This window comes from Aquarana catesbeiana, linkage group LG02, assembly GCF_042186555.1.
Source record: "Aquarana catesbeiana isolate 2022-GZ linkage group LG02, ASM4218655v1, whole genome shotgun sequence".
NCBI lineage: Eukaryota > Metazoa > Chordata > Amphibia > Anura > Ranidae > Aquarana > Aquarana catesbeiana.
Window position 1 is genome coordinate 113,160,989 of NC_133325.1, and position 144,179 is coordinate 113,305,167.

The 144,179-nt window shown below is 44.1% G+C and overlaps 1 protein-coding gene across 1 annotated transcript; it reads right to left on the reverse strand.

The window, feature by feature from the left end:
- Positions 1 to 14,830: 14,830 nt before the first annotated feature.
- USPL1 (ubiquitin specific peptidase like 1) lies at positions 14,831 to 85,782 on the reverse strand. The gene is made up of 9 exons (XM_073613363.1): positions 85,644 to 85,782; positions 68,492 to 68,663; positions 64,983 to 65,111; positions 50,106 to 52,971; positions 49,445 to 49,531; positions 34,401 to 34,530; positions 31,819 to 31,944; positions 26,082 to 26,236; positions 14,831 to 20,741 (listed from the first exon to the last, which is right to left on the reverse strand). The coding sequence occupies exons 2-9, from the start codon at positions 68,585 to 68,587 to the stop codon at positions 18,994 to 18,996; spliced, it is 5,337 nt and encodes a 1,778-aa protein (XP_073469464.1). The 5' UTR covers positions 68,588 to 68,663; positions 85,644 to 85,782; the 3' UTR covers positions 14,831 to 18,993.
- Positions 85,783 to 144,179: the final 58,397 nt, after the last annotated feature.

Genomic DNA, 144,179 nt, shown 5'->3' on the forward strand with positions numbered 1-144,179 from the left:
TGTCCAATCATAGCGGAAGCAGTGCTCCGGCGGTGCATGCACCCGCGCCCTACACTGTGTGCACAAAATCACGTACAAGTACGTGATTTTGCACAGTCGGGCCGCAGCCCTGCAGTAGGGATGAGCCGAACACCCCCCTGTTCGGTTCGCACCAGAACATGCGAACAGGAAAAAAGTTCGTTCGAACATGCGAACACCATTAAAGTCTATGGGACACGAACATGAATAATCAAAAGTGCTAATTTTAAAGGCTTATATGCAAGTTATTGTCATAAAAAGTGTTTGGGGACCTGGGTCCTGCCCCAGGGGACATGGATCAATGCAAAAAAAAGTTTTAAAAACGGCCGTTTTTTCAGGAGCAGTGATTTTAATAATGCTTAAAGTCAAACAATAAAAGTGTAATATCCCTTTAAATTTCGTACCTGGGGGGTGTCTATAGTATGCCTGTAAAGGGGCGCATGTTTCCTGTGTTTAGAACAGTCTGACAGCAAAATGACATTTTGAAGGAAAAAACTCATTTAAAACTACCCGCGGCTATTGCATTGCCGACAATACACATAGAAGTTCATTGATAAAAACGGCATGGGAATTCCCCAAAGGGGAACCCCGAACCAAAATTAAAAAAAAAAAATGACGTGGGAGTCCTCCTAAATTCCATACCAGGCCCTTCAGGTCTGGTATGGATATTAAGGGGAACCCCGGCCAAAATTAAAAAAAAAAAAAAATGACGTGGGGTTCCCCCTAAATTCCATACCAGACCCTTCAGGTCTGGTATGCATTTTAAGGGGAACCCCGCGCCAAAAAAAAAAAAAAAAAAACGGCGTGGGGTCCCCCCAAAAATCCATACCAGACCCTTATCCGAGCACGCAACCTGGCAGGCCGCAGGAAAAGAGGGGGGGACGAGAGTGCGGCCCCCCCTCCCTCCTGAACCGTACCAGGCCACATGCCCTCAACATTGGGAGGGTGCTTTAGGGTAGCCCCCCAAAACACCTTGTCCCCATGTTGATGAGGACAAGGGCCTCATCCCCACAACCCTGGCCGGTGGTTGTGGGGGTCTGCGGGCGGGGGGCTTATCGGAATCTGGAAGCCCCCTTTAACAAGGTGACCCCCAGATCCCGGCCCCCCCCCTGTGTGAAATGGTAAGGGGGTACATAAGTACCCCTACCATTTCACGAAAAAAGTGTCAAAAATGTTAAAAATGACAAGAGACAGTTTTTGACAATTCCTTTATTTAAATGCTTCTTCTTTCTTCTATCTTCCTTCATCTTCTGGTTCTTCTGGCTCTTCTGGTTCTTCCTCCGGCGTTCTCGTCCAGCATCTCCTCCGCGGCGTCTTCTGTCTTCTTCTCCTCGGGCCGCTCCGCACCCATGGCATGGGGGGGAGGCTCCCGCTCTTCTCTTCTTCTCTTCTTCTCTTCTTCATTTTCTTCTCCGGGCCGCTCCGCAATCCATGCTGGCATGGAGGGAGGCTCCCGCTGTGTGACGGCGCTCCTCGTCTGACAGTTCTTAAATAACGGGGGGGCGGGGCCACCCGGTGACCCCGCCCCCCTCTGACGCACGGTGACTTGACGGGACTTCCCTGTGGCATTCCCCGTGACGTCACAGGGAAGTCCCGTCAAGTCACCGTGCGTCAGAGGGGGGCGGGGTCACCGGGTGGCCCCGCCCCCCCGTTATTTAAGAACTGTCAGACGAGGAGCGCCGTCACACAGCGGGAGCCTCCCTCCATGCCAGCATGGATTGCGGAGCGGCCCGGAGAAGAAAATGAAGAAGAGAAGAAGAGAAGAAAAGAAGAAGAGAAGAGCGGGAGCCTCCCCCCCATGCCATGGGTGCGGAGCGGCCCGAGGAGAAGAAGATAGAAGAAGCCGCGGAGGAGATGCTGGACGAGAACGCCGGAAGAAGAACCAGAAGAGCCAGAAGAACCAGAAGAACCAGAAGATGAAGGAAGATAGAAGAAAGAAGAAGCATTTAAATAAAGGAATTGTCAAAAACTGTCTCTTGTCATTTTTAACATTTTTGACACTTTTTTCGTGAAATGGTAGGGGTACTTATGTACCCCCTTACCATTTCACACAGGGGGGGGGCCGGGATCTGGGGGTCACCTTGTTAAAGGGGGCTTCCAGATTCCGATAAGCCCCCCGCCCGCAGACCCCCACAACCACCGGCCAGGGTTGTGGGGATGAGGCCCTTGTCCTCATCAACATGGGGACAAGGTGTTTTGGGGGGCTACCCCAAAGCACCCTCCCAATGTTGAGGGCATGTGGCCTGGTACGGTTCAGGAGGGAGGGGGGGCCGCACTCTCGTCCCCCCCTCTTTTCCTGCGGCCTGCCAGGTTGCGTGCTCGGATAAGGGTCTGGTATGGATTTTTGGGGGGACCCCACGCCGTTTTTTTTTTTTTTTTTTGGCGCGGGGTTCCCCTTAAAATCCATACCAGACCTGAAGGGTCTGGTATGGAATTTAGGGGGAACCCCACATCATTTTTTTTTTTAATTTTGGCCGGGGTTCCCCTTAATATCCATACCAGACCTGAAGGGCCTGGTATGGAATTTAGGGGGACTCCCACGTCATTTTTTTTTTTTAAATTTTGGTTCGGGGTTCCCCTTTGGGGAATTCCCATGCCGTTTTTATCAATGAACTTCTATGTGTATTGTCGGCAATGCAATAGCCGCGGGTAGTTTTAAATTAGTTTTTTCCTTCAAAATGTCATTTTGCTGTCAGACTGTTCTAAACACAGGAAACATGCGCCCCTTTACAGGCACACTATAGACACCCCCCAGGTACGAAATTTAAAGGGATATTACACTTTTATTGATTGACTTTAAGCATTATTAAAATCACTGCTCCTGAAAAAACGGCCGTTTTTAAAACTTTTTTTTGCATTGATCCATGTCCCCTGGGGCAGGACCCAGGTCCCCAAACACTTTTTATGACAATAACTTGCATATTAGCCTTTAAAATTAGCACTTTTGATTTCTCCCATAGACTTTTAAAGGGTGTTCCGCGGCATTCGAATTTGCCGCGAACACCCCAAATTGTTCGCTGTTCGGTGAACTTGCGAACAGCCAATGTTCGAGTCGAACATGAGTTCGACTCGAACTCGAAGCTCATCCCTACCCTGCAGTATACAGTATCTCACAAAGTGAGTACACCCCTCACATTTTTGTACATATTTTATTATATCTCTACATGTGACAACACTGAAGAAATTACACTTTGCTACAATGTAAAGTAGTGAGTGTACAGCTTGTATAACAGTGTAAATTTGCTGTCCCCTCAAAATAACTCAACACACAGCCATTCATGTCTAAACCGTTGGCAACAAAAGGGAGTACACCCCTAAGTGAAAATGTCAAAATTGGGCTAAATTAGCCATTTTCCCTCCCTAGTGTCATGTGACTCGTTAGTGTTACAAGGTCTCAGGTGTGATTGGGGAGCAGGTGTGTTAAATTTGGTGTTATCGCTCTCACTCATACTGGTCACTGGAAGTTCAACATGGCACCTCATGGCAAAGAACTCTCTGAGGATTTGAAAAAAAAAAGAATTGTTGCCCTACATAAAGGTCCCAGGCTATAAGAAGATTGCCAAGACCCTGAAACTGAGCTGCAGCATGGTGGCCAAGACCATACAGCAGTTTAACAGGACAGGTTCCACTCAGAACAGGCCTCGCCATGGTCGATCAAAAATGTTGAGTACACGTGCTCAGCGTCATATCCAGAGGTTGTCTTTGGGAAATGGACGTATGAGTGCTGCCAGCATTGCTGCAGAGGTTGAAGGTCTAGGGGTCAGCCTGTCAGTGCTCAGACCATACGCCGCACACTGCATCAAATTGGTCTGCATGGCTGTTGCCCCCAGAAGGAAGCCTCTTCTAAAGATGATGCACAAGAAAGCCCACAAACAGTTTGCTGAAGACAAGCAGACTAAGGACGTGGATTACTAGAGACCAAGATAAACTTATTTGGTTCAGATGGTGTCAAGCACGTGTGGCTGCAACCAGGTGAGGAGTACAAAGACAAGTGTGTCTTGCCTACAGTCAAGCATGGTGATGGGAGTGTCATGGTCTGGGGCTGCATGAGTGCTGCCGGCAATGGGAAGCTACAGTTCATTGAGGGAACCATGAATGCAAACATGTACTGTGACATACTGAAGCAGAGCATGATCCCCTCCCTTCGGAGACTGGGCCGCAGGGCAGTATTCCAGCATGATAATGACCCTAAGCACACCTATAAAGACAACCACTGCCTTGCTAAAGAAGATGAGGGTAAAGGTGATGGGCTGACCAAGCATGTCTCCAGACCTAATCACTATTAAACATCTGTGAGGCATCCTCAAACGGAAGGTGGAGGAGCACAAGGTCTCTAACATCCACCAGCTCCATGATGTCATCATGGAGGAGTGAAAGAGGACTCCAGTGGCAACCTATGAAGCTCTGGTGAACTCCATGCTCAAAAGGGTTAAGCTGGAAAATAATGATGGCCACTCAAACTGTTGACACTTTGGGCCCAATTTTGACATTTTACTTAGGGGTGTACTCACTTTTGTTGCCAGCGGTTTAGACATTAATGGCTGTGTGTTGAGTTATTTTGAGGGGACAGCAAATTTACACTGTTATACAAGCTGTACACTCACTACTTTACATTGTAGCAAAGTGTCATTTCTTCAGTGTTGTCACATGAAAAGATGTTCACGAAAATGTTCACGAAAATGTGAGGGGTGTACTCACTTTTGTGAGATACTGTATATGCGGTGGGCGGTCCAGAAGCGGTTAAATACTACCAAGTATAAAAATTTCATATGGGTACAGTGTTGCATGACTGCGCTATTGTCATTCAAAGTGTGACATCACTGACAGCTAAAAATTGGCCTGGGCAGGAAGGGGGTAAAAATGGGCAGTATTGAAATGATTAACCCTCTCAGTACTGAACAACTTTAATTTGTTTTATGGCTCTTGCACACAACTGCCTGAGCCCATCTAGTGTAAGTGAAGCCATATTTCCTGCACTCAGGCAGTGCAGGTTTATTGTACAGCCTGTCGTAGACATAAATGGCTAGCCACCACTTGACTCCTGTATATGGCAGTGCTATCATAAACACAAGCATGGCCTATGAGCATTTGCAAATAGGGATGAGCTTCGAGTTCGAGTCGAACTCATGTTCGACTCGAACATTGGCTGTTCGCAAGTTCACCGAACAGCGAACAATTTGGGGTGTTCGCGGCAAATTCGAATGCCGCGGAACACCCTTTAAAAGTCTATGGGAGAAATCAAAAGTGCTAATTTTAAAGGCTAATATGCAAGTTATTGTCATAAAAAGTGTTTGGGGACCTGGGTCCTGCCCCAGGGGACATGGATCAATGCAAAAAAAAGTTTTAAAAACGGCCGTTTTTTCAGGAGCAGTGATTTTAATAATGCTTAAAGTCAATCAATAAAAGTGTAATATCCCTTTAAATTTCGTACCTGGGGGGTGTCTATAGTGTGCCTGTAAAGGGGCGCATGTTTCCTGTGTTTAGAACAGTCTGACAGCAAAATGACATTTTGAAGGAAAAAACTCATTTAAAACTACTCGCGGCTATTGCATTGCCGACAATACACATAGAAGTTCATTGATAAAAACGGCATGGGAATTCCCCAAAGGGGAACCCCGAACCAAAATTAAAAAAAAAAAATGACGTGGGAGTCCTCCTAAATTCCATACCAGGCCCTTCAGGTCTGGTATGGATATTAAGGGGAACCCCGACCAAAATTAAAAAAAAAAATGACGTGGGGTTCCCCCTAAATTCCATACCAGACCTGAAGGGTCTGGTATGGATTTTAAGGGGAACCCCGCGCCAAAAAAAAAAAAAAAACGGCGTGGGGTCCCCCCAAAAATCCATACCAGACCCTTATCTGAGCACGCAACCTGGCAGGCCGCAGGAAAAGAGGGGGGGACGAGAGTGCGGCCCCCCCTCCCTCCTGAACCGTACCAGGCCACATGCCCTCAACATTGGGAGGGTGCTTTGGGGTAGCCCCCCAAAACACCTTGTCCCCATGTTGATGAGGACAAGGGCCTCATCCCCACAACCCTGGCCGGTGGTTGTGGGGGTCTGCGGGCGGGGGGCTTATCGGAATCTGGAAGCCCCCTTTAACAAGGTGACCCCCAGATCCCGGCCCCCCCCCCTGTGTGAAATGGTAAGGGGGTACATAAGTACCCCTACCATTTCACGAAAAAAGTGTCAAAAATGTTAAAAATGACAAGAGACAGTTTTTGACAATTCCTTTATTTAAATGCTTCTTCTTTCTTCTATCTTCCTTCATCTTCTGGTTCTTCTGGCTCTTCTGGTTCTTCCTCCGGCGTTCTCGTCCAGCATCTCCTCCACGGCGTCTTCTATCTTCTTCTCCTCGGGCCGCTCCGCACCCATGGCATGGGGGGGAGGCTCCCGCTCTTCTCTTCTTCTCTTCTTCTCTTCTTCTCTTCTTCTCTTCTTCTCCGGGCCGCTCCGCAATCCATGCTGGCATGGAGGGAGGCTCCCGCTGTGTGACGGCGCTCCTCGTCTGACAGTTCTTAAATAACGGGGGGGCGGGGCCACCCGGTGACCCCGCCCCCCTCTGACGCACGGTGACTTGACGGGACTTCCCTGTGACGTCACGGGGAATGCCACAGGGAAGTCCCGTCAAGTCACCGTGCGTCAGAGGGGGGCGGGGTCACCGGGTGGCCCCGCCCCCCCGTTATTTAAGAACTGTCAGACGAGGAGCGCCGTCACACAGCGGGAGCCTCCCTCCATGCCAGCATGGATTGCGGAGCGGCCCGGAGAAGAAAATGAAGAAGAGAAGAAGAGAAGAAAAGAAGAAGAGAAGAGCGGGAGCCTTCCCCCCATGCCATGGGTGCGGAGCGGCCCGAGGAGAAGAAGACAGAAGACGCCGCGGAAGAGATGCTGGACGAGAACGCCGGAGGAAGAACCAGAAGAGCCAGAAGAACCAGAAGAACCAGAAGATGAAGGAAGATAGAAGAAAGAAGAAGCATTTAAATAAAGGAATTGTCAAAAACTGTCTCTTGTCATTTTTAACATTTTTGACACTTTCTTCGTGAAATGGTAGGGGTACTTATGTACCCCCTTACCATTTCACACAGGGGGGGGGCGGGATCTGGGGGTCACCTTGTTAAAGGGGGCTTCCAGATTCCGATAAGCCCCCCGCCCGCAGACCCCCACAACCACCGGCCAGGGTTGTGGGGATGAGGCCCTTGTCCTCATCAACATGGGGACAAGGTGTTTTGGGGGGCTACCCCAAAGCACCCTCCCAATGTTGAGGGCATGTGGCCTGGTACGGTTCAGGAGGGAGGGGGGGCCGCACTCTCGTCCCCCCCTCTTTTCCTGCGGCCTGCCAGGTTGCGTGCTCGGATAAGGGTCTGGTATGGATTTTTGGGGGGACCCCACGCCGTTTTTTTTTTTTTTTTTTTGGCGCGGGGTTCCCCTTAAAATCCATACCAGACCTGAAGGGTCTGGTATGGAATTTAGGGGGAACCCCACGTCATTTTTTTTTTTTAATTTTGGCCGGGGTTCCCCTTAATATCCATACCAGACCTGAAGGGCCTGGTATGGAATTTAGGGGGACTCCCACGTCATTTTTTTTTTTAAATTTTGGTTCGGGGTTCCCCTTTGGGGAATTCCCATGCCGTTTTTATCAATGAACTTCTATGTGTATTGTCGGCAATGCAATAGCCGCGAGTAGTTTTAAATGAGTTTTTTCCTTCAAAATGTCATTTTGCTGTCAGACTGTTCTAAACACAGGAAACATGCGCCCCTTTACAGGCATACTATAGACACCCCCCAGGTACGAAATTTAAAGGGATATTACACTTTTATTGTTTGACTTTAAGCATTATTAAAATCACTGCTCCTGAAAAAACGGCCGTTTTTAAAAATTTTTTTTGCATTGATCCATGTCCCCTGGGGCAGGACCCAGGTCCCCAAACACTTTTTATGACAATAACTTTCATATAAGCCTTTAAAATTAGCACTTTTGATTATTCATGTTCGTGTCCCATAGACTTTAACGGTGTTCGCATGTTCGAACGAACTTTTTTCCTGTTCGCATGTTCTGGTGCGAACCGAACAGGGGGGTGTTCGGCTCATCCCTATTTGCAAATAAAATTCCCTGATCTGCTTAAAAAAAAAAAAAAAGGCGGGGGGGTGGGGTGGGGTGGGGAGATAGATAGGGATCCGTTCCCCATCCATCCACTGGATCAGATCAGATGGCACTTGATGAGTTTAAATAGACAGGCGGTCTGTTTACATCCGCCCGCCCATAAAAGAGAGCAGGCCATGTCCCTGTTCATGTCTGCTCTGCATAAACGGAGTCAACAGGGACCAGCGGACAGATTCCCCATGTGGAAGACGCCTTAATGAGCTAAATTATGATAAGCACAAATGAGCAGGCCCTCGAATTCCTCTTGTATTGAATTGCATTGTAACTGTACTGTCTGCACTACCTAAAGTGCTGTGCAAACTGTTGGCACTATATAAATCCTGAATAATAATTTCACAGCCAGTAAAGATGTCAGAACAGGGATGCCATTCATGTCTAGATGCCTCTAGATATGGCATGGAAGACTGGTCCATATTTCTATATACTTCAGTATCAGATCTTTCTTTTATGATATCTGAATAGATTTTAACTGTATAAAAGATGAGATCATATTGTATGGGGTGTGTGCCTGGTCCTCAGAGGTATAGCTCAATATAGGAATAAATCACACTCTCAGCAATTTAAAGTGGAAGTAAAGTCTTTGTTTTAACAAATGCTGACAAGCTGCTTTTTAGCCATAGAAGCTTCTATCTATCAGCACTTTTTTCCCTGAAACTGTACATATCCATTCTGATCAGCTTGGGGATCTGGCTGGCCATACACATTTTTCTTTCTTTCAGTCTGCAGGCTGAATTAAAATAATCTAACATCTTCTTCTATTTCCACTTGACCTCCAGAAAATGTACCCCCCCCCTTCACGACCGTGCCATTATTTGTGATACGGCACTGTGTTACTTTGACAACTGCGCGGTCGCAAACAAAAATAAATAAATAAATAGCAATAAGCGTATATTGATTAGTTTCTGCAAATGTTACAGCGTCTACAAACTATGGAATATATCATTTTTTTTTATACTAATGGCAGCAATCAGTGACTTAGAATGCCCGCTGCCATATAGCAGTCCTGCTTTGACACTGACACTTTGTGGGAACCAGTGACACTAATGCAGTGATCAGTGCTTAAAAAAAAAAAATGCACTGCCACTGTCCTAATGACACTGGCTGGGAAGGGGTTACGCATCCAGGGTTAACTGTGTACCTAACATGTTTTTGTGTATTGTGTTGTGGTTTTAATAAGGGAAGTGCTAGACTATATTTTCTGCTTTGCAGGTGTTTTTCGTCAGACTAGGCGACCCATCAGAATGTGTGACGGAAGTTTAGTTCCGCCGCTGCCATCTTGCTACACTCCACACTCCTCCACAGTAAGGCTACAGTGAGAAGGCAGCAAGCGGACTTCTTGTTACACCCACCAGAGTCTTGCATTTCACACTTATTTTTAACACTAAACTGAGCTTATATGGTGAAATAGAGTATTTAGAAATCCGACAGACTGTTTAGATGTTGAATTTTAAAAGCAGAGGCAAGCCTGTTGATCTCACAGGTTTGCTAATGTAACAGAACACCGCTGCGTTTATAATTCAACATGTAAACAGGCCAACGTATTTTTGTTACTAAATCTGATGAAACACCGGGAATCAAAATACATAATTTCCCTGCTGACAGGCAGAGCTCTGTATTGTCTCTCTACTCGCCGATCAGCTGGTGCCAGCGGACATCCATTGGCTGGCACCCTTTAATTGACTTCTGCTGCGTCTACCCAGAAGTGCCAGATTACGTACTAGGTACATGATCTGGCACAGAAGAGCCGATCTGCTGCCATACATATGGTCAGCAAACAGCTATACAGCACAGATAAAAGAATCTCTCACTGAGGCCCCGCCAGCTGTCAACATACCCAATCAGCAGCTGTATTTGAGTGGCTACAGCTGCTGTTCAGCTGACAATTTTCCACTCTGCTGTCAATATATTAATTAACCACTTCGCGCCCGCGCTATAGCCAAAAGAGGGCTGCAGCGTGGACGCTAACTGCCGGGAGGCCGTCCCTGGACGTCCCCCTGTTTACTTCCGCAATGCGCGCGCCCACGGGCGTGCATCGGGGAAGTTCTGTGCTGGCCGTGTCCCTTGGACACAGCCAGTCACAGATCGCTGAAAACGGCCAATCATAGCGGCCGTTTTTAGCACGATCGGCGGGGCCAATGAGAGACGATCTCATATGTAAACATCATATGTAAAAAAAAAAAAAAAAAAACGAAAAAAAAGTGATGTCAGTGTGATCTGTCCCCAGGTTGAGGTTTTATTTGTGGTATACACATGCCATGTGAGAGAAATAACCTATTACAATGACAATTTTGTGGGAAAAAAAATTAAAAAAAAAAAAAAAAAAATCTTAATTTTGCAAAGAATTGTGGGAAAAAATGACAACATCAAAAACCTCACCATGCATCTTACTAAATACCTTGGATTGTCTACTTTCAAAAAAAGTGGTCATTTGGGGGGTATTTGTACTTTCTTGACTTGTTGGGGTCACAAGAAATGAGATAGGCGGCCAGTGTATCAAGTGTGATCAATTTTTTATGATTTACACCATAGTTTGTAGACTCTAACTTTCACAGAGACCAAATAATATCCACTAATTTGGGTTATTTCTACCAAAGATATGTAGCAGTATAAATTTATGAAGAAAAATTAATAATTTGTAAAATTTTATCACAGAAACTAAGAAAAATTCGTTTTTTTTCAAAATTTTCGTTCTTTTTTCATTTATAGCGCAAAAAATAAAAAACCCAGAGGTGATCAAATACCACCAAAAGAAAGGAAAAAAAAGGACAAACCATTCATTTGGGTACAGTATTACATGATTGAGTAACTGTCAAAGTGTGAGAGTGCTGAAAATTGGTCTGGACAGGAGGAGGGTTTAAGTGCCCAGTAGGCAAGTGGTTAAAGGATGTGGGCTGGAGGGTGGCAACAGGGCCACTCACTGAGGGAATTTCAGCTGGTTCAACAGGAACCTCACCTGAAAGGATCCCAAGGGCTCATTCTAAATTACAGCAGCCCTGGCCACCGCTCTGAAATGCTTTACCGGGTGGATCGCTTTCAAGAGGGTGTATTGACAGGGAGGAGGTGTTATGTCACCTCTTCAATACCTATTGTAACCCATAAAATGCAGAGCCACTGTATCCACATGCAGTTGCAGGGCGCTTTCAGCACAGCTCCTTTCACTTGAATAGGTTGCGTTCAGCAGCAATACTTGCTGCCAAACTGACAGGCGTCTAACTTTTGCATGTATACAGCCCTGAGTATATCGTCCTTTATGTGGGTGGTAAAAACACTATCCAAGTGCCTGTTTTTACTGCCCCCTGGCCACGCAACTGGACAAGCCCTAGCAGTACACACCAAGCTATGCTTGTGTAGCTTATTGTACAGTCTTAACATGATTTTATGCCAAAACGCAGTAACGCATGCATGGGAGGTATATCATCCAGGCCCAATCAAGAGTTTGGAGAACATGGACGCATCGGTGACTGAGGGCTGACACACAAACTGCATTAAATATATCATGCCCTGGAAAGTGCCCTTCACTCTGGCTCAGCTATAGGTGATAGTTGGTTGGCACTAGGCAAGCCCAAGGTAGGTTGGAGGCTTGGGAGTACAGTGTATGTCCCTTCTGTATCATAGCAATTGTAAAGTCTAAACCTAGACCACTAAATTATTTGAATGTACAAAATCAGTGTAAAAATAAGATTTGAAAAACATTGTTCCATATACATCAGTGGTTCTCAACTCCTGTCCTCGGGACCCACCAACAGGCCAAATTTTAAGTATTACCTTGGGGAGATGCAGACTAGAATACTGCAATCACTGAGCAGCAATGATATCACCTATGTATTTCAGGTATCTTGCAAACCTGGCCTGTTAGTGGGTCCTAAGGACAGGAGTTGAGAATAAGGATCCGCCAGGAAGTCGGCACGGCGCTGCGCTAATCACAGGTAGCGAGACATTTCCCGATCTAAGCAGCCGCACATCAGGAAAATGTCTCACCGCCTGTGATTAGCGCAGCACCGTGCCAACTTCCTGGAGGGCTCGGCCCGCAGAGTGTGCGAACACGCCGGAGCTCATCCTTAGTTGAGAACCACTGCTATACATGGTTTGACACCTGACCACTATTCCCTTGCTATTACTTCCTAAGAGAAGTGAACATTGGACGTTCACTGTATTTTATGTGACATATGTTAAATAATAATTTCCATCAAAGTCCATATTATAACAATGGTTGGCCTGTATTCTGGCAACCAGAAGAATTTTCAATGAAGGGAATATTAACACATATCCACGATACCCACCGATTTCCCATATGAAAGTATTCTACTGAACTGCCTTGCTGTCAAACTAAATCCAAATAGAGTCCATCCACATTGCAAGGCCTGTTAAATTACACAACTTATCAGATGGATTTGCCTACATGTGAAATTATTAACACGCTGGCCAGTATGATAAGCTTTTCTTAGTGCAAAACCCATGTAAGCATCCAGCATTTCTATTTACAAGAAACTACCATGCATGGATAAAAACAAAAAAACTGCAAGAATGACATGGTTTTATTTTTTTAAATAAATAACTTGCTATAATGGGGAGTATCCCAACAACCTTTTCTATTATAAAGTCAAAGGTCTGCCTGCTGCCATTTGCTACTTTCCTTCAGTTCAGGCCAAGGCACTGCGGGGGTGGGATAACATTTAATGCAGTTACGACACTTTCCTGGTGGCATGGTCCCTTTAAAATGTTGTGTGCTTAATGCAGAAAAGCCTTGTGACTGTTGTGTTGAGGGATCAGACAAGTTTGGCAGATTCGGGTAGTTGTGGTTTCCACCACTTTAAGAACCTGTCACAATGTCTTACTGCCAGTACACAGACATGCAAAATGGCAGCAATTGATACAAACTCCAAGCTGGCCTACAGAGAGACTCCAATGTTTGAGAGGCATTTTGTGCTGGGAAGCCGTCAGAATTGCAACCGATTCTTGTTCACAGAGCCCCAATTTCTAGGACACCAGCAGCCTCCAATGTCATAACAACCTATCACCAATTCCTCATTCAGCTGCAGAGACCTCCACATGCATCTCAGAGTGACCAAAGGATGTGTCTGGAGGTGAATGCAGTCAGAGACATGCAAATGAGACATAAGACATGCAAGTAGGCATCATTGATGTCTACAGAGGCCCAGAAGGAAGGAAGAAACAACAGACCTGGCATATTCCACGTGAAACATTTGTACCATACCTAGAGGAAGGTGTTGAGGACCTTAAGATCCAGAATTGGGTGGATGCCTTATTTTGCCCTGGACATGAACAGGTTTGGATAGAAATCCTGGAAACTCTAGCTTTCTGGACCACCGTTTAAGAACCTCTGTGAGAGGAGCTACTCCGGAGTAGGGTGGAGGTTCACTAAACTTTGCAGGGACGTATATTAAAGTGATTCTTTATTAAAAAAAAATAAACAATCATAACCTTTACAAACGCGTTATACTTACCTGCTCTGCGCAATGGTTTTGTACAGACCAGCCCTTCTTCTTTTTGGGTCCCCCACTGGCAGTCCTAGCTCCTTGGTCCTGCTGAGTGCTCCCAATAGCAAGCCACTTGCTATGGGGGCACTCGAGCAGGCATAGCCTTAAGACCTGGTTCACACTGGTGCGACATACACTCAGACTTTGGGAGCACAGGGACGTGTACAAATCAATGATTCCTTATGAGATCCGTCAACTAGTCCGACACAAGTCGGTCCCACTTGGACCAAATAGTGCAGGAACCTTTCAGTTTTTTAGCCCATTCAATATCATTGAAGTCGGATCCTCGTCCTAACCATCCGTTTTGCGACATCCAACATGGTGATTACAGCAGCAGGAAAAGGAATTCATGTCACGCTGGGATTGTTTTTATTGGTCGAAGGACAAGTCGGAGCAAAATTGGATCCTGTTTATTCAAGTCGGATGGAAGTAGGACCGATGGTGCAGGGAAAAGTAGAATAGACAGCCCTACAATAGTTGTGTCATACCAGTGTGAAGCTCCTGTGTCCCATAATATAAGTTAAAAATTCCAATGGCTAAGCCTCAGCCCTTTACAGTTTTCATATTTCAGTTACAGAATAGAAGACTCAAATTAAAAATAATATTTTATTCTTTGTAAGTTTAAATATCAATTCATAAACTCTAAATAAACAAATTCCTTCAGTTCTGTTCTGGAAAAAAAAAAGTAAACATTTCAAGTCAACTCAGGAAATGTACAGACCAGGCCTCAGACCAGGCAAAAATATTTACAAATGTACACAATACTGAGCTCTGCATCCACCTTTAACGGCACTTTGTATTGCTGGGTGAAGAAATCTCTGAATAGTACATTTATTTTTGTACAGACAAATGCAAATAAATAGGATTGCTGTACTCGCCTTAAGTTCCTTTTCTAGGGAGTCCTTCGAGGGACACAGGAGGTCTTTCACCTTTGGGTTATACTGCGACCCAATGATTGGAAACTGGTAAACTGTAGACTAGCTCAGCATGACCCCTCCCACTACGAGCCTTTTGTAGCAAACCTGTACCGAGCATAAATACAGAAGGGTGCAACCCGTGTCTCTCTCTGGATTAAAAAAAAAAAAAAAAAAAAGTATTTTGTGCTCCCCGTGTAATCCTTTTCTTGGAATCCTTTGAGGGACACAGGCGCCCCCCCCCCCCCCCCCCCCCAATCATCTGTGTGCATGATCATGTACTATGTAGAGCTTTCCTCCCAGTTTTTTTGTTTGCCAATGACCAGTCCTCCCGAAGGCTCAAATATAACCCAAAAGTAAAGGGCCTACGGTGCCCAACAATGGATAAGAAATATAAGCCATGGGTTCATTCATTCTTACAGGAAATCATACAGGGTCAGGCAATGTCCAAGCTTATCCATTACTCAACAAATCTCATCCTTAAAAACTAAGGGTGATTGATGTAAGCTGATCGATAAGCCATCTTGTGCTATGCACCTACCCTCTTAAGCCCAGTATAGAACAGTGGTTTTCTCTCTCCCAGCAACTACAAAAGTGTAAAAAATTATTTACTCCAAAAAAGAGTCATGCAGTAAGATGCAACTCATTTCTATTTACATTTTCTTATGCTGCTTCTAGGAAATTACGATTAGCCTCTTGAAACCAAAAGAGATGTAATTTTTGGTCTACTGTTGGAATAAAAAGCACATGGTTTGCGAGAAAGGGCAAAAACCTTATGCCCATGTTTTAAACACTGATTTTAATAACCAAGCCCTTGGGGTAGAGGTTGGATAGCAAGAAACAGTAAGACATACCCAACTGTACAAGTGCACTATGGCTCCATTAAATACAAATACTGCTATAACTATATTAAGTGTCTACTTGGAGAGGTCTTTCACCCTGGCTCTGTTCTGGGCCAATAAGGGGATGGAATTAGGGAAGCACAGGATAATTTGGTGGTACATGTCATATCCCATATGCCCTTTGTAGCTTATTCTGAAAGCTGGAGCAGGCACTGCACTACCTTTCCTCATATAATGCAATGCTATTGCATGGGGGCTTTTTAATAAACCTATCTATGCCATGTGGGATCCATACCTAAGCCTCCAACTAAAGCAAACAGTTATTTGCATAGGAAGCTTGGATGCTCACAAGCAGTGGATGAATATGCATGGACATTGTATGCTGGTTTAGCTTTATACAGATTTTTGTAATGATAGCTCAAAAAGGTCAGAGCAAATCAGAACTTTTCTGGTCCTCTAGGACTATAATGCTTAGAATTAAGATGTGGGGCTGATTGCATGCCATGCTGCAATACACAGAGAGGCCAGAATTTGTTTAAGATGTTGGCATCAATTGAAATCTTGTGCTGGAAAACCAGGGACTCCCTCAGATCTGGGTCTACATCCAGTGGAGCTCTATGTGCTGGAAAGAATCATCGACGAGGAAAAGCAATACAAAGAATGCTGGAAAAGAACATGACAGATATGTAGTTTTTTTTTTTCTTTTAAAGGGCTACCGTATAAAAGGATATAATAGATAACGTGTGTGAGCTGTAGTACTGCACACCTCAGTACCTTATATAGAATGGGAGTTCCCTCAAGGGTTTTTTTAGCAGCAAAAATGTAGTACTTTAGTGATGGAGTAAAAAATTATTTTATTATAATCAAAAAGTACTTAGTAAATACATGAAAGTTGTAAAGAGCAATCCCGGCTTAGACATAAAAGGTTTCTTTCACCATTGATGGGTTGTACTGTTCATATCTAAGCCAGGATTGCTCTTTACAACTTTCAAGTATTTACTAAGTACTTTTTGATATAATAAAATAATTTTTTACTCAGAATTGATCACTACTCAAGTACTTGCTGCTAAAAAAAAAAAACCCTTGAGGAACAGTGTAATAAGAGGGGGGAATTGTCACACAGCTAATTCCCTATTGCAAACCAAATTGTAATACATTTACACAACATAAATATCATGAAATTAAGTGCTTTAGGTTTGTTTGTACGAAAGATAACAAAAAAGGTGCTTAGAGTAATATGTGGCACTCCACTGGAGCTCATTTTTAAAAAGAGGAGTATGCAGAAATTATGGTCTATCCCACAACAAATTAGGTTTCACCTTTCCTCTAGTAATCTGCAATGAAAACTATTGCAGTTGGGAGTCCAATTTGTAGCCCTAGCTTTGTAACATAAAAATAAAGCTTGTGCACATATTCGTAGGCATGCCAAAGATAATACAAATGGTAGCTTTCATAAATTCCAAATGAATATTTGATGAACCTAGTTCAGGGTTATGTGACCCATAGCATCACTGCACTGTGGGTACAAATGTTAGAAGAGCCCTCCTTCACTTTGATGACCAGAGTGCTACAGCATCCCACCCTCACAGGCTAGAGTTTCTGTAAGGACAATGGCTAGGTTATATGGCCATTTCTGCAGTCTTTAGGTGGTTTAGTAATCATTAAGTATACATTATCTTAGATTAGATTATACAGATTCTAATGATTACTATAGTCAGTAAGTTTTATAAATCTTTTCCAGCATCTGACAACTATGCAGTGTGGTGTGGGCTGACCAGAACAGTCAACTGCAAACATATCCAAATCAGAACACATTGTTATATTACATGGTTGTATACTATAGCATATCAGATCTGAAAACAAAATCTAATTGGTTATAGCCAACTCACACATCAGACATTTTTTTCTAGTTTTCTATAGCATTGGCAAGACGTTAATATTGGTCAGGTTTTTATTTCCCATTGAGGACTTTCCTCACTTCTCATCTCTGTAAAGCATTTACAATAAATGGGGAGGTGCAGTCATCAGAGCATGAAGGTGACACTGTCAAATGTTAACCTTCCTCACTCTTAATCCCCCCCCCCCACACACACACACACACACACACACACACACACTGCACGCCCAGTGAAAATATTGTGAAAGGAAATCTCCCTAACAAAGCCAAGATGGCAATTAAAACCCAAACAGGGGTTCTAGTTCTTCCCCAGTTTGGCACACTTTAAACCTCATGTTAAAACAGTAGGGAGGAAACTGACACTAATGGCCACTTAGAGATACAACAAATTTAAAGAGGAGGTCCAGCCCCCCACCACAAAAAAAATAAATAAAAGTCTGCAGCTACAAATACTGTGGCTGCAGACTTTTAATATTAGGACACTTGCCTGTCCTGGAATCCAGCGCTGTCGGCTGTTTCCATCGGCTCCCAGGTGCTGCTGCTACCCTTGCCTGTAAGGGAAACCAGCACTGAAGCCTTGCAGCTTCACAGCTGGTTCCCTAATGGGCACGCATGAAGCGCTTTGCGAATGGCCCTGTGGTGGCGGTGGGGGGAGGGCAAACTTCCGTGGAGACCTGACTGCGGCGAGGTCCCGCAGAAGTGGGGACAGGTACCTGCCAAAATCAAAACCAGGTGCCCCCCCAAGAGGTACCATTGGGGGGGGGGGGGGACCAGATAACCTCCCTTTTTAATGTTGCCTGTTGCTGCTTCAGTTTTTAAAAGGTTATATATTTTGACTTTTCCCTCTCATAACCTGCCAGGTTTTAGTTTGTGCGCTTAGAAACCTGCCATTATGAGGGCGGAGCCACTGATGAGAGCTCTGGTAATCAAGTTGCTGGGATTTAGCAGTTATTGACATGCAACTTCCTACTTCCCAGAAATATTTATTTTGGCCACCAGTGGTATGCAAAAACAAATGTTAATGACCAATATGAAATAGTACTATAAAAAGAGTTCCATTTACAGTAAACTTATCAAGCAGAATTGTATATCTGGGTCATTAAACCTCAAAACAAAATATCAGGATTATTCATTAGTGTTCAAAGTAGCCACTCATCAACAAGGCTAGCACACATTGCAACAGGTTGCTTGTACTCCGTGTGTACTGCTGAATAAAGTGTAGGCCCAACTAAGACAATTTTTGCTCTTCAGTGTTTGGATAGAGTGAAGGATTAGAACACTTTTGTGGTTTTATAGCCATTTGATGTAGTTTGATTTCCACCTGCTTACTGTCTGGCTGACAAGGGTTTTAGCTAGGCACAAAGTGTAGGAGAACCTCCAACAGTAATATGGATGAATAGAGTAGAGAAAGAAATAATCTGTGAATTACTTTCTGTGTACCTGTTGCAGATGTTTCTTCACTTCCTAACTAATTAAACCATTGAGTACCAGACAGAGGTTCTAATCCTTACACACACTATCCAAAACAAAAGACGTTTTCGTCAGACACACACTTTAAGGTAACTGACCAGTGAATGGAGCCTAGCACAAATTGGGCACCAAAAACCCTTTTTACTTAGAAGAAAAACCAGTTTATCAGTGCTGCTAAAAAAATAAATTCCCAACATTAGAAAATATCAAAGGAGTCCAAGTATCCAGTGTCCTCAGTCAACACTGCCATAGTAGAAGATGACAAAAGGTTCAAAGACTGATCTCCAGAGCAGGACTGGTTAAAAGTGTTGGCTCCTGAAGTAGACTCTGAGATAGTGTTGTTCACGGGGTAATCAAATTCAGCAGCCTGTTGGGAGTGCTCAGCAGATATTCCATCAGCCAACATTTCCAAAAATCTGCTGTCATTCTCTGGATTGTTCACTGGTGATGGAGAGAAAAGTTCAGCAAAGAACTCCGCATCTCCAGGGCTGCTGCATATGGATGTGCAGGAACTCACTGTGCCAATGGATTCATTGTCTGCATTGTCTATCTGTTCCTGTAGCTCCTGCAAAAATCCACGCAAATGCTCCTGCCGATTTACAACACCTGGTCGAACTCCGTTACTTTCACCAGGACAGGAGCCATTCTGTTGTAATTTTGCCACCTTCTCTAGCAAGGCCAGTTCATTTTTCTTGGCCTTTAGCTTTTTTAACAACTTTAATCTCAGTTTTCTAACCTTATCTTCGCCACTTAGGCTATTATCATCTTTTACTGACATTTTCCCAGAATTTAATCCATTTTTTCCAGGTTTCATGGGACCCAAAGGAGCTGGTGCAAGAAATGTTTTAACAGCTGAGGCAGTCTTTTCTTTAGGGACATTAAAACTAGATGAATTTTTTAAAAGTTTGGAAATAAGTAAGCTGGATTCATCAGTTTTAACAATGTTATTAACAGTCTTACCTCGGAAACCCTCAAAGTTATCAGCCTTTTTAGTAGCCCCATTGAAATCAGACTCCTTTAAGAGAGTAGTCGGTTGCCATGGTTTACTTGCTGTGGTTTTCCTATTTGCACTAGAAAAATTAGAATTTATAAAGAAGTTATCATTTTTCACCAAAGTGCCCATCATGTTGTCAACGATGCTTTTCTTAGAGCTGAAAGTCTTTGAGGTGGGCGTACTTGTGGCTATAGCAGCTGCTGGAATGTTACTAGTTTGCACCTTTCGACGACATGGCTGAGCTCGCATCTGCTGACTGGTACAAACTGGAGAAGCATCAGACATTGGTGGCTCAGATGGCAAATGTTTACTTTGACCAGTATGTTGTGGCAGCTTTGCAAAACCATTCAGCATTTCAACAGCAGCAGGCTGGAGTGGGTCGTCTGGATTTGTTTCCACCAGGGGGACACCAGAATTCAGTGGCACAGAGCCAACTGGTTGGCCAGTGGAATCTAATGGAATTTCAACCAATGTCAGTGTAATGATGTCATCATCAGCATATCCCTCCATTCCAGCAAGGAGATTGGATGGGTTATCTGTCACAGGCCTAGACGCTGGGAGAGCCGAAGGCAGAACTGAAGGGTTGGTCTCAACTGCAGGAGGTGGTGTATGTTCTGTAGAAGAATCTGAAAGAACGCATACAGATGTAGGGGCTACTTGTGGTAAGTGCTCTGTACAAGTTGTTTTACTGACTTCTTCAGCTTCAGGAGCAACATGCGGGAATTCTCTGGAAGAATCAGAGAGACTGATTTCAGTTGGTATGGAAGTTTGATTTTCAGATTTTATCTCAGGAACATCTGTTGTACTGCCAAGCATTGAACTTTCTTCCCAAATAGTCTTTCCAGTGCTTTTCTCCCATATGACAATATGAATGTCCTCCGCACGCATTCTAAACTTCTGGTGCCGCTTACAAAATGAGCCTTTAAGGTCATCCGACTCCAGCCAAGTACCTGCAAAAAAGAAAAGAATTAAAGCTGGGGTATAATACACCTTCCCTACAACAAAACTATTCTCACTACATAAATCACCAGATAAATCTCTGAGCTAGATCTATGGCCACAGCTGTATCAAAAGGTGTCATTATAGAGAGACTGGTTTGCTAGAAAAAAAAAAGAAAAAAAAAAAAAAAAAAAAAGAGTGGTCAAACTTTACCTATATTAAAAACTTACAATATACTTCTATTCAGTCAAGGCATTAAAAGAAAGCACAGACAACAGCATTCCAGGCTTCCAGTGCCAACCAAGTAACCAAACTCTTGGTATCTAGGCTGGCAATCCACAGATTACATGGTGGAGAAAGAGCCAGTCAATGCAAAGGTTCCTGAGCAGTAATCAGTCTTGGCACGCCACCTAGGACAGCATATACGGTACATTAATTTGCATTTATCTTGTCAACCAAGAATTCAATGCAGACAAGGAATCAGGAAGGCACCTTTTGCACATATCTGTTGGAGTCAGTCTCTTCAATGCCCACTGCCAATAATGGAGAATTTTCTGCATTCCTGCAATCACTGCTGAAAAACAGCTATAAGCAGGCAGCCCCTGCATTAGTGTAGCTACAGGGTAGTAAATACATGTCTTCAGACCCCCAACTAATTGTCTGGAATCACATGAAATGGGTGAACAGACAGCTGAACTCATGCATGACCTGGCTTTTTGTAGGGGGTTGCACTTTAGTGACTATATGAGTGCAGAACAGTTCAGAAAAAGGGAGTGTAGATTTACCAGCAAACGTCATATTTTGGAATACAGTAAAAAAGGGCACAGGACAGAAAGTCAGGCCATGGGTAATCTGATACCTGTAGGTGATCAGACACTGACAAGAGCTTTGCTTGATGGAAAAAGGGAGGAACCTGTTGAAGACATAAGCCCTCCCTGAGCCATCTAGCAATGGCGGAAGAGAAAGCATGATGCCCCTCCTTGAAAACTTTAGGGAGGACATAAAGGAAACAAGTTTTTCTGAACCAAGATGTTGCAGCTAAGTAGACCCCAACTGCTCTAACCACATCCTGGTGACGAGAATACTAGCATATTACTGAGCAGGACATAGTAAATGGAGAACAATATCCTCATTGAGGTAACAGTATACTACCTTGGGGGAGGAAGAAGGGCTTGAGTCTTAGGACCATCACATATTTAGGGCAAGAAAAGGCAACTAACAAGAAAGAAGCCAACTCTGGGACATGCTGGACAGAGGTAATGGCCAGCAAAAAAAGGCTACCTTACTTGAGAAATGCCCCAATGGGATATCATGCAAGTACTAGACTTAGATCCCAGGGTTACAAAGGAGGTCAGAGTGGGAAACTAACATGAGCAACTCCTTGTATAAAAGGTCTTGAGTGCAGAGTGTGAAGACAGGTTTTTGAAATAGAAAGAATAAGGTGGAAAACCATCCCTTTTGAGTACCAAGAGCCAGATGCTGGTCAGGACCAGGATGGAGGAAGGCAAGAATGTGAGGGATGCTTCAGGGGGTTGAGGTACCAGTTTCTTCACCAACCAAAGGAGGCCCTCCAGGTGTGATAATAGATTCTACGAGAGGTCATTCTTGCCTTGCGCAAGGTGTGAATGATGGAGTCCGCAATGTCCCTACCTATTTAGACCATTGGTTTTTTAACAGGTATGCTGCTAAAACCAGAGACAGATAAGCAAGTCTGGTCTATTTGCAGGAGGACAAGGCTCTTCTATCAGGAGTCTGTATGTCTGCATACCAAGTTGTCCTGGATCAATCTGGAGCGCTGGGGATCACTGGAATGCATTTGTCTCATCTTGCAGGGCAGTTGAGGTAGGGCATGCATACACCGGTCTAAACAGAGACCAATTAATAATTAGGGCATCCCCTGTTAAGGCCAGGTGCCTGGTCACAATCCTGTCCATTTTCTTGTTCAATTTAGAGGCCATGATGCCCACATCGGGTGTTCCCCATTTCTGAGCATCAGGAAGATATTAGGGTGTAGGGTCCACTCCCCTAAAGATGTAGTATAGCTAAAAGCTATTTTGGCTGTACTTTTCCTATGAATCACACAAGTGCAATTCTTTCTGCACTCCTGTGACCCGTCTTCAGCTGACAGTGGGCTGACGTCACAGAGCCAGTCCATATAGATCCTGACCATATATTCGGGATCCACTCAGATGCCTGGACCCGCAGCTGGCTCAGCCTTTCAGTGCGCTGCTGAGAGCTTATGCCAGCAGCTCCTGCCCCTTCCACAGCCTGGTGCTCCAGTGAGCGCTGGAGACTGATAGTCACCAGCTCCCTGCATTCTGAAGACTGATAACACAGTGATCTTTAATCGCTCAGTTCTCGGTCTTAGAGGTGGCAGAGGACAGCTGCAGCTGGGATCGGTGCTGTAGCCATCTAGGTCAGTAAGACTGTTTGAATTACCGAAGTACTTAAATATAATGTTAAAAAAAAAAATTCCAAGTCAATTTGCCAATTTTTCACTCCATATTAGGTAAATAGCAAAGAGTTGAAATGTGGTTCTGCTAAGGAAAAAAAAAAAAAAAAAAAAAAAAAAATCAGATTTTCCGACGGCACCACGAATGGATGACAGTGCAGGAGAGTCAGTCTTGTAACTCTCCATTCAAAAATGCTGATGGTGACCATCAGTTCCTGTGGGTTCCTGGACAATCAGGGAAATGTGGAACCCCACCCCCAGTCCATCAGGGTTTTGCCACCTTCCAGGGAGAGTGAAGGAATTGTTTTCCAGGGTTTAGGCACATCTACCATGCCAGGGAGACAGCAGTAATGGGCGATCCACAGAAAGAATCTTGAGAATGTCGAGCTGTAGGTCTCGAGCACACTACTAGAAAATAGGTATGCAAAAACATGTTTAATGATTCCTATTAAATATACATTCAATACATGATTCATATTGTATAAGGGTATTAATATGTAGCCCATTATTCTGAATTGTAAGCATAGGTTATTATAGAAATAATATAATTAATAATAAAAATACATAATACTGAAGAATCTCAAACACATGATTGCAATGGTGTAGCATAAGACAGAAGTTTTATGTGTTTCATGGATATTCCCACTCATCGGGAGCAAATACCAAATAGGATGCATCAATAATAAAAAATGAATACATGCAAAATAATCTGTTGGTTGGCACAGATAAATTTGCAGAATGTATTTTTTATTATAGATACATCTATTTGGTATTTGCTCCTGATGAGTGGGAATATCCATGTAACGCGTAGAGCTCCTGTCTTATGCTACACCATTGCAATCATGTGTTTGAGATAGTTCAGTATTATGTATTTTTATTATTAGTATATCATCATTTCTATAATAACCTACTGTATATTAACAATCAGAATAATAGGCTACATATTAATAACCTTATTATAATACAACATGATTCATGTCGGAATATGTGTTTATACATGAATTATCAAGGTGCCATCTATTGTTTTTAATTCTATATATTTTTACCATGTATTTATTGTATATTTAAATAGGAATCATTAAACATGTCATTGCATACCTATTTTCTAGTAGTGTGCGTCATATAAAGACCCAATCAACCCCCCTCTTAATATATGTATTAGGGATGGAGGTATATGAACTTACCCATTCATTTCCCAATTCAAGTCCCAATTTCTTCTCCCCCCTTTTTGCAAACCCCGCCTGTTTGTTTACATAGCGTCAGGGGAAGCGGCGCTGTCATTCGGCAAGACGTATAGTCAGGATGAGAAAGCCACTGCCTGGCCGTCATTTTGCTATAGGCCGGGCGTGAAGTGGTCGATAAAGGACCAGTCAAAAACTGGGTTTGTTTTTTTATTTACTTTTGACATTTTTTCAGTGAATGTGTAGGTGTACTGCAGAACCCATACTTATTTACATATTTGGGGGGGGGTTGGGGGGCAGAATCTGGGGGGCCCCCCCTTCTTAAAGTAGAAGTAAACCCATCCATAAAACAGTTTCATTTCCGGCACGTGCCGGAAATGTAACACTCCCATTGGTTGTGCTCTCAACCAAACTGTCAAACCATCCAATGGCTGGTGTCATAACTGATCACATGTGCAGCATCATGGCAGTTGTAGATTAAAAACAGAGGCAAAGACAGCAGCTTCCTTGGCTGAAAACGATAGGGGGGTTTACTTACACTTTAAAAAGAGGGCTTCCAAATTCCAATAAGCTACCTCCCGCACCCCCACAACCACCAGGCCAGGGTTGTGGGGAAGCAGACCTCATCTTCATTAAAACGGAGTTCCACTCGGTTTTGTGTCTATTAAAAGTCAGCAGCTACAAAAAGTGTAGCTGCTGACTTTAAACACACTCACCTATCCCACGGTCCAGCAATGCGGCCGCCCGAGAGCTCAGTTCTCTCTGGCGCTGGCATCACAAGTGTGGGCACCCGGCTGTGACAGCTTGCAGCTTCAGAGCTGGGTGTGCACTGAGTCGCGCTGCGTTTCCTAAATGGCCAGGCAATCTTCTGGGACCTGTGACGTGAACTTCTCCAGTTGCCTAGAGGATGAGGAGTCCTTAAAGCGGAAGTTCCACTTTTGGGTGGAACTCCACTTCAACATGGAGACATGGTGCTTTGCGAGGGGGGCCCCACTTCCTTTGATGGCCTGCACGCTCAGATAAGAGCTTGGCAAGCATTTTTTTTGGCATGGTGTTCCCCTTAAAATTCATACTATACCTAAGGAACTAGCATGGATTGTGGGGGGACCCCTTGCATTTTTGTTGTTGTGGGGTATCCCAAATCCAAAATGTATTGGGGGAGTGGGGCCTCGCACTGTTTAATGCCTTTTTTTTTTTTACATTCTGATGGTCCATAGATTTCAATGGACATGCATCAAAATAATATCTGCATTCTTTTTTGATCCTTTGAAAGTGTGATTTGATTTGTGTTGATTGTTAGGAGCCAGCACATGCTGACTAACAACTGATGGCTCATCCCTGCTGTTGACAGTAGAGATGAGTCACTGGTTGATAGGACACTGGTATGTGCCAGCTCCTAGCAATCAGCACAAATTGCAGTTTAAAACAAATCAAAAAAAGAATGTAGATGTTATTTTGATGCATACAAAATTGCAATGCATCCCACCAAACTCGTTTAGGACCATTTTAAAAATCTGTCACACTGCATGTATGTGAAACTTATTTCACTTGTCATGCAATTTAATGCATGCCAACTTGCATCAGAAAATCGCATCACTGTGAACCAGCGCTAGACAAAAAAACAGAAATATATAAAGGATACAACCTTTTTTTTTGCACAGTGGCGATGACAAACTAAAAATCAGTGAACTCTAAATGAATAAACTGACAATACTCACCATCATCATTTGTCATCCATGTGGAAAAATGCTGATCACGATATCTAATAACCGTCCTAATATCATACCAGTGTTCTCCAAACTCAAACGCAAACCCCTTCAAATCACTGCTTGGCAACCCTTCCACAAAGTGAAGCATGAACAGAGGTTGTAGCCTGCAAGAAACAGTCCGATTACATACAAGTACCACAAATCAGAAAAAAAAAAAAAAAAGAAAAGCACTGTATAGCATTGTACTGGAGCTTGTGGAATCACCAAGATACATTACTTTAATCAAAAATGGGTAAAGTTCAAAGCAGAAATTCACTTCACACATTTTGGAAAGGAATTGGAAAAGATTAGAATATATGAGCTTTTATTTCTCTGTCCCCAAGCAGAAGGCGTTAGGGCCTCAGTTAGGGACACTGTAGTTAAAGAATATTGGGTAGATCTTATTCAAATTACATCCTGTCCTGGTAATTGTGCTCATGACAATAGGAACAAAGGGTTAGCTCCCCAAAAGGGACATCTAACCAAACATGATTGGAATTCCACTAAAAGAACGCCATAAAAAAAAAAAAATATTGCATCCTTATTACTGTATCTAGTTTAATTTATGTAATTATAGTATTTAGTCTATGAAATCCTTCATTTCACAGGTCTTTACTTTTAATAACCTCCACATTTCCATGTACCCAAGTTGCTCAGCAAAATGGACAATGACAGGAGTAGTGACCTTTGTGCAACCTGCCATGTTCCATCAAAAACTGTGTGCGAGTACCTAGAAGAGATGCTGTATTGAAGGCATCTTTTCACACCTGCCTAAAAAAGTGTATGTATGTATGTATGTATGTATGTATGTATATATATATACACACATACATACACACACACACACACACACACACACACACACACACACACACACACACACACAAACATATATACACTACAAACTATAGTATACATACTGCAATTTAATAGCTGTGTTTAGCAACTTATAGTGGGACTGTAGGTAGCGGGCATTCCGGCGTGAACAGACACCATCTGGGAGGGTCACTAACATCGCTAGTTACACTAGCGCAATGATCAGGGATAACGCTGACACTGTACTAATGACACTGGCTGGGAAGGGGTTAACATCTAGGGGCAATCAAGGGGTTAACTGTTTGCCTAACAATGTGTAATCCCACTCTAAATTATACAGCGCTTTAAGGGATTGGTATACAGCCGCTTGATCCGCATACAACATCCCAGCGCTGGTGATAATAGGATTTTTATAACAGCTTTCCTGTAAAATCCTTTTCTTGGTGTACATCGTGGGACACAGAACACCATAGTAATCACTATGTGGGTATATAGGCACCTTCAGGTGATGGACACTGGTATACCCAATACAGGAAGTTCACTCCCTATATAACCCCTCCTTCTTCCAGGAGTACCTCAGTTTTTGTAGCAAAGCAATATATCTAAACCCCAAAGAGGGGAGGGACCTCTGTGTCCCATGATGTACTCCAAGAAAAGGATTTTACAGGGAAGCCGTTATAAAAATCCTATTTTCTTTATCGTACATCATGGGACACAGAGCACCATAGAAATCACTATGTAGGACATCCCATAGCAATGCTATTTGAGGGGGGAGAGAGACAACACGTAGGGCACCCCCAGACTTGAGGACTTTTACTGCTGCCTGCAGCACACTGCGCCCAAAGGCAATATTCTCATGCCTTCTTACACCCACCTGATAAAACTTGGTGAATATATGTACTGAAGACCATGTTGCAGCCTTACAGATCTGAGCCATGGAGGCCTGGTGATGCACTGCCCAAGAAGCACTAACCGCCCTGGTAGAGTGCGCTTTAACTTGAAAAGATGGAATCTTACCCCTTAAATCATAAGTCCGAATTATAACCTGCCGAATGCACTTAGAGACAGTGGATTTCGATGCTGCCTGTCCTTTCTTAGGACCTTCAGGCAGAACAAATAAGACCTCAGTCTTCCGAATCTGAGCAGTCGTCTTTAAATAGACTTTGACCGCTCTCACCACATCAAGACAATGTAGTGACTTTTCTTTCCTGGAACATGGTTTTGGAAAAAACAATGGCAGGACAATATCTTGGTTCAGGTGAAAACATGAGTACACTTTTGGCAAAAAATCTGGACGAGGGAGCAACACCACTCTGTCCTCGTGAATAATCAAGTATGACTCTTTACAAGAAAGAGCAGCCAATCACGAAACCCTCCTTGCTGAGGATATAGCAACCAAGAACACCAACTTCCTTGTCAGAAGAATTAAGGGAATATGTTGTATTGGTTCAAATGGCTGTTTTTGTAACACTGACAAAACTAAGTTCAAGTCCCAAGGGTTCAAAGATGATCTAACTGGCGGATTAATCCGCATCACCCCTTGCAAAAAAAACCCCGGACTAAAGAATGTGTAGCAAGCGGTCTTTGAAATAAGACTGATAAAGCTGAGACTTAGCCCTTAATAGTACTCAAGGCCAACTTCATCTCTATCCCTAAGGCAAGAATTCTGCCTACGATATATCTCCGAGAGTGCCAAACCTTGGATTCACACCAGGAAACATAAGCCCTCCAGACTCTATAATATATAGTTCTGGAAGCTGGCTTCCTTGCACTAATCAAGGTAGAGATAACTGACCCGGAAAGCCCACGTTCCTTCAGAATGTGGGTTTCAATAGCCAAGCCGTTAAATTTAGTGTTCATAAGGTAGGATGGAATATCGGCCCCTGTGAGAGTAGGTCTGGCCATAGTGGAAGGGACCATGGATCCTCCACTGCCATCTTTATGATTTCTGCATATCATGACCTTCTGGGCCATGCTGGTGCTACCAGAATTACTGACTTTCTTTCCAGCTTGATCCTGCAAAGAAATCATGGCAGCAACTGAATAGGGGGAAATGGATAGATCACTGAGAACTGATCCCATGGGGTCACCAACACATCTGTTCCGCATGTGAGTGGATCCCTTGTCCTGGGCACAAAGTTGATCAACCTCATGTTGAATCTGGACGCTAGAAGATCTACGTCCGGAGTCCCCCATCTTTGGCAAACAGCCCAAAAAATGTCAGGGCGAAGAGACTATTCCCCCGGGAATAACTCCTGGCGACTCAGGTAGTCCGCCTGCCAATGCTATACTCCTGGAATGAAGAATGCCGATAGGCACGGAACAATCCTTTCTGCCCAAGTTAGAATATGGTTCACCTCTGTTCGCACTGCAAGACTCCTGGTGCCCCCTTGGTGATTGATATAGGCCACGGCTGTGGCACTGTCAGATTGGATCCTGACAGGACAATCCCGTAACCTGAAAGTCCAGCCCTTCAGAGCCAGACGCACTGCCCGAATCTCTAGGAATTTGATGGGCAAGGCTCTTTTGATTTTTGACCACTGTCCCTGGACAGTTGCCTCCTCTAGTACTGCTCCCCAGCCTGAAAGGCTGGCGTCTGTCGTTACCACTTTCCAGATAACTGGTCTGAAGGATTTTCCTTTCAGCAGATTTTGGGTTAGTAACTGAGGCTTTGAGACACCCTTGGGGACAGCCACATTGGCAAGTCCAAAGCTTGAATCGTTTTGTGCCAAGCAGACAGGATACTGTTTTGCAACAGTCTCGAATGGAACTGGGCATAGGGAACCGCTTCAAATGAAGCCACCATCTTTCCTAACAACTTCATGCAAAGGCGAATGGAGGGATCTCCTTTCGACCTGACCATCCGCACCAGCTCTCTTATGGAGTTGATTTTTGCCTGAGGCAAGAACACCTTTTTCTGGGTTGTATCTATGATCAGACCCAAATACTCCAGCTTTTTTTAGCAGTTTAAGGAAGAGTTCTCTAGGTTGAGAATCCAACCCAGACTTTCCAGCTAACTGGTTGTAATGCGTACACTTTGCTCCAAACGAGCCACCGATTGGTCTATTAGCAATAGATCATCTAGGTACGCTAAGACTGTTATGCTCTGTGCCCTTAACCTGGCTAGAGGTGGGGCCAGCACTTTTGTGAACACCCGGGTGCTGTAGCTAGCCCGAAAGGCAAGGCTACAAACTGAAAATGCTGTTCTACTTCGAACCGCAGAAACCTTTGGTGAGTGGGAAATATAGGGACATGCAGATATGCATCCCTGATGTCGATAGATGCCAGTAGTTCTCCTCCTTGTAGGATAGAAACTACTGACCTGATCGAGACTATGCAAAAGGAGCGGATCTTTAGGAACTGATTTAGATCTAGAATGGGTCTGACATCTCCATTCGGTTTTGGTACCGTAAAGAGGTTTGAATAAAACCCCAAACCTTGCTCTTCTGTGGGGGATCTGTATGATCACCCCCCGAGCCAGTAATCGGTCTAATGCCCGAAATAGATTGCCTTTTCCCTGGATGTTTGGGAACATTTGATCTCAGAAAACGAGACGGTGGAAACTCCCAAAATTCTAATTTGTATCCTAGAGACACCGTGGAGATGACCCATCTGTCCTGAATTTCCTCTTGCCAGACTTGTGAATATTGCAGAAGTCTTCCCCCCCACTCTGGCGAGGGGGCGCCTCTTCATAATGAGACTAGTATTCTGCTTTGCAGATTTCCAGTCCCAGGTCTTCTTCTGTGCCTGGGCCTGACCCTGAGGCACAGAAGAAGACGGTGGAGAGGTGGACGGTGGAGAGCGTCGCCACTGCCTAGAGGCGGATGCCCCGGGCGCAGGGGAAAGATTCGGTTTAAATGAAGGACGTTTATACTTTCTTTTGACTGGCAAAAGAGTACTCTTCCCACTAGAAATCATTTGGATGTATTTGTCCAAATCCTCCCCAAATAGTTGATCCCCATGAAAAGGGAAACTAGTCAGAAGCTTTTTGCAAGGTGCTTCGACTGACCAATTTTTTAACCACAGGGTCCTACACATGTGTACTAGCACAAGCGCAAGGCTGGACGCCTGGTGAATAGAGTCTTTCATGGCGTCTATGGCAAAACATAGCGCCCTTGGTAGTTCGGCCAAATCGCGGGCCTGTTGTGCAGGAACCTCTTTAAGGGCCTGTCTAAATTGGTCTTTTAGGGACTGACATATGCCTATTGCAGCAACTGCAGGCTGAGTAACCGCACCTGCCAAAGAAAAAGAGGATTTTAAACAGAAATTCCAACCTTTTATCTGTTGGATCTTTAGGCATTTGTGCATTGTCTACTGGGCAAGTTAGACTATTATTCACACTGGAAATCGCAGCGTCAACTGCTGGTACATTCCATCTTTTGGTGAATTTCTCCATGGGATAGAGTGCTGTGAATCTCTTTGGAGGGAGAAAATGCTTATCCGGGTGATCCCATTCAGTATAAATAAGCTTTTCTAGTAATGCATGTACAGGAAACGCATGAAAAGGCTGTGAACCGTCTCCATAAGAGATTGTACCAGCAAGTTCTCAGATTGCGAGGCTGATAAAGGTCATCTACCGAAGTTTTCTCCGCAGAGGAGTAATCGGTTTGCCTTTCTTCCTGATCGCCTGAGGGTAACACCTCATCCTCTACCCATTGTTCCCTTGGTAAGGGGTCTGAGGTGGGGGAGGGGGATCTAACACACTTCCTATCCTTTTGGATGGAGCATGTGATTAAAGTCGCTAATCTTCCTTCTAGGCCCTGCAGGGCGGAGAAAAAAGCATCTTTAGTCACATATACAGGACAGAAGAGGGCAACACTTAAATTTGCAGGGCTTGTATGTTTACCAAGTGCAAGGGCCACTTTAAAACATGCTGGTGTGTCATACATACGTTTCCAAATGCATCTCTCGCCTCTGGTCTTCAGCCTGACACTTGTTGCATGGAGATTTGTGAACTGCATTCAGAGGTCTCCAATCCGGGACAATTTTTGTAAAAGTTGTCATTGTTTTCTGACACCTGCATGTAAAAAAATAAATAAATAAACAAAACACAACACACACACACACATATTAAAGCGATTTCACCACCCCACAAACTTTACAAAGTTAACACTGTTCAAATCATTTCAGTTATGTGGATAACAAAAAAATATGAGCACCCTGGATATCCATCTCAAATCTCTGGGTGCCCCAAAAGGCAACTTCTGACACTATTCTGCTCTTTCTGGTTTAGTCCTGAGCTGGATCCACCTTCTCCTGTCTCCAGTACCTTCCAATTAGCTTCTTTGGCAAATATGAACATGCAGAAGGAGGAGGAGGGTCAACTAGAGGCTAATACATTGCAGTATAAACAGTACCGGGACAAGTTCATTTAGCGCCCGGGGCAAGGATTCAGAACTGCAGCTCCTCCACTGTTAATGCATGCTGTAGTATGGGTTTACTGTCCTGTGTCTATTCTCTGCTCACTTGTTCTGCTGTGCCCAGGGCAGCTTCCCCTCCTGCCCACCCCTTGTCCCGGCCCTGGGTATAAAAGCTTGCATTCCTCATCCAAATGCAGCAGGTTCAAAAGGAACTGGCTGAATTTCGATAAGTGTGTAGTTGTCTATTCGGCAGAAGTCAATCGTTTGCTTGACTTCTGTCGAAGGGACATAATGAAAAATCCTTCATTGGTGGCTGCAGCTAAATCAGCTGCAGCCGCTGATCAGTGCAATACAATGTCCTGGTGGGGAAATGCCGCCAAGCACTTTGTGTTCCGCCAACTATTTAAAACCAACAGTGTATTTCCAGCTTAAAAAAAAAAATAAAAAAAAAAAAAATAAAAGTATATATGTGCGTTTTATTCTTATAGCCATTCTAGAATATTTTTAAAGTTAGATATACTGTACCTTAAGAGTAATTCAACCCCACTGCCCTTCAAAACAGTTTTGGATAGGTTTGCCTTTAAAAAGGAGTTGTAAACCCTTGTGTTTTTTCACCTTAATGCATCCCAACTACAGTTAAGAAAAAGAGTGACATCCTTCCTCCACCCCCAGTCTGCTGACTGGACTTTGGACCCTGGCACTTTGCTTCTCACGTCTTCTCTGGGTCTGCCCCCTAGTACACACTTATATAATCCCACCCATACTGAGGGTCCAGTTTTGTTTGCAAGCAATAAGGAGGTCACAGAGAAGAGAGAAGGGGGACCTGTGTACTGCACTCCAAGATTTACAGGTACGTCAAAATTCCAAAACGTTATCATGCAGTATAGGACACAGGAATAGATTCATAGGCTGTGGGATGTCCTCAAGAAAAAAAAAATGAAGGGTAGGAATTAATAAAGTGGATAATGAGGTTAGAACCCCCTTCCCTCAGTTGCTGCCTGAGTGTATTTTTTGAGGAAACTGCCCAAGGGCAAGAGTTGTAATCTTGCAGATTTAGGATCATCTATGGCAGGAGAAAGTTCACCAAGATGTACATGAGGGTCACCGATTAAAAAAACCACATGAAGGCCATAAGTAGTCTAACCCTGTAAGAAGTGGCAGTAGAAAGAGGCAAAATATTTCTGGAGGAAAAAAATTTAAATAAAATTCTTCTCCAAGAGAAGAATTCCATCATCTAAGGACACTAGCGAAAACTAGAGCCTCAGAGTGGGCAGAGTTACATCAGTGTAATAAGGGGGCGGACCTAGCGCAGACGATTGCCATTACCTGAAGGCAGTGGTATATATAACCCACGGTCTATAAATCAATTCCTGTATTATACGACAAAAGCTTATACGACTGCTGCATATTAAACTGTCTGAGTAACTGTTTGGAGATCATATTCAGTCTACACCAAGTTTCAAAGTGAGAAATTACTGTATTTATTGGAGTATAACACGCATTTTTTCACCATAAAAATCGGGTGCAAATAGCGTGTGCGTGTTATACGCCGATACTTCAATTTTAGCTGCCTCGGAGGGAACAGGGAGGAGGGCGGAAGGGGCGACATCAGATTACATACAGTGAGAATCTCCTGTTTACTTAGCAGCCTCTGTAATAGGAAGTCCCGTCTCCTGGGCTGCCATTGGACCACTGTTCTGTCTTTCATAGGAGATTCTCACTGTATGTAATCTGTCGGCGCTTGTCCCACCCCCCTCCCTGTCCCCTCTAGGCTACAGATGGGCATTGATCAGGCTGCACTGATGGCAATGGTGAGGCTGCTGCATTGATGGCAATGGCGAGGCTGTTGCATTGATGTGGACTTATGAGGCTGCATTGGTGGCACTTGTAAGGCTGCAGATGGGCATTGATCAGGCTGCATTGATGGCAATGGTGAGGCTGCAGATGGGCACTGACCCTTATTTTGCTTCAAAGTTTCTTATTTTAAATGTAAGTTTTTTTCCTGAAACTTCCCTCTTAAAATGAATGTGCGTGTTATACGCCTGTGCGTGTTATACGCCCATAAATACGGTACTTGAAATGTCTATCTGCAATTAAAATACAAATCACTCACCTGTCCTGGTAAGTGTACCCACAGGATTCACATTTGAAGTTCCATGTAAAAGAATGAACAAAAAGCTTCTGAAAATCTGGGTCCAGTCTCAGGAGCAGAGGAAAAGCAAACACCGGACTCTCTTTGTGTCCTATTATGAATGGAAATAGAAAACCTGCCATTACACAATGATCATATAAAGTGTCCATATAAAATCTGCAAGGTGTTAACTCATTCAGCACCCAGGAGGCAACATCATGCAAGATGGGAGTAAAAAAGCTTTTCTGCAAGCTTTAATTCCATCAAAAAAGTGTGTACATAATATGACCTGTTTCTATTAAGGAGTGGATTAAGCATTTCATGTGCATAAGAATATAACCCCAAATAGACCAAGCTTTTGCATAAAGCTAAATATATGGCAGTTCATTAGAGGCAACTACTGACTGCCTGTACTCTGACTTATAGCTATCCACTGTCCAATCACTGAGCTCCATAACTGACTACGTTTCCCAGCAAGAGGTTTTTACTCTTCTCTATAGTATCGCACATAAAATGAGATAGATATTATATATATCTAATGTATAAAAGTGAAAAGTATAAGCATGTATATATATATATATATATATATATATATATATATATATATATATATATATATATATATATATATATATATATATATATATATATATATACACACACACACATACACACACACACACACACACACACACTCACACATACACACACAACCTGATAATAGCTTTAACCGAACTATTGATTTGCCAATACCAGATAAAGTGACAGGTTCACATTAAAAGATTGGGTTTTCAGTGGTTGGTTTGATTTTGCCCTGAACAGCTGGTGCATCTGAATGCTGTTCCAGTCTACTTCAGTTCACACATTTATGGGCTTTAAACATGGTAACCGCTTGTTACAATGCACATTGATTTAATACGAGAAATCCTCCCCCAACCAATTCCTTTGGGTAGAGGAAGCTGATCTGACCTGGTAAAAAAAAAAAAATTAGCAAAATTTGCCAAGCATATATTGCTGCAGATCACAACCACATTTATTTTTAAAGAAGCCCTGTTGCTAATACAAACCATTCATTTCATGTCAGACTTCATAGCTACATTTATGAAGCACTCAGCTACATGTACTTTGTCCAACGGGGGGAGGTCCAAAGTCCTCTTTTCTGATGAAAGCAAATTTTGCATCTCATTTGGAAACCAGGAACCCAGAGTATGGAGGAAGAATGGAGAGGCACACATTGCAAGATGCTTGAAGTCCAGTGTGAAGTTTCCACAGTATGTGTTGATTTTGGGGAGCCATGTCATCTGCTGGTGTTGGTCCACTGTTCTTCATTAAGTTCAGAGTCAACGCAGCCATCTACCAGGAGATTTTGGAGCACCTCATGCTTCCTTCCGCAGACGAGCTCTATAGGGATGCTGACTTCATTTTCAAGCAGGACTTGGCACCTGCCCACACTGCCAAAAGCACCAAAACATGGTTCAATGACGGTGGGAATACTGTGCTTGATTGGCCAGCAAACTCACCTGACCTGAACCCCATAGAGAATCTATGGGGCATTGCCAAGAGAAAGATGAGAGACATGAGACCGAACAATGCAGAAGAGCTGAAGGCCACTATTGAAGCATCCTGGTCTTCCATAACACCTCAGCAGTGCCAAAGGCTTATAGCTTCCATGCCATGCCGCATTGAGGCAGTAATTGCTGCAAAAGGGGCCCAAACTAAGTACTGAGTACATATGCATGCTTATACTTTTCAGGTCCGATATTGTTCTATGTACAATCCTTGTTTTATGGATTGCATGTAATATTCAAATTTTCTGAGATTGTGGATTTGGGGTTTTCATGAGCTGTAAGCCATAATCATCACAATTATGACAAATCACGGCTTGACTATCTTGCTTTGCATGTAATGAGTCTATCTCATATATTAGTTTCACCTTTTTAGCTGCATTAGTGAAATAAATGAACTTTTGCACGATTTCTAATTTTTTTCGAGTATCAACTGTATATGAATTTGCTGAAGTTAGATGAGTACCAAAGGGATTTTCCAAGTAGTTGCTATAGACACTCCACATTTTGCTACTTGCCCTGTTTTCTAAAAAAAACAAGTCTTAAAAAAAAAAAAAAAAAAAAAAGTATGGGTTTATTTTTTATTCATACTTACCTATGTGGATGGAGCATCGGACCGATGCTGCAGCTGTCCCCCCGCCGTCTCTGCACTGAGAACCAAGCCATCGAACATCGCCAATGGCTCAGTTCTCACAGATCCGAGAGGAGAGCTGCAGACTGTCAGTCAGCGTCTCTCCTCTCTGCTTCTCCACGCTCACTGGAGCAATGAGCTGTGGAGGGGTAGGGAGTGTCCATCTCAGCGGCTCGCTGACACTGCCATCAATCAAGGCAGCTGAAGGATCCAGACTTGGGAAGTCGAGATGACGCGCTGCCTTGACTGATGGCAGTGACGTCAGCAGAGAGCGGACTTCAGACTGCTCTCCGCTGCAAACGGGTCACAGGAGTGCAAAACAAATTGCACTACTGTGACCCTAAAACGCTCAGGCTGGACTTCTCCTTTAAATACAAAATTCTGATATGCATCAGTGTTTCTCTAAGCCTTTCATGAGCATTTTGTGCCTTTGTGAGCATTTTGCGCCATTATGATTAGGCCAACACTGGACAATAGGCAATAAAAGGAAATTTGACTTACCTGTAAACTCTATGTCCGAGTACAGTACAGGACAAAGGCTGTATATTCATAAACCCTGGGTTATAGGTGGCTACCTTTAAGAGATTGGACACAGCTTTGCTGAACATGTCCCCTGGGTGTACACCTATAACCCTACCCCCCACCTTTAGACCTAACAAACAGTGCAGAGTAACACAGGAACAAAACAGAGGGCAGACTGTCCTGTACTCCAGGACAGGGAAATGACAAGCCAAATTCCTTTTATCTGAATTGTACAGTGCAGGGTACAGGCTGGATTATTCATAGACCCCGAGACATCCCCAAGCAATGGATAAGCAACGAACCATGACTTCTTCTACCAAAGGAAAAAAAAAAATATCTGTTATGGTAAAAATGGTATCTGTTATCACCCTTCATGGGTGTGGTAGAAACTTCCCCATTGTCAAGGCTGGATTAGAAATCCACCAAGCTAGGGAGTTCCTTTCTTGGCTGGAGAGGAACATCTGGAGATTGAGAGAAAGAGCATGCTTGTTTCAGGCCAACAACATGTTGCATTGTTCTAAATGTTGGAATTTTCAGATTAAGAAATAAATGTTCCCTCCTCCTGCTTGTGATAACGGCCGAGCAGCTGCGTAGCCACATGGATTGTTATTATAAGAAAGCCGTCTGTCTGCTCTAAAGAATAGTACCAAGGTGATGCCTGCAGCTGCAGGCATCACCCCGCAGCAACCACTTAAAACAATATCGATAAGTTTGTTACGGATACTTAAAAAAAAATAAAGTGAATATCGGCCACACCTATAATCCGTCAACCCCTAAAATAGAGCTCTTTTGGTGGTGTCTGATCACCTCTGTGGTTCTCATTTTTTGCGTTATAAACAAAAAAAAAAAAAAAAAAAACACATTTTGGTCTGAGAGAAGAAAAACAATGGAGGGGGTAGAGTTCTGTACCCCTTTGAAATCACAAATTGAACCCACAGGTCTGGGACTTCTGTGACCCAGAGAAAGGCAAACTGTAACAGACATCCTCTATATGAAGAGGGTTTTGAGGTGGATTTGGAAGATTGTGTTCCTAATCTCACACAGACTAGGAGGATTGAGTTTTCGCTTTGAGAATAAAGCCTGAGAAGAGCAATGGGACACCATTTGGAGGAAGTATAAGCCGTGTTAAAACAGAATTGAGTGCAAATCTGGAGATTTTTGTCATGACTTGTGCAATGGCATCAACACAAAAAAAGAGTAATGCAAAGGGCAGTGTCTGTAAGTACTCCTTTAAGATTAATTATTGGAAGACAAGATCCTGCTGCAGTCCAATTAGCTGCGGTCTGGTAGACACAGAATGCAGCAATAACCAGGTACAGAGCTGGGCCTGCAAGGTTAAAGAGAGCCTTTAAAAGGGTCTCAAATTTTACATGTCAGAAACACCTTCTATAAGCACAGTAAGGTTTGCTTAAAACCGAGACAGCAAGGTCTACTACCAGAACAGACCACTTTAGGTGAACTTTTCCCACTGGAGAGAGAGTGACATCAAATTGTCAGGAGGTGTGAAAATCTTCTCAGGGTTAAACCAATCACCATGAATTGCCCTTTTTTTGTTCATGAATACGGGTAATGCAACAGAGGAGAATAAAGTGCGACTGTGCTTAGGCTTTTGCACACAGCAGAAGGGAGTGCATCTACATTCTACGTAGTCAAGTATATTTCTTGAAGCCATAACATCAGGTGTATAGGAGCCTGGGGGAGAGAAATGTTCCACTGCCTCCTGTAAAACAGCCTAGGAGTTCTCTTCATGCCCTAAATTCAATTTCTGTCTGAGGTTTTTTAACTTCCTGACTCCGGTAAAGGCAGTAGAAGGGGGGATAAGGAGATTGGCATTTTTTTGAGCTCTGGACAGTGATGGCTGTATTAAAGTCATCAGTTGTCTGAGAAAGTGGGACATGGTTGCACAAAAATGTGCCTTCAAATAGGTCATATAGGCTGCTTGTTGTGTGTCTGCAATAGAGCCAAAATTGGATGTAGAGACCCATGTTAAAATAGGTTTCAGCTCCAACGTAAGAGCCCATTCACACAGGGGCAACACGACTTCCAGCACGACTTTGGGAGGCAACTTGGACACGACTTGAGTATGAATCACAGCACGACTTGGGGCAACTTACAACACAACTTGAAGTCGCCTCCAGGACAGGGAACTTTACAAGTGGCCAATCAGAGCTTATCAGCTTTGTGTGAGAACGAGGGGGCTGGCTGTTTAGTGGAGGAAATTACTTTCTGTTTCTTTTCTGCTTCCTGTAAAGTTGCCTCAGTATGAACAGTGATCAGACTTGGAGGCAACTTCCATTGAAATCAATGGGTACAAGTTGCCTTCAAGTCGGATTGAAGTAGTACAGGAACCTTTTCTGAAGTCGGAGCGACTGCAGTAGTGTGCATTAAGACAGATCCATTCACTTACATTGATTTTTTCGTGTAGCGCGACTTGAGGCGACTTGAAGTCGGATCCAAAGTTGCCCCTGTGTGAATGGGCTCTAAGAGAAGAGTCCTCACGCTGACCAGTTTGAGTGTTTTGCAAGCCCTCTGTAAAGCGAATGTTTGCTTAAGCTTTTGCAATGGTTCCCACCATTGCCATCAGTAAGGATATTATTCCCTTGTGGGGTACTCACAGAGAAGACTGCAGAAATGTGGTAAACGGGTCTGTGAAGGAGTACACTGCAACCCAGCTGTCAATTGTTCTGGGGAAGTTCCCAAGTACTTTATAAAAGGGCTCTATGCTGAAGTCGTAGTAGTGTTAGCTGTGGTGTGAAGTAATGCCTTGTCATTCACCTAAGACTAAGCTCTGAATGGTGGAAAATTTACCACCAAGTTTGAAAAGTTTATTACGTCATAAGAGAGTATTTTTTTTAACACAACTCCTTGTTTTCGGATAGTTTTAAACATAGAAATGAATACTATTCAGGAAACATTTAAAAAAGAGAGGCTACAGTATCAGTCTAATACAGGAAGAACCTGTCTTACCTGTCCTTGTTGTGGGTCGCTATCTGGGTTAGACCCATCAAGATGTGTAGCCTCATGAGGAGTCTTCAAGGTTTTGGTTCCATATGGATGGACCACAGCCCTGTTCCTGTATAACACCCTGCAGCTAACTACACATGTTGCACTGTGCCAAGGTTAGTGCCCAGGCTGGATACAGTGCTGAAGCAACATTACAGGCCATCCCTGGGTGCGGATCCTGTTCATGGTATTGAGGTTGCACCAATCTGGACACACGACATCTTACTCACTGCTTGGAGATGTCCCAGGGTCTTTAAATATCCAGTTTGTAACCTGTACTGTACGATTAAAGGAATTCTGACTTGTAACTTCCATATCTTGGAGCACAGTATAGGACACCCTTCCCTCTATACCCGTGTACTCTACACATTGCTTGCTTAGCACAAAAAAAAAAAAAAAAAACACCACACTGGAAGGTCTCACGGATTGGGATAAGGTTATAGGGATATGCCCGGGGATGCGTCCAACAAAAATTTGCCAGTTACTAATCAGCTAAAAGCTGGCCTGAAATTGAACATTAGGAAAACTAATATCATGACAACCAGTCCCATTACTCCTTGGAAAATAGGAGAAGAAATGGAAACAGAGACGGATTTGATCTTCCTAGGCTCCAAGATCACGGCAGACGGTGACTGTAGCTATGAAATTAAGAGACACTTGCTTCTTGTGAGCAAAGCAATGGCAAACCTAGACAACATTATAAAAAGCAGAGACTTCACTCTACTGACAAAGTGCTGTATAGTCAAAGCTATGGTATTCCCAGTAGTAACCTATGGTTGTGAAAGTTGGACCATAAGGAAGGCTGAAGGCAAAAAATTAATGCTTTTGAACTATGGTGTTGGAGAAGACTCTTGAAAGTCCCTTGGAAGCCAGGAAGATGAAACCAGTCAATCTTGAAGGAAATCAACCCTGAATCACTGGAAGGACAGGCCCTGAAGCTGAAACTCAAATACTTTGGAACCTAATGCGAAGAGAAGACTCATTGGAAAAGACCCTGATGAATGAACATGAAGTTAAGCAAGCTCCGGGAGGCAGTGGAGGACAGAAAAGCCTGGCGCGCTATTGTCCATGAGGTTACAAAGAGTCGGACATGACTAAACGACTAAAGAACAACAATCAGCTAATGGTAGCAGCCTATAACCCAGTGTCTCTGAATGTCCAGCTTGTGTCCCATACTGTACACTTCAGTGATTGTTATTTCTCTTGCCTTTTTTCAAACAACTACCATGTGGTTGTAAACATTTTGGTCTGTCCTGTACTTGTAAGGGAGATGGATTCAAGTACTGTTTTTGCAACACTGACCTAGAACAAGAATCCTCTGCTTGAAGCGTTTTGCTCTCAACACTTTCCCTTTGACCGGCCATGCACACCTCAGAACATATTTTAATGAATGTGAGTATGTTAGCTTTGCACACCTTAAAATCTGGTATGACAGTGCACAGGAAATTAGAACACAGATCTACTTGATGAGAAATTTCAAAGTGCACCAATTCTCTGGTGCCCTCCTCATTTCCCAGCATATGCTGCTGTTTCGTCAAAAAGATACCTTTTTTTAGTCTAAAGGGTAACCAGAGGCACATAAATTTAGTTCTAGCCACTGAAATATGCAGTCCCTTAAAGTGGATGTAAACTCAAAATTTTTTTTCTTTTTGATGTCATAATGTAAAGTATAAGATTTCCTATCATTTGAGCCCAGTCTTGCCACAAAGAGTTAATCCAGCTCTGAGCAATCCTCTTTTTGTTCAGTGAGATAAAACTTGACAGAGAAAAACTTTGTCAAATCCTCCCCTTTGCTGTGAGTGACAGGTGATTTACATCTCGTGCACTAGCCTAAGACACGCATTATTTTTTAATTCCCACCCCCACTCCTTTCTTCAGCATCTCTGCAAGGATTGGCTGTTCCACACCTCAGCATGATTTGGCATGCTGAAGTCATATGGTGACTTTCCTGCCTCTTCACTGGATGTTAGAGATTATGGCAGAAGTTCAGTGTAAGAAATACACAGGAGAAAATGCATATTGACAAGGGGAGTGTAGAGGTGGGCGGGGAGTCTACTGACAACACAACTCCACCCACCGAGCTCCAGACAATAGACCCACCCACGGGTCTCATAACAGACAGAGGGGAGACATTTGACAGGTAAAGATACATGCAGGAGGCATATATATCCTTATAGATAACCCCTATGGCAGTAGTTTAGAAAGGATGACATTGGGTTTACATCCACTTTAACCCTTTCACTGCCAGGTCCGTACAACGTACAGACCCGACAACTGGGGGGGGGGGGGGGGGGGGGGGGCTTGGCTGCAGCCACTGGGATTGTGTGTAAAACTGACTGCTTCCACCTGACAGGCAGGAGTCTTTTGGGTGGCTGTGTTGCACCCCCAGTAACGGCGCCCTTGCCATGTATTCCAGGCTCTGCTTGCCTGGAACTGACATGGCGGGTGGAGGTGAGGGAGGAGAGCGGACGCACGTCCACTCTCCTCACATGCTTATTGGTGACCAGGAAAGTGTGTATGACGTCACTTCTGGGTCACCCTGTCACTTTCCCTGACCAGCATAGCCAGGAACGAATGTATTGCAATGCAATCTGCATATATATCTGCAATACATCCAGTGGAGCCCAGAGGAGACATGCAGGGTCCAGTCTTATTAAAGAGAACCTGACATAAAAGAATTCATCATATATGGTACTCTGTCCCCAGTGTGATAAAAAATAAATAAATAAAAAAAGAAGTTGTTTAATTGCAAAAAAATAAATTTACACCCAGGCACATAACACCCCCCTCCCCCTCCAATTTTTTTTTTTTTTTAAGCCCCCCCATTGAAAGCACAAATGTAAAACACACCTGTCAGGGGCACCTACACTCGAAAATGTAGATTTCGATACACGTTACGTATTGCCAGGCACACTGGTAGTGAGCAATAATTTTATAGGAGCTTTTGAAGTGTTGCCTATAGAAAATATAGGGTACTGAAGTTTGTCAACTTTGTGTGGGCCTGTGAAATGACAAGGTTTGACATATTTGGTATATATTTACTCGGAGCAACCTCATCTTTTATATTTTGCCAAAAATTAGGGTAATTTATTGCATTTGTTTGCCCTAAAATTCACTTTAGTGTGATTTTTACAGAGATTTTGCATCTCCTAGGCCTTTGCGGTAATATCGTGTTACATAAAAAATTGGAACTACTACTATTTTATTCTCTAGGGTGTCTGCTTTCAGAAAATATATAATATTTTGGGGTTTTGTGTAATCTTCAGGTCGTAACATTTTTAAAATGTGTGCAAAAAAAAAAAAAAAAAAGAAAAAAATGCAAAAACGCCCGGCAGCAAAAAAAGGTTGGGGGAAAAAAAAAAAAAAGTAAGATTCACAACGAAAGAAAATGAAGCTACCCAAGTAAATGCACTGCCACATAAGAGCAGACTCTCTCTTAAGCCTTATTTCCATCATGCTGCAGAAAGCATCTATAAAATAAGCCTGGAGCATGTGGGTGGCACACCAATGTACAATAAAACAAGGCTAATTTGCTGAGAATTAGATTCAGCAACATTTACTCTAGAAGCCAAAACCTACTCAATTTCATACCTGGCAGCTGTCATTCCATTTACACTAGACTGCAGTCCGAATAGTCCAAAAACGTATTAGTCACTTCGTAGACACCTGAAATGAAGGGGTGCCACCTAATTAAAAAATAAACTGCACATGAAAGTTTTAAAGCAATTGACAGAGGTGCCTCCAGTGACAAAGGGGGTAACTAGTTTTACAAACCAAGATTTAAAAAATAATGTACAGTAAAATGACTAGACGTTTAGTGAAAATTATTATGGGATTGGAGGTCTTTTCTGATTAAAGTGATTTGTGCCACAGGAAAAAGTATAGTTATTTTTCTGTTTAATGTATTTATATTGTATTTAGACAAATCTCAGGAGTCAGGATGTTAAAGAAAAAAAAAAGAAAATAGCTGTTGCCGAACCTTCAAGTGATGTGAATAGAACCATGTCCCTTGGCTCCTTAACACACCTGTACTATAAATTTCTTAAGAGCTGGTATCAAAAGATGCCAAGACATACTTTCTCATATTGGCTGATCCTTCCGCAGTGCCACCAGAGCTCGCCAAAGTGCCTGTGTAGGTACTAACTTCATGAAAGCCATGGGGTTGATTTACTAAAGGGAAAAAGACTGTGCACTTTGAAAAGTGCAGTTGCACTCTACAAGAGCAGTTGCTCCAGAGCTTAGTAAATGAGTAGAAGCTCTGCTGACTCCCGTCATCCAATCACATGCAAGCAAAAATGCTGTTTTTTTAATTTTCCTTGCACAAGATTGGGAACTCTTTGCAAAGTCAAGGCTTACCGCATTTACTAAGCTCTGGGGCAATTGCACTCAGAGGGCAACTGCACTCTGCAAAGTGCACAGTCTATTTGCCTTTAGTAAATCAACCCCCATGCGTCCTGTCCACATTCTGTGCAGTAAAAGCATTCATGTACTGCACTGTCCTTACAGAAACCCTTTAAACTGGTATGCTGTTTCCAAGATTGGACTGGCTACATAAGTTTGCATTAGTCTATAACCTATTCTACATCTATTCAGAAACCTACTTATTCTGTTTTGAAATTTCTCAGGTTCATCTAATTGAAGCCTTTCTTTGTGTAAAAATTTTCCACTACAAAAAAGGGAAATATCAGTTTATTACAGGAGATTGTGGCTGTAGAAAATCCCTCAGCCATGCAGAAGACAAATGACATGCACTGAACACTGCAGACCATCGTACCAGGTTTAACGTGGCATAGAATAGGGGGAATGTGATCTGGACCCTCACAGTACACATTTTGACTGTTTGTAACAGAGTATGAACGTCTCCTGTGGATCTCTGTTTACCAAAGATTTAAAAGCAAGTCCCAGTATGTCCCCATAGGGAATGTGAATACATTATGGCTTTGCACCAGTTAGATTTTCATAAAGAAAGGTGTAATGCACGGTTTTATTGTGCATCTCTTTTTCAGTCCTACAACACTGATGAACCTGTGTTCACAGCATATGTGGGATAGCAATAAGGATTAGCGTTGCACTCGAACAATTGTCTGACCTGCCCTTCTTTATAAAAGTTGCGCTAGAGGAAAGGCATAGATTTATAGGCAGTGTGCATGTACCATCATAGATAGGCAACAGTTCTATTGTAATAAGTAAATGCACATAACTAGCTACCTTCATTGAGCTATGGTTTCCAACACTATTATGTCTAAAAGAAATGATCTCACATCAACTATTAGGCTTCATTCACGTGGATTGAAGAGCCCCATACAGCACCAAGATCAATATGATTTTTTGTGTAGCATTGAGCTGTGTACAAGCAGCCTATAAGTGAATGGAGATCCAGTGGTTGTGCAATCTCACTTGCACAGCCAAGTTCAACAGGCAGACAAGCATGGGTGTATGGCCCCAAATGCAGACAGTGCGACACACCACACTGCGAATCACATGCGATGTCTGTGCGATACAAACTCAGCCATATAGATTGTATGGCGGAATTTGCATAGCATTCGGACCAAAGTCGTGCAGGACCCTTTTTTTGGTCCGCACCAGAATCGGATCGCATGGGTGTGAACACCCATGCAATCTGATTGCTGTCTGAATCGACAGTTCACACTGCTATATGCAAAACCAATCTGGGGGTGTCATCAACTGAATTGACACTCCCAGCCATTTGAATTAGGACTTATTATTTGTTTATAGGATTTGAATATTGGCTTCTCACATTAGTATACTATGTTGGTGATTTTTTTATGAAATGTAAAATTTGCATTTCACACCGATATTAAACCCAAGGTTTTCCTCCAGCACAGCTTTCAAAAACGAGCAACGTACTGTTCAGGGCTCTGTACTTATGTAAATAAAGCCTTATCTTAAAATTTCATCACCAATAGTATTATTTCATTACAGGTCTAAATGGTGTACATAGAGATATTTTCCCTCAGACACCCCAAAAAAAAAAAAAAAAAAAGAGAGAGAGCTTTACCCATATTTCTATTTTATTACTGTTCCCTTTTTAAGTTGCTTATAATGACAGATTTAAAGCAGACCTTAAAGCCCCTTTCACGCATGCGGACCATTCAGATCCGCCTGTCAGTTTTATCAGGCGGATCTGAACGGTCGCTCCATACAGCTCTATGGAGCGTCAGATGTGGATCGGACCAGATGAAAACGGACAGGCGTTCCGTAATCATCAGATCCCCCCATAGGGGAGAGCGGACTCTCTGACAGGTTCATCTGCCGGGTAAGCAAGCGGAGTAGTGAAAACAGACAGCCCCGTGTGAAAGGGGCCCAAGTCATTTTTTCATCTTTCCATCTATTAAATCTTCTGTCCTTGTCATTTTAACTTTGGATAGTAAAAACCTTATACAGCCCACTTCCTGTTTGTCTTGTGCCAGGAAGGGGGAGGGGATGAGTCATAAGAGGGCCAATGAGGGCTGCAGAGCTGGAGGTCTGCCTCTGTGTAAATCCAGGAAGTGAACAGGCAGCAGCTTCAGCTGCCCACAGTTAAAATGGCTGCAGCCAGACTTGGTGGAGGAAGATTTCTGCAGCATATTCGGCATAGTACAGAATCACAGTATATATAAAAAAAATATGTAAATGGTTGGAGGGAAGCTTCAGAAATTGTCAAGATGTTTTAATTACAAAAAATGTGAGCAGACTGCAGTTCCTCTAACTTCATACACACTTTGTAGTAGCTTGAGTGCTTGCTTGGGCGTTTTCTATCTCTGCCTGTCTGATTGCAGAGTATAAACATAGTAGAGAGGGGAAATGTAACTTGCATAATTTACCAGTAACTGTACGCATCATCAGGCAGAACCAGTGAACTTTGTGAGCACCCCAGCAGTATTCTAGTTTGTTCCAACCCCTGTAACTGCCACTTTTGTATTTTGTCCATGAGGCTTTATGCATTTGAGCACCAAATATTACATTTTTATTTCGTATACAGGAAAAACCTCACCATCGACGATTGCTGTTTTTTCTGCTTCTGTTGACAGACCGTTCATATATGGAGGGGCATGCTGTATTTTTATGATGTACTGCTGCGTGCATGGCATTACATGATTTCCACCTTTACTCACAGAATCTCAAATAATGTGCCACCTTAATTTCATGGTCACGGATTATTATAAAACACTTCTACCTAGAGCTCAGTGAACCTATTTTTGCCCATATTTCTCTTCTGGGTCACAGGAGTGCACTTACTTTTGCTCTCCAGTGATGTCACAAAGCTGCTCCAGGCTCAGGAAGGATTTCCAAAATATTGTTGGGATCCACCCAGCTGCCTGATGGCTGGCTCCAACCCTCAGCGCAGACCAATTTAACTGCATGTACCCCCTTTCCAGCCCAGCGCTCCTCTGTGCTCTGGAGGGGCAGAGCAGAGAATGGTAACTGACAGTCACTGCTCTCCACTCTGGGAAGACCGAGAACTGAGCGATTAATGGTCATTTGTTTGCTCAGTTCTCGGTCTTAAAGCTAGCAGGGGACAGCTGCAGCACCAAGGCGAGCATGGTTTTTATTTTTTTTATTAACACCAAAATTCTGCTTTAAAATTTTGTAACCAGAATAATAAGATAACATGCAATTAGAAAACTCATGAGTGCTGCATGAAAGTCAGCTATTGTAAAAGCTTAAAGGAATAGTTCACCTTTACCAAAAAACTGCCGATGCAGTTATAGGGAGTCTGTAGACCAAAACTGTGCAGCTTTGAGCACTGTTGGATAATGCCCTTGTTATAGATGAACCAGTTACGTATCTCCTGAGGCCTAAATAAATAACTCCCAGAGATGGCATCATCTGGTTCTACATTGTTTACCAAGTCTCTCCCAGCCATTACTTTGCACTTCCACCATCATAGGAGTAAGTTCTTTCTCCAATTCACAACCCCTCAACATGCCTCTCTCCTCTGACACAGTAGCTCTGAGCTCAGTATTTGAGAGCTCGCTGTTGTAACGGTTGTGCAGTAACAGCTGGGAGTCTCTTAGCAACATCCTAGCAACAAGGCAGGATGAGATGATGATGACAAAATACCTGGGAGTTTTTAACTGCTTCCGGTCCAGCCGCCGCAGTTGTACTGCAGCAGGTTGGCTCCCCTGCGTGAAACCATGTAGCTATACGTCGGGGGTCCGGATAGCAGGCGCGCATCGCTGGAGGCGCGCGCCCACTGCACAGCGGGGGTTCTGATGCTCGCCGGCCATGAGCGATCGTGACCAGGAGACACAGAACAGGGACAAGTGTGTGTAAACCTGTTCTGACAGGAGTGACAGATCGTGTGTTCCTATTAGCTAGGAACCATGATCCGTCACTTCCTCTAGTTAGTCCCCTCCCCCTTGTTAGAATCACCTCCCAGGGAACACAGTTAACCCCTTCACCGTCCCCATAGTGTTAACCCCTTCACTGCCAGTGACATTTTTACAGTAATCAATGTATTTTTAATCACACTGATCGCTGTATTAATTGCCAATGGTTCCAAAAACATGTCAAAATTGTCCGATGTGTCCGCCATTATGTCGCAGTCACGATAAAAAAAAAAAAAAAAAAAAAAAAATTGCAGATCACCACCATTACTAGTAAAAAAAATAAATAAATAAAAATTCTATAAATCTATTTCCTAATTTGTAGACGCTATAACATTTGCGCACACCGAAATACGCTTATTGCGATTTTTTTTTTACCAAAAATATATGTAGAAGAATACATATGGGCCTAAACTGAGGGAATTAAAAAAAAAAAAAAAAAAAAAAACGCAATGGGGATATTATAGCAAGAAGTACAAAATATTGTGTTTTTTTTCAAAATTGTCGCTCTTTTTTTGTTTATAGCACAAAAAAAAAAAAAAAAAAAAAAAAAAAAACGCAGAGGTGATCAAATACCACCAAAAGAAAGCTCCATTTGTGGGGGGAAAAAAAGACGTCAATTTTGTTTGGTTACAACGTCGCACGACCGCGCAATTGTCAGTTAAACGACGCAGTGCCAAATCGCAAAAAAAAGCTCTGGTTAGGAAAGGGGTAAATTCTTCCGGGGCTGAAGTGGTTAAGTTGGGCTTCTGAGGTATGTAAATCGCCTAAATCTATAGCAAGGGCATTATTCAACTTTAGTCAAAGCTGCACATTTTGTTTTCACTTACAGACGCCCCTTACTCTAGGCAATGTCAGCCATTTACAGCTGCTCTAAAATACAACAAAAATGTCTCTAAGGGAAAGTAACAATAAAACTGACCAGACAGAGCAGACATTGTGAATATACAACCAAACAACAAACAAAATTCTTACCCAATTCACACTTCAAAAGTGGCTTTAATGTGTCAAATATGTGCATTCGGACTTTATTGAGACAGGTTTCAGATTTTGTTGGCCTTCCTACAAGAAAAATAGATGCGGATTTAGCTTGGTGAAATTCCCAAAAGCGAGGAGAGTACACAACAGCAAAAAATACCTATGTATAATTTACCAGAGATAAACAAGGAGAAAGCCAACTCTAATATTGAAATAAATGTTTGTGGGAAAACAAATAATATCTCCGGGAGATCCTCTTAATTGATGCCTGTGTACACAAGGCTTATTTTAAATCATATTTTACCCACATAACGCCAATAAATTGACTAGTATCTGTGTGTTCCATTCAAATTCCAGAACAGGCTTTTATTTCTCCCTGTCACTACATTGGGGATATTTTACTTTTTATCCTGTTTTTTTCAAAAGCACTATAAATTAACAGAGTGGGAAAAATTAGAGCATCAGACTGGGTGTCCATCTACATTCATTCAGATTTCTTGCTGTTGTGTTACCCAGTATACCAGCACAGGATAACACTACATCTCAAGAACCGGGAGACAAGCAAAACTAAAAATCTGACATATCTATCCTTTATTACTAAAACAAGAGTTCCACTTTAACATGTGAGAATAAAAATGTATGGTGGAAGGAAGCTCACCTGTTTGTTTTTTTTTGGTAATCTGTTTGCACAATGCAGTGGCTTCATTGTATTTGGCAAAAAGGTTGAGAATGAGGGATTCTTTATCGTTTTCATGCTTTGCCACAAAGAAACCAAGAGTTCTGGACTGCACCAGAGCTGATAATATGCAATCTAACCAACATAAAGATTTTCGGTTCTTCCATTGCAGGAGTCTCTGGGAGTTCTCGAAAGTTCTGGCTTTAAGTGTCTCATTAAAAGGACTTTGCTCTACATTCATTACAGAAAGGTCTAAGGACCCACTTTCAATGCTTTCATTGCTCAGAGTGCCTGCTGAAGACAAAGTATCTGACAAATGGATACTATTCTGAAGATCATCATTACTGAGGTTTGGGTTTGTTACTTCCAACTTGTTTGTTTCGGTGTCCTGAACACATAGTTTGTCTAGCCTAGCTTGCAATATATCTCCTTCTTTTGGCTGTTTGCAATCTGCAGAAATGGTTTCCATTAGATCCGTATCACATGTAGGACTGGGGACTGCTGATAACTGATCTTCCATGCGGTGCTCAGGCTGTATGTCTAGCAACAGGTCAGGTAGGAGAGTATTTTCAAAGGAAATTTTCTTAGGGGTCCTTTTAGATTCTGCTGAATCTATTAGTGGGGCATCAGCTTGGTCTCCACTACCAATGTCTTCTATAGCAGTAAATGTATCATGCAAAGGAAGACAGGCCTCTGTCTCTACTAGATCTTCTGCTTGTGAACAAGGAGTTAGGGCACTTGCATTGTTCTCTAACTGGCTGTTCGTCAGGGGGGCAGGGATTTTAGCATTATCCCCATCATCCACATCCATAGCAGAATTTATGTTATATGAAGAACCAGCGACATCAAGATCAGAATTATCTTTCATGAGTGCAGCCTGAATGTTGCGAAGAGGTGTGCTCACTCCACATGGTTCCATAGAGTCTTGGTTCAATTTCTTAGTTCCTAATAAAGAATGGTCTGGTAAAGGTGTGATCTCTTTCTCTGCGCTACTGTCATCTTTTTCAGATACAGAGCATACTGTATTACAGACCCCTATCAGGGAGGAATCCTCATGCACAGACATAGTCACTGGAGGGGAGTCTAAGGGCGTAATTCCATTACAGACACTCTTCTGATAGCTGTAAATCCGATCCAGTCGCTCTGACGTCAAAGTATTGGGTATTATTATTTCTGCAGAGGTCACACGAGGACTGTTTTTCTCTATGGGTCTATATGGTGTAGCACAAGGGGTTAAAGGCACATCACTTAAGCACTTCTCCTGTGACTGGCACTCTGGAAGGGTTTCCTGCACTAAAGCAGATGTAGTGGCTGTTTCAGAGCTGTTTTGTTGGCAGTCTCCCATGATATCAGCCTGGTCTGATAAATGATTTTCCAGTAAAGAGGCTCCTTCTGGACTAACAACCCTGCTGGAAACCACAGCAGCATCTGCCATACAAGATGTGGCAGGCAAATTTAATGAGGAATCCACTTCTAAAGAGCGTTCAGGTTGGATATCTTCCACTAAGTGAGAAGAGGTTGTTTCAACATGCATTTTCTCAGTACCTTCCGCCAGCTGTAGAGACGCAGACAAGGGACAGACCTTCAAAGGTGCAGCTGTGAGCTCTTCAATAGCTTTCATAATAGAAGCCATAGAGCAGGGTGGCTCACACACATCCACAGAACCATTGTCTGATAAACACGGGGGCTGAATGTCATGCAATGAATAGGAGGCACTTGTCATTTGGCAAGAATTTTGTGGCAAGTGAAACACAGGTTCTAATGCTCCTACAGGGTTATTTTTGTTCTCTTCAGCAGCAGCTTCAACATGATGCTGAGAAACAGATTTTAATGAAGTTTTGTTCAAATTCTCTTCAGATTTATCCTGTTCTGGAACAGGAAACACTTTACTTTCAAATGATGTAGATTGACTGGCCTCAATGAATTCACATGGTATTGACAAACCTCTGTCTTGATTATCCTCTGCACAGCTGCCATCTACTGTAGCAACGGTGTTGTGCAGTAAATTCTCTGTGCACTGCAGTAAGTTGGAGACCCTGCTATCACTGAAATCTTGTGGAGTCTTCTGTATAACATCACATGGCTGTGCTGGCTCCACATCTCCCAAGGAACTCAGAGAAACTGGCATAGCACTCTCTCCATTGCAAAGGGTACTTGACACTTCCTTGTTCTTCATTTGTGAACAGAGCTGATTCTGCAGGAGCCCAGTAGGCAAATCCTTAGTTTTAGAAAATATCACAGATTCTGAAGATAATTCACCGTCTTCCAGAATGCCTGGGCTTCCATTCAAAGTGATCTTGTTTTCGTGATTTAAATTTTTTTTCATTTCAGGCAAAGGAGATGGCTCTGGCTTCTTCAGTTCCTTTTCCTCGATTTCCTCTAGGTCCTCAGTTTCAGACACCGTATTTGAGCTCTTACTAGCATCACTGGTGCTATATGACTTATCTATCATTCTAACATCTTCACTTTGCAGCAGTCCATCACAAAGCCTATTTAGAACAGGGGCAGAACTGAATAAATCTGCAGTTTCTGGCACATCTAGTTTTGTAACCTCTATATCCTCAGTTCGACCACACTGGGATATTCCTGAAGGTGTTGTATCATGTTCCCTTGGTGGCACACTTTGCGCAGATGTACTGCTTTCAGCTTGAGCAGAAGCAGCTGCATTTATGGGACTGTACTGACCAAGGAGAGGCAAATCAGTCTTTGACCGCTTCACATTTGGCTGGGGTGGGGGTGACAGCTCTGAGATACTCCTCTTTATTTGTTTGCTTGGGCAGGGATTCTTCAAGTCTGGAGTGTTCGTGATTATGTTATCCAAGGGGGTGTATCCCAGGGGATAAATACACTATTAAAAAAAAAATTAGAAATTAATAAAATGTTAAACCAATAAGGCCAACATAATAACTCACAGCACACAATTAAAAGACATTGATGAAATGCTTACATGTAAGCTATTGTACCTGCTAAAGTATATGGAATAAATTTGCAGCCAATGGTTAAATGGTTAAATGGTCGGTATTGCTCCGGCCGGACTTCTAGCTCGCCGCCACCAACTGCGGGTGCTATGGCCACAATGTTCGACTTCTCCCCGATATTCAAAATTCATAGTAGAAAGTCTCACACTTTTGCCAAATCTTTTTTTCCCCTTCCCATTAAACTTTATTCAGCTGTATATGATACAAACAAGCATAACATCTCCTGCCAGATCCTGCTCTTCACCCTCTGTGTTTTACCCCATTGGCAGCTTAGATACAGATGTGAAAAGCAGTTTTACACCAATTGTAATAGAGCCCTAAAGTGATCGTTACATTAATAGAAAATAAATACTTTGTAAACATGTCATACTTTCCTGCTCTGTGCAGTGGTTTTTACACAGGGCAGCCCGGATCCTCCTCTTCTCGGGTCCCTGGCTGAAGGTAGAGGTAACCTGTTATAAAAATACTATTTTTTTTATCGTACATCATGGGACACAGAGCCTTACGTAATTACTTAATGGGACGTCCCATAGCAATGCTACTTGAGGGGAGGGAGACACAACCTGTAGGGCACCCCCAGACCTGAGGAATTATACTGCTGCCTGCAGCACACTGCGCCCGAAGGCGATATCCTCATTCCTCATTACACCCACTTGATAAAATTTTGTGACTGTATGCACTGAAGACCAAGTTGCGGCCTTGCAGATCTGAGCCATGGAGGCCTGGTGACGCACTGCCCAAGAAGCGCTAACCGCTCTGGTAGAGTGCGCCTTAACTTGAAATGGGGGAATTTTACCCTTTCAATCATAAGTTTGAATTATCACTTGCCGAATCCACTTAGTGACAGTGGATTTCGACGCTGCCTGTCCTTTCTTAGGACCCTCTGGCAGAATAAATAAGACATCAGTCTTACGAATCTGAGGAGTTGCCTTTAAATAGATCTTCACTGCTCTTACCACATCAAGACAGTGTAGTGACTTTTCTTCCTTGGAACCTGGTTTTTGACAAAACCATTGCAGGACAATATCTTGGTTCAGGTGAAAACCTGAAACTCCTTTTGGTAAAAAGCTTGGAAGAGGGCGTAACACCACTCTGTTCTCACGAATAATCAAATATGGCTCTTTACAAGAAAGAGCAGCCAATTCTGAAACCTTCCTTGCTGAGGATATAGCAACCAAAAATACAAACTTTCTTGTCAAAAGGACTAATGCCGCGTACACACGAGCGGACTTTACGGCAGACTTTGCCCGGCAGACTTTGACGGACTTTACGAATGAACGGACTTGCCTACACACGATCAACCAAAGTCCAACGGATTCGTACGTGATGACGTACGACCGGACTAAAACAAGGAAGTTTGTAGCAAATAGCTGCCCTAGCGTCGGTTTTTGTCCGTCGGACTAGCATACAGACGAGCGGACTTTTCAACCGGACTCGAGTCCGTCGAAAAGATTTGAAACATGTTTCATTTCTAAGTCCGTCGAACTTTTGGGGAAAAAAAAGTCCGCTGGAGCCCACACACAATCGAATTGTCGACGAACTCCGGTACGCCGGAAAAGTTTGCCAGAAAGTCCGCTCGTGTGTACGCGGCATAAGGGAATATGCTGGATCAGTTCAAATGGCTGTTTTTGTAACGCTGACAAAACTAAATTCAAGTCCCAAGGGCTCAAGGGCGATTTAACTGGCGGATTAATCAGCATCACCCCTTGCATAAAACCCAGGACTAAAGAATGCGTAGCAAGCGGTCTTTGAAATCAAAATCGATAAGGCTGAGACTTGGCCCTTAATAGTACTCATGGCCAACTTCATCTCTACGCCTAATTGTAGAAAGGCAAGAATTCTGTCTATGGATATATCTCCAAGGGAGCCAACCCTTGGATTCACACCAGGAAACATAATCCTTCCAAACTCTATAATATATAGTTCTGGAAGCTGGTTTCCTTGCATTAAATTAAAGTTGAGATAACTGACTTGGAAAGCCCACGTTTCTTTAGACTGTGGGTTTCAATAGCCAGGCCGTTAAATTTAGCGTTCGGAAAGTAGGATGGAATATTGGCCCCTGTGAGAGCAGGTCTGGCCTTAGTGGGAGGGGCCATGGACCCTCCACTACCATCTTTACGATTTCTGTGTACCATGACCTTCTGGGCCATGCTGGTGGTACCAGAATTACAGGCTCTTTCCAGCTTCATCCTGCAAAGAAGTCATGGCAGCAACTGAATGTGGGGGGGGGGGGGATGCAGAGATCAGCGAGAACTGATCCCACGTGGTTACCAGCGCATCTGTTCCACATGCGAGTGGATCCCTTGTCCTGGACACAAAATTGACCAACTTGATGTTGAATCTGGACGCTAGAAGAGGATCTACGTCCGGAGTCCCCCATATTTGGCAAACAGCCCGAAAAACTTTGGGGTTAAGAGACTATTCCCACGGGAATAACTGCTGGCGACTTTAGTCCGCCTGCCAATTCTCTACTTTTGGAATGAAAACTGCCGATAGGCATGGGACATTCTTTTCTGCCCAAGTTAGAATATGGTTCACCTCTCTCTGAGCTGAGAGACTCTTGGTGCCCCCTTGGTGATTGATATAGGCCACAGCCGCGGCATTGTCGGATTGGATCCTGACAGGACAATTCTTTAACCTGGAAGCCCAGGTTTTCAGAGCCAGATGCACTGCCTGAATCTCTAGGATGTTGATGGGCAGGGTCCTTGACCACTGTCCCTGGACAGTAGTTTTCTCTAGTACTACTCCTCAACCTAAAAGGCTGGCATCTGTCGTTACTACTTTCCAGATAATTGGTCCGAAGGATTTCCCTTTCAGCAGATTCTGGGTTAGTAACCACCAACTGAGGCTTTGGGACAGCCGCATTGGCTAGTCCAAAGCTTGGATCATTTTGTTCCAAGCAGACAGGCTACTGTTTTGTAACAGTCTCGAATGGAACTGTGCATAGGGAACTGCTTCGAATTAAGCTACCATCTTTCTTAATAATCTTATGTTGAGGGATCTCTTTTTGACCTGACCATCTGCACCAGCTCTTGTATGGATCTGATCTTTGCCGGAGGCAAGAACACCCTTTTCTGGGCTGCATCTATGATCAGGCCCAAATACTCCAGCTTTCTTAGCCGTTTTACGGAAGACTTCTCTAGGCTGAGAATCCAAGCCAGACTTTCCAGGTAACTGGTTGTAATGCGTACACTTTGCTCCAAGCGAGCCACTGACTGGTCTATTAACAATAGATCGTCTAGGTACGCCAAGACTGTCATGCCCTGTTCCCTTAGCCTGGCTAGAAGTGAGGCCATCACCTTTGTGAACACACGGAATTACACTATGTGGCCCTTTTTGTTCTCCCCCCTTTAATTCCATTTAGTGCATCCACAGACATCCTATCACCGTCCCTCATGAGATACACCTACATTGTTACTTACCACCTCAAGTATAGCCGGGCGTCCCTGTTCCAGCCATCTGAGGATTCCAGTGTTCATTCCCATTGGTTGTTTACACAACACAAGCCCGTTTGACTCACAGAACATATGCTCTTGTGGGTTCAAACGCTCCGGTAAGCCTCCCATTTTTCGGTGGTGGTACTTCTCACTTCCGTCACATATCCTGCTCACAGTTTGGATACTCACACAAAGTTTTTATTTCAATTGGAACTTTGAACTACACTTTGAACATTTTTCACTTGGACTTTTCTTTAGATATTCATCACTAGTTATAGTGTTTAATATTTTTGTATATATGTTTTATAACTTTCAGTGGTGATTATTTGGGTTCAGTACCCTTTGATCGATACACATGTCAAGTCACATTTTTCATAAGCACTACACTATTTGGTTGTTAGCTGCTATCCTCTCTAGGCAGCGCAAAATTACTTGTTACACCAACGTTTGATCTCAGAAAACGAGACGGTGGAGACTCACGAAATTCTGGTTTGTATCCTAGAGACAAAGTGGAGAGAATCCATCTGTCCTGAATTTCCCTTTGCCAGACTTCAGAAATCTTCCCCCCACTCTGGTGAGGGAGGGGGGGGGGGGGGGGGGACGCCTCTTCATGAGGCTTTAGTATTCTGTTGTGGCCCCAGGTCTTCTTTTGTGTTGGGTCTGACCCTGAGGTTTTCCTCTAGAGTCTGACGGCAGAGGCCATCGCCACCCCCTAGAGGCGGATGCCCCTGGCGCAGGAGAAAAAGTCAGTTTATACTTTCTTTTGACTGGCAAAAAGAGTACTCTTTCCACTAGAAATCGTCTGGATATATTTATCCAAATCATCGCCAAATAGTCACTCCCCATGAAAAGGGAAGCTAGTCAGAAGCTTTTTGCAAGGTGCTTCGGCTGACTAATCTTTTAACCAAAAGGATCCTACGCATGTGTACTAGCACAAGTGCAAGGCGGGACCGCCTGGTGAATAGAATCCTTCATAGCATCTATGGCAAAACATAATGCTTTTGGTAGTTCGGCCAACTCACGGGCCTGTTTTGCAGGGAGCTCTTTAAGAGCCTCTGTGAATTGGTTCTTTAAGGACTGACAGATTGCTGCAACTGCAGGCTGAGTAATGGTTCCTGCCAAGGAGAAAGAGGATTTTAACAGGAAATCCAACTTCTTATCTGTTGGATCTTTAAGCATTTGTGCATGGTCTACTGGACAAGTTAGACTTTTATTCACACTGGAAACCCCAGCGTCAATTGCTGGAACCTTCCATCTTTTGGTGAATTTTTCCTACACGGGATAGAGAACTGAGAATCTCTTTGGAGGGAGAAAATGCTTATCCGGATGATCCAATTCAGCATAAAAATTCAAGTTAGACTTACCGGTAACTTGTTTTCCTTGAGTCTTTCAGGACAGCACTTGAGAGAGTGACTCCTCCCCTTGCCAACAGGAAACACCTCTTCCACCAAACTTTAAAAGGAGGCTCCTTTCCACACATTGTCAGTAGTAGTAGAGAACCTCCGGCCCCAAACTGGAACACATAATCGAGATATGATTAGTCACAGTATATATATATGAAAAAACAATAGGGCGGGATGCTGCTGTCCTGAAAGACTCAAGGAAAACAAGTTACCGGTAAGTCTAACTTGAATTTTCCCTTATCGTCTTTCAGGACAGCACTTGAGAGGATAATAGAGACTTACCCCCCTAGGGAGGGACCACAGCCTGCAGAACCTTTCTGCCAAAAGCCTGATCACCTGCTGATAGGAGATCCAGTCTGTAATGACGGACAAACGTTAAGTAGCTTGACCACGTAGCCGCCTTACAAATCTGATCTGGGGTGGCACCAGCTCTTTCTGCCCATGTAGTGGCCTGGGCTCTTGTTGAATGAGCCCTAATTCCCAGCGGGGAAGATAAACCCATTTGAGAATAGGCTACAGAAATAGCTGTCTTAAGCCATCTAGCCAATGATGCTTTTGATGCTTGTTGGCCTTTCTTGTTTCCAGAGAAAAGAACAAATAATGAATCTGAAACTCTAAACCCTCCTGTTACTTCCAAATACTGTAATAGGATACGTCTTACGTCTAAATTGTGAAACTGCTCTTCCTTTGCACCCTGAAGGGTTAGCAGAAAAGGTTGGTAGAGTAATCTCTTGAGACCTGTTACTAAAGCTTGCCACTTTTGGCAAAAACCCCGGATCTACTTTAAGGACAACTCTATCAGGAAAAACTGACAAAAAAGGCTCTTTTACTGATAGGGCGTGCAGTTCACTAATCCTTCTTGCTGAAGTAATTGCGACCAGAAAAATAGTCTTCAAAGTTAAATTCTTTAGGGATATGGCCTGTAAAGGCTCAAATGGTTCTTTTGCCAGAGCCTGCAGAACCACCGAGAGATCCCAATTTGGGAAATGCTTCACCGGTACCGGTCTCGACCTGGAAAGTGCTTTGAAAAATCTCATGATCAGAGTTTCTGAAGATAAGGATCTCTCCAGATAAACTCCCAAGGCAGCCACCTGCACCTTAAGAGTGCTGACCGCCAGATTCTTGTCTGCACCCTTTTGCAAAAATTCCAGCACTGAAACTAGGTCTTTAACCCCCCTATGTTCGGAATGACAGAAAGAAACATAGACTTTCCATACTTTGGCGTAAATATCCCTGGTTACCTTTTTCCTACTGGAAAGCAACGTAGCAGTTAAACGTTCTGAAAAGCCTTTGCTTCTCATTAATTGCTCCTCAGATAGCAGGCAGTGAGCTTTAACCTGTCTACCCCTGGATGAAGCACTGGCCCCTGAATCAACAGATCCTGACTGAGCGGGAGATGGCAACATGGTTTGATTGCCAACTGCAGAATCGTGGAAAACCAAGCTCTCTTTGGCCAATATGGAGTAATCAAAATGATTGATACTCTCTCTTTCAGTATTTTCCTCAACACTAGAGGGATTAATCGAAATGGAGGAAAAGCATACCCCAGGTGAAAATCCCACGGATGTGCCAGAGCATCTATCCCCTGAGAGCAAATGTCTCTCTGAAGGGAGAAAAAATTCGGGAGCTGCGTGTTTTGTTTTGAAGCAAACAGATCTACCTGCGGAAGGCCCCAAACACTGGTGATTAATGCAAACACCTTCCTGTTCAGACTCCACTCTGATTCCTGAACTTTTTGTCGGCTCAGATAATCCGCTACTTCGTTCAATGTGCCTTTTAGATGGACTGCGGATAGAGATAGTAAGTGGTTCTCTGCCCACTCCAGAATCTCTACTGACAGTAAGTGAAGGGCCCTGCTTCTTGTGCCTCCCTGTTTGTTCAGGTAGGCTATGGCCGAGGCATTGTCCGACAAAATCTGGACATGGCAACCTATGAGGTTTTGAGAGAAGAAAGCTAATGCTAGGGCAACTGCCTTCAGCTCTCTCCAATTTGAGGATCTTTGGGCCTCGAACTGGGACCATGTTCCCTGCGCTAAGGCTTGACCCATGTGGGCCCCCCATCCCTGCAAACTGGCGTCTGTTGTGACCACTTTCCCGGTCGGAAAAGACCAAAGAAAACCTCTTTGCAGTACCACCTGACTTTTCCACCACCAAAGTGAACGTTTGACTCTGGTGGGAATCTTTACTTTTGTATCCAAACTCTCCGTCCTGTGGTTCCATGTCCTTAGAAGGAACCTCTGGAGAGTCCTGAAATGCAGCCTTGCCCATTGGATGGCTGGCATTGAAGAGGTTAATGTCCCCAGAGCCGACATAACCTTTCGGACTGAAATCAGTTGATTTGTTTGTAGTGCCGTTATTACCCTTTGGACCTTGATCTTTTTCTCTTCTGGGAGAAAAATCTTTTGCTCCACTGAATCTATCAAATAACCCAGAAACAGTACTTGCTGAGCTGGGATGAAATTTGATTTTTGAACGTTCACTATCCACCCTAGTGACTCCAAATGACTGCGGGATCTGTTCAAATCCTCCTGCAACTTTTCCCTGGATGGGGCAAAAAAGAGGAGGTCGTCCAGATATGGAATTACCGCAATCCCCTGGAGTCGAAGAGGGGCGAGAGCTTCCGCCATTATCTTCGTAAAAATACGAGGAGCTGACGACAGGCCGAAGGGAAGGGCCCTGAACTGAAGATGTATAATCTCCTTGCCCATATTCACCGCAAACCTCAGGAACTTCTGGGACTGAGGTGCTACAGGAATATGAAGATAAGCATCCCTCAGATCGATTGATGCCATAAAACAATCTTTTGTCAGAATGTTTCTGACCGTGAAAATTGAGTCCATACAAAACTTTTTGTATAGGACTGACTTGTTCAGGGGTTTTAGGTTGAGGATAAGACGGAAGTTTCCGGATGGTTTTCTTATCAAAAAAATGTGTGAATAGAAACCCTGACCCTGTTCTTCTGGGGATACTGGAATCACTACCCTCTGGTGCCTCAGATCCTTTAAAAGGTTCTTCATGGCCAGAGCCTTTGTTAGATCCCTTGGTAGGTTTGTTACAAAGAATCTTTCTGGCGGGCGATCCGAAAACTCTATCCTGTAACCTTGGGACAGCATGTCCAAAATATACAGACTTTCTGTCATGCTGGCCCAAAGGGGAAGGAAACTTTGAAGCCTTCCCCCCACTGGTACGCACAAGTCATTGTGCTTTACCGGAGGCTGCAGGAGGATGGAAAAGGACATTTCCTTTGCCTTTACCCTTCTGCGATGCCCAATTTTTTCTTTTCTCCTGGGGTTTGGTTTGTTCTTGAGCCCTTTGGGAACGAAAAAACCGTTTGACTGCTTTTTCTTTTTGATGGGAAAAGACTTCTTTTTATCAGCAGTTCTATCTAGAACCGCATCTAAATCAGGTCCAAAAAGCAAGTCACCCAGGAACGGTATCCCACACAGCTTGTTTTTGGATGCCGCGTCCCCCGGCCAAGTTTTCAACCACAGAGCCCTTCTGGCTGAGTTGGCTAGGGCAGCAGATCTAGCTGTCATTTTAATTGATTCCGCTGAAGCATCCGATATAAATGCGACAGCGGCAGACAGAGTTGAAAATGAATCCAAAATTTCTTGTTTTGGTGAGTCTGCTGAGATATGGGCCTTAAGTTGCTCTAACCAGAACTCCATATTTCTGGATACCACTGTAGTTGCCATAGTAGGTTTAAGATTTCCCATGATGGATTGCCAAGCCCTCTTTAGTAGCTGGTCCATCCTTTTATCCATGGGATCTCTCAACACCCCCATGTCCTCGAATGCCAAATCTGTAGACCTCGAGACCTGGGAAAACGCGGCATCTAGTTTGGGGTTTTTGTTCCAAACCGCCGCTGGATCTTCATCAAAAGGGAAATGCCTTTTTAAGGCTTTGGGAAAGAAAGGCTTTCTCTCTGGCTCTGCCCACTCTTTCTTAATAGCTTCAAAAATAACAGAGTGTACTGGGAAATTGCGATTTTTGTGCTCGCTAAGCCCTGCATACATTTTATCATGCAGAGATAACTCCTTTCTTTCCTCCTCCAGACCCAGTGTGGTATAGATTGCTTTTAACAGGCCATCTACCTGTTCTAAAGACAATTTAAATCTTGAAGGTAAATTTTCTCCTTCCTCACCCTCATCAGAATCCTCAGATTGAGAGGGGGAATGTCCCTCTGGGGTAGGAGATGCCTCAGTCTCCATCACCGGGACTATAAGTGAGCCTTGGGAGGATTGTGAGGTAGTAGGCTGACTCAGGGATGGATTTGCTAGGGAAGAGCGAAATGATTGAATAGTCGCATCAAGTTCCTTTTTAACTGATGCAATCAAGTCGCTGCAAGCGGAAGAAGCTTCTTCTTTAACTAGCAAATCAATACAAGCTTGACATAACGTCTTCTTCCATCCTTCAGGTAGCTTGGATTTACATGAAGGACATTTTCTTTTTGCCACTGGATCAGAGCTCTTGGCCTGCCATGAGACAAAAGAAGAAACCATCCCAGTGAGACAACCTGTCCTATACCCAAGGATGCTCACCACAGCTGCACAGTAAGAGCTAACTGCTTTATGTGCCCAGACAGGCCCCTGCCACCGGGGGGGGGGGATAGAGAGAGAGAGAGACCCCACAGTACAGGGAAGACAGTATACAACTGCACCTTACCTGGGCCTTGCTGGTGCCTGTGCCTGTCCCATTTGCTGCCGCCATCGATTCCATCGAGGAGCGCTTGCTGTGTTTGTGTGGCTAAACGCCGGTTCCGGACTCCAATAGCGCCAGTGCGCCGGACCAGAACCGCTAAATAAGCACCAGCCCCGTTCCTCCCCTTTCCCTCTGCGATTTCCGGCGGAAATGACGCCGCACGCCTGTTCCGTGGGCGCCGCCCCCTCCGGATGCCTCACTTCCGGCGGATGGAGCCCCGCTGCCATCCCCAATATGGCGGCGGTGCAATGAGCAACAGGCGGTGGACCTGAGAAAAAAATATAATAAACGGCCACCGCCTGTCTTGCCGCCGCCTAGGAGCGATGCCCACGACAGTCGGACTCACCCTGAGCCCATATGAAGAGGGAGAGGGAGCCCAGCCAGCAGCACTTCACCTCAGCTGTGGAATGGGAGGAACAGCTCTCATGAGGTAAAAAGTGTTTGATGAAAAAAACCAGGAAACCTGAGCTCCCAGGACAGCACCTGAGAGCCCTGACTTCCCCACGAAGGAAACACAAAAACTGACAATGTGTGGAAAGGAGCCTCCTTTTAAAGTTTGGTGGAAGAGGTGTTTCCTGTTGGCAAGGGGAGGAGTCACTCTCTCAAGTGCTGTCCTGAAAGACGATAAGGGAAATAAGCTTTTCTAGTAATGCATGGACCAGAAACGCATGCAAAGGTTGTAAACGTTTCAAAGAACCCAAGGAGGAAACTGGATTTTCAGCTAACTCTGTTAGGGGTAGCATGAAAGTGGAGCGAACCATTTTCGTAAGGATTTGTACCTCAGATTGTGAGGCTGATTCATCAACTGCCGTTTCCTCCGCAGAGGAATAATCGGCTTATTTTTCCTCTCGATCGTCTGAGGGTAATACCTCATCCTGTCCCCCTTGGTAAAGGGTTTGGAGTGGGGGAGAGGGATCTAGCACGCTTTCTATCGCCTTGGATGGAGGATGCGATTAAAGCTTCTATTCTTCCTTCTAAGCCCAGCAGGGCAGAGGAAAATGCATTTTCAGTCACGTATACAGGGGCTGAAGTGTGAGAACCAATCGGTTCCAAAGACTCACCAAGGCTTGCCATATCTGGTATCTCCGGAGAGGATGATAGTGTGGAGGCATGACTGGAGTTCCCAGTGCCTGGGGGTGGAACCTTTGGTAGTAGTAACCTTGGAAGCCATAGTGCTAAGCACAACAGCAGAGGCACTCTAAGAACTGTTCTATTTGCTGAGCAATAGTAGGAAAAACAATGGCAGCATAGATTAATCTGATGCTAAACAATAATGTCTTTTTCCTCTACTGAAAATGCCTGTGGACACTCCTCACGTGCTCCAGCGCTCCCTGTGTCCTGTGGCAGCCTTGGTTCAGCTGCTCTGGTAGACACCTTTAGTTCTCAGAGCATCAGCTTTTAAGCCCTCATGACCATGCAATTACCCGTTAAAGTGATGCAGTGCCAAATTGTAAAAAGTGCTCTGGTCAGGTAGGGGGTAAAACCTTCCGGGGCTGAAGTGGTTAGGATTCTGCCATGTTTTTATTATGGCCCGTGTTCTTGCCTGAAAGATTTCTCATCACTCCTTGTCAAAGGGCAGTAAGTGAAATGAACCTTTGTCAGGTTATTCCTGTCTGGGTCAAGTATAACTAAAGGCAAAAAACTTTTGTATTAGTTTTGGACAGAGTGGTGATGGATTAGAACACCCATCATGTTTTTATTGCGGTCTGTGCCCAGATCCAATCCGTTTGTCCTGTTTACTGTTATCACTGAAAGTAAAAGTAAATCCCAAATTTTGGGTTGTCCCTAGAAAAGTGATAAAGGGGAAATCTTCCAATGGGGACACCATTCATGTGCAAGGATTTCCTCTCACATTGTGGTTTAGCTAAGGGACAAAACGTGACGGTAAATCTCCTCAATGGGACACAAATGCCAAAAAAACTACTGACAGGGGTTGCAACCCTCCCTTACTCTATCCAATGTGAAAAAAAAAGTTATGCCTATAGTTCTACTTTAAGACCCTTCCCAATTTGCTAAAACCTTTTCTTTTTTTGAACAAGACTTCTACTTTGAAAACACATGACTGTCAGGGTGTTTTTATATTTACCTGGAGCTCTGCTAGCTTTTTATTTTTTTGTAACAATATAGGTTTATTAAGGTTTCACAGAGCTTAAAAAGGATACAAGGTAAAGTCCAAGGTGTATGGGGGAACATACACCTTGAATTCTGAAAACAAACACAGCCTGGTCCCTGGACTTCAGCTTAAAAGCTATGTAGTCACTCTGCCCATACAGTACAAAGTAAAAATGCCTTTTAAATCTTAAACCTGTTCTTTAAATCAATGTAGTCAATGCCATCATACCTGTGGCTCAGAGCAGAGGAAGATTGATTGAGTAAAGTTGATGCGGTATGTCTTGAGGACTTGGCTCTGGCCCTTGGCCTTACACAGTGGACACAATCCATCAGGTGGATTTGTAAAGGTGCTACTTTTCTATATAAAAAAGGAAAAAAAAACAACATTTTAGTTTCTGGTCACAGCGACTGGAATTCATTTTTGAGAAACATGATGTTGTAAATCTTGCAAAACAACTTGAAGGCTCATTTAGTAAAGAGTTCTTACTTCCTAAATACTTATTTGAAAGTGCAGTACACATTGCATCCATCCCGTACTGGCCTTACTTAAGCAAATTGAATTATAACTGGATTGGTAGTTAAAGAAGACCTGCACTATGTACAAAAAAAAAAATAAAAAATAAAGAAGGAGGGAATGAGGCTGTCACCACTGATTTAAGATGCTAGTGTCCTGATTGCCTGCGGCTTCAATAATTTCAGCATCACTAACCCAGGACACACATGTAGCGAGTTAATTCAGGGGAAGTCAAAGCTATCCTGTTCTGTCTCTCTAATTCAAAGTACCGAGGCCTTTGCAACCAGGAAACTAGCATTCTAAAAAGCAAAAAGTTGAGCAATTGCAGTTTATGTATTTTGTCAGTGCAGGATTCCCTTAAGAACCGAGAATGCTTTATGGATTAGACACTGGTATCTAAAAAAGTAGATCATGCAACAATTTTAGTGTATGGTAAGGTGTGTTTTCATTAAGACAATGAAGTCTAATAATGAGATGTAAGCCATGATCAGAATCATGAAATACAATAATCTACAAAACTTGGCGGCAAAAAATATAAAAGATTTAATAGTAAATTTACTGAGCAAAGTATTAAAAATGAACTGGGGGATTTAGTGCAAGTTTAGGATCATATAGCAAATATTTTTCTACATTTTACTTTTCTTCTCACACTAATTTTATGTAAAATACCGTTTCAGTACACCTAATGGCTGCCTCAAAGTAACGTTAGAAGCTACTTACATTACCATGTACAGTACTATGAATAGCAAGCAAATGCCCTCCACATTAGTGAGCATGAAAAAAAAATGACTAACTTTGAGTAACTATTTCATTCTCCAAGGCATATATATATATATATATATATATATATATATATATATACACACACACATACACACACACATACATTATATATATTATATATATATATATTTATTTATTTATTTATTTATTTTAAGCCCATAGTTCTCCTTTAATTTTAAAGCCATACAGCTCAATTTAAGCAGAGGAGGGTGAATACCTTGTTAAACTCATTAAGTTGTCTGCTCCAAGTAAAACAATTTACACCAGATTTGGGAATTTTATAGGAGTTAGCACTGTGGAAAACCTTCAGTTAGCAGATGCCAGAGTGCCACCTGCTGGCTGTAGATAGCATGAACTATTTATATAGATCTTTTCAAATTAATCTAACTAAAGAGAAAAAACAAAAACTCTATTTCACATTTCTATTTTAGTTCTGAAGATAAAGGAAAGGCACTTTGGGATTCCCTTGCTTGGTGGTGTTGACGTTCACACAATATTTCTATTTGTAATAATTGTATTGCCTACCACCCTTTCAGTACTATACAGAGCTAAACTAGAGCCAAGCTAAACCTGCATCAAAAACATTATAAAGGGCATCAAAAATTGCATAACAAGACTCATGGGGGTTGATTTACAAAAACTGGAGAGTGCAAATCTGGCGCAGCTGTGCATGGCAAGCCAATCAACTTCTAACTTCAGCTTGTTCAATTAAAATGGAACACCCAAAAGGGGAAGCTCCGCTTATTTGCCTCCTCTCCTGGCTCAACATTTGGCACCTTTCGGGGTGTTTGGAGCGGGTACCTGGTTTTGGCAGGTACCCACTCCCACTTTTGGATGACTTAGTGACGGCAAACTCATTGAGAAGTTCGGGCCCCCCCCACCTCTTCCTTCGCCCACCACAGGGCCATTTACATATTGCAGCAAGCTTCGAGTATGTGCAGTAGGAAACTGGCTGTGAATTCGCAAGGCTTCACTGCCGGTTTCCCGAGATGGCGGCGGCAGGAGCACCGATTGAAAAATCGGCTCGGGCGAAGACAATGCTGGATTCATGGACAGGTAAGTGTCCTGATATTAAAAGTCAGCAGCTACTGTATTTGTAGCTGCTGACTTAATTGTTTCTGAAGGAGCCTGGAGCTCCTCTTAACTTCCCTGGCGGTATGATTATTTCGGATTTTAGGTGCTGAAAGCGGTACCATTATTTTGCATGGAAATTTGACGTTTTATATTGTAGGTCTGTAATTCTTAGTAATAACACACTTAAATCTGTCCAAACAAGAGTCTAGTAGATATCCCGGGTATGATAAAGTTTGAAACACAAAAACATAAAATTATAATATAATAAATAAAAATAAATAATTAAAAAAAAAAAAAAATATATAATAATAATAATATAAATTTCCCCACGATTCACTATCGCTCAATTCTGCAAGTGTTCTAATTTACTATCGCTGTTTTCTAGCTGGTCTAAAGCCACTTTTGATGTAAAGGGACACTTTTTGGTTGCTATGGACAATCTCCAGTTTCCAGGCAGAAAGAACAGTATATATAATATAAAACTGCATGCAGGGCATTGGACAAAGCACTGGGGACAAAAGGGATGAGAAATAATTTCACACAGTACTGTAATCTGTAAGATTACAGTACTGTATGGGTTATGATTTTACAATTTTTTTAATTTGCCGCCAGGCTCCGCCCCCGTGCGTCGCGACGCTTGCAGGGAACGGAGCCTGGCACGGAGAGGCTTCGGAGGAGGACAGAGCCCACGGACACTGCAGGTGACATCGCAGGATCCCGGGGACAAGGTAAGTAAAGCCACACCAGGATCCTGCATTTTAACCCCGAGCCACACTCGGGAAAACCGCCAGGGAGGCTACAGTTTTGACAAAAAAAAAAAAAAAAATGGAAGGCGATTGGTTTCTATGCAAAGCTGCACCAGAATTTGCACTCATCAGTTTTAGTAAATCAACCCCCATGGGATCTAATATTTGGCAGGAAAAAGAACCCCCTTTTTAAGCACTGCTCTCCAGCCTTCCTGTAGAAAATGGATTAGGGTTTGACTCACAGGTACAGATTAAAGCCAGTTTTTGCTTTAGATAAAACAGACAGAAAAGTATCAAACCTGGAGGGAGAAAAAAAAAAGGATACATATTTTTTTCAAGGAGACTTTAAAATTGTTTACAGATTACTTGAAGGGTATTCAATAATTGGAGATTTACCAATGAATTCCCCTTTTTTTTTTTTTTTTTTTAATAAAGCAGGTTTATAGGAAGCACAAAAAACACAAATAGAAGAGAAAACCTTAGCAATATAGAATGTATCTTTGTACATTCCAATCTTTCGCCTTTTTCTTTTTTTTTTAAAGATTTCCGTGGAAAACAGAACAAAAAAAAAAAAGGAGGATATATGCGCAGATGTAAAAATATAAAAGAAGTTTCACTGACTTTTCCCGTGCACCCCACCATCTGAAGTGAAGGCTTAGTTAAAAATGACCCTTGTCCAACCAATGATACCGTAGATCCAGGAGTCTCTGAAGCCATTGTGGTGACCCATTGGCTTATTTTGTGTTATATGACTTGTAACCTGCCAGCACCGGTAAGGACATGTCAAAGTACTCTGAAAAACAAGTGAGTAGGAAAAAAGTTATTTATCAGGCTTCAAATTGAAATATGGTTGATCCACCCACCCACCCACCCACCCACCCACCCACACACACACACACACACACACACACACACACACACACACACACACACACACACACACACACACACACACACACACACACACACACAAACCCCCATTGTATAGTAACAGGTAAACAGTAAAATGATCACCTTGTAAAACAACCCATTCAGTTTAAAATAGGAATGAAAGGCAAAATATTGTGTATAGATAAAAACAAAAAAAAAAAAAAAAAAAAAAAAAAACCACACACCACAAAACACACGTTATAAATACCTTGGTGTGGTGTGGTGTGTGTGTTCACATTCCCTGTTCTCTGCTACTTAAGAGCTGGTGAAGCAACAGTATACTGATCTTCCCAGTGAAAGGCTGTGCAGGAGGGCGCATCAGGACAAGTCTGATCGTTGGAGGAGAGCACACCAGCATAGCTAGAGAACTGACCATGGTGTGCTCTCCTACCTAGTGTGGTCAGTTTTTAATAGATAAGCAGAGGGACTAACAGGAACACCAGGGATTTCACAGAAAGGAAGCAATACAAAGAGAACAGGATACGATACTTTCTCATACAAGTACACGGTACAGCAGACATCAGAAATATGAAATGTTCGGTTTACATACTCTTTAAAGTATAACGAAAAGGCAAAACCTTTTATTTTTTAGTTTTGGATAGAGCGGAGAGGGATTAGGACACCTCTTAGGGTGAATCTCTCTAATGGGGGCACAGACAGAAAAAAAACCTATCAAATTTACCATTACCGTTGAAAGTGAAAGTAAAAGAAAAATTAAAAATTTTGGGTTGTCCTCAGAAAAGTAATAGAGGGGGAAACTTCTAATGGTGACCCTAGTTCTGGTGACCCAGGGGGGCTCAAGGTATCCCCTTAATTTGCAGGGATTTCCTCTCACTTTCTGTTTTGGCTTTGGGACAGAAGAGAAGGTAAATGTCCACAATGGGACACTGAAAAAAAAAAAAAAAAAAGGCATTATAACCCTCCCTTACTCCATCCAAAATGAAAAAAAAAAAGGTTTTGCCTATTCTACTTTCAAGCAGCCCTTCTCAACCTTTTAACATTGAGGAACCCTTCAAATAGCTTTCCGGTTTTGGGGAACCCCTGCTAGAATTACTATAGCTAGAGTTTATGGTACATAGCATGACTGCTCATTGCTCAAGGAACCCCTAGCATCCTTGGAAGGAACCCTGGTTGAGAAAGGTTGGCTTAAAGTAATGTAGGAAGAGAGTCAGTATGACAGTCAGGCATCCAGCATTTTCAGAAGCAATGGCAATTGAAATACGTCCGTAACAGTTTTCTTTCAGATTGAGGACCAAAACACACCTTTTTCTGTTGCTGCAATGTACATTAAGGCTCCATTCACACCAGGAGCTGCGACTAAGCGCACTTGCTTTTTTGAGCAGCCCATTAGTGTCAATGAGCTGGTGCCTGGGTCATTTTAAAAATTGTACAGCACCAATACGCATGGTACTCAGCATTAGCAAGATTTGTGGGGGGGGGGGGGTGCCCCTTACTGCAAAAAAAAAAAAAAAACAATAAAATGCTAATTGCTCCTAAAACGCTACTACAAAAAGCTATTGCCAGCATTTTTTATCCAGTAATTTTTCCAGCATTTTTTTTTAGCTTAAAAAAAAAAAAACAAAAAAAAAAAAAAAACGCCAGTGTGCATGGAGCCTCACAGTTTCTGGCCCCAGGGCTCGTTCACACCAGGGAGCCATGCTGAACACATGTATTATGGCAGTCACATTTCCGATGTGTCGCTCCTGAAGCATCATACTGTTTACTTTTTTTTTTTTTTTTTTTTTTTACACGGAACGTAAAATGAATGACATTTCTACTAACTGAAGGGGCTTTGCAATGGTTTGCATCACAACCCGCTGAGCTAAAAAGGAAAAAAAATAAAAAATTTGCAGCGCACACCACAGCGACACTGATGTGAGCTGATGCCACTGGAAACAAGGCATTAGGGCTGTACTGGAAATAGCGGACAGCATTGCACCAACACATCTAGTGTAAACTCCCTTTACTTTGTTCTTCATTAGCTTAACTGAAGACTAAAGCTAATTATATGTACGGTAAATAAAAAAATTAATCTGCAGTTTGGCTTTAGAATTTCAGGTATACTTGTAAATCCTACATAAATGACCTACAACATAACCTCTGTGCATTGTTGGTATTACAAGTGTTTTCATCTAAGGCCGCCACAACGCTATTTGATGAAATGAATTATGAATAAGACAAAACAAGCACGGGCTGTCCATGCATGTACTCCTCTTTCCATTCTGAGCTAGTAACATTACACCGATTCTGCAGAAATACGTTTGGCCAGCTTGGTCTAATAATATGTTTCAGGTTCAGGAAGACAGCTGCAATAAGCACAGATGATACTCAAGTGTTGAGTTCAACAATTTACTACACTGAAGATTAGGATGACAGCTGGGACTCACGGCCTACCCAATGTACATTTCATTGACATACCTGTACCTACATTTATTTTCCACCAAAAAAGGGCAACAGACTCCTTTCCTAGAACTTCACCCTTCATTATCCTCACCACCAAATACTTACAGAATTGTAAGGCACTGGGCCAGACACAGTAGTAGCAGAACCGGGGAAATGGCCTGCCCATGTTGCACAAATCATAGTCACATGACTAGAGAGGCTACAATGGTGTTGAGCTCCTGTTAGGACAATTAGAAAGATGTCACATATAGGTGGAAGTCAGATAACTCATTGTTTGAATATAGAGAGAGATTAATGTAATATGGACGATCATCCTTCAAAGCGAACATGTGATAACAGAAACACGAGAACTGCCATCACCAAATGATTGTTAGATGTTCAGAAACAGGTCAGCCTTCTTTTGATCCTCGTTTCATCTATGAAGTTGCTGAGCCAGAATTAAGCCAGCCATAGAGGATACAACCCGTGGTTGCAGGAACGAAAACCACTTGATTCCCCCATCAACTCCGTCAGTGCTGATGGTGGAATCCCCCCCCCCACGGAGCCATTGTTTTCTACAGTCACTGGGAGCTGTCCCCACCAGGAGAACGCAGTGATCATTACTAGCAGCCATAGCCACTGGCAATAATCGCATCATAAAAAAATTACATGCTGGCTGTACAATCAGCCTGCCCATACTTGGTAAAAATTCGGCCGGTCATTGCTAAACCGGCTGAGATTCTTACAGTTTATGGCTGGCTTTAGTACGCAAAATTTCTCCTTAACCCAAGCCCCTAGGTACTCATGCCAGAACTATAGACCTAATACTGAAATAAAAAACACCCTCCACTCCTATATTTCTATACTCTACACTCACAGGTAGGGTAAATAAAAAAAAAAAAAAACTTTTTTTTTTTTTTTTAAATTTAACCCGTTCCCGACCGGCCGCCGCAGTTATACTCTGGCAGGTTGGCTCCCCTGGGCAAGCCGCTGTAAATTTACGTCGGCCCTTTAAGCCCGCGTGTGCCCGAAGCCGATGCGAGTGCCCGGCAGGCACGATGACCGCCGGGCTATCGCTGGTGACAGAGCGAGAACCGGAATCTGTTTATGTAAACCTCCCCTAGTCAGTCCCATCCCCCTACAGTTAGAACACACCTAGGGAACACAGTTAACCCCTTGATCGCCCCCTAGTGTTAACCCCCTTCCCTGCTAATGACATTTATACAGTAATCAGTGCATCTTTATAGCACTGATTGCTGTAAAATTGTCAATGGTCTCAAAAATGTTTCAAAAGTATCCAATTTGTCCGTCGCAATCCCGATAAAAAATGCAGATCACCGCCATTACTAGTAAAAAAATAAAAAGCCATAAATCTATCCCCTATTTTGCAGACGCTATAACTTTTGCCCAAACCAATCAATATACCCTTATTGCGCTTTTTTTTTTAACCAAAAATATGTAGAAGAATACATATCGGCCTAAACCGAGGGAAAAAAAAACACTTTTTTTTAACATTTTGGATATTTATTATAGCAAAAAGTAAAATATTGTGTTTTTTTCAAAATTGTTGCTCTTTTTTTGTTTATAGCACAAAAAATAAAAACCGCAAAGATGGTCAAATACCACCAAAAGTAAGCTCTATTTGTGGGGGGGACGTCCATTTTGTTTGGGTACAGCGTCACACGACCGCGCAATTGTCAGTTAATCAACGCAGTGCTGTATCGCAAAAAATGGCCTGGTCATTGAGCAGCCAAATCTTCCAGGGCTTAAGTGGTTAAATCGGATGTTTTTTATTTTTATCAAATTGATTTTAATAAAATTCTTTTGGAGTAAAAATCCATCTAAAGATAATTTTCTATTTAAGATACATTAATAATTTAGTTTATTCAGCATGAAATGGAGCTTAGTTATGTAGCATGAGGCTGCATATTTTGCAATATTCACATTTTTGGTAAACTCATTTAACGAATCCAAGCTCTGCAAGCTGAGAAAACATGCACTGCATTGATGCATTCACACAATGGGGTTGATTTACTAAGACTGGAGAGTGCAAAATCTAGTGCAGCTGTGCATGGTAGCCAGATTCTAACCTCAGCTTGTTTAATAAAGCCTGGAAGCTGAAAAAAAAAAAAAAAAAAAAAAAACACACATTCTGGTTATTAATGTTTATAGATTTTATTTTTTCAGCTGCAGCCAAACTAATTTTAGTAGAAATTCTTTATAACTAAACCAGTGAAATCCTGGGCTAGTCCCATGCTCCCATGGTGAAGGAGAAGCAGTCATCAATGGGCATCTGTAGTAATCTCCACCACTGAATGGTTAGAACAAACTTACAGAGCAGATGTGTCAGGCTCTAGGGCCATCCAATTACACAGGAGCCCAGTGCTGATAAGAGACACCCAATAAACCTGTAATGTAATAAATATGCCATCAGGATTCCATTCAAGAATTGAAATACTTTGTTATCCAACAGTTACCTTTCCTCCTCCAGCATCCCAGAGAGTACATCAGTTATCAGTCCTGATCCCATGCAGGAGACGATACACTTTCATGGGGGGGGGGGGGGACGACTGACAGCCTCACACTGTGCTGACATTTCGGCTGTGACAAGGAGAGAATACAACAAAAGCAGCCATTCCAGAGGGGCACAGCAGCACTATTTCAATAGCTTAGATATTCAGATAAAATGCCTATTCCTGACATATTTGAAATCCAACTCTAGCCCAGACCTTTTATTAGGTGTTGGGTATGACTGAGGGTTAAAAATCAGGTATAAAGAAAATCCGCCCACTCATACACCCAAAAACGCTGCGCTGATGGAAAATAAAACCTGAATCTAAGCTGCTGCTTAAATAACAACCATAAATGAAAAATTTGATTCACCACAATCTCGCCCCAAGTGAACTCAAATTAGCAGCGCTAAAGTGAATCCTAATCAAGAAGTGACATATAGTAAAGAGTGATGAAACAAAACAATCAAACAATGATATAATCATATCATCACTCCTCCCTATTATTGTGCATCAAATAATATGATCAAAAAATTCACAAATAAAGTGCGCAAAACCAATTATGTGAATAACATATCTGTGCACGTAAAAAATTAAATATATAATTCAAAATATATATAAAATATGTGTAAACCAATGTGAATCAGTCCACAAATATAAAAAAGTGTCCACAAAAAGTCCAAATATAATATTGTTCCGTGACGTGATACAGTGCAGGTCTTCAGTTAAAATAATTCTTCCACCGCACCTCTGTGACTGTGAATCCACTCCCCTTAGGTAAATAAACTCACCAGCTCCTTTTGCCCACACTCTCGTGTCAGGGCCATCAAGCTTTTATCCCACACAGCAAGGGGAAATGAATGATCTCCAATGGTACACCTTTACATATTCAGAGTGTGGTGCCAAAGAGCTCTCTCCACATGAAAAAAAAAAAAAAAAAAAATCCAATAGTGCAATAGCGTAATAATATTTATTAAAATAACACACTCCTCCACCATTAAACTCACATCTTTAAAATTCACTGCAAGCCCAAAAATAACACAGCACCGCAAGCTGTCACAGCATAAACTCCAATCCGTAAAACCAGTGTATGGTGGTCGCGGCGGACCCAGGTACTGCGCTCTCAAAATACCCGTCTCACCCGATCCCTGGTGTTGAAAGGACCCACTTCCGCACTTCCTCGTATGGCGCTCCCCGTCACAGCGTCCTACGTCACAAGCGTTCGATTGCCGTGTAGCCACGCCCTGACATGTTTCGTCATAAAGACTTAATCATGGGATGGCATGGGTTGGAAGCTCATTACTCAGGTTGTTGCCTTTCACTGCCTGTCATGATAGGAAATTCACCTCTCCCAACAGGGACACAAGAAAACACATTTTAGTAAAGTGCAGAAGGGTTAGAACATGTGACAATGTTCTTGTGGAACGTGCCTTTTGATCCCAGTGACAATTGCATCCCTCATTTTTTTGAAAGGTCTCACTGGGTTAGAAAAGGATAGACGATCTCCCAATTGGGGGTCACTGAAAAACTAAGCCCAACACCATCACAAGAAGTAAAAGAAAAATGATCTGCTTTTTCGCATACCCTCCACTTTTTTTTGGAGGGGGGGCAGGTACCTGATTTAGACATTCCCCCTCCCCCCCTCCACCTTTTGGGACACACACAGGTCCCAGAAGACGGCGGGACCATTCAGAAAGCCCAGCGTGACTGAGGCATGCACAGTAGGAAATAGGCTGTGAAGCCACAAGGCTTCACTTCGAGCCGGTTCACACAGGGGCGACTTGTACCTAGCCGCCTGACAAGTCGCCTCCCGTTCTGTACTACGGAACCGTTCTAATAGGAGCGACACAAGTCGCTCCGACTTAGAAAAAGGTTCCTGTAGCATTTCTGGGGCGACTTCAGGCGACTTGCATAGACTTCTATACAGAAGTCGTTTTGCAAGTCGCCATGGAAGTCGTGTGCCTCGGTGAGGCGACCTGCAAGTCGTGCCGCCCCTGTGTGAACCGGGGCTTCCTGTTTCCCTTACTACAGATGCCAGCACCTGCACCTGAAGCCAATTGACGAATCGGCTAGAGGTGCTGACATCGCAGGATCCCTGGACAGGGAAGTGCCCTTATATTAAAAAAGTCAGCAGCTACAATATTTGTAACTGTTGAATTTTCATTTTTACATTACCTGTAGGTAATGTAAATATCTCCTAAACTTGCACCGTTTAGTAGATATTTACTATATACGCTGCTGCCAACATCATCGGCGCATGACTGAAGGAACGGCCCACTCATGCAGTTTCTTCAGGGCCCGTGCCGTGCGAGTGACGTAATCATGGCTCCAGCCAATCACAGCGCCAGAGCCCACGAACCCGGAAGTCACTCTGGGAAACACGTCGGCCGTGTGAGCGGTGTGTCGGCGCCGATCCAGGGTATTGTTCTAAGGCAAGTATTTCATAATGAGCTAGTATGCAATGCATGCGGGTAAGGATACCCGGCAGGGAGGAGGAGGAGGGAGCCCTGCAGTGATATCATGGGCCACGGCCCGGACTCCCGAAGTGGGAACAGGATATTTGTCAGGTATACTGTCGCGCCCCCCCCCCCTCCTCCCAAAAGGTGCCAATTATGGCACCGGAGGGGGAGAGGAGACAAATGACAATGGTTGTAACAGAGGTGGTAATGATATTATAGTTCTCTTTCAAAATGGTGTGTGTGTGTATGCAAGTTTGAATGTATTTCAGTGTCTCTTTAAAGTGACCCCATCAGAGCTTCAAAAATTTAGAATGGCAAGTCCCTGTAAGTGAAAAGGTTCACGTGTCACACTTACATTTCTGGCAGCCTGTCTCTTCTCCCTACCCTCTCACTCTTCAGCCAATAAGTGTGAACATCATTTGACATTTTCTGGAGTGTCCCTTGCCCCCCCTACCACATGCTGTGGTTCCATCCCCCAACCCCTACATTACTAGGAGGACACAGCGGTGATATAGGCATTGGAAGGAGGAACAGCGATGTGCAGCAGGGACACAGACATCCAAAACAATGGATGTCTGTGCCTCAGACATAGAAAGGTAAAGACAGAGGCTGGTGAGTGGAAACAGAAGGGAGGTAGGAGATATGGAGTATACTTCATCTTCTGTTGCAGGGATCCCCTATTCGAACCTGATTGGGTAACTTTAAACTTGAACTACTGAATAAGCAAATATTGTGCTATGCACAGCGATAGATGTTGCTGTTCTTTTACAAAGAGAACTGTGTTTGTAAAGGCATTTTGTGCACAAAGAAGTGGATTTACACTTTATGTCTACTAAAGAATATATTTAAGTGAACTTTGTGTGTTCGGCTTCAAAGGCATAGTACATATCTGATAAAAAACAAATAAATGCACTATCACATTGGATGCTTTGGCCATCTCTCCTAGACGTCTTTCCTTCTGACAGCAGTGTTTTTCCAGAAAAACGCTTGTAAATGCAATGTTTAGGCACATCAAGCACTTGGGTACTAAGCCTAGTACACACGGGCTGATTGTCAGGCGAGATCGGCCAGTTCAATAAACGTCTGACATTCGGCCTGTGTGTAAGGCAGATGCTGGAAAACCAGTAGCTGACTGGCTCCTGATCAGCGCTCTCAGCCGATGGCTGAGAGTCCTGACCGGAGTGTTCTGGCGGGGGGGCGCCCCCCTATCAGAACACAAAAGAACAGCAGGGGGAATAGCGCTGTACTAACGCTGGATCGAAAAACCTAGCGGTGTGTACCAGGTTTTAATTTGTTTCATTGGCAAGAATAAGTTTATTCTGGCCATTAAAATGTATTAATGTTCAAACACTAAACATGGCTAGTGTTAACGCACATTTAGGAGCATCAAGTGTTTTTAGGGTGCTGGCAGCAGGTTTTTTTCCGCCTCTAAACACCTATGTGTGCATGGAATAAGCTAACATGCAGGGGCATCTAGCAGCAGAACAAATAAAACCGCTAGACACCCCCAAGAGTTGTGTTACAAACGTCAATTGTGCATGCGGCTTTAACGGCTGTGTGCCCCCATTAGGAAAATGCACTCTCTCCATTTGTCCTGTTTATTGTGATCATTGAAAGTAAAAAAAAAAATCTAAAGTTTTGGGTTGTCCCCAGAACAGTAATAGAGGAGAAATCTTCCAATTGGGACACTAGTTCTGATGACAACCAGGCTTTCCCTCACTTTGGGGGGGATTTTCTCTCACTTCCTGTTATAACTATGGGACAGGATCTGAAGATAGATCTCCTCAATAGGACACAGACTGCATGAAAAAAAAAAACCTGACAGAACTTATAAGCCATACTTACTCTATTTAAAATGAGACAAGGTTTTGCCTTTAGTTTTCTACTTTAACAAAGAAAATTGAGTACTGTCCATGATACTTTTTTTATTTGCACTAACATACAATTTTTCAGGACAAGCTTTCGGGGCAAGTCCCCTTCTTCAAGGTCCGAGCAGTACTCCGGCTACAATCAAATCAAGTACTTTAACAAAAAAATATTTGGCTCTGCAGATGGATGGATGCTCGCCCTGTGGTGCGGCTGCAGGGTGGGGAATGCCTCGACCACGTATGATTGGCGGTACACAGTGCAGCTTCCTTGCAGGACAGCTCAGGCACATTTGTACTAGGATCGAAACATGCCTGAGCTCATCCCTAATTACAACCAGGACCAGTAAATTATGGGTGCAATCCTTTGGCTCCTGATGAGTATTTCTCCAACTGCTGGATCAGGAGGAAGTATTAGTGGACTTGGACTACAAGCAGGCTCGGTTCACACTGGGGCGACTTGGGATCCGACTTGTACGTCCTCAAGTCGCTCCAGAAATAGTTTCAATGGGAGTTAACGCTAGCGTCTTAATAGACACTACTGAAGTCGCTCCGACTTCAGAGCGTACTCCCTGTACTACTTTGATCCGACTTTGATCCGACTTCAGCCTATTGACTATCATTGAAGTCGGATCGCCGTCTCGCATGATCCGACTTCGGCATGCGACTTGTGCTCAAATGATCTTGAGGGGAACTCCGCGCCAAATTTTAAATAAAAATCCGGCATGGGTTCCCCCTCCAGGGGCATACCAGGCCCTTGGGTCTGGTATGGACCTTGAGGAGAACCCCCTACGCCGAAAAAACGGCGTGGGGGGTCCCCCCCAATCCATACCAGACCCTTATCCGAGCACGCAGCCCGGCCGGACAGGAATGGGGGTGGGGACGAGCGAGCGCCCCCCCCCCCCCCCCTCCTGAACCGTACCAGGCCGCATGCCCTCAACATGGGGGGTTTGGTGCCTTGGGGGAGGGGGGCGCGCTGCGGCCCCCCCCACCCCAAAGCACCTTGTCCCCATGTTGATGAGGACAAGGGCCTCTTCCCGACAACCCTGGCCGTTGGTTGTCGGGGTCTGCGGGCGGGGGGCTTATCGGAATCTGGGAGCCCCCTTTAATAAGGGGGCCCCCAGATCCCGGCCCCCCACCCTATGTGAATAGGTATGGGGTACATGGTACCCCTACCCATTCACCTAGGGAAAAAAGCGTCAATAAAAAACACAGTACACAGGTATTTAAAATAATTTATTAGGCAGCTCCGGGATCTTCTTCCGACTCCGGGGGTCTCTCCGGCGTCTTCTCCCGGTGTCCGCATCTTCTGCCGGCTCCACCGCTATCTTCTGGCGCTCTTTTGCCAGCGGTGGTCCGGACCTCTGGATCATCTTCTTCCCTCTTCTCTTCCAGAGATGTTGACACGACGCTCTCCCCAGCCAGAATGGTTTCTGTGCGCTCTGCAAGGGACTTATATAGGCGGTGACCCCGCCCCCTTATGCCGTCACAGTCCCTGGGCATGCTGGGTCTGTGACGTTTTAGGAGGCGTGGTCACCGGGTGATGACCACGCCCCCTTATGACGGCACAGCCCCAGCATGCCCTGGGACAGTGACCTCATAAGGGGGCGGGGTCACCGCCTATATAAGTCCGTTGCGGAGCGTTCAGAGACCATTCCAGCTGGAGAGAGCGTCGTGTCAACATCTCTGGAAGAAAAGAAGAAGGCAGAAGTCCGGACCACCGCTAGCAATTGAGCTGCAGAAGATAGCGGAGGAGCCGGCAGAAGATGCGGACACCGGGAGGAGACGGCGGAGAGACCCCCGAAGTCGGAAGAGGACCCCCGAAGTCGGAAGAAGATCCCGGAGCTGCCTAATAAATTATTTTAAAAAACCTGTGTACTGTTTGTTTTATTGACGCTTTTTTCCCCTAGGTGAATGGGTAGGGGTACCATGTACCCCATACTCATTCACATAGGGTGGGGGGCCGGGATCTGGGGGCCCCCTTATTAAAGGGGGCTCCCAGATTCCGATAAGCCCCCCGCCCGCAGACCCCGACAACCAACGGCCAGGGTTGTCGGGAAGAGGCCCTTGTCCTCATCAACATGGGGACAAGGTGCTTTGGGGTGGGGGGGCCGCAGCGCGCCCCCCTCCCCCAAGGCACCAACCCCCCCATGTTGAGGGCATGCGGCCTGGTACGGTTCAGGAGGGGGGGGGCGCTCGCTCGTCCCCACCCCCATTCCTGTCCGGCCGGGCTGCGTGCTCGGATAAGGGTCTGGTATGGATTGGGGGGACCCCCCACGCCGTCCTTTCGGCGTACGGGGGTTCCCCTCAAGATCCATACCGGACCCAAGGGCCTGGTATGCCCCTGGGGGGGGGGAACCCATGCCGGATTTTTATTTAAAATTTGGCGCGGAGTTCCCCCTAAAGATTCATACCAAACACAGTGGCGGGGATCCAAGTCGGATCCCCGTTCATTGAAAGTCGGATCCACAAGTCGTGTTGAAGTCGGGTTGAAGTCGCGTTGCAAAGTCGCGTTGAAGTCGTGTTGCCCCTGTGTGAATCGAGCCGCAGGGTGATGTCACTGCACCCACATGCTCCATTGAGAACCAGGAGCCCCTCTGCGGCAGTGGCTGTAGTCTGTCCATTGACAGGTGGCTGTGAATGAAGAACCACACACAGCTGTGCCAAAATTCAAAAAAACGACAGGATGCTGCCAGGAGAAGCACCCCTGCATTCAGTGACGGAGGGAGCTGCAGACTGTGCTCAGGTTTCATGTTAAACCCAAAGGCTGCATTCACATCTTCGCATTTTGGGAATGCATGCAGAAACTTGCATTTCCAGAAATGTGCATCGCGCTGCCATTATTTCTTAATGGCACCCCAAATGCAGGTAGCAGCTGCGCAAATATGTGCCAAAAAAGGTGCAGGAGCTACTGGGGCGTTTGTTGCATGTAGGGCTGCCCATTCAAGTGAACAGCCTACCCTACACTGTAACGTGACAAACCCAACAAAAAAAAAAAAAAACGACATTAAAAAAGGTGTGAATGGGGCATTAGAGCCTGGCCTGCTGTTCGTAAAGCATGTGTTTCTGTACCCATTTCCTGCACCACATGGGAACGCAACACCCTATTTAGATGCATATGGGTGCCATTCACACCAGAAACTGAGTGTTTTTGCATGTGTAGTGACATGTATTTGACCTATTGTTTTTTTTACACGCATTTGCGATGCATTTTTGATAAGCTTGCAGTCTCTTTAAAGAGAAACTATACTCCCCTATCCTTTCCAGCCATGATGAAAGCTGCCATCTTGGTCCCCGTTTGGTCTTCAATGGTCATGGTGCTGCACATGTGGTCAGTTATAACACCAGCCATTTGATGGTTTGACAGTTTGGTTGAGAGCACATCCAATGTCACAGTTGGCAATCCCAGCATGCCAGGAATGTAACTGTTTTTGAAACCGTTAAAGTGGAACTTTAGTCAGAAAATGAAGTCGTGCTAGATCACTTTAGGGCGACCCCTTTTGCATGTATAGCTATGTAAAACATTAAAAAAAAACAGTAATACACTGTCTCACCCTGCTCTGCACATGCTCAGTTAAAGTGGTTGTAAACCCTTACAGACCACTTTGACCTACAGGTAAGCCTAGATTAAGGTTTACCTGTAGGCCCAAGAAATAGCTCCTAAACCTACACAGTTTAGGAGATATTTGCAAAAAGAGAGGCAGCGCTGTCTACGGCGCATGCGCCGTAGACAGAGGCGCACAGGCGCACTGAGCATGCCGCTAACGGCATTATGCCGTTAGTGGCGGCTCCCTTGCGCATGCGTGGGAGTGACGTCATCGCGGCTCCAGCCAATCATAGCGCTTGAGCCACGATATCCGGAAAGAAGATGGACGCTCCGTAGCAGAGGGGACAGCAGTGACATCGCAGGCTCCTGTGTCAGGTAAGTGACACATAATGGGCTACTATGCGATGCATAGTAGCCCATTATGCTTTACCTTTGCAGGGAAACAAAGAGGAAGTAAACCCATCAGATTGTATGGCTGAATTTGCATCACATTCAAACCAAAATCGTGCAGGACCCTTTTTTTGTCCGCACCATAATCAGTTTGTATAGGTGTTCACACCCATGGGATCTGATTCCTGTCCAAATTCACAGTTCACACTGCAATATGCAAATTGATCTGGGGTGTTATTAACTTTGTATTGACACCCACAGCAGTTCACATAGGGCAGTGCATAGGGCCTGCGAGTTGTATGCGGCACTGGAATCGCACTGGTTCCCGCATCGCATATGTGTGAACCAGCACTCACTGTTCAGGGTCTCTGGGCTTCAGCAAAATGGCAGCCTCCAGCAAAAAAACACAAGAGCAACACTGGAGGCAATTTACAGCACACATTCAATTTGGTAGCACAATTATTAATATGGATTGTATGTTCCTTGCTAAAGAACATTTTTATCAAATTATGGATTTAGTTCCGCTTTAGGCTGCATTCACACTTGTGTGACTCAAAAGTCACACGATTTCCAATGTGACTTTGATCCAACTTTACACCCTCTGGACCCAAGTCATGTCAAAGTAGTGCAGCTACCTTTTAAAAATCGCTGTGAAGTTTAGGTCACACCAATCTGAATGGGTGCCACTGTAAAGAATGTGCTGCGACTTGCCATGTCCAAAGTCGCATGACAAGTGTGAATAGAGCCCTAAAGTCACTTCCATCTTCTTTGGACTTTTATGTGCACTGAACTGTGTTGCACTTTTGTGCATTTGCAGTAGAGCTGCACAATTAATCGTTAAAAAAATTGTGATCTCGATTCACCTCCCCTGATGATCTCTCCTGCAGAGGTTTATCTGCTCACTCAGCCCTCAAAAGAAAGCATCCGGCAGTCTGCCAAGTCTTTTAACTTGAAACATTGTAACTAATGCTTCCTTCTTAGATCAAAGGGATAGAACTTCTGTGTAAATAAATAATCCAGGCAGGCTGCCAAGTTTTCAACAACATGTAAATACAGGAAGTTTAACCACTTAAAGTCTAAATCTTTTTCTGACACTTCTTTCTTAAGTTAAAATCAATATTTTTTGCTAGAAAATTACTTGGAACCCCCAAACATTATATATATTTTAGCAGAGATCCTAGGGAATAAAATGGCAATTGCTGTAATATTTTATGTCACACTGTATTTGCCCAGCGGTCTTTCAAATGCAATTTTTGGGGAAAAAATACACTTCAATGAATATAAAAAAAACGAAACAGTAAAGTTAGCCCATTGATTTTGTTTTAATGTGAAAGATGATGTTACGCCGTGAGAATCATGAGAGAATCGTGATCTATATTCTAAGCAAAAAAATCTTGATTCTCATTTTAGCCAGAATCGTGCAACTCTAATTTGCAGTGCAAAAAATAAAAATTGCAGCACGTTGTACTTTTTTTTTTTTACTGTTCTGCACTGCAATAGTGTGCGCTATACTTATAGGAGAATTCCAAAAATTATGCCTGCAGTATTTTTCATTAAAACAAAAAAAAAAAAAAATATGCAAGTGACTATACACGTTATGGCGTGAACTGTCCCTAAATAAGGTCTAAATATACAGCACGGTCAAAAAGTTGGACATCACCTTTAACTACCTAAGGACCACCCACCGCATATATACTGCAGCAGGGCAGCCCTATTGCGTTTAACGACGTACCTGTACGTTGTTTCGTGCACAAAACACGGCACGCTGCACAGCTCCTCACAGGCAGAACGAGGATCTGCCAGTGTAAACAAAGCAGATCCCCGTTCTGACAGGGAAGTTTAGTGAGATTGTCTGTTCCTAGTGATCAGGAGCAGTGATATCTCTCTACTCCCCCCCCCCCCCCCCGATCACCCCCTAGCGTTGACCCCTTCCCTGCTAGTGTCATTTATACAGTGATCGTGAATATTTTTAGCTCTGATTACTGCAAAAAAAAAAAAATATTATATATATATTTTTTTTTTTTTTTTTATTTTATTTTATGTACATGCCATAAATCTTGTCCCCATTTTGTAGACACTATAACTTTTGCGCAAACCAATCAATATACTCTTATTGCGTTTTGTTTACCAAAAATATGTAGAATACACATTGGCCTAAACTGATGAATAAATTTTTTTTTTTTCTTTTGGATATTATAGCAAAAAGTACAAAATATTGTTTTTTGGTTTTTTTTTTTTTTAATTCAAAATGGTCAGGCTTTTTTTTTTTTATAACGCAAAAAATAAAAAATGCAGAGGTGATCAAATATCACCAAAAGAAAGCTCTATTTGTGGGGGAAAAAAAAAATGTCATTTTTGTTTGGGAGCCACATCGCACGACCGTGCAATTGTCAGCTAAAGCGACGCAGTGCCGCATCACAAAAAATGGCCTGGTCATGAAGGGGGCAAATCCTTCCGGTCCTTAACCGGTTCCGGACCGGCGCACGCCGATGTACTTCGGCAGAATGGCCCAGCTGGGCAAATGGGTGTACCCGTACGTCACTTTAAGATTTGCCGCCGTTCCATTGCGTGCGCACCAGCCGGGAGCTCCATGGATCGAGTCCGCGGGGATACCCACAATCGCCTCACGGAGAGGACGAACGGGGAGATGCTAATGTAAACAAGCATCTCCCCGTTCTGCCTAGTGACAGTGTCACTGATCACTGCTCCCTGTGATCGGAGAGAGATCAGTGACGTGTCACACGTAGCCACGCCCCCCCACAGTTAGAATCACTCCCCAGGACATACTTAACCCCTACAGTGCCCCCTAGTGGTTAACTCCTTCACTGCCAGTGTCAGTTACACAGGAATCAGTGCATTTGTATAGCACTGATTGCTGTATAAATGACAATGGTCCCAAAAATGTGTCAAAAATGTCCGATGTGTCCGCCATAATGTCGCAGTCACGATAAAAATTGCCGATCGCCGCCATTACTAGTAAAAAAAAAAAAAAAGAATAATAAAAATGCCATAAAACTATCCCCTATTTTGTAAACTCTATAACTTTTGCGCAAACCAAATAAACGCTTATTGCGATTTTTTTTTTACCAAAAATATGTAGAAAAATAGGTATCGGCCTACAATGAGGAAAAAAAATGTTTTTTAAAATATTTTTTGGGGATATTTATTATAGCAAAAAATAATGCGTTTTTTTCAAAATTGTCTCTATTTTTATGTTTATAGCGCAAAAAATAAAAATTGCAGAGGTGATCAAATACCACCAAAAGAAAGCTCTATTTGTGGGGAAAAGATGTCAATTTTGTTTGGGAGCAACGTCGCACAACCGCGCAATTGTTCGGCGCAGTGCCAAATCGCAAAAAGTGCTCTGGTCAGGAAGGGGGTAAATTCTTCCGGGGCTGAAGTGGTTAATTGGCCACAAGGGGTTTAGGCAATAATCACTGGCACCCTCAGGTGGGATCAGACCCTGGAGGGGTGCCCGAGGACACAATAATGAATGCACTCAGCTGTCATACCATTATATATATATATGACCGGCACACTGAACATTAGTGGGCGCTCAGGTGTGATTATATATCTATATATAGAGGACATATAACATACAAAAGGAGCAGCGCTACAGTCTATGCATGCCGCATAGGTGGGCGGAGTCAGCACCAAATTCCCACACAGCACAAGGTCCTTTCCCCTTACCTCTATGGCAGCTGTCAGAGTCTCCCAGAACTATCCCCCTCGTTCTACGACCACAGCTCACTACCGTACCGGTACCGAACACACGTGAAGCAAAATACGTGATAGAAACGTTCCCACTTCCGGCGGCAGAGAAATACGTACTGCCCCACTTCCGCTCTGTGTGTGCGCGGCTCATATTTGATGCCCCAATTAGACTGAGAGGACTAACCGCCATCTTTGTTTTGGGCACTCGCCCTGTTGTGTTGTGTAATACAGATGAAAAACAGGAAGTGCAGATGCTAGCAATGCTTTCAGCAGTCACGTGTAGGCAGTGCGGCTCTACATGCCTATAGATCAGTTTATCTCTACCTGTTTACCTTAGGCAGAGAGCCTCACATTATAAAACATGGCTTCAGGATTCTCTTCTCTGTTCCTTGTTACACAACATTCTGCTGGATTCAGCTGTGTTATCTAGTAAAGCATTGTGTTTTTAGATGGCGTTTGTCTTGCCTTATAACATAAATGATTATTAAGGGGGTGGCTTCTCATTTTAGAATAGTGGTCGGAGCCATGCAAATGTTTCCTTTATAGTCCTGAGGCCTACTCTGCATCCATAGTCTAACTTTCAGACGATTATTGAGGAATAAATCACATGAGCTGCAGTTTTACCACCAACCCCCACCATTTTAGACGTAATGGCAGCAACCAGGGGTGTACTGTGCTGGGGGATGGCAAACATGATCCCCGGCTGTTGCAGTCAGTGAGCAGTACTAGCTACTGAATGTGGCCCTTTTCCTGGATGGGGGAGCAAGCTGAATTATCAGCTCTCAATGAGCACCACTAGTGTAAACAAGTCCTAAATGTGTATTTTTATGCAATAAGGATTTAGATTCATAATATATGCCAGAGCCACCCTTAAAGTATTTTTGTTTTAATTTCAGATTGAGTAAGGGGGGAGGGGTTTAAAACCTGCTAGTGTTTTGGGGTTTTTTTGCCATCTGTGTCCCTTTGGGGAGATTTCACTTCCTGTCCCATAACCAAAACAGGAAGTGGGAGGAAATCCCTGGTTGTCACCATTTACTAGTGCCCCTATTGAAAGATTTCCCCTCTATACCTGTTCTGGTGACAACCCAAAATTAGGGATTTTCTTTCACTTTTGGTGATAGTGTTAAACAGGACAAAAAAAGAGGGTAATCTCCCTAATCGGGGCACAAACAGCAGTAAAAACCTGACAGGTGTCTCCTCTCCACAACTGAAACAGCATTGTGCGTTTTGGATTGCTGGAAGATTTAAACAATGATGTGGACATATCAGGGAGCTAGAAGAAATCTTTCTAAAGTGAGCGAAATCCTGTCTTAGGCTCCTTCCATGCAGGCAGGTGATTTGCATTTTTACCACTCCCTGACCACTCACCTACAAGCAGACGTGGTGTCGCTCAGAGGAGTACAAATTGCTAGGACCACGATGCTTTGCATCCTGATATGGCCATTTTAATGCTACATGTAGAGATTGCCTGACAGCACAATCTCTCCCACTATTCCATGTATCTGAATAGGGCTGTGCCTCAACCATGAGCCAAGTGTTTGGCTCACAGTTGCAACACAGTTCTGCAATGTAAAGTTGCTCTTCGACAATAAGAGAAAAAAAAAAAAAAATTTTGCCTTTCCGAATGCCTGCAAACTTTATTTTTCCCACTTAATTGTTCCTCTCAGGATTGTAGGGAGTGGGTCTTTGGGCTTATGTTCTGAGTGTATCTGCCCATTGTGGACAGTGTCCAGCTATAAAAACTGCATATAAACTTTGCCTTTTCTTCAGGCAAGGGTTATCTAAGTAAAGTTGGCCATAGATGGGTTGATTTTTTTAGTTTAGAAAGTGGTCTGAACAAATTAAAAATGAATGGATTCCTCCATCCACACAAGCGGGGTGGATGAAGGAATTTCCCCCACTTAGACATTGTATGTTGGCTGTAGGATTATCCGCTGTCAGAATACACTGATTGGTGGCTGCAGCTGCTGATCAGAAAAGGTTATCTTAAAATCAATCAAAAGAGCACCATCTGTCAAATAGGGACCCCAACACATTGATCAAAATTTGTTTAGTTCCTGCTGAACCAGCTGAAAGTCCATCTATGAGCATGCTTCAAAAGCTAGCACAACAATCTTTTTAACCCTAAGCCAAACTTCTACATTTGTTGATGGCTAACAGTGCTACACTCTGCTGCTTGTAAAAAAAAAAACAGATACCTGTTTTCAGGTGACCCACTACACCAGCAAATCTGATCCACACGAGAATGCTTAGAAAACTACCATCAACAACAGACTACAGCACATTCTGATCCCATAAATGCTTACTAACCCTTAATCAAATGTAGTTTTCAAATACTTTGTTAGAGCAAATATTGGAATATGAAGGATAAAGGCCAATTGCTTTAGTCCAGCCATTCTACAGAAGGACCCTAGGGTTCCTCCAGAGGTTGCTAGGGGTTCCTTGAACTGTGGCTGATTGACCTCCCGTTTGATGCTGCCTGCATAATTCTGGGGTCAATGCCACTTGGTGGAGCCAGCTGCATGAACACAATGATCTTTTTTAGCTGTCTGTAAGGTGGCATTCATGCCACTACTGTAAGAAATTCATTATTTTCACTGAGCACCAATGTAGAGGGCATCTTTCCCCTTGACCTTCTAGAGCAGTGGTCTCCAAACTGCGGCCCGGGGGTCACTATTCCTCCTACTGATACCAACATTGGGGGCATAATTCTTGCCACTGACACCAACAATGGAACACTTTTCCTCCCACTGATATCAATGATGGGCACCCTTCCACCCACTGACACTGATACCAATGATGGGGCATTTTTCCTTTCACCAAAGATGTGGCATTTTCTACTTCTGTTGGCCACAGTCCAGCCCTCCTAACATCTGAAGGACAGTAAACTGGCCCCTTGTTTAGAAAGTTTGGAGACCCCTGTTCTAGAGGGCATCTTTCCCCTTGTTTAGCAAGCGTTCCTCTAGGCCTAAAATTTATTTCAAATGTTCATCTGGGGTAATAAGGTTGTGAAAAGCTCATTTACATGAACCTAAAAAGCTGAAAGACCTTGTAAGGTTACATTGTGTGTAAAAGCCAAAGTCATTAAAAACAATGGTATACTTTATGTTGGAAGGGTCATTACTTGGGCATTCTAAAGGCCCGTACACACGATCGGACTTTTTGACAACAAACATGCAAATGAGCTGTTTTGGAGCAACATCCGACTGTGTGTACGCTCCATCGGACAAACTTTTTCTGTTTCCATCAGACTTTTGTTGGCTGTGCGAATGGACAAACTTTCCTGCAACAAAAGTCCGATGGAGCAAAGTCCGATCGTATGTACACAAAAGCATCGGACTTTTGTACAAACACATTTTCCTACTGCGGCGAGCGCGAGGGGGAATTCCCCTCTGGGGGCATACCAGGCCCTTAGGTCTGGTATGGATTTTAAGGGGAACCCCCTACACTGAAAACGCAGCCCGGCCGGTCAGGAAAGGGGGTGGAGATGAGCGAGCGCCCCCCCCCCCTCCTGAGCCGTACCAGGCCGCATGCCCTCAACATGGGGGGGGTGGGTGCCTTGTGTGGCTCACAAGGTGTCAATGGCGAGATTGACACAATATCAGACGACAATACAGAAGTTGACCAAAGGGTGGTGGTAAAGAGCTGAAAAACCATGTGATTTGGTGAAAGTTGGCTGGAAAAGTCCTGTCATCTGTATGCAAGACAAACTTCTAGCCAATGCCCTTTGTACAAAAATCCAAGGGAAAGTTTGTACAAAGTCCTATCATGTGTATGGGGCTTAAGAGGGTAATTGATGGGTAATTTCTGGGTGCTGGGCAATTTCAGAGAGGGCATCCAAGTTACTGTAGTATACAGCCTGAGGAAGTGTCCAAGCTATTTATTAGATATAACGTTTTTGAAATGTTTTCCTTAAAGCACTTCAGCCTGTATATTATATGTAGTTAATCACCCTCCCAAATCTCATCCCCATGAACTGTAGCTAGCAAAAATGTCTTTCTGGAATCCTTATTAATGAAGTTCTGTCCATGTGCATGAAGATAGGCAAGCAGTGATCTCCATCTATCCAAGACTACACCAAAATGTCGGTGGAACCAGTCTTTCTTTTTACCCTGTGTTACTCTAAAGTGCCTCCCTTACCTTTCTCTAATTTACACTGGCCTAGGGATTCCAGCACCATCATTGCAATCCTCCTACTTGTCTATAGGCTTGGTAGCTGCCCAAGTCCCTGGCTTTCTGGCCTACCCATTGATCAGGGCTTGCATGCTCTGCTGACAAAAAAAAAAGCATACTGTTCACATGGCATTAACAGTACAAGAAATTGTGCATGTCTGTGTAGGTCCCTCTCCAAGATTAAACCTAGCATTCTTTGGCCCCATAAAACTTTTCTTCTTTGCCTTTAGATTGTGTCTGTATAAGGTATAAAATCTAGAGCACCAACCGTAAAAATCTGAAATTCACAAAATTCCCTTCCTGTCCCTCCATCTACCTACAGAGAAGCAAATGGATATGCAGGCAACTAATTACTCTGGTTGTTGTCTTTGCTGGAAGATCTCATTTGCATATTGCGGATTTAGGAAGATTCCAGCAAGTGCAAAGATGTGTACTACAATATATTTGTATACTGTATATTCACAGCACGGTTATGGACATGTATATCCATACTATCTTACAAATGTTACCGCTACATATTACTGGGAACAGAGGGTCGCACAATAAGTGCCAAAGTGCCACAGGTTAGGCACCAGAACAATAGAGCTGTGTTTTTTTTTATGTGTAGCGTTGGTACTGGAAACTGAGTAACAAACAACTATATGCATGTTTAAATAGTAAAAAGACTATCCAGCACTCAGACCCAGAACCTTCACCCAGGGACTATGGCACATAATGGTTTCAACGATGCAGCCCTCCTCAGACTAGGCAATCTTCAGAAAACTGTGAAAAAATATACAAGAGGGCTCATGTGCCTAGTGCATTATCACAAAAACTGTTTATTAAAATCATAAGACAGTGTTACACTCAGAAAGGCAGTATAAAATCAAGCCATCAGATAGCTCTGAGGAAGGGGGTCTGCCCCCAAAATTCTTAAGCTTTCCCACCTTGTGGCTTTGGTTGGGGTGCCCATCTCACTTGCTGGAGAGGTGTAATTGTTAAGCTTGATTTTATTCTGCTTTTGTGGGTATACCATTGTCTTACGAAGTATTTTTGGTTGATAATGCACTAGGCATTTGCATCTCTTTTATATGTTTTCACAAGTTTGAATACTTGGCTCTGTGTTTATATACATATATTTTTAGAAGAAAACAAAAGGTTGCATATTTTAGGCCTCTTGCACACGATACTCCTGTTTGAGCATCTACTTTTTCAGACGTTATTTTTTTAAATGTATTTTCGCGCATATGCTCTCGCGCAAATGTCGTGCAAATTTGCACACATTTCCACGCATGCGCGGAAGCTTGTTCTCGCATAGGCACATTACAAATAATAGGCCGTGTTTTAGCTTAGTAAAAGAATAAGCTGTACTGAGCATTTTCAAGCTGCAATGTGCAAGAGGCCTTAATGTGAAATGTTTAGATGTTAAAAACATTTTATTACTTGGCACCGACAACACTGAACACAGAACAAATACATTTTTGTGTGAAGAACCTCTTTAAAGCAGGTTTTCTGTATTGCTTGCATGATGTTTTTTGAATTGTATTAGGTATTGCCTTCAAATGGGGTCATGGTTGCTAAACTTTGAGCACATACAAGCCAAGATTCACAGGGGACACCCACTACAGGTGTTGCTTTGTAGAAAAAAAATGAAATTGTCAACATGCACATGCAAATGTTGAAAGTGATCATTACAATTTGCAGAGGCTTTTCCAATTCTGTCACAACATGCAGAACTTCATTTAAAGTAAAACTAAAGGCAAAACTAGTTTTGGATAGAGTGGAGGGGGATCAGAACACCTGCCAGGTTTTTATTGCTGTCTGTGCTCCCATTATGGAGATTCACCCTCTCTATTTGTCCTGTTTACCATTATCATTGAAAGTGAAAGTAAAAGAAAATCCCAAAATTTGGGTTGTCCCCAGAAAAGCAATAGAGGAGAAATTTTTCAATGGGGACACTGGCTCTGGTGACCTGGGGGTCCCCAAGGAATTCCCTGAATTTGCAGGGATTTCCTCTCACTTCCTGTTTGGCTATGGGACAGGAAGTAAAGGGAAATCTCTGCAATGGGACACAGATGATAAAAAAAAAAAATCTGTCAGGGGTTACAATCCACCCTAACTCTATCCAAAATGAAAAACAAAGTTTTATCTATAGTTTTACTTTAAAAATATCACCATATATTGGGGACATAGTGAATGGATAAATAAAGAAAACCATCTCTCACTTCCTAAAGAAGAAACTTGTTTGGCTGTACTTCTTCTATAGATCACAGGAGTGCAGCTCGTTCTGCACCCCTATAGATCACAGAGCCAGAGCCAGTCCAGGCTGGGGAAAGATCGCGATAATATGGTCGGGATCTTCCCACAACCCTGGACCTGCACCTGGCTAAGCCTCTGAGCGAGTCGCTGAGAGCCTGAACTCACCGTTCCAACGAGGGGAGGGGCTGGGAGAGGCTCTCTGCTCACAGAGCTCTGAGAACCAAGCGATCAGAGGTGTTTGCAATCAGAGAAAAAAGGGGGCCAGAGGAATGGTCAAGGGTGATCCTTAGGTACATGTTTCGTGGCTTCGAGATGGGCTAGAAATATATATATATTTTTTTTAAGCTTAGTTCTTAGAATTTGTTATGGCATGGTTATATTTTTGGTTATTTTATCATCTCAGTAAGGATGTGTACTATGGCTCTCATTTACCATTATTAGGACTAATGTTTGATGTGGCTCCCACAGTGGCAACGGACCTCTATAGCATAGATCTGTGTGAGAACACACGGACATTGGTTGAGTTTTTGATGTTCAATAGAAACATTCAAGTAAGTACACTTGTTTTTTTGTTCCAGGGGTGCTATTAGATTAAAGCAGGACAACCAGTTTAAGTTTGCTCAATAGGTGGCCCCCCGGCCGCCTCCTGTCAGAAATCCCAAAACTGAAAAATTGAAGGAGCCAGGCACCTAAACCCAATTAGATGCAGACATTGTTCAAGTCTTTTGACAGCTGGCGGGCCTGGCTGGCAAAAAAGCCTCAGCAGGAGATTTGTTCATCCTTGCTGTGTAGCATGGATGAAGGAATCTGCTAGATTTTTGTTGATTTTGAACTTGAATTTTTGTTGATTTTGAACTTATCAGCATACATACATACATATATGACTACCAGGGCTTTTTTTCTCAAACAATAGGTGCTGGAACTCAACCACGACCCCCCAAAACCCCTCCTCCCACACACACCCTCCAAATCACACCAAATAATGGGCGTGGTCATATTTCACAAACAGTAGGAGGGTCTTAAAGGGGCATTAAATATCAGGATTGCATTACATACAGAGTGCAGAGTTCATGGGGGTTACACACAGAGTGCAGAGCTGTCACTTGTAAACACAGAAACCAGACTTCTGTGTTTACAAGTGATTGTGGTGAGCAGGCACTAAAGGGTCTGAGCCAGAGGTGGTTCCATCAAGTGGAACTGAGTTCCACCACGTTACCCCTGAAAAAAAGCCCTGATGACTACAGTCATATTATTGTACAATTTCCCGTCATTCTTCACCTATAGACATATCCCTTTAGTGCTGGGCGCCAGTGACTGTCATCACATATGTGAGCTCGACCAAAAAGGATTGTGGGATTAGTAGTCTTTTAGACCGACGATTCCTTTGTGTGACATGACATCTGGACTACACATCCCAAGGACCTTGCTACAACCCGAAGAGTCTCCTGGGAGGAACTATAACAGAGTCTGGAGATCCGCGCTGCGCTATCTTCTTCCTGGGCCTTGGTGTGCGCACATTTCCCTGAGAGAGGCTGCGGCCTACCACGTGGTGATCGAGTGATTGCAACCCTGCCCCGGAGTGCCTAATCCTGCCTGCTGTTCATCGGACATCCACGAGGCACCCACCCAGCAGATCTATACTATGGTCGCCTGCATCCAGCAGCCGTGGGTCATCGCTGGTCGCTTCGCTGAAGGACGTCTCTTCCAGGATTGTTGTCTACAAGGTGTAAGCCGGTCCGGTCATTGGTGGGAGGGCAATCGCCCATCCTTTGCAACACTTCCCTGCTACTTTATCTGAACACTGTGTACAGACACCTTTTACCTTGGGAACATTTTACTGCAATACTGTTTGGAACACTGTACATAGATACCTTTACTTAAAATCACTTCACGGAGTATCACTAGCCTGTTTAAGCCCTTCGGCTATTACCACACCATTGTGCCACATTGGATGCTGTGCTTACTTACACATTATGGCATACTTGCCCCCCCCTTGTGTGTTCTCCTCCAGAGATGACAGGCTTAAATTCCAGGCTCTGCTGCCATTATTGTCATTGGTGTAATTTCTGCAGTCCACAACAGTCTTTTTCAGCTGATAGACAACCAATAGTAAGGGTCCGTGTCAACTGGGATGTGGATGCTCAAAGAAGGACCCTCTAACTTTTCAGTACTAAAGAAAGAAATCTTGTGACCAGGCATGTCATGAAATACCAGATTTGGGCTGTTTATTTTTTATTCAATTGAAGGAGAAACAGGTGAGGGTGAATTGGCAGATGCCAAAGATCATATTTAGGCCCCTTTCACACTACTGCAACTTCAAAGTCGTGCGATTTTGCTGCGATTTTGTGGCTGCTATTTTGACACGATTTTGCCACGATTTCAAGCAATGCCTGTGTAAACTTGAGGTTTATGGACCTCAACTCGCATCAAAGTTGGACCAAAGTAGTACAGGGACTACTTTGAAGAAGGTGCGACTTGAAGTCACACAGATATGAATGGTACTCATTGGAAATCATGGTGTATGACTTATCATGTGACTTTGCAGTCCCAAGTCACAGGACAAGTCGCACAAGTGTGAAAGGGGCCTTAAGCCCGGGTTCACACCTATGCGAATTAGATGTGTGTTTCCGCACATCTAATTCGCATAGCAGGAGAATGTGACTGGCTCCCTATGGAGCCGGTTCACATATCTCCGGGGCGGCTGCGGTGCGCACTGCACAAAAACGCTGTGCGTCTTTGGCTGCGTTTCAGGGCCGAATTCAGGCATAGAATCGGCCCTGATTCGTCCCTGAAACGGTGAACAGGGACGCACAGCGCTCCTGTGCGGTCCGCAGCGAATTATGGTGTGAACCCGGGCTAAACCTTTTTTCCATAAGTAAAGCAAAATGCTATATAAACTGTTGCACTTTATTGTGCTTGGCACTTACTAATAGTACAAGTAAGCCCTAAAAATAAACTTTCCTTATGTGCCTTCTTCTGGTCTGCTAAATATACCACTGAAAACTTGTTGTTATATTTGTGGATAAGTGAAAAAAAAAATAGGTGTTGATTTGGTGATGCAGGTGTTGCAAAGATCCATTGAGCTTGTAACTTCTTGTGTACTCTGTGACTGCGCTTCACTGAAATTTCAAGCAGTGTTTTCAGCCCTATCCAGGTCACCTCTGTGGACTATACCTCCTCCTATATGATAGGAGGAGGACTAGCATACAGAAGAACGGATTTTTCGATCGGACTCAAGTCCGTTGGAAAGCATTGAAACATGTTCTAAATCTAAAGTCCGTCTGATTTTCGACAGAAAAAGTCAGCTGAAGGTCTGATGAAGCCCACAGCGCTTCTACAGCGCTGGAGTCACTGCTTTGCGTATCGTGAGCCGCTGTTGCTGTCAAGATAAATAAATCAGTGCTGCAGCTGAATGGCGTACCTGAAAAGCAAACAATGGTAACAATAAAACATTAACTCAATAAAACAACAATCTGTGCCAAAAAAGAGTTAAAAATATATGCCGAAGCATGGGGGCAATCTGCCTCTAATGTTAGGGGCAAATCGCCCCTCCACCCCTGCCCCCATGCTTCGGCATATATGCTCTTTTTTTTTAACTGTGATGGCATAATCACCTCCTTCAGCGCCGCATTCACTGATTTACATATCTTGAGAGCAAACGCTGTTTCTGTCAAGATAAATAAATTAGTGCTGCAGCTGAATGGCGTACCTGAAAAGAAAATAATGGTTAACAATAAAACACAGTAAACAGTAAGACCCCTTTTACACCGAGGGCGTTTTCCATGCGCTATAGCGTTAAAAATAGCACCTGCAATCGACCCTCAAACAGCTGCTCCATTGTTTCCAGTGTGAAAGCCACACTGGAGCGGTGCGCTGGCAGGACGTCAGGAAAAGTCCTGCCAGCAGCTTCTTTGGAGCGGTGAAGGAGCGGTGTGTTTACCGCTCCTCCACTGCTGCTTCCCAATGAAATCAATGGGGCAGCGCTGGGATACCGCCGGCAAAACGCCGCTATTGCGGCGCATTGCGGGTGGTTTTAACCCTTTCTCAGCCGCTAGTGGGGGGTAAAAGCACCCCGCTAGCGGCCAAAATGCGCCGCAAATCCGACGGTAAAACACCACTAAAGAATAGCTGCATTTTACCACCGACGCTATAGGCAGCTCAGTGTGAAAGGGGTTTAAAGTGTAAAAGAATTACATACCTGAAAAGCAAACATGATAAAACATAGTAACAATAAAACATTGCAGTTATAAAATACAGTAAAACAGAGCAGAACAATAGAGAGAGAGAACAATAGAGAGAGAATAGAGAAAGAAAAACAATAAAACGACAACTATTTTTGGCTTTTTTTATTATATATATATATATATATATATATATATATACATATATATATATATATATATATATTTTTTTTTTTACACTTTTATTTGTAAATGTAACTGTAACGGTTCCAGGTTCGGGTCTCTCAAAATGCGATGGCATCTTTGGAGACCCTGTGAAAGTGCTGCAGAAGTGGTGGGCTCCCAATTAGGATTGGCATATTCTGCAGGAAGGGCACTATGGGCTCGACGGGCCTGTGTTTGTCTTCTTGGTGGCTGCGGGACACTACTTGTGCTAGCCACCACACCAACTTGAATTGCACTTATGGGACCCGCCATGTCACCACGTAATACTGCAGTGCTGGATGTACGACCAGGATGTACTAGGCCGCTGGTGCTTGCCAGTTCACTAGAAGGATGAGAGCACTAGTACTGGCTCTCTTCTCCATACGAGAGCCCTGCGGTTCTTGCACCTCAACAACAGAAGAACGGGGGTCGGGTATGCCTGACCTTAGCAGGGACCACTACTCCGTGGTCAGAGCTATCTGTCAGGGTGCCACTGCTGTCTACGGGTTTGTATTCTGAGCCTGAATCTGACAGATGTGTGACTTCCTCTTCACTCTCATCTGTCATGCTCAGAAACGTGTAGGCATCTTCACTTGTGTACCTCCAATTGGACATTGTGGCCTCTAAATTTATAGGTACAACTAGTGCGACTCACAGGCAAAAAGAGCACCCGATTGTCAGAGCCTGCTTCAATCGCTACCAAAAAAACTGTTAGCGATCGCAGGGATCAGGCCTGACTCTGCGAATGCTGCAGTTATCTGTGTTGTGTTTTGTAAGTGACAGTGATCGAATGATACTGCACTTGGGTGGGCTGGGCTGGGCGGAGGGGCTAAATGCAGGTGCTAGCAGGTATCTGGGCTGATCCCTCTAAAGCTGCGTTTTTGGGAACCCTAAACTACTGGAGACTCTAGTATAGATCTGATCAGATCAAAAATATTGATCCGTTCAGACACTATACTAGCAAGGGAGTTGTATGGTGCGTGCATGGTTGTTAGCACTATTGACACTAATCTGACGCTGCCTGGGATTGACGCTGACCCTAACTGACGCTAAAACCTAACTGATGTCACCTGCCGGGTGATCGGGGGGTTAAACCTTTATTAGGTAATATATGGCTGGTACCCTGACGCTATAAAAAAAACAATAACTAACCAACATGAGCCGTGACACTAATAAGGTGATCAATGGTGACAGTGGGTCAAAGGGTTAACTAGGGGGCAATCAGGGGGTTAGAACCTTTATTAGGTAATATATGGGGGGTACCCTGGTGCTATAAAAACCTGACGGTGAAACTAACCAACTAATTGGCTAACTAGTGTCAACCGTGACACTAATACGGTGATCAGAAAATAGATCTACTAGTGACACTGGTGACAGGGGGTGAAAGAGTTAACTAGGGGCAATCAAGGGGTTAAACCTTTATTAGGGGGGTTTAGGGGGGTACCCTAAAGCTACCTGGGCCTACTACTAACTACCCTAACGCTGATTAGAGTCACAAATTACACCAGTAGAGTGGTCAGTGAAAAATCTGCAAACTGCACTTGGTGACACTGTGACAGGGAGTGGGTGATCGGGGGGGGGTGAAATGTGTGCCTACGTGTACTCCTCTCTCAGGAACCGAAAATAATTCCACGAGGGGAGATGACATCACATTTCATTTGTCAGAACCGATCAGCAGGTCCAGGCCAGAAATCATTGGCCTGGACCGGAAGACTGATCGGTTCTGTAATGAATCGTTGGGGGCATGGTGGGGCACATGGGCGCGCCCCATTCCCATGGGCATGAGCGCCGTACGGGTACGGCGATTCATGCAGTGGTGCCATTCTGCCACCGTATATCATCGTGAGCCGGTCAGGAACCGGTTAAAAGTACGGTGCGCTATACTTTTTTTTTCAGCACAGCAGGTTGCATTGCGAACTACCACTGGGATTGGTGCATCGGGACTGTGTCTCCAGGCACACAAAAAGTGGACGTTCAATCAGCAGAACTCGCTGGTGTGAAAAAGCCCTTCGACTATGGTCCCCTTAGGGTGATAGCGTAATGCAAATTGACTGAACAATGAACAGAATTGTCGCTCTGTTAAAGGAAATGGAAAGTGAAAAAAATAAATCTACTGGCAGGAATAACTGGTAATTAAACTATATTACATAACACTACATTACACTATATTACAAAAAAAAAACAAAAACTACTGTGGTAATACTAGTGCCAGACTGCAAACTATATGTAATTTTTTATTTTGCCCATATGTGGGCGGTGCCCTATGGGGACAGGTAGGAGTAGATACTCATGCCCCTAGAGGCTGACAGAGGCATGTGCCGAAACATGAGTATGACGTTTTGGCAGCGCTCTCCGTGATGAGCGCCACTTCTTCACACAGACAGTAGTTTAACTCTTTAGATTCCATGGCCCAGTTCCTTATCGTTATACACTGTACACAATGCATAATACCGTATTTATCGGCGTATAATACGCACTTTTTTCCCCTTAAAATCAGGGGAAAATCGTGGGTGCGTGTTATACGCCGATCCCCGCTAATTGTGATCTATCGGAGCGATCGCCGCCGACATTCACATAGTGTGTAGTTTTAAATATGGCACCGTGGAGTTCGGAGGGACCCGGTGGAGCTCAACGAGTGCTGCCGAGATCACAGTGACTGGGCAGAGCCGAGATATACATAGTTGAGTGTTCTCGGCTCTTCTCGGCGCCGTGCACAGTCACGCCCAGTCCCGCCATTGGATCTGTGTTTTGTCCATCATAGGGCGGGACTGGGTGTGACTTTGAGCGGCAACGAGAAAAGCCGAGTACACTCAACTATGTGTATCTCGGCTCCGCCCAGTCACTGATCTCGGCGGCGCTCGTTCAGCTCCTCCGAACTCCGCGGCGCCATATTTAAAACTACACGCTTTGTGTATGTCGGCGGCGACCTGTCCAAGCATGTAATGGACACTGGGGGCAAGGCTGCACTGACCACTGGGGCAAGGCTGCACTGGGGCAAAGCTGCACTGACAAGGCTGCACTGACAAGGCTGCACTGGGGTAAAGCTGCACTGACAATTCTGCAATGGGGCAAAGCTGCACTGACAATTCTGCACTGGGACAAAGCTGCACTGACAAGGCTGCAATGGACACTGGGGCAAGGCTGCACTGACACTGAAAAGGCTGCAATGACACTGACAAGGCTGCAGATGGACACTGACAAGGCTGCATTGATGGGCATTTAAATGTAAGTTTTTTTTCCTTAAACTTCCCTCCTAAAAGTTTTTTTCCTTAAAATTCCCTCCTAAACTTGGGGTACGTGTTATACGCCAGCGTGTGTTATACGCCGATAAATACGGTAATCTTCTTTACGCCTCTCTCCATTCTGTGCAGCATTTCTGAGCCAGTGACGCGTGATGTGCACATGACTCCAACAGCCCAGTTATTTGTCCCCTCATCCCAGCGACACTGATCCATACGATTACACTTTTATCTACTTGTGATTACATTCGAATCCCAGGAGGCTTGTTTTTGTACATAACCTATGCTTATTCTCTGCTGAGGTCTCGCTCCTTCTTCCCTGACATATAGGCTGGGTCCCTAGGACACCCCGAATGGGGCCCAAGACTAGGCTACCAATTGCTAGGGAAGAAGACTAAGCACAAACCCTCTTTTACTGCCTGGGCCTTCTGTCACCTATTCCACGTCACCACCGCTTCCCGACCGGCTGGTTGCTATATGCACACAGACACTAGTATTGTAGTCATTGGCAACAACAATAAAGCCTTCTCTGATTAGCTTAACCAATAGTCTGACACTTTGTAGTGCATCTTCTCTTGTATTGTCTTGTCCCCTGGTGTGAACCATATGTGTATTATACCTTGCATGCACCCATGTTAGTATGTGCTCAAGTAACTTTAAACAAGGCAAAGATATGTAACAACAAAATTCTTTACTAAAGTTGTTTAGGTATAATTAAACATTACAGATTGCTTGTTCACAGATATATATATTCCTAATGTAAGTGCTATTACACAGTGCCTCCTGGTGCCCCCTGCCCATTGAGGTAGTGATACTTTTAAATTATAGTAAAAGTCCTCAAAGTCCTTTGAACACTTGCACAAGTCCATAAGCCCTGGAACCCTGACTGGGTTCCCGTGGCAAAATGTTGATCACATATTCATCAATACTCCAATTCCCTTCCCATACATGGAGTGACCTGGACACACACTAAAGGCAGTTCTCTTGTATATCTATTTGCCCCAGAGGTGGGCAGTACCACCCAAAAAGCCTGGGAAAACCTTGACAATTCGCAATACCCACATCCAATTCTCAATAGTGTGAACCCAACCTGACTCTAAGGAGGCACCAGCTCAGTGGGGCAACATTAACCAAACATTGTTAAAGCCAATACATTATATAAAAACAAAAAATTGCATAGCACAATAACCTTTCTGGAAGCACCTGCTTACACATAGTTCCACTTTGATCCTTGCCAGAGTTATTTTTGAAATTTCCTTTAGAGCCCTTGCACACTGGGGCGGTTTGCAGGCGCTATTGCGCTAATAATAGCGCCTGCAAACCGCCCCGAAAGTGCCGCTGCTGTCATCCCAGTGTGAAAGCCCCGAGGGCTTGCACACTGGAGCGATGCGCTGGCAGGACGGTAAAAAAAGTCCTGCCAGCAGCATCTTCGGAGCGGTGAAGGAGCGGTGTGTACACCGCTCCCTTACCGCTCCTGCCCATTGAAATCAATGGGACGGCGCGGCTATACCGCCGGCAAAGCGCCTCTGCAGAGGCGCTTTGCGGTGGTATTTAACCCTTTCTCGGCCGCTAGCGGGGGGTAAAACCGCCCCGCTAGCGGCCGCATACCGACGGTAAAACGCTGCTAATAATAGCCCCCCCGCCCCAGTGTGCAAGGGCTCTTAGGCTGGATTCACGCCTATGTGTTTTTCCCCCAGTGTGATTTCCACTGATAATCAATAGAAAGGCATCAAAACATAAGTTTTAGTTTGTTTTTATTGATTTAAATGGGGAGCACATAAAGCAAAAATGTGAATCTACCACTGGGGCCAGCTCACACTGTTGCGCTGCATTAGCGTACGTGCATTATGCCAAGTGTGAATGCAACATGTTACTGCAATGCAGTATTGCATTGCATTATTGTGCTTTGCCTTAAGGCAGCTTATTCATTTTGAATTGGCTGCCAATGCACAAAAAATGGACAAGAAAACATATCATGCAGCATTTGTTTTGATGTAGCGCACCACAACATATGCCACAATATGCTGTGGTGGGCTACAACATTTACATTGAAGTTGCCTTGCCTTAGTGCATTGGGTGCCATTCAAAATAAAAAGCATTACAACATGCTATTGCACATTAACACGTGTTGTTGTAACGTACACAATAACATGCACATTGCCACAGCACAACGCCAAAGTGTGATTTGGGCCTTGAAAATATTTTTCAATTTGTTCACTGGTTCAAGTAGCATCCTCTCCTTAATCCCTTACATGTTTCCCCACGCATATGCGCATTGCCTATGTATATTCACATATGTGCCTTGCCTATGCATATTCCCATATGTGCCTTTTGCCTCAAAACCCTAAAGCTAAAAATGCATATTTTTATGTTCATGTGACAAGAGACTGCATTCCTACTTCTCAAAGAAGTCTAGTAAATCAAGAGGCAAGGTACAATAAAAAAAAATTTGGATAAAAGAATACTGAGCGGACTTTCTGACCTTAGCAGCATGGTTGCAGTGTTTTTCAAAGCGTTATTAAAGTGACTTCTAAAGGTAGAGGCAATGGATGGCCTGCTTGTTTCCTGTATGTTCCCATCCGCTCATAATCGAGGTGTCGCAGAAAACTGAGACCAGCATACTTTCTGTAGGCTAATGCTGGCAATACATGGGTTGACTGTTAGCAATTCAACAAGAATTTCCCAAAATTCAAACTGGGGGGTGGGGCGGCCCTGTTGGGGTTACCTGTCTTGTCAAACTTTATTTGAAAATTGCAGGAGGCAGGTGGAAAATTCTGGCCATGCACGGTGCAAATTTCTTTCCTGCAACCATGGGTTGCTGGAAAGAAATTTGCACAATTCCCCCGTCAACACAGTAAATGCTGACAAGGGAACCAGCAATTGTCTTCTCCTGGTGGGGGGGGGGGGCAGGGACGGGAAGCAGGGATGTTATTATCGCTAGCATCTGCTTGTGATAATCGGAAGCAAGTCCGGCAGACTGGTTATACCAAAGTTAAATTGATCGATCAGCTTGGTACATTCAGCCTGCCCATTATGGGTTTGAATCTCAGCCGGTTCCTACTGTACCGGCCAAAATTCAAAACATGTATGGCCTAACAGTGGCTGCAACCAAACAGATCCAGACACTATTCAGGAGTTCTAAACAGTGTGAATGGAGGAATCCACTGATTTCCTAACATGTATGGCTAGCCTAGAGCTGGTCACACACTGTTCAAATTTGATCTGCTTCCTGATGAACCAGCCAAAAATTTGCTCAGTGTATGACTCTATTGTCCGCCTCCCACCTTGACTGAAAAATCAAAGGAGCTGGGCAGAAAATTGTCTACCAAACAGCAACTGCATCCGAGCAGGTGAATCTGCTGTTGTGATACTCTGACAGATGGCCTCACAGGAGATTCACCAATCCTTGCTGTATGGCTTGGAAAGAGGAATCTCTTAGAATGGGAAATATCTATACATATACAGCCAGCATTAGCCTCAGTCTTGCTTAGTCATTTATCTTCCAGTTATCAGTCTCTGTCAGTGAAGTAAAAAAATGTAAAGTGGCCTCATGAAGGGGAAATGTCTGCAGGAATTGTGTATTTGATTCTTCGGTAAAATGAATAGGTCATTGCCTCCTCAGCTGTGTATAGCTTTGTCCTCCTCTTTAGGCCTCATGTGCATGGCTTTACAGGGGCTGTACAGCATGCAGAACCTGCATAGTAACATTCCCAGCCAGCCATTTAGATGCATTAGAAAAGGAGGCTTTTTGTGGTTGCGTGCTGGGGGTTGCAAATGTAAGCGGGGCCTGGGGTACTTAAAGTGGTTGTAAAGTCTAAACATTTTTTACCTTAATGCATTCCTTGCCGTAAGGTAAAAAAGGTTTAGGTGTCAGCATCCCCCCTTACCCCCCTTTTACTTACCTGAGACCTCATTCAATCCAGCACCGTGGCACATCTGTAGATCTTTTCTACCCTCACTTCCGGATCTCGCTGGCTTTGCTGTGGCACAGGGAGCCATTGACGCTCAGTGCTGTCAATCAAAGCCAGTGACTAGACAGCGGGGGGGGGGGTGGGGGGGGTCAGGGTTGAGTCAAGCATGCACGAGTGCCCCTAGAAGAAGCGGCTTCAAATGGGGGCACTGGCCAGAGAGGAGGGGCCAGGAGCACCAGCGTGGGACCTGAAAAGAGGGGGTTTCCGGCCGCTCTGTGCGATTCGATTGCACAGAGTAGGTAAGTATAGACATGTTTGTTATTTTTTATTTTCACTAGATTTTTATTGGATTATTCATGAAGAAGAGAAAAAACATTGGTGCATATAATCTTACACTGTAACAATAGATTCACATCATGGGTACATAACTAAGTACAAATGGCAAGTGAAGAATCCTATAAGCCTCCGTGATGATGAGTGTAGAAAAGAGAAAAGCAGACAAAAATTCTAAAAGTATAAAAGGGGAGACCACCTCCACCTTCCGACACTTCAAGTGGGTTCAGACTGTGACCTGGGGTGGTGGGCATCCCGCCCTGACCTTTGGTTATTGAATTCATACTAGTGGTGTATTAAAAAACTATATAATGTAAAAAACATATAAAGGCTCTAAGACATGGTATAAACATTGAGCTGGTAGGTACAAATATATACCGCCTCAAAAACGTCCATGTAACTATTCAACTGAGACACATATTGAAACTATTGTTTAAAGTAATACTGTGTATGCATATAGGTGAGTGACACCTTAAAGTTGGTAGAAAAGGGAAAGGGTCCACAACAAGAGCCACAAAGAGTCTGTATATTTCTGTAATGGGGAAAATCTACTTCAGAGATATAACTTGTGTAAGCTCTCGTAGCTCCTTTGCGTGGCTCCAGGCTGACCAGAGCATATAGGATTCCTTTAAAACTCAGTATTACAGAGAATCCCTAGGTCAGAATAGAGGGCCTAAGGATTCAAGAGCAAAGTGGAAAGACAGGAGGAGAGAGAAAAGTAGGAAGAAGAGAGCAGAAGAGAATAGGAAGGATTTAAGGGATGAGCTTCAGCTGAATATATTGGGTCCATAGTTCCCAAGTGGCCTTGTATTTTGTAGTGGTGTCCAGTAAAGTGCTCACCATTTTCTCCTGGGTCATGCTCCAGGCGACCTTCCTTTTAACCAAATTGAAGGAAACATAAGCTTGTTTCCAGGCTCGAGCAATTGTCAATTTTATCTCAAGAAAATAAACATAATAAGGCGTTAAACTAGTTTGGGGGCTCCTGGAATCGGGAAGTTGAGCAGCACTATGTATGGAGATTTCTGAATGGGAAGGTCCGTAATTTTCCGGATCATGTGGAAAATTTTGTTCCAAAGTCCTCTGAATTTGGGACAGCCCCACCATGTGTGCATCACTGATCCAACGTGTCCGCAATTTCGGAAACACAGAGGGGAGGATGCCGGGTAAATTTTAGCTAGTTTTAAGCGGACGAGATACCATCGCATTAAAACTTTCAGTTTTGCCTCCACTACAGCTGTATTCAAAATCCCTTTAAATGAGGAGGTTGAGGCCCTATGCTAAGCTCCAGGTATGACTTGGGCACCTCTCCAATTCCAGCATGAACAGTGTGACGGAACGTCCCACACTCCACTTAAGTGCTTCCGTCAGTATACCACTTCCTTGTAGTCTGGATACTGATACCAGATATTCCAACCGCTCCCAAGCATAAAACAAGACGAGACTTGCTTCACTGCTAACATGGACTACCTCTTTATTTGAGATCTCACACAAATATATACAGCAGAATGACTAAAACCTAACCTAATTAACATGAGCTAATTATCTAACATGACCTTTTGCCCAGACTTGTGGGACTTAGAATCCACCCTAGCCAATGACTGATAGATCACTGAAATCCCCCCCCCCCCTCTGCTCCATGGCATATCCACACCAGCGCTCATAATCTGTAACAGTAAGTGGGTCAGGTTTTGAGGTCCATAATGTATGGATAAAATGGAAGATTTGATGAAGTATCTTTCAGAAGTTGGCATTTCGAGTTTGCTGACACAGTGAGTGAAGGTGAGAGGGCCATTGGGGTTGACAAAATGTCTGATCCTATACATCCCCTTGTTTAGCCACCAGTTAAAGGATTTTATGTCCATACCTGGGGGAAAGAGAGAGTTGCAGAAAAGATGAGAAAGTGGGTGCCATTTAGAGATCAGGTGTGGGTTGTTTTTAAGGGAATCCCAAATCACCAGGGAGTGGGAGAGTGTGGGGGTTATAATGGCAGATCTGGCTTTAGGAGTGCACCAAAAAAGGTAGTCTAGTGTGTGGTGAGGGATCGCTTGTCTTTCTATGTGAATCCAGTCTGGGTGTGCCGCCTTGGAGTAAATAATAGAGAGTTGGGTTAATTGGGCAGCTCGGTAGTACCAAAGAAGGTTTGGAAGTCCCACCTGCCCTTATCTCTAGCCCGATATAGGGCCTTCTTAGCAACTCTATGTCCTTTTGTGCCCCAAATGAATTTGACGATTTTCGATTGAACGTTTCATAAGTGGTCTTTAGATATCGGAATGGGGAGTGACCTAAAGAGGTAGAGAATGCGCAGTAATAGGGTCATTTTCACTGAAAACTCTACCTAACCAGGAGAGACCCATTTCGTCCCAATGTGTGATGTCTTCCTCCAATTTACAGTATATTGGAGGAAAGTCGGCCGCATATAACCGGTCCACTGAGGCTGCCAGATTGACCCCCAAATAGGAAATGACCGTATTGCTCCATACGAATTGGAATTTTTCCTTCACTTGTGTTACTAGATGTTCTAGAAAGTTTATTTTTAATGCCATAGATTTTTCGAAGTTTACTTTCAAAGCTTGCGCCAAAGCTATCTAATAATTTGCAAATGTTGGGAAGCGAGGTTAATGGTAAGGTGATAAAGAGCAGAATATCATCTGCAAAAAGTGCACATTTGTGGGTTTGTGGACCGCACCTAACCCCTTGAATATCTGGGTGATCCCTAATGGCAATAGCAAGTGTTTCGATGATGATAGCGAAAAACAGCGGGGATAAGGGGCATCTCTGCCTAGTTCCCCTTAGAAAATCGGAAAGGAGTCTGAGTAATATCCCTGTAGTCGTATTTTTGCTTCAGGGTTGGAGTAGGGGGCCCCTATTACATTCATTACATTCATAAAGGTGTGGCCAAAGCCCCATTGGTGTAGAATTGTGACCAGGAAGGACCAGGAGACAGAATCGAATGCCTTCTGGAGGTCCAAAGAGAGTAGGAAGCCTGTTTGGGGAGGACTGCCATCCCAACCGGACCACAGAAGAGAGATGATGTCAATTGCTCTTCTGATTAGATCAGGGCCTTGTCTCCCCGGAACAAAGCCAACCTGGTCCTTGTGGACATAAGCACTAATGAAAGAGGATATGTGGTCTGCTAGGATTTTGGTTAAGATTTTGAGATCATTATTTATTAAGGATATGGGGCGATAGTTGGCAACTGAGCTAGGGTCTTTGCCCTGCTTGGGAATCACTGAAGTCAAGGCTTAGTTTAGGGTCTTATCCAGTTGGGTTCCTTTACGAAGCTCATTAAAGAAACGGGCTAAGTAGGGGGCTAAGGTGGCGGTAAAATGTTTATAGTATGAGGCCGAAAAGCCATCTGGTCCAGGAGCCGAGTGGTTTTTCAAGTTTTTAATAACCTGTGAGATTTCTTCCACTGATATCGGTGCTTCTAATCTGTCCCTATGGTGTTCCTTGATTAGGGAGTTTATGTGAGCTAAGGAAGGACTCCAGAGAGTTGTCTAGGATTGGTTTGCCCTCACTATACAATTTCCTCTAGAAGTCATGAAAAGCCTTCATGATTCTTTGGGGATTTTGTAAGAGAGTTCTACTCCCTAGTTTGATTTTAGGTAAGGTATGTGATCTCAGTTTAGGGGTCAATCTGGCTACCAGTAGGGATCCCGTTTTATCTATTTGGTGATGATAGTGGGACCCACTCCAACGTAAGCTTTTTTCCGCGATAGCGGTGAAAGCTAAGTTCAGGGCTGTACGTGCGGCATCTAAACGTTCAATTGGTACTGAAGAGGGATTACGTTTGTGCCATTTGTTAAGTAGCAGAAATTATTTTTCTAACTTCTTTATGTCTGTCTTTCTTGCTTTGTGTAACCTCGATGCCATTCGGATGAGCTTTCCCCTGATGGTGGCCTTATGAGCTGCCCATAACGTAGTTGGGGAATGTTTGTTATTATTATTTTTTTTAAATGTACCTTTACAATCCCTTTAATCTGGGAGAGATCAAACACAATCTGGGAAGTTGTAACATATCTTGTATATTGTAATAAGTGTAACTCTAGTGTGTGCTACTAGTGTTGAGAGTAGGTAAAGGCATATTCTGGCCAGGAATAACCTGAGTCATGGAATTGGGTCAGGAATACTAGATGCCAGGGCTGAACGACTCATCCTGGCAGCTCTCTGGTGCATCCCTCTGGTATCTGGAAGGTTGGAGAACCTTCTAGAACTAGAGGGCGGGGGTTAGTAGGAGCTGCCATTAATATTTATGGGACTTCGGCCAATTGTGTTGTGGGCTGGCAGGGGGCTGAGGCAACCCCATAAATACGTAGACACGGGCCATTGCAGCAGGGGAGTCGGGTGGAAGATGGGGAAGCAGTGCTGAGGAGAGGCTGTCAGTGGCCTTTGAGGGACCACTTATGGAGGGAGGGTTCCACCTCGGGCCGGGTGCTCTGGAAAGCTGGCCCAGAAGGATCCTAACAGAGGAGCAGTGGCGGTGCGTCCATAAAGGGCGCAGGAGCGCCCCCCCCCCTCCTGTCACTCTCTAAACACCACAGATAGATTCATGCATTGCAGATTCGCTAACATTGAACCGCCTCCCAACCCGGTTGCCGGGTCTGTGTTACCTGTCACCTAATTGGCTGAAATGACAGGCGCTGTGATTGGACGCCTATCAGGCATCCAATCATAGCAGTGGACGAGAGGAGGAGCGGGCGGAAGAAAACATCGGGGTCGGGGAAGAAATGGAGCACACCGGACACCGCTCACCGCCTGCCGCCATCACCCGCTGCCCACCCGAGACAAGGTAAGTGCCGGGCAGATGGCGGGTGGCACAGTGGCAGCACTTGGGGCACAGTAGCAACATTTGGGGCACAGTGGCAGCACTTGGGGCACAGTGGCAACATTTGGGGCACAGTGGCAGCATTTGTGGCAGCATTTGGGACACAGTGGCTGCGTTTGATGGGAAAAGTGGCTGCGTTTGGGCACAGTGGCTGCGTTTGATAGGCACAGTGGCTGCGTTTGATAGGCACAGTGGCAGCGTTTGATGGGCACAGTGGCTGCGTTTGATGGGCACAGTGGCAGCGTTTGATGGGCACAGTGGCAGCATTTGATGGCACAGTGGCTGCCTTTGGTACAGGGGCTGCGTTTGATGGGCACAGTGAGGCTGCAATTGATGGGGCTTTTTTTCAGAATTTTTCGGTTTGTTTGTGCCCCCACAAAAATTTTGAGCACCAGCTGCCACTGCACAGGAGGCAGTGGAAGGATTCATGTGGAGAGGCAGCGGGAAGGAGCAAGGAGAGACCTTGGGAAGGAGCAAGGAGAGACAGTGAGTAGATCAGGTGAGTGAACAAAGGGAGAGACTGCCATCTGTAGCAGGTCTCTATTGAAGACCTCATAGTGCCAAGTTTTCATCTAACCTTGCCCTGGGAGGTCTCCATGTGTGTGTGTGTGTGCCAGTCGGGCAGGACTGGGGTGGAAAGTCAGTAAGGAGGACTGGAAGGAAAAACAGCCAGGCATGGCTGGTGGCAGCCATGTTGGCTAGCATTTTTTCTGCAAGCAAGTGGAGCTGGGATCAGTGGCCACAGGGAAGCAGAAGGTGGAATGTCATGCTGTTCACTTACATTGCACTACTTTGTCAAGGGACGGAGAGTTCCTGCCTATAATGGGCCTTTGCTGAACTAGTAACATCCTGCTAGTTTCTACAGGAGTAAGCAGCAGGTGCTGTGCAGTGAAAACCAAATTTGTGCAGGAGGAAGGAAGAAGAGGACTTTTTGTAAATAGGGAAGAAGTTGTCCTGTTATAGTTCATAGTTCTGGACATCTTTCAAGTTGGGCATCCCATAATTCCCTACCCCATCCAAGTTGTCGACCCCTGATAAAACATAAAAAACAAGCCAAGGACTGTTTTCTGCATTGGAATGTATAAAGGAAATGCTATGTGACTGGCTGTGCAACAGGATATTAGCAACTGTTACAGGGGTAGCGCTACATAAGGTTAACAGAGGTATTTGCAGATAGTAACTATAGACACTGTTACTCAAGTGACAAACTGTAGAATGTTCACACAGTTGCAATATACACTTAGCAAGCCACAGGTATTGTAGCAGCATATTACTCTGCAATGGTACAGCATTGCAGCAGCACATTACTCAGCAATGGCACAGTATTTCAGCAGCACATTATTCAGCAATGGCACAGTATTTCAGCAGCACATTACTCAGCAATGGCACAGTATTTCAGCAGCATGTTACTCCACAATGGCACAGTATTGCAGAATGACACTGTTCCAGTATAAAATAGCAGCGTTCTATGTTGCTGAAGAGACCCCCCAACTTGCTGCTCCGGGTACCAGAAGAGAATCCATAGAGAATAAGTGATATCCCTGAACTGACCCTACATGATCAGGAACCTCTCCCTGCATTGATAGCTCTCCCTGTCCCTCACCTATCGACTCACTCACTCCCTCCCTACAAGCTTGCCCGAATGACGCGGGCACTGTCATTTATACAGTCTGACACCAAGATGGCTTCAGAAACTGCAGTGTCCAATCAGACAGCTACAACCTTTGTAGCAACTACAGAATCATTTAAAGAGGAAGTAAACCCTGATGAGTTTGACTTCTTCTTTATTCCCCTGCAAAGTAAAAGCATAATGGGCTAGTATGCATCGCATACTAGCCCATTATGTTGCAGTTACCTGCAAACTAAGCCCGGGATGTCCTCGAGGCCGCCTCCATCTTCACCCCTCTTCCTTACAGACTCTGTGACTGGCCGGAGTTGTGTGACATCACTGACTGTCACAATATGGGCCCTATAGAAACGGCACAATCGTGCCCTTTCTTTAGTGCGCATGCGCTGATGACGTCGGCGTAAGCGTATATGGTAAATATCTCCTAAACTGTGCAGGTTTAGGAGATATTTCCAGTGCCTACAGGTAAGCCTTATTATAGGCTTACCTGTAGGTGAAAGTGGTGTGTAAGGGTTTACAACCACTTTAAGTCACAATTTCCTTCAAAGATTCAACTCCATTTGTATAGTGGCACGGTGCCACCTCCTGGATGGAGGCCAAATTGCAAAGAATAAGGCCTCATACAGGCGACCATAAAGGGGCCGTACAGCGCACAAAATCTGTATTGACGTTCCCCAAACACCATTACCTACACATAAAGCACCTGCATGTGTACTGATGTATGCTCTAAATGCATTCTAACTGCATTTAGAGCATACATCAGTGCGCATGTGGGTGTGTTCCTCAAGCCTTAGAGCATAACCACATACTGTATAGCTGCCTTTCCTAATATATCCCAATGGGTGGCAGTACACAATGGCAGCGGGTCAAGGGAATGTCAATACAGACTCTGTGAGCTGTACAGCCCCTGTTTGTATGAGGCCTTATTTTATGAAAATGGAAAACATTGACCTAAAAAGAAATGACTAGTAAACCTAATGCCGCGTACACACGGTCGGACTTTTCGTCTACAAAAGTCCAACGGACGCCGACGGACTAAAGCTGGCTGGTAATCCGATCGTGTGTGGGCTTCTCCGGACTTTCAGCAGACTTTTTCAGCCTCAAATCCGACGGACTTTAGATTTGAAACATGCTTCAAATCTTTACGTCGTAACTACGACGGACCCCGAAATCCGCTCGTCTGTGTGCTAGTCCGACGGACAAAAACCCATGCTAGGGCAGCTATTGGCTACTGGCTATGAACTTCCTTATTTTAGTCCGGTGTACGTCATCACGTACGAATCCGTCGGACTTTTGTGTGGTCGTGTGTAGGCAAGTCCGTTCGTTAGAAAGTCTGCTGCAAGTCCGCCGAAAGTCCGCAGGAAGTCTGTCGGACAGGCTGTCGGACTTTTGTAGACGAAAAGTCCGACCGTGTGTACGCGGCATAAGTGTACGATTGTAGATATATCGGCTCCCTGGTTTGTCTGGCTCAGAAATACTCCAGTATATCCTCATTGTTGAGGCTGGCAGCTCACGTACACAGGTGTCTGCATACTAAAGTCTGCAGAAAAGGAGACAGCTTTGTATTATGTACAGCAGATGGCACAAGTTATTTCTTGTTACTGATACTAGGCTAGGTGTGGCTTCTTGATTAAATAGAACACAGAATATACAGTAGGTGAGGAGAGAAGCCTTTGCTGAGCTTCCTGTTACCTCACTGAAGAAATATCAGGTTTCCTCATTTGCGGCAGGAGCTGTAAGAGTGTGATGTGTACACACTGTCCATGAGATGAGATGTGATGTGTACACACTGTCCATGACTGACATAATGCTGCACGAGACACATGAATGAAGTATTAAAAATCACTTCCATTGTAATGTGGGAATTTCCTATATCTCATGACTTATATACAAGCTGGTATACTAAGTCCAAAAAATGTTTGTATTCAGAAAAATATTTGCGTACTCGTGTGAGTGTAAATATACTTACTAGTGCTTACCCACGTATAACCGCGTACTGCGTATTTTGTAATACAAGTTTATATCCAAAATTACATAGCAGCTGTGGCTCCCAGGTACTGAAAATACAGGAATGTTTTACTGTGTACAGCTATGCGCTCCAATATACACCCATGTGCCCTAAATCAGCTAAAAAAAAAAAAAAAAAGTCATTTGCTGCTGTGCCCAGTGTTTTAGTGCGCCTGGGAGCACTGTCAAAGAAGACCCAAGTTCCATGCTCTTAGTACAGTGTGCAGCCCCACCCAGCCATGGCCTGCCATAGACTTTGACACGCTGCAGGCAGAGGTGCTGGAAGCTGCATCCAGCTGAGGGATAGAAAGCAGCTAGATGGCCCCCGCGTGTAAGGGGATTTACAGTTAATTTTCTTTAGAAAATAGCCACATCCTTTGTAGAAAAGCCTTTCACACTTCCAGTATGTTACAGAGAAGGACCATTGCTCTCTCTGTGGAAGCAGTGGTCTCAGGGCTGTCTTTAATGTGGGGCAAGAGGGGCAGCTGCTCTGGGCCCAGTCACTGTTGTGGGGCCCAAAAATAGTTGGAACTGATTGTTAGGGGTGCTGGTGATTGTTTAGGTGTTATGTCGGCAGGCGCCTGTCAGTCCTGGGCACAGCCACACTGGCCCCTCTCCCTCAGCATGTCCGTTAAGCCGCAGACCATTTACCCATTGAAGAACTTCTTCGCTGGAGGGTTCGGCAGGGTGTGCCTGGTGTTCGCCTGACATCACCTGAACACGGAGGGGAAAGGGTCCTATCTAATGATGGGGTAGTATGGGGGAGGGGGTCCTGTGTAATAATGGGAGATAGTATTGGTGGACGGGTCTTGTGTAATGATGGGGGTAGTATTGGGTAGGGGATCTTGTGTAATGTAGTATGGGGAAGGGGGTCGTGTGTAATGATAGGGGTAGTATGGGTGGAGGGGATCTTGTGTAATGATGGGGGTAGTTTGGGGAAGGGGGTCTTGTTTAATGATGGGGGTAGTTTGGGGAAGGTGTCCTGTGTAATGCTAGGGGGCAAGAAAATATTTGCCTAGGGTCCAATTAATATTGAAAATGGCCCTTAGTGGTCTCCCTGCAGAAGTTTGACACACCCTCAGGGGAGTCAGAGCTAGAGCTTCCCAATCGTCTACAAAGACTGTCTGCGTTTTTTTAAAGAGAACAAACCGTAAGAACTTTATAAAAGGTAAAAGTTTAAATGGGCTTTAATATAGAAATTGGTGCACTGATCAGAGAGCTCGGCTTTGATTCAGTATGGGGGCGTGTCAGACCTCTACAAAAAGACTGATGCTTTCCCACAGGCAGGGAGCAAGGGTTCCACTCTGCAGCTGCTGACAGGGAACAGGCTTTTCTGTTTAGGCTGTGGCTGCTTTTTTTAATGAAAACAAACTGTAAGACATTAACCACTTACTTTGGACACTTAAACCCCCTTCCTGCCCAGACTAATTTTCAGCTTTCAGCGGTCACTCTTCGAATGACAATTGCGCGGTCATGCTACAGTGTACCCAAATTAATTTTTTATAATTTTTTTCACACAGATAGAGCTTTCTTTTGGTGATATTTAATTGCTGCTGGGTTTTTTATTTTTTTGCTAAATAAAACAAAAAAGGACAGAAAATTTTGAAAAAAAACAAAACTGTTTCATAGTTTGTTATAAAATTTTGAAAACAGGTAATTTTTCTCCTTCACTGATGTGCTCTGATGAGGCTGCACTGATGGGCACTGATAGGCAGCACTGATGGGCACTGATAGGCGGCACTGATGGGCACTGATAAGGCGGCACTATTGGGCACTGATAGGTGGCACTGATAAGCACTGATGAGGTGACACTGATAGGTGGCATTGAGAGGTGGCACTGATGGTTGACACTGATGGGCACTAATGGTTGGCACTGAGAAGTGGCACTGAAGTGCACTGATGATCACTGATGGGCACTAGTAGGCACTGGTAGGTGACACTGATAGGCAGCACTGATCTGTGGCACTTATTATGAGACACTGATGGACATTGATTGGCAGCACTGGTAGGCATTGATGGGTGGCACTGTGGGCACTGGTAGGTGGCATTGTGGGCACTGGTGGGTACTGATAGGGCACAGAAAATGCAGCCACGGCTTTTTGTGTGAGGGACCGATGTCCCTCTAACAGAATCCGGTGATTGGATTTTTTTTCCCCTCACACTGACAGCATGAGGAAAAAAAAATACCGATTACCAAGCTTCTGTTTACATCACGTGATCAGCTGTCATTGGCTGACAGTTGATCACATCGTAAAGGGCCGGGATCGACCCCTTACTCAGATCTGTGATCAGCTGAGTCTAATAGACTCGGTGATCACAGAGTGCGCCACACGTGACCCGCAGGGACGCGCAGAAATCGCTTGCTCGGGAGGATGTTCATGGACACCCTCCCAGCAATTAAGGCCCGCGCTATAGCCGAAAGACAGCTACAGGCACCTACAGGCTACAGCCTGGCAAGTAGTTAAACACCTTTTGTTTTGATACATGTATTTAGCTCATTTGAAATTAAAGTTTCATTGGGTTTTAACAATGTTATGCTCACCATGGGACCTAAGGGGTTAATCCTGCATATTGTGTAAAAAGGCTGTTTGATCCTGTCTTCTCTGATGCTCCCCTTCTTCTACTGTCCCCAGTCCATCTCCTAATAGTTCAGAGCCTTTGGAGTTACTCTGCGCATGCTCAGTTTGGTGTGTATCGCTAGAGAGTTTTTTCTTTCTTGGGAGGATGCATGTGATCAGCACAGCGCCAATCAGTACTGACCAGACAGAGGAATAGGGGTCCTGCAGCCTCATAGGACAGTCAGAGTAGAATAAAAACTCCTCCTACAAGCTTTAACCAGACACTGATAGAAGTCATAAGACTTCTACAGTATACAGTATTTCACAAAAGTGAGTACACCCCTCACATTTTTGTAAATATTTTATTATATCTTTTCATGTTAAAAAACTGAAGAAATGACACTTTGCTACAATGTAAAGCAGTGAGTGTACAGCTTGTATAACTGTGTAAATTTGCTGTCCCCTCAAAATAACTCAACACACAGCCATTAATGTTTAAACTGCTTGCAACAAAAGTGAGTACACCCCTAAGTGAAAATGTCAAAATTGGGCCTAATTAGCCACCACCCCCCCCGCTGTCATGTGTAACACTCGTTGGTGTTACAAGGTCTCAGGTGTGAACGGGGAGCAGGTGTGTTAAATTTGGTGTTATCACTCTCTCATACTGTTCACTGAAAGTTCAACATGGGACCTCATGGCAAAGAACTCTCTCAGGATCTGAAAAAAAGAATTGCTGCTCTACATAAAGATGGCCTAGGCTATAAGAAGATTGCCAAGACCCTGAAACTGAGCTGCAGCACGGTAGTCAAGACCATACAGCAGTTTAACAGGACAGGTTCCACTCAGAACAGGCCTCACCATGGTCGACCAAAGAAGTTGAATGCACGTGCTCAGCATCATATCCATAGGTTGTCTTTGGGAAATAGACGTATAAGTGCTGCCAGCAATGCTGCAGAGGTTGGGGGGTTAGCCTGTCAGTGCTCAGTCCATACGCCGCACACTGCATCAAATTGGTCTGCTTGACTGTCGTCCCAGAAGGACGCCTCTTCTAAAGATGATGCACAAGAAAGCCTGTAAAAGTGTCTTGCCTACAGTCAAGCATGGTGGTGGGAGTGTCATGGTCTGGGGCTGCATTAGCACTGCCGGCACTGGGGAGCTACAGTTCTTTGAGGGAACGTGGAAGGTGTGATGGAGTGCCTCTTTATCTACAGTCAGGTGCAGGTCCCTTTAATTCAAACTCCTCTGGGCTTCCAGCATCCCCTGAGCTCTTGGACACTCCCAGGGGATATAAATTCCAGCTCCTCCCTTCTTCCTGTGCTCAGAGAAACCCTGCCTGATGGGACAGCAGTGACCGGGCAAGTGAGCTGTCACCAGGTGCTGGGTTCTCCCCATTAAGTCTGGTGTGGGGGCCACCAGCAGTGAGAACAAGAGCATGCAGCATCTAACGAAGTCCGAGTCACTGGAGAGGACTTTGCTACAGTCCGTTTGGAGAGGCTGCCCATGCAGTGGGGTGTCCCTATCTTCAGCCACCAGAACCTCCTGACCGAAGACAACAGCAGCAGTGCTAGTGTAAAGCCTGTGCCAACCCCTGATGCACGCAGCCGTGAGCTTCCTTCATAAGGTGGACATGTGAGAAATAATTGTCTTCTTTCTCTCAAAAGCTGAACTGAAATCAGGAACTCTACTGCCATATATTGGTGATTTGTAGAATTGTTCTGATATGTTCCATTGCTGTGTTCCCTACTGTTCTACACTATACTCCCCTGCTCATATGATATCCCCTATACAATGTTATGTTGATTACCATTGTTTAGTAAAGTAGAATTTACATATCACCACTGGTTTGATCATTTGACTGATACCGCTACACAACACTTGGCATCACGAACAGGATCAACCATGTCAGTTAGTGGTGAGCTGAGCAGTACGATGGCAGAGTCAGCTGGCCGCAGCGCTGAGGGAGTTAAACAGTCTGCCATTACTTCGCTATTGCTGGCGGGATTGCTGCCGCAACAGCTGCCTAAGTACACAGGACCAGATCAGGATTTAGATGACTGGATCAGGAGATTTTGGGGCTTAATACGGTCATATGGGGTTCCACCCGCGTAGCAGGCACATCTGGCTATTAACGCCCTTGAAGGGGAGGCAAGAAAGTTACTTCTGCACCTTCCAGCAGAGGACCAGGATTCCCTGGACAAGATAATCAGCCACTTGGAAGCAGTGTACACTCCAACATTTGCATTGGGGGAACTTAGGGCTCGCTTTATCAGTGGGAAGCAGAGACAGGGAGAATTAATTCCACAGTACGCTCTGGAATTGCAGGATATAGAAGCCGCGATCCGCCGCAAGGAGAGGCGGCGAACAGGATGCACTGGGTGGAGTGACACAGACGGATGGCTGAGGGATCAGTATGTTGATGGGCTTCTGTCTGACAAAGTCAGGGAAAAGTTACAAAAAAAGGATAGAAGTGACCCAAATTTAAAATTCCATGAATTATTAGCGGCAGCTATCGTGTGTTCAGAGCAGAAACGTGCCAGCCAGAAACTGAACGAACCGCTCCATGGGAGGCGGCCATCCATAAACTGACAGAAGGGATGGCCCAGCTAAAGACGGAACTAGCCACGCTGAGGCATAAACAAGACAATCCAAGGGACACAAGGGACAACACCCGCTCTTGGAGGAAGCCAACACCCCCCCACCCCACCCCGGAGACGAGAGAGGTCACTCTCCCAATGTCGGGGCTGTCAGAAAAAGGGCATTGCTTGAGAGATTGCCCTGATAGAATACAGAGGGAGCCATTAAACCCAGAGCACCCCGCTGCTAAGAGTCAAGCAGTGGGACGGCCCAGTGGAATGACTCCCCAGTCACACACAGAGGATGTGGTGGTCGATTGCCCTGTGGTGCACAGATACTTTGATGGCCAGGAGATTGAGTGCCTTTTTGACACTGGGTCGCAAGTCACTATTCTACCAGAACCGGTACTTCCCGAAGAAAAAAATTAGTCAGAATACTCCATGGATCTCACTGACAGCTGCCAACGAACTTCCTATAGAAGTGGTCGGAATTACCTGGATGAAAGTAAAACTGTGGGGGCAGGACTTTGGCTAAAAAGGTATGATGGTCACCCGAGCGTTTGGAGAAGGATGACAGCAGATTATATTGGGCATGAATATTATCCAGGGCCTGAAGCCTGCGCTTTTGAAACATTGCCCTACCCACCTGGGACCACATAAGGAGATAACTGCTTCATGCCTTGGAAACGCTAAAGGACTCTGCCTCAATAACAGCAAACATCAAGAAATAAGATGGTGTTGTGAGGGTTCCCTTCGGGACAGAAATCGCGATTCCTCCCAGCCAAGAGCTTGTCCTTCCCATGAATGTTGGATCGTGCCATCGGCTACAAGGTGTCCCAGTCCTAGTGGAACCCTTACCCTCAGATATGGCGCTGTTCATTACTAGAACCCTCACAGTAATTCGACAAGGCACTGTGTTAGGATGCGTAACAGCAAAACTACTCCACTTTGCCTACCCCCAGGGACACCAGTGGCAGAACTGGCCCTAATTACAGGTGTAATCGCTCCTAGAGTGGACCACATAGAGCTCCAGAAGTTCTGTGGATGACGCTATGTAACAAAAGTGAATGTTGCCAAATGGTCAGCAGGAACAGACCAATCATTGGCAGGAGAACAGATACTCCCATTTCTACAGCTGTCCACTGAGGAACTGTCACCCACTCTAGAGGAAGCAGTAAAGTGATTGGTGGATAGATGGTCAGAGGTGTTTTCACAGGGGATTTTGACCTGGGCTGTAGCAATGGGATTGAACATGAGACCTCCACAGGAGAGAGTCCACCCATCCGGGAGCGCTACAGAAGCATACCTCCTAATTTTTATCAGGAATTCAAGCAGATGTTGGAACAAATGATGCAACAAGGTGTAATTGAACACAGCAAGAGCCCATGGGCAGCTCCCATAGTCTTAGTGTGGAAAAAGGACGGCACCCTCCGTTTCTGTGTAGATTATAGACGGTTGAATGCTGTCACTACTAGAGATGCCTATCCTCTGCCACAAATTGAGGAGTCCCTAGCTGCCCTAGGGAGAGCCAAGTTCTTTTCTACACTTGACTTTGCCAATAGGTATTGGCAGATCCCTGTCGCCGAAGCAGATCGCCCAAGAACTGCTTTCATTCATTATGGGACTATGGCAATTCAAAAGGATGCCTTTCGGGTTAAACAATGCACCGGCTACCTTCCAGAGGACAATGGACTATTGTCTGGGAGACATGAACTTAGATAGCATCCTGATTTATCTAGATATATAGTGGTGTTCTCTGCCACCTTTGAAGAACACCTTGCCCACCTAGATGCTGTGCTAGCCTGGTTACACCAGTATGGGTTGAAGCTTAAACTAAAGAAATGCCACCTGTTTAAACGTGAGATCGAATATCTATGACATGTCATCTCCAAACAAGGGGTGCATCCCAACCAAGAGAAGATCAAGGTCATACAGGAGTGGAAAGCCCTGACAACTGTGACTGAATCTAGAGCCTTCCTAGGGTTAGCAGGGTACTATCGATGTTTCATCAAGCACTACGCTCATCATGTTGCTCCACTCTAGAACTTACTAAAAGGAGTAGACCAGAAAGGGGGCCACAAGAAGGTGGAATGGGGACCAGAACAGCAAGAAGCGTTTGACGTCTTAAAGCAGCAGTTAATGTCGGCCCCTGTATTGGCTTTTGCTGATTTCTCTCTTCCCTTCCGGCTATGGACTAATGCCAGTAACCAAGGCCTGGGGGCTGTGCTCTCACAAGCAGGGGCAGCGCCAGGTAGGTGCTTAAGCCTCCCCAAAAATTCTTTAAGCACCCCCATAGCACCCCCAAAATCCACATGGTAGTATTTGCAGATATTAGTGTTTTTTTTTTTCCTTGCCTGCATGTTCTCTGTTGCTGCCTGGAAGCTGGGGACTCTTTTCTTGTGGAAGGATACAGCAGCTACTGCCGCAGAAGCCGGTGATAGCTAGACCCAACACAGGCTAATTTCAGAGGTGGATGGATTCACTCATCTATCTACTCATTCATCCATCTATCCAACCATTCACTCATCTATCTATCTACTTATCCGTCCATCTATTTACCCATCCATCCACTCACTCACTCATCCATCCATCTTTCCATTCATTCACTCATTCATCCATCCATCTATTCATTCACTCACTCATCCATCCATCTATCCATTCATTCACTTACTCATCCATCCATCTGTCCATTCGTCCACTTACTCATCCATCCATCTATCCATTCATTCACTTACTCATCCATCCATCCATCTAACTATTCATTCACTCATCCATCCATCCATCTAACCATTCATTCACTCACTTATTCATCTATCCATCCATTCACTCATTCATCCATCCATCTATCTATTCACTCATCCATCCATTCAGTCACTCATCCATACATTCATCTATCCATTCATTCACTCATCCATTCATTCATATATCCATTCATTCATCTATCCATTCACTCATCCATCCATTCATTCACTCATCTGTCCATTCATTCACTCATCCATTCATTCATCTATCCAGCCATCCATTCATTCATCTATCCATTCATTCACTCATCCATCCATCTGTCTATCCAGCCATCCATTCACCTATCTATTCATTCATCCATCCGACTATCCATTCCTCATTGCTGGTTTCACAATACAAGATGAATAGATTGAAAAATGAAAGGATATTCTGATAGCATTATACTAACCCTATATTTCCCTCACTTTAGTAACAAGCCAGAGCTCTTGTACATATCGCACTGCTGATCTGTGCATTGTGTACATGCACACTCTTGAACCCTGCATTGTGTAGAGAGCACACTCCTGATCCCCACATTGTGTGCGTAGCGCACTCATGATCCCCGCATTGTGTGCATAGAGCACTCCTGATCCTTACTTTGTGTGTGTAGCACACTCCATAGCACACTCCTGTTTTCCGCATTGTGTGCGTAGCGCACTCCTGATCCCTGCATTGTGTGCGTAGCGCACTCCTGGTCCCCGCATTGTGTGTGTAGTGCACTCCTGATCCCTGCATTGTTTGCATAGCGCACTCCTGAACCCTGCATTGTGTGCATAGCGCACTCCTGATCTCGGCATTGTGTGCGTAGTGCACTCCTGATCCCCGCATTGTGTGCGTAGTGCACTCCTGAACCCCGCATTGTGTGCATAGCGCACTCCTGAACCCCGCATTGTATACGTAGCGCACTCCCGAACCATGCATCGTGTACATAGCGCACTCCTGAACCCTGCATTGTGTACATAGCGCACTCCTGAACCCTGCATTGTGTACATAGCGCACTCCTGAACCCTGCATTGTGTGCGTAGCGCACTCCTGAACCCTGCATTGTGTGCATAGCGCACTCCTGAACCCTGCATTGTGTGTGCAGCACACACCATAACCCTGCACTTTGTGTGTAGCACAAGCCTGAATCCTGCACTTTGGAAATTTCTGTAAATAACGCACCCCTCAGCTCTGCACTCTTAACGTGGCACACTCCATGCATTGCCCATACACCCCCTATGCCACTGCACAATCCATGCATTGCCCATACACCCCCTTAAATCACAGCATGCTCCATGCATTCCCCATACACCCCCTATACTTGCAGCACACTCCATGCATTTCACATACACCCCCTATGCTCACAATACACCCCATACACCCCCTACACTCCCTGCACACTCCATGCATTCCCCACACACCCCCTATGCTCGCTGCACACTCAATGCATTTCCCATACACTATACTCTCTGCACACTCCAAAAACAATGCCAGAGCAAGAAGAAGCCGAAATGACCCCTCAGGTCTCAAACGCCCACGTGAGTCTTTTTTTTTTTTTTTTTTGTACCTTGCTTTAGGGAGGGGAGAACCATCTTCTGCAGCAGTCGGGACAGTCACAGCTTCTTGGTTTAGTGCAGGCAGTGAAGGAAACAGAGGAAGGCATTCCCTATATACTGTATGTTCTGTATATTTACACATTGGGAGGCTGTTACAAAATGGGAACAAAAAGGGACAGTGTCAGAGGGAACACAGACACCAAGTATTCCTTTCTCCCAGAATAAATCATGTTTACTATAGAGCCCAGGTCGACAACCTGTGGACCACGATCTACCAGTCGATCGCATTGAGGTGACTGGTAGATTGGTCCTGGGCTTGCCAACCTTCTGATTGTGGATGAAGGCGGCGGCCAGCCACAGAACAAGAGAAACAGGGCAGGAGGGAGCAGGTGGCCGCGGGGGCATCAAGCCTGCCTCATGAGCCAATGCCTTGCCCATAGTTCTGGCTTCAATGTCAGGTTGAGTGGTACCAATAGCACCCCGCCTCTCATTCTTGGTAGCGGGATCCACAGCAGCTGGAAGTTCTGCAAAAAGTTCAGGTCAGTGGGCATAATGGGGCACAGTAAAAGCTATGTGGGCACAATAGCAGCTATATAGGCACAAAAGCATAAAAATGCTATTGAGCCCATAAAGATGCTATTGAGCCCATACAGATGCACAATATCAGCTATATGGGCACAACATGGCATGTGTACACCTTTGGCTGCTGGCTCTGCAGCTAAAGGGGGTAGGGATTGGGAAAGGTTAAAGTGTGACTCAACCACAGGGTTTTACCATCCCCAATCTCATGTGTAAACAAGCCCTAAGGGTATCACCGCAAAATGCAGCTAAGGGCTGTTTTGCAAGTGGAACAGGCACCACTATTCCTCTAAAAAGTGATCTAAGCATGTTTGACAAGTTGTGAAAAGGCTGATTTAAAGCTATAACTGTTGTGCAATGCATGCAATTGCATGAAATTGTTTGGCAGCTCTTTGTATTTTTATGTGTACAATTGCGAGCCTGGCTGCAGTGAGTTATTTTGGGAACAATTCTTGATGCAGGTAATACTGGAGGAAGATTAACTATCTGAGTTGGTGGTATGCTGATTGCCCGTGGGACATGACCATGCATTGTTGGGCCTGCTATCTAAGCCCTTAACCTCTGGTAAGTAGGCTGAGTTCTCATCCAGTGGGTGATGGTGCACGGAAGTAGCTGCTAATAGTTGCAGAGGATTCACTCTGCTTGCAGACAATTCTAATGAACTTTGTTGATGTGAAATTCTAATAGGGGTGACTTGTGTTGCCCATTGCACTTTCTATGTATGCACAGATTACACTTTTACCGTTTTTATCACATATTTAATTTATATATTATTTATTGATATTTTTTATGCTTTTACTGCATTCTTTGAATTATTGTGGCGTACATTGTGGTGATAATTAACTTTAGCTCATTTTGTAGTTTTTTTGGGTATGTGACAATGTACCTGACTGCATGGCCTGTTTTCAATGTGTGACTGAGTTTTTAGATTCTTCTCTGGCTTCTTTGTGGCTGTTGACTTTTTCCCAACTGACTTGAGGTTATTGCTGGCGGGGCTATAATTGTTGGCCTCAATGGAACTTATTTTACTTCACAATCTATTTAATGTACCTCCAGGCTCTTTTTAGCCTATACAAAGAGGGAAAGGTGGCACACTACAAGCTATAGATCGGGAAGAATCACTCACATTTGGCCACACCTATTTTAGCCACACCCATCTTTTGACCACACCCACACATGCAAATGTTGTCGCGCACCACATCAGCACCCTCGCTTTTTCTTCCAGCACCGGCACAGCACCCCCAAATAATTTCTCACAGGTGCTAGGTTTGAAGTCTGGACAGATAACAACCCCTTAGTATATCTCCAGACAGCCAAACTCAGTGCTCTGAAAGAAGGATGGGTGGCACGTCTAGCGAAATTTGACTTCTCCCTGCATTACCACCCAGGAAAAGGTAACCAGGTGGCCGATGCCCTATCACGGTACCCCTCGGTAAACCCACAGCGAGATGTGGATGAGGAGGCTGAAGAAGAAGAGATTCCACCCTTGATGGGGGCAAGACCTAAGAGTAGGCCACGGTGAACCTCATCCACATACTGGAAGAGTACAACTGGGCAGAGATGCAGAAGGATGGCCCCGTGATGAGCACCTGTGTGAGTGGATGTGCTGAGTAACGCCCTCCACTCTACACCTCCCCGGGCTATGAGCTAATCTGCAACGGCTGTGAGTGAGGCTGATTGGGAACCTCCCAGCGCTCCAGCCCTTCAGCCTACTGAGCTTAGCAGAGACATGCCAACACGCAAGCAGGCAGCACAACAAGATGGAGGAATAAGATCATACCTCTCTCCACATACTGCGGACCTCAGCGGGAGCCGCTCAGTAAGCGGGCGAGATCCGAGGAAAACGGATCAGAGAATGATGACGCCGGGTCGCGGTATGCAAACCACAGAGCAAAGATCTCCAGGGCTGGGAAGGGGAAGGACGGCTTACAGAGATAGCAGCACAGAGAAAAGCGCAGACCCCCCAGGGATAGAGACAGCTCTACAATCCCCCAGCCAGAGCAGTCTGGGATATGGAGAAGCTCCAATGAAAGCGGACTCTGGAACAGAGAGAAGGAGAGATGGCCCATCTAAAGTGCAGCAGGACTCCCAGGTACAAGAGCAAATTGCATTAAAGACCCAAGTGGTTAGTAGGAATGGGGGAGACAGGACAATATTGAACCTCAGTGTGGAAGTATCCACAAAAGGATAGGACTCCCCCAGGGTCGGAGGAAGAAAGTGTGGGGGCTGGTATGGGAAAGAATGTGGATGGACCAGGCTCCCCTGGAGAGGGATCAGTAGCACAGACCAAAACCCCTAGCTTTGTCCCAATACAATATGGAGATAAACTATCTGTAAGGACAGGTGGGGGTCTAGAGGGTCTGGAGCTGGACATTAGAGAGCTTTTAGGAGCCCTTCCCACTAAATCAGATATCCAGGAACTGATATCAGTGGTGGAACAGTCGTGTCAAGCAGTGGAAAACCTCAGAGAGGATACACGTGCAATTGGTCACAGGGTAGAGTCACTAGAAAATAGTCATGAAGCAGTGGTACAAGCAGTAGCAGACATTCAAGACACTGTAAAACAACATGAGGAAGCCCTGAATTTCTACAGGGACCAGTTGAACATTTATGAAAATAGAGATTGTAGACAAAATATTCGAATAAAAGGATTACCTGAAACGATTCGGTTACCTGAATTGCTCCCAACTGTTCAAAGACTATTCCGCCAGATAATGGGGGACTCATCACCAGAGAACATTGAGGTGGATAGGGTTTGTGTCCCCCCTAATGTAACCCCAAATTCTGAGAAGCCAAGAGATACCATATGCAAATTACATAAATATACTGTTAAGGAATCAATTATGAAAATAACTCGAAGAAAATCTGAAATTATTTTGGATGGAGTACATGTATCTCTGTACCCTGACTTATCACGTAGGACCTTAATGCAACGACAGACTGTTAAACCTCTGTTAGAGGTCTACGTGCAGTAGAAACTAACTATCAATGGGGGTTTCCGTTTAGCCTCACGGCCTCTCGAAATGGCAAGACAGCAACCCTGCGCACTAAGGATGATTTGCAAGTGTTTGTAGAGACTTTAGATTTACCCCCAATTGACTTTGCGGACTGGAGGAGGAATAATTTTATGAACCCCCTACAACGCCCTGCCCAATGGCAACAAATGCCCAATAGATCCCAATGTAGAAATCAATCAAAGGGACATAAGGAAATATGATAGACGTGATGGGGTTCACTTTGTGGGGAAATTGAGATAGAGGAGGGAGGGGAGTAGGAAAGGGAATGGTTTGAGGATTAATTTCTTTAATTTGGGTTTTTTTTTTTTTTGTTTTTTTTATATTTAACTGTCTACTTGTATTTGGGGTCTACATTCACAGTTAAGTGTGCAAACAGAGATTGTGTTTGTGTGTGTGTATGTGTGTGTACATGGGCTCACGTCTACACCCTTTGGAGTGTATATGATTTCATGATATACCTATTGCATATACAACAACAGAGATCTGGTGGATCCCATATAAAAATATGCACACGAGATATGTATATGTATGTGAGCACACGTTCCTTACACATGGTTAGTGATAGACAGCACTTATTCATTTATTCATATGTACCTCTGTGATTGGGTGCGTTGTGGCACACCTATGTGTGTATATGTGTATATATATATATATATATGTGTGTATATATATATATATATATATATATATATATATATATATGTAATGTATGTTTTTTTTTTTTTGGTTTTTTTTATAACCTAATCTAACACTAGGAGAGAGTTGTAAAGATGGAGGATAAAATACCCTGCATCCCTCCAGTGTTTAAAAAGACATGAAATTTGGTGTTTAAGAGGACAAGCAATGGAGGGAGGGGACGGGGTGGGAATATGATATTATCTTCAGAATGGAGGTGTTTGTCAAGGTGAATAATATATGAATATGTGGGTTTTTTTTTTTGTTTACTTGTATTTGGAGTCTACATCCACAGTTAGTTGCGCAAACAAGGAATATGTTCGTATGTGTATATGTGTGTACATGGGCTCATGTATGTATCCTTTGGAACATATGTGACTTCATGATATACCTATTGCAACAACAGAGATCTGGTGGATCTCATATAAGAATATACACACGGGAAGTATATATGAGCACACGCTTTTTACACACAGTTGGTGTTAGACAGCACGGATTCATTTATTTATTTACACATACTTCTGTGATCAGGTATGTTTTGGCACACTTATGTATATATGTATATACATGTATATTTCTCACAGTCAGTTGTGCAAACGGGGACTGTGTTTATAAGTGTGTGTACGTGGGCTCATGTATGCATCCTTTGGAACATATGTGACTTCTTGATATATCTATTGCATATACAACAACAGAAGATCTGGTGGATTCCATATAAGAATATACATATATATATTTTTTAGTAATTTAATCTGACACAAAGAGAGAATTGTAAAGATGGAGGATAAAAACACCCTGTGTCCCACCAGTGTTTAAAAAGACATGATGTCTGCTGTTTAAGAGGATAAGTAATGGAGGGTAGGGACGGGGTGGGAATATATTATTTTCAGAATGGAGGTGTTTGTTAAGGTGAATAACATATATAACATATGAATAGGTGGGTGTTTTTTTTTTTTTTTTTCTCTTCCTCTCCTCCTCTCTTCCCTGCTCCTTCTCCCCCTTTTTTCCCTGCATTTATAGGGGAAAAAGGGGGGGTTACCCCGCATAGTGTATATGAGTAAGAGGGATGATAGGGAAGGTCTCTATAGAGGGGACAAATAGCTAGATGCAGTTATAAATAAAGGGGAATATATTATGATGCCTGGGGGGAGGGATATATATACTAATAAGTGGGAGTATGGGTGTGGGTCGCCCAGTAGGCCAGGTCCGATATAAGGGACTTGATATCCTGCGGTGTAGCAGGAAGGTGGAGAGGTCGGGGGGGGGGGGAGACACCCCCTCTCAGAGTTCTTTATCGTTTAGTACATATTCCCTAAAGTGGAATATTGGGGTGGAGGAGAGTGGGTGGGAGGAGGGGGGGGGGAATGGGAAGGGAGGGATGGTGTGTGGGGGGGTTTACTTCTCTTTTTTGGAATTCTTCCCTTTTTTTTTTTTTTTTCCACCCCCTGGGGACACCTGCTGGAAGCAAAGAGACACTCTAGCTACTGGATGATTATATTGGGCAATAGTATTATCGGATGTGGCAGCCCCTATAAAGGTCATATAACGTGAGAGGTTTATGTTCACCACAAAAAAGGGGTCGTCTTTGGCAGGAACTATGCCACCTTAGGGGTGACGTGGTTTTCTTGCAGGAGACGCACTTCGTGAAGGATTCCATTCCAAACATGCCCGTGCATGTGTTTAACCAGTGGTTTCATGCACCATCTCCGATTGCGAGAGCAAGGAGGGTAGCCATAACCTTTAGAAAGACATGTCCAATGGTTGTAATAGCCTCACAAATAGACCCAGAGGGTCGCTTCCTGTTTGTAAAGGGAAGACTACATGGCTATTGTTATACATTTGCCTCAATATATGTGCCAAACACCGGAATGGTCAACTTCCTTGTAAAGACTCTGAAGCTGTTGGAGGAATTCAGGGAGGGCCTTTTGATGCTGGGGAGAGATTTTAACCTTACCCTAGATTCAAAGATAGATACGTCAACGGGTAAAACTCACATATCTTTTAAAGCTTTAAAGCATCTAAAACAGCTCTTACGTTCCTTTCACTTGGTGGGTGGATGGCGTGTAACGCATTATGGGAAAAGGGATTATAGTTATTATTCCAAAATACACGATACTTATTCTCGCCTAGATATTTTTTTGGTGGACCAGTTCTATCTTGAAAGGACTCGTTCTTTCACTATAGAACCAATAACAATTTCAGACCATGCTCCGATTACCGTGACTTTCCTTCCAATTTCTGCAGGCCACCTAGAACGAACTTGGCGGTTGAATGAATCCTTACTGGACGTTAATAAAGTGGTGGAGGCTTTATCTTGTAAGATTAAAACATATTTTGAAACAAATATGCCTGGAGAAGTTTCAGAGCAGGCTGTTTGGGAAGCCCACAAATCAGTGATTAGGGGGAAACTTATAGCACACGGGTCACGGATTAAAAAAGAGAAACAAAAAGAAATAGTAGATTTATTAAAAAAGATTAATGAATTAGAAATCAAACACAAAAGACACTTGGACCCAGCAGATTCCCAACAATTGGAAGACCTGAGACATAACTTAGCACAATGCCTAGACCGCAAAGCTAAAAACAAGCATAGATACTATGCGCATCGGTTTTATGAGCAGGGCAATAAATGTGGTCGGCTACTTGCTAGACAGCTTAAAAAACAGCAAGAATCCAGGCATGTGCATAGCCTAATAGTCCAAAATAAAAAGATAGTGGAATCTCAAGCCATTGCAGCAGAATTTCACAAATTTTATAAGGCTTTATATAATATTCATACTGTTTCGCCGAATGCGACGGGAGAACAGCATAAATTAGAAATTCGAGAGTATATAGAAAATTCAGCGCTGCCCTTGTTGCTGCCCACGGTAATCGAGGAATTAGATAGACCAATTTCTATTAATGAATTAAAAGAAGTAATATCGAGTCTGCCAAAAGGTAAAAGCCCAGGACCAGATGGGCTCACCAATTCATATTATAAGAAATTTATTACCAGATTAGGAGGCCCGTTATGTAGCTACTTTAATTCAATTAATGCCTCCAATCCATTACCTCCAGAGGCCTTGTTGGCATACATAACAATACTTCCTAAACCAGGGAAAGATACTCAGCAGTGCGCGAACTACAGACCCATCTCCTTGTTAAACTCAGACACTAAGGTTTTAGCAAAAATTTTGGCTCTTTGGTTACAGGATCATATAGTGAAACTAGTTCACTCTGATCAGACGGGATTTATGAAGGGCCATGAGGCCAGAGATAATACCATTCGGGCATTACACACCCTTCATTGGATGCAACACGGCCCTGACAAGGCCCCAAGAGTGATATTGTCAATGGATGCCGAAAAGGCGTTTGACAGGGTGAACTGGGGATTCATGATGGAGGTGCTAAGGGGGATGGGTCTTAGGGGAACGCATGATGGGCTGGGTTGCAGCATTATATGCGACACCGAGAGCGAGAGTCAAAGTAAATGGCACACTGTCGGATTATCTTCAAATACGTAATGGCACAAGACAAGGGTGTCCATTATCCCCGCTGTTGTTCGCTATGATATTAGAACCATTTCTTTGCAAAGTGAGGGGAAACATTGAAATTCAGGGGGTACGGGTCGGATCAGTTGAATATAAAGTCTCGGCATATGCCGACAACTTATTATTCTATCTTTCATCACCACAGACATCACTACCAGCTTTGATGGCAGAGGTCTCTAAGTTCGGAGACTTATCTAACGTCAAAATAAATTTTGAAAAGTCTGTACTGTTACCTAGTCATGTCCCTTCAGGGATGAAAACGATTTTGCAAAATTCTTATCCCTTTATTTGGAACAAAAACTCTTTGGCATATTTGGGAATACATATCACAGCAGATCCTAAACTACTGTATGATTTAAACTATGGTTCCTTAATGAAGGGGTTAATGGGGGACCTGCAGAAATGGAGGGGCCAGTTATTAACGTGGTTTGGAAGGGTCAGCGCCATAAAGATGAGTGTACTACCCAAAATAATTTATCTTTTCCACACAGTGCCAATTACACTTCCACAAAGTTTTTTTAAAACCTTACGTAAGGCCTTCATAGCATTTGTATGGAGTGATAAACATCCCAGATTGGCGTATGATGTTTTGCGTAGAGGCAAATTGGAAGGAGGAATGGGACTGCCAGATGTAGCTTTATATTATAGAGCAATGTCTTTAGTGCGGATCTTGAACTGGTGCCACGACTACGCAAAGAAAATATGGGTCTCCATAGAGCAGATAATGGCAGGCAAGAAGCTGGCCGGAATCCCGTGGATTCCGAGTACAGACAGGGGTCTCTCAAAATGGACGTCACCATTAACAAAGAGCACACTCTTAATTTGGGATAAATTAAATCAATCAGGAGACTATGCTCCTCGGATATCCCCTCTGACCCCATTGGAGGGGTACCCATGGTTTCCTCCAGGGGAGGAGGTGGGATTTTTTGGAGCCTGCAGGAGGGATGGGGATACGACATGTGGCAAATTTGCCCCTCATGGAACATTAACCCCCCTGCGAGATTTGACATCGAAAATGGGGAGGATACCTATGGAGGAGTGGAGATACCATCAATTGGGGTGCTTTTTCAGGGGTCTGAAACCTGGGATGAGACCAGTGAGTTCTCTTACTGCTTTTGAATCCATGTGTGTAAATATACCCACTGAAAGACACTTGATGTCACAGATGTATAGACTGATTCTCGCGACACAAAATCGAACAGTTCCATACTTTATTAAAGAATGGGAAGGAGAACTAGGTCATAATCTTACCACAGCACAAATTAAGAAAATATTTAATTTGATGCACTATACGTCTATAAGCTCTCAGATTCAAGAAATGTCATATAAATTTTTGACTAGGCGGTATTGGACCCCAGTTAAGATAGCAAAGAGGTTCCCGACGGCAGACGCCAGATGTTGGAGAGGGTGCGGACAGGAAGGCACCTTTCTCCACCTATGGTGGTCTTGCCCTAAGATTAAGGTGTTCTGGGAAGCAATCGCTTCTTGGGTTGAAAGGTTATCCCCCGGACCAATAGAGGTGACGCCCTGGAACTTTTTGTTTCATGGAACTTCAATGTCTGTTAGAGCTTATAAGAATAGTGTTATTCCACACTTACTAAATGCTGCCAAATCATTAATACCTAGGCTATGGAAACAAACTAGAAGTCCAACCTTGGCGGACTGGAAGAAAGAAGTTAACTTAATAATGGAGGCCGAAAGATGGGTGCATGCAGCAAAAGACAGGAAAGATAAAAACATTGAAACATGGGCAGGATGGGTGCGCTGCCTGAAAGAGATTAGATAGAACAACGTTGTAAAGAGCAGTGTGGTCTCTGGGTTCGAACGTGGGTGTCCCGGGGGGGGGGGGGGGGATATAATAATTTTTTTTTTTTCTCTTCTCCCTTATTAGTTTTTTTCATCTATCACCTGGGGTTGAATACGGGGAAGGGATAGAGCACTTAGGGGGGAAGGGGGGCACAGAAGAGAAGGGATAGTTCGAACAGATATAGTAAAGGGAAGAGGGCATATTTACTCACTGATTATGAAGGATGTATGGCTCATAGAAGCCTCATATAGTTCTCTCTATTTTTTTGGGGGGATATTAAGGTTGACGCTTAAGAGTGATTTGAATTGGCTTAGTAGCCTCCTAAACAGAATTTTTTTGTACAGGCTGAGGGTTTGTTTTTGTTTTTTTCTCTATCACAAGGACGGAATGACTTTTCAATTTTGTGGATTTGGAAGGGAAGTGTAGAGCACAATGGAAACACTATATTTAGAGGAAGAGATGAGACGACTGTGGGAGGGAGCACTACTGGTCTAGGGGTGGGAGAAATAAGGAAGGGGGAAGGTGTTTAAATTTTATTGGGTTTTTTTTTTTTTTTGTACTTGAAAGGGGGAAGAATTGTTAAGAATTGTTAATTGTTAAGATAAATGTGTCTATTTGGATAAACTTGAATATTGTAGATTCAAAGTATGAAGTAATGTATATAATGGAAAATAAATAAAAATTTGATAATAGGATGGCCCCGTGATTGCCCCAGTAAAAGAGGCAGTGCAGCTACGGCAGTGGCCTAGTAGAAGAGAAAGGTCAAAACTGCTACCAGAAACTGTTGAGTGAGTGGTCCCGTCTTGTTTTGAGAGATGGCATATTGTATCGCAGGATAATGTTCCCCCCATGACTCATCAGTAACCTGGCAGGTCGTACTGCTGGACCAGTGGCAGAAAGAATTAATGTGGAAGGAGGACATTGGGGTGTCCACAAGACATTCGCATGATTCAAAAGGCAAGCTATGTGTGTGGGGCTCTTGCAGTTGATTGAGCAAGTATGTCAGCACTGTTTGGTATGCTCAGTGACGAAGGGGGCTGAAGCCCGGGTGCCTCCCATGACTTGGAGCACATCTGCCCCATTGGAAGTGCTAACAGTTGACTTCCTCACCCTGGACATGTCGGGTGATGGATATAGCCATATCCTTGTTATGGTGGACCACTTCACCAAGTTTGCAGTAGCCGTGCCAAATCGTGACCAGACTGCAAAGACTGAAGCTCAAACAGTATAGAAGCACTTTTGTCTCCCTTATGGCTGCTCTCAGAAAATACATTCTGATCAAGGCCCCTGCTTTGAAAGTGAGTTCTTCCAGGAGTGGTGTTGTTCCTTAGGTGTCAAGAAGACACATACCACCCCGTACCACCCACAGGGTAATGGAGCATGTGAGAGATTTAATTGTACCCCGATACGACTGTTGAGGGGACTGGCCCGTGAGAAAAGAATCAGATGGACCCATTACTTGGCTGAAGTGGCCTGGAAGTAAAACCTTGCGGTGCACTCAGCGACAGATTGTAACGGAACATCCCACACTCCGCTTGAGTGCTTCCGTCAGTATACCACTTCCTTGTAGTCTGGATACAGATATCAGATATTCCAACCGCTCTGAGCATAAAACAAGGGGACACTTGCTTAGATGCTAACATGGACTATTTTTATTTAGAATCAAAATTACAAGACTTTATATGCCGTTGGAACCTCCTCTAACAATACAACTGTAACCTAATTAACATGAGCTAATTATCTAATCCTTTATACAGAGTAGGTGACTGAGACATGACCTTTTGCCCAGACTTGTGGTCACCGAGCTTCACACAGTAACAGAGTTAATTAACACAAACAACAATGGGTGAAAAGACTCTTAGAGCCACACTAGACTTATTTACAATAAACACATTATAGCAGACAACAGACAGGTAGCTGGAATTGATGACATTAGCATTTAACAGTAGGAGTCCCAACGGTATGAATCAGTCACCATTCTAATATGGCATATAAAGAGTTCCCAGAGTCTGTGTGTTTTGGGGGGACATGGAGCTGAATCCAAAGTAACACCAACACCAGGGTCCCCAGGCATACAGCTCACAGAGAGCACCATTCCCCCAAATGCCAGGGCCCATAATCGATGGGCAAGAGGCTGGCGTTCAGTCCCCTCCAATAGCCTCTGTCCCGGGTGAGTCTGTCACACAGATCAATCCCCTTACCACGTTATGTTTGGTCGTACTCTTGGGGGCCCCACAGACCTTTGGGGTGTTGTCCCCACTGACGAACTGGTGTATACTCCAGCATCTTGGATTGGAGAGTGGAGGCAATGGCTGTCAGCAGTCCAAAAGTTCATTAAGGATCGAACTTGGGTGGAACAAGAAGAGTCAAGAAAAGAGGTCTATGACCTGAAACCTGGAAACAGGGTCCTGATCCAGCGCAAAGGTGCACATCAGCAGGGCAAGCTACAAACTCCATGGGAGGAAGTCCTTGGAGTTGTGTTACAGTAACCCATTCCAGGAGTGCCAGTCTATGACATCCAGAAAGAAGGTAACCAAGACAAGCCAAGACGGCTACACTGCAGGCTCCTTAAGCCAATTAGAAACTATGGGGATATTCCTGAGACCTTGTCTAGAGGACCAGAAGAACAGGTACCAGTGACATCACCATTAGCGAATCAATGGTGGCTACTCCCTGTTCCCTCACTACTATCTCCAATGCCTGCAGAAGAATGTGCAGGTTCAGACAGTCCCATTCAGCCCAATGATTGCCTGGCTCGGGTTCTTTTTCCCACTGTCTACTGAGATGGCTAAGAGTGAGCATGTGCCTTTGACTGGTCCTGAAGAAGAATCTCAGCCCTTGAGATGCCCCCAGAGGCCTAATGAAATGCTTGAAAGTAAGGATGTACCACAACTCCATGCCCAAGAGGGTTAAGGCAGTGCTGGAAAATAATGGTGGCCACACAAAATATTGATATTTTGGGCCCAATTTGGACATTTTCACTTAGTGGTGTACTCACTTTTGTTGCCAGTGGTTTAGACATTAATGGCTGTGTGTTGAGTTATTTTGAGAGGACAGCAAATGTACACTGTTATACAAGCTGCACACTCACTACTTTACATTGTAGCAAAGTGCCATTTCTTCAGTGTTGTCGCATGAAAAAATATAATAAAATATTTACAAAAATGTGAGGGGTGTACTCACTTTTCACTTTTGTTAGATACTGTATACTACCGATAAGAAATTGTACTTAGCAGTTTATATTTACTAAAATAATTGCATTTCCATGTTCTGGGTACTGTGGGAGACCAGATATAGTGAATGCAGGGTCCTGGGTTTAGTAACACTTTAAAGCTGTACTCAAGTGAAGTTAAAAAAGCTACTCTACCAGTAGGGTTTCCCCCCTTATTTTTGCCTAGGGTACGATTGAAAAGCACTTTTACTAGTCCTTCACTCCCACATACTCTTCTCTTTGCAACCAGTCCTCCGAAGCCACTTCTGTTCAGCGCTGTCTACACTCTGATGTCATCACATATAATGAAGGATCAGCAGTCCTGCCTTGTAAGTGAGAGCACAAATGGCCCATCCACAACCTGGAGCATTGGATGGTTGAGGAAAGTGCAGGCTGCTGAGGGTGTGTGAGGAAAAAGGTAAGTGAAACTTCTTTTGAATGTTCCCTTAGACAAAAAATTACAATTCATATTTGAAGTGCAGAGGAGCCACCCTGCAAGGGTAGTTGTGAAACCCGTGCACATACGTGTGAATGGGCCCTAATTGATAGGTGTATATTCAAAGTACACTTACCCACTCTGCTGAGGCCCTCCTAATTTAAACTACCCAAACCTTCCAAGCGTGGGCAGATGGCCCCATCAAAGTCCATGATGACTCATGCACGCTGGGCGTTATAAAAACGCCAGTAGTATTTTAGCTGTAGAAAGCTGTAGCTGTAGAATGAGTTTTTCAGAATTTTTGCAGTAGCGTTTTTTAGCTGTTGCATTTTTTAGCTTTTTTTTAGCAAAATTATACTCACACAAAAGCTTATAGTTTAAAAACGCTGATAAACTCAGAGTACCTACGTTTTTTAGCGTTTTTTGTCGTTTTAAGCTGTTTTCAGCGTTAGAGCGTTTTAACAGCTGAAAAACTCCTCTCAAAACCCAGACAGAAAACGCCACTGCCAAAAACCTTTGTGTCCCGAGCCTCTCCAGGCCTAATGGTGACCTCCAGAGTTAGGGACAGCTGACATCCTTCTGTGTAGAGTGGGTTATGAAGCATGGTGGGTGCAATGTAAGGGAGATTAATGGCACCGGCACTTCTGGTTGGATTGCAAGCCGCAGTCCCAACCCTGCACTGCTCTCCTGTTTCTGGATAGGCCCTCAGACAGCCTAGCAGCCAGATGTCCCCGTGATAGGACTCAGGCTCTGGCCTAGCAGCCCGGGGCAATACAACACATGTCTACCCAGACAGCCATCCAGGTGGCACAGAGCCCTGATCACCTGACCTCACCCAAATAAATAGGCTCTCCCAGCAAGCCAAGGGACCCAAGAAGATCCCTGCCCATTGGCTGAGATACCCCATCTATTCCTAATCTGTCCTTGCAAGGCCCTTGTCTAATATAATGCCACCAGATACCTGGCCATCTAGTGACAGAAGAAAGAAGTGCAGCAATTCCAGAATTAAGGTGGTATCAATTGATCTATCAATTGGCCAAAGCAACTATACCTGGCAGGCACATTTACTAGCAACCCTGCCTAAACATCAGGGTGCTACATGTACATGGACACATAGGATAACATGCTGGGGAGTTTATTGGCTGCAGAAAAAAATGCCTGAAGCCAAAAACAGCAGCTGTAAAATCGTTCAGTATGCATGAGGCCTAAGACACAAACAATGAGGCCAGCCATGACTGCAGTATTCATACTGTATAAGTAAACAGCAGAGGGAAAGAGTTGTTAATTGGGGGGGGGGGGGGCTGAGAAGGGTGTAGTAATGCACAAGCTAGGCAGGCAGAGTAACCACAGTGTGCAGCAGGAGAGACAGGTACTTAACACACCCGGAATTGTCAAATACCTGCAGCGCCTATTGAGCAGCAAAGTGATGGAATTTGAATACACTAGCTGCTGGATGTTGGAAAAGTACAACAGCAACGTTGCTTATAAGCTGGCTATGTGTGTATATATATATATATATATATATATATATATATATACACACATATACACACACACGCACACACACACACATATGCATTATACCTATCTATGCCAGCAGGGGGTGCTGTAGTATTGTAGTGTATAGTTCATGTATTCAAAGATATGCAAGGAAGTACCCTCTGTATCTAAGTATGCACTTGTTTGTGTTGTCTTCCTGTTTCTAATGCTGTAAGACATGCTTTGATATCCTCCATGAAAGTAAAGGTATGCTCTGCATAAACAAGCTTCCAGCGCTTAATTGCAATACTCTGCATAATAGGTTATGGGCCCAGGCACCCAGGCACTGGAGAGGATACTCAGTGAGTACAGAGAAGTCTGTAATTACTATATGCAAACTACTGAAAGATGGCAAGCGGTTCAGATGTGAAGTGTGCAATTGCAAAGCTGAAAAATGCCAATTACCAGCTGTGGCAGTTTAAACTGGAAGTGTTTCTCACCAAGGAAGAAATGTGGCAGGTGATGAATACAGACAGACCCACAGATGGAGAGACGGAGAACTGGGATAGGAAGGACAGTCAGGCTAAAACAATTATAAGCTTATATGAACGGCTAAAGGTATGTGAACTCCATTACAAAAGCTGCATGAGCGTTCAAGTCTAAACAGCAAACTGTTTTTGCTAAGAAAGTTGTACAAGATGAAACTACAAGAAGGCCAGCAAATGTGTGACCACGTGAATGCTATGCTAGATATCATAGAGCAGCTGCATGCCATCGGAGAGAACATCAAAGATAATCATATTGTTGCCCTGCTCCTCTGCAGTTTTCCAGAGACTTATATTGCTCCCATTAATGCTTTAGAAACCAGACCCGAGCAGGAGCTGACACTGGAATATGTCAAAGGTAAATGAATCGATGAATATGACAGAAGGAAAGAAAATATGCACCATGATGAGAAAGCTCTTAAGATGTACAAAGGCATGAAGCACAACAAAGAAAGCAGAGCCTGTTTTCGCTGTAAGAAGACAGGCCCCTTAAAAAGGACTGTGCTATCTGGAAAGCCGAGCAGCTAAAGCTATCCACAACAAAAAGAGTCAAAGCAGCCATAAAGGAAACTGCAGACACATCATGGAGTGGCACCTTTAAAGTGATGCAGAGCGGCAAGCCACGCGGCTGGTGCACAGACTCAGGAGCAACAAGTCATATGACTAGCGATGAGACCTTCTTCACAAACATTGATTACAGTTCCGTTGTCCATGGCCGTAGGGGCTCTTCACCATGAGATAATCCAATCCCAAGTTATTTCCTCACCTAAGTTTCCGCTGGTTATTGGTTATCCTTGGCTACAGAGGCACAACCCCTCTTTTGATTGGCTCCGTGCTGAGGTTCTCTCCTGGTCACCACAATGCAGTGAGACATGCTTCCAGAAGGTAGCCAACGTCCTGTGCACCTCTTCACTCTCCTCCCTGCCGGAGGAGTACCGCGATTTTAGCGATGTCTTTGACAAAGGTCAAGCCAGTAGTTTGGGCAATTGACCTTCAACCTGGTGCCATACCCCCTCGTGGCCGGGTTTACCCTTTGTCAGTCTTGGAGGATAAGGCCATGGAGGAGTATGTTGCAGACGCACTTTCTCAAAGTTTCATCCGCAAATCCTTGTCTCCTGCTGGTGCTGGGTTTCTTCTTTGTGAAGAAGAAGAGTGGTGAACTGAGACCTTGTATTGATTATAGGGGTCTCAATCGTTTCACGGTTAAGAATGCCTATCCGATTCCGTTGATTATGGAATTATTTGACCGCCTAAAGGGAGCAATGTTTTTCATGAAGCCTGATTTGAGAGGGGCATACAATCTCGTGAGGATTAGGGAGGGCGGCGAGTGGAAAACTGCGTTTAATACCAGAAGGGGCCATTATGAGTACCTCATAATGCCTTTTGGCCTTTGTAAAGCCCTGGCAGTTTTTGAGGAATTTATTAACAATGTCCTCCGAGATTTGTTGCAGTTATGTGTGGTGGGTTATCTCGATGATATCCTCATATTTTCCAAGTCCCTGGAGAGCCACTACACAGATGTCTGTCATGCGCTTCAGAAACTAAGAGAGAACAATCTCTACTGTAAACTGGAGAAGTGCGAGTTCCATCATGAACAGGTTAAATTCCTGGGTTATGTCATTTCCACTGCTGGTTTTTCGATGGACCCAGAAAAACTTTCGGCAGTTCTACAGTGGCCCTGACCCATGGGTTTACATCCTCTGCAGCGTTTCCTGGGCTTTGCCAACTATTATCGGAAGTTTATTTGTAACTTCTTGTCTTTGGTCAAGCCCCTGACTGATATGACCAGAAACGACGGTAACCCACAGAGTTCATCTCCGGAGTCCATTAAGGCCTTTGAGAGTCTCAGGGCTGCCTTTGTTTCTGCTCCTGTGTTGGCACATCTTGATGCTACGTTACCTTTTATCCTTGAGGTTGATGCTTCTGAGACTGATGTTGGCACCCTTCTGTCTCAACGTCCTACCTCAGAGGACTAAGCATCCTTGTGGCTACTTTTCCAAGAAATTGTCACCTGCGGAGTGCAATTACGAGATTGGTGACAGAGAGCTGTTGGCAATCATTTTCCCTGAAAGAATGGAGACATCTCCTCGAAGGTACCACTGTGCCGGTTCTCATTCTTACTAACCGTAAGAATCTCACATTCTTATCTGAGGTTAAATGCCTCTCTCCCAAAAGGGCGCGATGTGCTCTTTTCTTGTCAAGTTTCAATTACATTGGCCCATTCTTACCTGGTACTAAGAATGAAAGGGCTGACGCCTTGTCACAACAATTTTCCTACGCTTCCAAGTTGGAGTCGGTTCCGGTTCCTGTGATTCCTCCTGATCGTATTCTGGCTATGGTTCGCACCAGTCTCACTTCTCCTTTGGGTGGCAGAATTCTTGCTGCTCAGGTCCATGCTCCTCCTGAGAAACCTTGTGACCGCTGCTTTGTCCCAAAGAGTCTCCGTACTGCTGTGCTCCAGACCTACCATTCTCCCAAGGCTGCTGGCCACCCTGGGAAGGATCAACTATTTTGGGCCATTTCCCAACAATTCTGGTGGCCTAGTCTACGTGCTGATGTAACCGCCTTCATAGCTGCCTGTTCCGTGTGTGCTCAGAGAAAGACTCCACGACACCTTCCAGTGGGCCTCCTACAACCCATACCCAATGGAGAGGGGCCCTGGACCCACCTGTCTATGGATTTCATTGCGGAGTTACCCAACTCCCAGGGCAACACAGTTATCCTTATGGTGGTTGACCGGTTGTCAAAGATGTGTCATTGTATTCCACTTAAGAAGTTGCCCACTTCTAAGGAACTGGCTTCCATTTTTGCTCGGGAGATCTTTCGCTTACATGGGCTACCCAAGGTGATTGTCTCGGACAGGGGTAGTCAGTTTGTGTCCTGGTTCTGGTGAACCTTTTTGTGCACAGTTGGGAATTCAGCTTGCTTTCTCCTCTGCGTATCACCCGCAGGCTAAGGGGGCCGCAGAACGAGCCAATCAGCCTTTGGAGCAATTCCCACGTTGCTATATTTCTGACCATCATAACAACTGGTCAGACCTCTTAACGTGGGCAGAGTTTGCTCACAATAGTGCCTTGAATTCTGCTTCCCGATTGTCCCCGTTTATGGCAAATTATGGTTTCCAACCTTCCATGTCTGACTCGTTTGTTCCGCAGAATATTCCTATGTTAGAGGAGCACCTCTGAGGGGGAGGGGTCGTTGAGGAGGCGGTACTGTCAGGGCTGGGCTCCACCCTTCCTTCTCTAAGCTGGCCGCTCAGCTGTCGGCTAATTGCCAGCTCCTATCTCTCCACAGTTACTCAGCTGTTGATGATATCCTGCTCGTCAGTCCTGTCTACTTAAGCCGTCCAGTCCAGAGGAGCTCTGCCCTTGCCTTGGTCAACATCACAGAAACTATCTCCTGCGATCCTGTTCAAGACTTGCTTTGCTGACATTCCTTCTGGCTCCAGATCCTGCTTGCTGTTTCACTACATTTATCCCTGACTTCTGGCTTGGCTATCCGTTCTGGTTACTGAACTTTGGCTATGTTTTGACTACTTTTGTTCTTATTACTTTCATTATTAAACAAGTGTGATTTAACTGTACTTCTGTCTCGGCCTGATTTTATGATTTCTGACAAAGGCCTCCATCCGGATACCACTTCTGTATAGGTAGGCCCGCTGTCAGAACACCTGTCAGTTTTTTTATTGCTGTCTGTGCCCTCATTAGAGAGATTCACCCTCTCTATTTGTCCTGTTTACTATTATCATTTAAAGTGACAGTAAAAGAAAATCCCAAATCTGATACCTTTAAGACATTCCCCACTCTTTGTGAAAAGTATGCAATTCCTGACTCCGAAATTTTCCGCTACTTCCAATTTAAACATTTTTTTTCCTCATGCTTACACACAGACTTCTCCCTACCCGACATGACTAACTTTGAGCGTATCTGCAAGAAAGATCCCCATACACGGGGCTTGATCTCCTCTTTCTACTTACAACTGGTAGATCCACCACCTTGCACATCTCTACACTATGTAAACAAATAGGAATCCGATCTGGGCTTACAATTGGACGCTTCGGACTGGTACAACATTTGGGTTGCACAAAATCGGCTTTACAGACTGTTGTGGCCTCTGAAACTAATTACAAAGTAATAATGCGCTGGTACCTGGTCCCTTCCCAGATTGCCAAATATCTTCCATCCTACTCTCCTGCTTGTTTCCGAGGTTGTCCAGACAACACCACACGCTTTCATATCTGGTGGAGTTGCACGCTAGCCCAATCATATTGGGCTGACATTTTCCATATCCTTTCCACCCTTATTGGTAACACCTTAGCCCCTGACCCAGCCATGGCTCTACTCAATAAGAAACCTCCCGATGTAACCTATCTTCAATGCAAGCTACTCCTGCAGGTTACGAGTGCTGCGAAGCAAACCATTGTGGAAGCCTGGAAAACCCCCACCTCACTATCTTGGAAACCAAAAATAGGGTTACCAGAGCCATGGTTCACGCCAATATAGAAGTAGTTCTCCTAGACAGGGTCAAAAAGTTTGAACTCCTTTGGAAATCCTGGGTCATCCATTACCTCCCTCCCAAATTTGATAATGCTTTACTGTTACCTTGAATAGCCTTATAGATAATTCTGTCTACTCAGAGACCAGACTCATATCTCCTCCCCCCTCCCCCGGTGAACTATGTCCTTACCCTTCACCTCCTTCTATGCTGCCCCCCCCCCCACTCTCTCACCTCCCCCTTTTTCTTCTTCTTTTTTTCTTTCTTCCTCTCCTTTTCCTCCACCCTTCAGCTATTCTCTTCTGGATGTAAATATTTTAGCTCTGGCCAATCTATCTACCCATCATGCTGAGGCTGGACATTGCCCTCTAACTGCAATCCCCCCAAGGTCAGACCTACAAATGTCAATATTTATCATCAATACATCTCAATATTTATCCTACGTGTTTGTACAGTGTTTAACCTTTCTCCATTTTGAGCACTCTTAGACACATTAGTATGTTTGTTAACCACCGAGGTAACCCTGAGTGGAGCCTCCCCCCCCCCCCCCCCCCGGTAATCAACTTATTGATTCATAGGAATCATATCGGTTCCTGGATTTCACCTACCAACAATCTGCTAAGTGTCCCCAAATGAACTTACACCGCATAGCCTTATGATTACCTTGTTTTTGTTTTTTTTTTCTCTGTATGTTTTGTTACAAAGGGCTGCATCCCTACCTCTGCAATGTGTGACTACACTACTAATGCTTCCCCTTATCCTGGGGGAAGATTTATTGTTCATTCCTTCAGTAAGACATTTGAACACAAAAATCCCAAATTTTGGGTTGTCTCTAAAATCCCCAAGGGATTCTCTTAATTTGCAGGGATTTCCTCTCACTTCCTGTTTGGCTGTGGGACAGAAGGTTAAGGAAAATCTCTGCAATGGAACACAGATGGCAACAAAAAAAAATCTGACAGGGGTTATAACCATCCCATACTCTGTACAAAATTACAAAAAAAAACTTTTGCCTATAGTTTTACTTTAAAGATAGCTGGTCCTATGGGGTTAGGGGTGGAGCCTTAAAGATTCACCAGGAAAGGAAAATTACAGAAAGGTGAATATGCAAATTTTCCTTTTTTTTTTTTTTTTTTTTTTTTTTATGTTACTGTTGTATCACACCATGCTGCTGATGGAATTTGTCTTATTGCAACTATCCTGAGAGCACAACCTCCAAAAGTATTTGAATGCATGGTCAGGTATTCAAGACCTGAGGCACAATGCTGTTTATGGTCTCCTGCAGAGTCAGACACCATGTCATCACCACTTGCATCCTCTTCTTTCATGCTGCCCCATCTGTTGCCTTCCCATCCCCTCCAATTTCCTCCTAGTGTTTTCCACATTCTTCCCAGGCTCCTCAGCTGCATAGCTAGCCCTGTCCACTTGCTACTGACAAAGATAGCATTTTGCTAGATCACCTTTCTGAAATGCACTCAAAAAGTATTACAACCTATAGAAGTAAAATTACAATACTGGGCCAGTTTCTTAAATGAACAGTTGGTGGCACTAGTACAGGGCTCCTAAGATCTCCATTAAAATAACCTACTTGTGTATGTGCTGCTAGTCATTCTCAACGCTCCAATTTACATATATGACCAGACAAATCCTGAATGACTGTACTGGATGAATAGCAGCAGGCCACAAATCCCATGCTGGGTTTAATGGGAGTACATTGCAGAGGACCTTCTTTTCTACCAAAACAGCTCTTTGTTTGATTGCAGCTCCCTGTTACCGTTTTTGCATAATACTAGGCAGCAGTCATTTCTTTCATTGCAGATAGGCTGCAAATGTGGACAGTCATATAATCCCATCATGTAATGTGCATAAATGTGCTTTTACCATAGAAACCGATTGTATGTTGTTCTTAACGTGGTTTCTATATATTTGTGCATATAACCTTATTATGGTGACCAGACGCTTTGAATTTTTTAACCAATAGATGTGCTATTTGATCAAAACAATTGATTAAGGAAACAATCAAATAACCATAACATCCTTTCTGATTAATTTACAGTCAATTTAGATCAGATCACATCTATCTGAGTTAATTGGCCCGGATGGAAAATATTGCATTGATTGACAACACTAAGATACTTTGTTCCTGAATACAATCGATAAGATTTTGAGATGGTGGAAATAGCGATGCGGACGGTAAGTTACTCTAGTATCTTAACGCTCAGTTGAAATCCACTTCCCTTGTGTTTGGTATATCAATCGAATGGGTTGTCGACTATAGCTCGATTACTCCTAGAGATCAATCAGAAAAAATATCATCATTTATTGAAGCATGTATGGCCACCATAAAAGTTAGCTCTGGGCTTTAATGCCATATAAAGACATAATCAAAAGGATTGGAAGCCAGATCCCCAGTCAGGCGACCAAGAAGTGGGGGCATGTTGGACTATTCCGGTACGATAAACAGAGGTATGGGTATAGAATATAAAAAAAGCAGTAATAAAAATTATAATTGTTTTTATTGATGCAGAAGACACAACAATGGTAATACAATAAA

Coding starts and splice junctions, on each gene's coding strand:
- USPL1 (XM_073613363.1), bottom strand. CDS start 68,587: ATGGCTTCAGAGACTCCTGGATCTACGGTATCATTGGTTGGACAAGGG. Junction 52,972..64,982: donor TCCTCTGCTCTGAGCCACAG/GTATGATGGCAT, acceptor TTTTTTTAATAG/TGTATTTATCCCCTGGGATA. Junction 49,532..50,105: donor TACCAAAAAAAAACAAACAG/GTGAGCTTCCTT, acceptor TTTTTCTTGTAG/GAAGGCCAACAAAATCTGAA.